The sequence below is a fragment of the Microplitis mediator genome, chromosome 1, assembly GCF_029852145.1.
Source record: "Microplitis mediator isolate UGA2020A chromosome 1, iyMicMedi2.1, whole genome shotgun sequence".
Lineage (NCBI taxonomy): Eukaryota > Metazoa > Arthropoda > Insecta > Hymenoptera > Braconidae > Microplitis > Microplitis mediator.
In genome coordinates this window covers 6,009,058-6,153,236 of record NC_079969.1, presented here as the reverse complement: position 1 = coordinate 6,153,236, position 144,179 = coordinate 6,009,058, and the positions used below count along the sequence as shown (strand labels likewise).

The 144,179-nt window shown below is 29.6% G+C and overlaps 13 protein-coding genes across 18 annotated transcripts in view; 8 read left to right on the top strand and 5 right to left on the bottom strand.

Annotated features, from left to right (window-relative positions):
• Positions 1-5,527, bottom strand: part of LOC130674403 (eukaryotic translation initiation factor 4E type 3-like) — a 6,161-nt gene extending 634 nt beyond the window's left edge. The window contains exons 1-4 of the mRNA XM_057479722.1: positions 5,161-5,527; positions 1,370-1,490; positions 1,150-1,257; positions 605-727 (exon numbers count right to left, since the gene is read on the bottom strand). Of these exons, the coding sequence (XP_057335705.1) occupies positions 605-727; positions 1,150-1,257; positions 1,370-1,490; positions 5,161-5,309 (501 nt within the window). The 5' untranslated portion in view covers positions 5,310-5,527. The remainder of the gene's footprint in view (positions 1-604; positions 728-1,149; positions 1,258-1,369; positions 1,491-5,160) is intronic.
• A 1,107-nt stretch (positions 5,528-6,634) lies between these two features.
• Positions 6,635-12,116, top strand: LOC130672570 (uncharacterized). Its single transcript, XM_057477213.1, has 3 exons — positions 6,635-9,201; positions 10,005-10,204; positions 10,274-12,116. Exons 1-3 carry the CDS (start codon positions 7,143-7,145, stop codon positions 12,032-12,034), a joined length of 4,020 nt encoding a protein of 1,339 aa, XP_057333196.1. The 5' UTR covers positions 6,635-7,142; the 3' UTR covers positions 12,035-12,116.
• Positions 12,117-12,333: 217 nt separating this feature from the next.
• LOC130668595 (uncharacterized) lies at positions 12,334-15,916 on the bottom strand. The gene is made up of 3 exons (XM_057470958.1): positions 15,486-15,916; positions 14,400-14,889; positions 12,334-14,339 (listed from the first exon to the last, which is right to left on the bottom strand). The coding sequence occupies exons 1-3, from the start codon at positions 15,600-15,602 to the stop codon at positions 12,844-12,846; spliced, it is 2,103 nt and encodes a 700-aa protein (XP_057326941.1). The 5' UTR covers positions 15,603-15,916; the 3' UTR covers positions 12,334-12,843.
• Positions 15,917-16,709: 793 nt separating this feature from the next.
• LOC130674645 (bromodomain-containing protein 2-like) lies at positions 16,710-18,121 on the top strand. The gene has a single exon (XM_057480042.1). The coding sequence runs from the start codon at positions 17,010-17,012 to the stop codon at positions 18,114-18,116; it is 1,107 nt and encodes a 368-aa protein (XP_057336025.1). The 5' UTR covers positions 16,710-17,009; the 3' UTR covers positions 18,117-18,121.
• A 1,527-nt stretch (positions 18,122-19,648) lies between these two features.
• LOC130674653 (serine protease snake-like) lies at positions 19,649-22,468 on the top strand. Its single transcript, XM_057480054.1, has 5 exons — positions 19,649-19,698; positions 19,791-19,936; positions 20,030-20,267; positions 21,684-21,931; positions 22,016-22,468. Exons 1-5 carry the CDS (start codon positions 19,649-19,651, stop codon positions 22,345-22,347), a joined length of 1,014 nt encoding a protein of 337 aa, XP_057336037.1. The 3' UTR covers positions 22,348-22,468.
• A 2,005-nt stretch (positions 22,469-24,473) lies between these two features.
• On the top strand, positions 24,474-29,770 carry LOC130663970 (uncharacterized). Of its 2 annotated transcripts, none has more exons than XM_057463576.1 (6): positions 24,474-24,615; positions 24,729-24,918; positions 26,705-26,919; positions 27,143-27,337; positions 27,502-27,741; positions 27,850-29,770. In XM_057463576.1, exons 2-6 carry the CDS (start codon positions 24,750-24,752, stop codon positions 27,994-27,996), a joined length of 966 nt encoding a protein of 321 aa, XP_057319559.1. In that variant the 5' UTR covers positions 24,474-24,615; positions 24,729-24,749; the 3' UTR covers positions 27,997-29,770. The 2 variants fall into 2 exon arrangements, with proteins under 2 accessions (XP_057319559.1, XP_057319567.1); XM_057463584.1 differs by having other exon boundaries at positions 27,502-27,790; positions 27,850-27,967.
• LOC130663958 (beta-alanyl-bioamine nonribosomal peptide synthetase ebony) lies at positions 29,312-51,414 on the bottom strand. Of its 2 annotated transcripts, none has more exons than XM_057463556.1 (11): positions 51,092-51,414; positions 41,861-41,990; positions 41,497-41,766; positions 38,494-38,876; positions 38,354-38,416; positions 38,025-38,235; positions 35,603-35,770; positions 34,876-35,072; positions 33,903-34,456; positions 32,074-32,527; positions 29,312-31,772 (listed from the first exon to the last, which is right to left on the bottom strand). In XM_057463556.1, the coding sequence occupies exons 2-11, from the start codon at positions 41,988-41,990 to the stop codon at positions 31,635-31,637; spliced, it is 2,568 nt and encodes an 855-aa protein (XP_057319539.1). In that variant the 5' UTR covers positions 51,092-51,414; the 3' UTR covers positions 29,312-31,634. The 2 variants fall into 2 exon arrangements, with proteins under 2 accessions (XP_057319539.1, XP_057319544.1); XM_057463561.1 differs by lacking the exon at positions 51,092-51,414 and adding an exon at positions 43,723-43,741.
• A 6,786-nt stretch (positions 51,415-58,200) lies between these two features.
• Positions 58,201-69,125, bottom strand: LOC130663953 (protein PFC0760c-like). The gene is made up of 6 exons (XM_057463543.1): positions 68,767-69,125; positions 68,589-68,690; positions 63,804-64,278; positions 61,314-61,469; positions 60,123-60,585; positions 58,201-59,842 (listed from the first exon to the last, which is right to left on the bottom strand). The coding sequence occupies exons 1-6, from the start codon at positions 68,987-68,989 to the stop codon at positions 59,564-59,566; spliced, it is 1,698 nt and encodes a 565-aa protein (XP_057319526.1). The 5' UTR covers positions 68,990-69,125; the 3' UTR covers positions 58,201-59,563.
• Positions 69,126-83,279: 14,154 nt separating this feature from the next.
• On the top strand, positions 83,280-118,020 carry LOC130669547 (growth hormone secretagogue receptor type 1-like). 4 transcript variants are annotated; one of them, XM_057472518.1, is made up of 7 exons: positions 83,281-83,787; positions 85,029-85,156; positions 88,404-88,566; positions 104,534-104,642; positions 105,942-106,013; positions 114,610-115,222; positions 116,384-118,020. In XM_057472518.1, exons 1-7 carry the CDS (start codon positions 83,694-83,696, stop codon positions 116,426-116,428), a joined length of 1,224 nt encoding a protein of 407 aa, XP_057328501.1. In that variant the 5' UTR covers positions 83,281-83,693; the 3' UTR covers positions 116,429-118,020. The 4 variants fall into 4 exon arrangements, with proteins under 4 accessions (XP_057328495.1, XP_057328501.1, XP_057328511.1 ...); XM_057472528.1 differs by having other exon boundaries at positions 83,283-83,787; positions 114,610-115,213; XM_057472512.1 differs by having other exon boundaries at positions 83,280-83,787; positions 114,610-118,020.
• LOC130669572 (thyrotropin-releasing hormone receptor-like) lies at positions 91,310-92,643 on the top strand. The gene has a single exon (XM_057472547.1). It carries the CDS (start codon positions 92,061-92,063, stop codon positions 92,580-92,582), a length of 522 nt encoding a protein of 173 aa, XP_057328530.1. The 5' UTR covers positions 91,310-92,060; the 3' UTR covers positions 92,583-92,643.
• A 4,279-nt stretch (positions 118,021-122,299) lies between the features above and the next one.
• Positions 122,300-129,765, bottom strand: LOC130673778 (DENN domain-containing protein 10-like). The gene is made up of 4 exons (XM_057478986.1): positions 129,334-129,765; positions 128,502-128,698; positions 124,012-124,443; positions 122,300-122,781 (listed from the first exon to the last, which is right to left on the bottom strand). Exons 1-4 carry the CDS (start codon positions 129,371-129,373, stop codon positions 122,395-122,397), a joined length of 1,056 nt encoding a protein of 351 aa, XP_057334969.1. The 5' UTR covers positions 129,374-129,765; the 3' UTR covers positions 122,300-122,394.
• A 1,311-nt stretch (positions 129,766-131,076) lies between these two features.
• On the top strand, positions 131,077-139,599 carry LOC130663752 (eukaryotic translation initiation factor 3 subunit A). Its single transcript, XM_057463189.1, has 3 exons — positions 131,077-131,311; positions 134,637-137,805; positions 138,950-139,599. The coding sequence occupies exons 1-3, from the start codon at positions 131,263-131,265 to the stop codon at positions 139,047-139,049; spliced, it is 3,318 nt and encodes a 1,105-aa protein (XP_057319172.1). The 5' UTR covers positions 131,077-131,262; the 3' UTR covers positions 139,050-139,599.
• A 1,890-nt stretch (positions 139,600-141,489) lies between these two features.
• LOC130678639 (neprilysin-2-like) lies at positions 141,490-143,643 on the top strand. Its single transcript, XM_057485981.1, has 4 exons — positions 141,490-141,494; positions 141,600-141,730; positions 141,835-141,888; positions 143,327-143,643. The coding sequence occupies exons 1-4, from the start codon at positions 141,490-141,492 to the stop codon at positions 143,641-143,643; spliced, it is 507 nt and encodes a 168-aa protein (XP_057341964.1).
• Positions 143,644-144,179: the final 536 nt, after the last annotated feature.

Sequence of the window (144,179 nt, the reverse complement as noted above, 5' to 3'; positions counted from 1 at the left end):
TACGGCAAACTTGCGGTAAAATTGCGGCAATTCACCGTAAAGATTGAAGCAATACTGCGGTATTTTACCGAAATTTACGGTATCCAGAAGAATTACTGTAAAATACGACATTTTACCGTAAATTACGGCAATCTACCGTAAATTGCGGTAAAATAAAGTATTTTACGGCAAACTTGCGATAAAATTGCGGCTATTCACCGTAAAGGTTGCGGCAATACTACGGTATTCCACCGCAATTTACGGTATTCAGAAGAATGACCATAAATTACGATATTTTACCGGAAATTACGGTAATCTACCGTAAATTGCGGTAAAATAAAGTATATTACGGCAAACGTGCGGTAAAATTGCGGCAATGCACCGTAAAGGTTGCGGCAATACTGCGGTATTTTACCGCAATTTACGGTATCAAGAAAAATTACTATATACGACATTTTACCGTAAATTACGGTAATCTATCGTAAATTGCGGTAACTTGTCGTAATTTGCGACAAATTTGCCGTAAAAACGGTATTTTGCGGTAAAATACGGTAATTTACCGTAATTCGGATTCACTAGGGATCGAATCGATATAAAAGATAAAGTTTGGAAAATTTCTTCTTACTTGAATTAAATCATCTCTATCTCTTACAGATACAGTAGCACCACATATTTCATCATCTTTATGTATATATTTATTAAATTGTTCGCCAATTGCAGCTAAAACAACTTCTTTCCAAACAGCTTCCTATAAAAAATATATATATAGCAATTACTTGTGATTACTACAGTTAACTTGGATTTGGTTCCGTCAAAGTAATAGGATTTTCTCTAGAATAGATATTTTCCATCAGACTAGTGTCATAATTAACTATTAATTAATTATTTTTATATTACCGACAAAATTGTGATAAAATGTGCGGCTACTTTAATAATAAACAAATAAAATTTTTATAGTTCCGTCTTGCCCCCTTCTGTCACTGTTTACTTTTCCCTAGTTTATTTTGTTGATGGGTATTTTGTTATCGGGCCAATTATTACGCAGCTTTAAAGAACAGAAATAAATATATTTTAGAGGAAACCAAAAATACTCTGGCGGAGTCCAAGTTACTCAGGATTTTATTTCTGTATAAAAAATAAATAAAAAAATATTTTTTTTCATAAACTCACGGTATCATTTTTATGACATCTAAATCTCCATGTTCCACCCATCCTATTATTAGTTTCTTCCCATAATGGCAATCGTTCGTCTCTCATTAAGTGATAACTATATTTATTCTAATAAAATACAAAAAATTAATACATAATTATAATTGTATTTTTTTTCTTATGATGTCGTTAAAAAATTATCTCTGCATAAATAATTATAAATTATAAAGACAATATTTACTTGAATTTCATAAACTTTAGGTATATTATTATAAACAGCCCAAAATTTTTGTATCGTATCAACAGTATAAACTTTTTTCAAATTATCTTTGTATTCGTCTACTGTCCTGCCTCGAACAGCTCTGTTGAAATAATTATAATTATTTTTAGAACATATAATATTGAATTATTCACTATAAGTTTACTATTAAATAAAATAAAAAAGCTAAAAAAAAAAAAATGAACTTTTGAATTTGAAAGTTAAAATCAACAGTACACCTAAATTTTACATGAAATTTCCTCTTATTTGCGTACCCACATCAATATATTTGTAAAACAAAAAATTATTTCACAAAAATCACCATATAATTTTTTTTTTTTATATTTTCGTGATGATATTAATTAATCGCGAGACAGTTCATATTATGCCCTGATTAGAAAATACGATTAATGACGATTAAAAATGTTTTGATCATTTTGAATCGTCAATTGATGATTAAAGATGATTAAAAACGATTAAATTTTAAATCGTTTTAAATCGTTTTTAATCTTCATGCAGGACCAGAAATTGCAATATTATTTTACGATTAAAGACGATTCATGACGATTAAAAATTTCAAATCGTCATGAGTCGTCTTTACATGGAAAAAAATGATGCTCAAAATTTTAATAGTTTGTAGTTTATTTTTGACTTAAAATTAGTATATTCGATACTAATATAAAACCAGGATCATTATATATATTACAAAATGGCTATTATTTATATTAAAATTTGATACACATAGAAGAGCAAAATTTGTTATTTCGTATATTAAAATTAATATGAAAAAGAATCGATAAATTGGTATCTACAATTACTATTCAAATAAACATAGAAAAATTTAAAAATAAGGAACCGAAAAATTAGTAAACGTACATATTAATATATAAAGATCTAGTATACTAATTTTTCATTTTATTATTTACCACTTATTCGATACATGTATATTAGGGTGCTTCATTTCAGAGCAACATTTTTTTTTTTTAAGTGCTTGTGGAAAAAATCATAGTTCAACACAAAAAAAAAATTTTCGCGGAAGAAAAAAAATTCTATGTCGATTACAGACCTAGATCATCGAAAAATTATGTTTTCCCATTTAAATAACACGGAAAAAATTTTTTTTTTAGCTTTAAGTATTGTTAACTCATTAAACAAATTAATAGATCGAATAGAATAATACATATTTTTGTAGGAAATTGAACGCTCTACAAAAAAAGTTTCTTATCATTTTTCGATTAACCCATCTGTTCCCTGATTAAAAATATTGATTGAAACGAATTGAGAAGCGGTCGATCCATGCAAACTGTATATCTATATATACAAACAAAAAAATTGAAATCAATTGAAATTATTGAAAAGAATTCGAATTTCATCACTTTTAATTCTTTATAATCAATATTTTTAAACAGGGTTCAAAAGTTATTGGAGCTCGAAGTAAAGTTGGAGATCTTTTTACTTTTTCGGCGAAACTATCAGACTTATCACAAAATGTTGTAGAGTCTTTTTTGTTGACAATTTTATTCTCTACAAATTATTATCGGTAAAGTTTTTTGAAATCCAGCATCGTTTTCTAGTTATTTCTATTTTAATGTCGAGATCTTGAAATCGACCAGAACCACTTTTTTAAGAGCTTGAAATTAAAATGAAAATAAATAGAAAATAATACGAAATTTAAAAAAATTTTACTAATACTAACTTGTAGAGAATAAAATTGTCAACAAAAAAGATTTTACAACATTTTTTGATAAGACTGATAGTTTCGCCGAAAAAGTAAAAAGATCTCCAACTTTACTTCGAGCTCTAATAACTTTTGAACAGATGGATTTATCGAAAAATGATAAGAGACCTTTTTTGTAGAGCGTTCAATTTCCTACAAAAATATGTATTATTCTATTCGATCTATTAATTTGTTTAATGAGTTAACAATACTTAAAGCTAAAAAAAAAATTTTTCCCGTGTTATTTAAATGGGAAAATCGAATTTTTCGAAGAGCTAGGTCTGTAATCGACATAGATTTTTTTTTCTTCCGCGAAATTTTTTTTTTTGTGTTGAACTATGATTTTTTCCACAAGCACTTAAAAAAAAAATGTTGCTCTGAAATGAAGCACCCTAATGCATATAATAAATTAATTTATAATAACAAATAAATAACATTTTATATTAATTATTAGTCAATGGGATAGAATTTATAAAATAAAAGTTAAATGTTTTCGGTATATTTATGAGCAAAAAATCAGTATCTAGTATACTAATTTTTCATTTTATTATTTACCGCTTATTCGATTTATGTATATTGTAAATTAATTTATAATGATGAATAAATGATATTTTAAGCTAACAATTGATCAGTGATATCAAATTTATAAAATAAAAGTTAGTAACTTTTGCAATTTTTGTAAATTTTTCGTAATCGTAAAATAATATATTGCAATTTCTGCACAGTGAAAAATATTGTGTTAAAATCAAAACAATCTGTGTTAGAAACAGTCCACACAATATTTGTGTTATTTTTCAACACAGACTATTTGTGTTGAATTTAAACACAAGATTTGTGTCAAAATTTCTACACTTTTTTTGTGTTGATTTTAAAGTAACATTTACTAAATGTTAATAATATCGATTTTTATACTAAGTAACACTTTTAAAGTGTTGAAGAGTAAATCGATTAAAAATTTTAAAATAACACAAAGAATTGTGTTGATTTGACACAAAATAATCAACACAAAAATTTTAACACGGACCGTTTTTAACACAGATACACAATATTTTTTACTGTGTGGTCCCACATGAAGATTAAAAACGATTCATGACGATTTGAAATTTTAATCGTCATTAATCATTTGTAATCGTAAAATAATAAACCGTCTTTTGACGATTAGAGACGATTAAATGTGAAAAACCATGACGAATATGACTATTAAAGACGATTAATGACGATTAAATGGTATCAGGCGTTTTGAGCACCTGACAAAATATTCCCGACAAAATATCTCCGGACAAAATATCCCCATGAAAAGAAAGCAAAAATAGTGAAAGTGGCAACTATTACATAATAATATTATGGGGGATATTTTGTCCCCATAAATATCCCCTCGAAACGAAAGCAAAAATAGTGAAAAAAGCCAAAAAAAAATGACACAAAACTGGGGATATTTTGTCCAGAGATATTTTGTCGGGGATATTTTGTCAGGTGCTCAAAACGCATGGAATCGATTAAATTTGTAATCATTTTTAATCGTAACCAATCGTTTTGTTTAATCAGGGCATAAATAGAAAAATGAATTTTCTTTATCAATCTAGAATATTCTATGGTCAAATTGTAAGCAAGTGATTCATTGTTATATTGACAATCTTTTAACTTAGAATTTTATCTTCTCACTTATTATATTTTTTTTTTAATTTTTTATTTTTACAACAAAAAAATATTGAGTTCATTGATATAAATAACAAATGCGACGAAATATTTATTTAGTGACTCAATATATATATATACAATGAAAATGACGATTAAAAGTAAACCCAACACTAAAATAAATGAAGCTAACAATTAAATTTACACTTAAAAGAATATATTTTTTTTTATTTAAAAAATAATAAACAAATTTTCATTTTTACAGAACAATTTAATTTAAGAAGTACAATAAATATATAAAATTTTTTATAAATTATCACACTACAGTAGAAATTTGTTTTATGGAAAATATAAAAAAAATAGTAATTACAAATTTATCTGTGCAAATGAGAAGAAACGATTGAAAATATAATTAACTCACTTGTCAAGCCAAAATGTCCATGAAGATTGTAAAGGAATATCAGTTAAATCATTTTCATTAATTTTTTCATCACTATTAGTATCAAAAACTTTTAATTTTATTAAATCACTAGAGGTTTGATCAGACGTTTTACATTCAAGCGTCGCCATACTTGTAATTTACGTCGTTGACGGCTGATTAAACTGAGCTCTTGTTGAAACTGTGACTCAGGTCATTAGACTTTAATGTTTTTATCAATAAAACTATATATATATTATTATCTAACGCGTTTTTAAATATTTATTTATAACTGTGTTTATTGTCGGGTTTCCAAGAAAAAAAAAAACAGATTATATTATCAAAAATAAATAACAGTGGGTTTAATTGTACTGATAGTGCGTAAAATGAACAGTATTTACTTTTGATTTGAGATGTGAATTGTAAAATATTGTCGCAATTTACATTGTCCATATTCGATAAATATACTTTCTTTTCACGATCCAACTGATCATATGGTAAAGTCCCTCCCTCCCTCCCTGATAGCCAAGTTGACGGCAACCTGGCGACAATCTACTGCCGCAACGTGTCGCCAAGTTAGCCGCAAAAGTTGTCACCTCCATAAGTTGACGGCAACTTTCCGAGAAACTTGTCGACAACTTTCAGCTCGTGTTACTGTTGACTACAAGTTGTCTACAAGTTGCTCAGAAACTTTGCGACAGATTGCGGCAGTAGATTGTCGCCAAGTTTCTGAGCAACTTGGGGCCAACTTGTAGTCAACAGTTACACGAGCTGAAAGTTGTCGACAACTTATCGTCAAGTTGGTCGCAACTCATGTACACTAACTTTCTGATCAGAAACTCTGGATATCAGGGCTGATAGCCAAGTTGGCAAGAAACTCTGGCGTGAAACTTACAGCCGCATCTAGACACCAAGTTGCCCGCAAAAGTTGATACTTCCAAAGTTGATAAACACTTTCTGAGAAAGTTGGTGGCAAAAGTTGGAAATTCAATGAGTTGACGGTAAATTGTCTCGCTTTTTCTCAAGAAACCTGCATTCCGGTTGCGGCTCCATACTGACGTCAACTTTCTCAGAAAGTGGTGGTAACTTGTAGCCAAAAGTTGTTGACAGCTTGTCGTCAAGTTGGTCGCAAAATAATGAGTACCAGCTTTTGGATAGAAACCCTGGCTATCAGCTGATAGCAACTTTTTGGTCAGAAATTTTTTGTCAATTCTTAGAAAGTTGGCCACAATTTATCACCGCGACCTGTCGCCAACTTTCTGAGAAAATTGAAGGCAACTTTTGTCACAAATTTTCCCAGAAAGTTGACCAGTTGCTGTAAACTTTTGGGAATCCCAATTTTATCAGTGGGTTGTGGCTTGCTTACCGTCGGTGAGAAAAGTGAACTTCTATATCGACTTAAGATATTGATGAAGGAAAAGTTGACAATCGATTCGAAAGATGCCCTGATAGCAACACTTGCTCTCGAGTTCTTACGGTTAACGGTTAGCTTTACGTCAGATTTTGCTGTTCCAAGAATTGACTACAAGATGAACTACAAGTTGGTGTCAATTTAAACCATAAGCTGAAGACAAGTTAACCGAAAGACTTGATCTGCAGAAACTTTCCTGAAAGTTGTAATCATTGTCTTTTAAAATTACTCTTGTTCAAATTGACCACAATAACTCACAGGTACCTGGGAAAAAATAATCATACCTGTCCATGCCTCTTCATATCTGAAACGTTAAATAATTTGTGTTGAAATAAAATTTTAAAAATAATAATAACCTCAAAAAATGGATGCTCACGATAATTATGACCCAGAAGTTGAAGCCTGACTTTACGCTGGAATTTATTATTCAAATGACACTTATCCAGATACAAATAATCCAGAGCCGTCATCACCATCAACGTCATTGGTAAGAAATAATTTAAATATTGATGGCAGTAACATTAATACAGGTTTGAATTCCGAGGCAATAAAATCTTATGCTAAAAAGACAGGAATGTTTCCTAAAAGACATCGGGCTTTGATTGATGGGTTCAAGCCAACAGGAAGATTTAGATGGGAACCTCCAATGGCTGGCGGGAATTATTACGATGATCTAAGACCAAGTCATCAGTTTCCTGATAGAGATCCAGTGAATCCTACGTTCCATGTTGACGCTCGTGGTTCCAGGTCAATGCTTCCATTTTTTGAACGCGAACCTAGACCACTGATGCCATATGATGGTCCTAGATCAGTACCATCATACGATCGTGGTCCTAGATCATTACCACCGTATGATCATGGCCATAGATCAGTGCCACCATTTGATTACGATCCTAGATCATTTCCTTCATATAATTATGATCCCAGATCACTGCCACCATATGATCATGATCCCAGATCAGTGCCACCATTTGATTACGATCCTAGATCATTTCCTTCATATAATTATGATCCCAGATCACTGCCACCATATGATCATGATCCCAGATCTATGCCACCATTTGATTACGGCCCTAGATCACTGCCACCATTGGATTATATCCCAAATTCAAATTATCGATTCGATCGTAATTTTTTACCAAATCCTATGCATCAAAATTCAGGATTTAATCAGCAAGATTTTATAAAATTATCAAGTAAAGTTAAAAATTCCAATAGACAATTAGAATTGAAAAATTTAAAATCTAGATCTCGTATAATACTAAAACGTGATAAGACTAAAAAAACAAATAAACCGCCTCCGTTTAAAAGAGTAAATAATAATAATGATCGTACTAGAGCCGCTAGAAATCCAGAGGTCAATAAACAAACGGGTGATTTATCAAAAGACAATGATCTGAATGATTCTATTGAAATAATTGACATTCAGGACCCGGTTCCTGATAAACCGACCGCTGAAACTGAGACCAGTTGCAGCGTTGATGCCAGTACTGATAAAACTAATGACCCGGTCATAAATGATAAGAATCCAGAGAAAACTGACAACAACTCAAGTAAAAATTATGACAATTCTGAGGGGAATGACAACACTGCCAATAAAAATGATGATCTGGATAAAGACAATGATCAGAGTACGAGTAATTTTGCTGATGATGCTCAGGATCTGACAGCGACAGCATCAGAAAATGTAGAAACTGATAAAATTAATGATGATGACAACTCAAAGTATAATGTAAAATGTGCCTCTGCTGAAAAACGTCAAGCTGAAAAATCTAAATCATCAGAATCTGAGGAATCATCAGACACTGAATCTGATGAGTCGATATTTGAAGTACCGGTGCCGCCAAAACCACCGCCTCTATTGATAAATTTGAATGATTCATCAGAATCTTCGGATGATGACAGCGATGATGATGACAATGACGTTGATGTTGATGCTGGTGATGATCATGATGATAAAAATGACAAAGAAGAATCTTTGACTACTGATTCATTCGTTGCGTGCTCGAATAATTCAAATTCATCAAGAGAAAATTGCAGTGAGACAAATAATGAAAAACAACATGACGGTGATAAGACTGTCGAAGATAATGATGATGACGAAGAGGAAGAAGATGAAGAAAATTGGATTGAAACCAATGTAATATTGAACTGTTCCCAGGTACAGAAAAGTGTTTCAACTATGGAAGAATTAAAAAAAATAGGACGGGAGTCATCAGTAGATTTGATAAGCGATGACAGTATGACTGAAAGTGAAGCAATGAACTGGAGAACGATCGAGGAGGAAATAAATACTGAGACTACTGATGAGTTGAACACTTCAATGAGGCTCAATATAAGCGGAGGTGAAACTAATGATGGATCTGATAAAAGGTCTCCCAAGTCTGGGGGTAAAGGCGATAAGAATCAAAGCCCATCGTCGGGAAGCAGGAAGAGGGCGCGAGAGGCCGGGGGTAAAAATAGAGATGAATTTTTGAAGCCTATCAAGTTGCCCAGGAATGAAAAGACAAGTGAGGTTTCTTTTGAGGAGTATCTGGCTCAGCCGATGCCCAAACAGCTGCTGGCTTTTTACACCGACTATCGAGACAGTGAATTTATGAACGACGTCAGGGATATTCAGAGCCAAATGTCAAGTATGTGGGAATTTAATTTTTAGGTTTTATAATTTTTTTAGAAATTCAAAGGAAATTATTAGCAATTATAAATTAATTCATTACGAATCTTAAGAATTACGGTGAAAATATTGATCGTACCAAAAAATTTTTCAAATAAAAGTTGTTCAAAATTGAATTTTACAAATAAAATGTCTCTTATAATTTTTTCTTAGGACTAATAAAAAAGCCGTAATTTCAAAATTAAGATTTTCGTAATTAACAAAAATTTGAATCATTCATTATGAATCTTAATTTTGAAATTACGATGAAAATATTGGTCATTTAAAAAAGTCATAAGAGAGATTTTTTTTATAAAATTGAATTTCCTACAAATTTTGTTGAAAAACTTTTCTGATAAAACCAATATTTTCGCCGTAATATCAAACATTTCAAAATTAAGGCAAAAATCTTGTCCCTAGTGAATTTTAAAAATTTTAAATTATAAAATCCAACTCAATATTTTGATTAATTGTGTACTTGAAAATTGGAACTTTTTTTGCGGAACAAAAATGAATAGTAAAAAATCTACCGGATCCAGATTTCGGAAATATTTCGTATAAGTGCTAGTATGTCAGCCAAAAATTACAGCCCACCCCCGCCCCAATTACCCCCAATCATCTTTAAGCAGTAAAATTACATAATTTTTTTTCATTTCCATTGCGCGTTTTTCAAAACGATCCAATCTTCAGGTACATAAATTTCATTGAATTTCCGCACAATTATCCTTGAAAATCTATAAAATTTTTGACAATATATTTATTTATTAATTTATTTTATTTAAGGAAATCCAAATCGCTGGGCGATACTTGATGCCGATATTATGTACCAAAGTGGGAGTGCGAAGAGACTCAAGTGTTCGTCCTGTCAAAAGTACGGACACAAGCGAGAGGAGTGTTCTGAAAAACGTAAAGTCCTGACTTGTCACATGTGCGGTGAAAATGGACACCTTGGGTCACGGTGTCCTCAAAGAATGTGTCTTACTGTAAGTATATTTTTATTATCCATCATATTTAAGTACCCAATTATAAAAATATATTTTATTTATTTTCAGTGCGGAAAAAAATATTCATCATTTCGTAAAACTTGTGAGTACTGTTGTAGATTAAACTGCACTCTGTGCAAAAGTAAAGGTCACCTGAAAACAAACTGTCCGGACCTATGGCGGCGTTATCACCAAACAACGACACCCGACACCATAAATATACCCGTGGAACCAAACAAAATTTTGAAACCCTCTAGCAAATTAAGCTGCTGCAATTGCACACGTCGCGGTCACGACAGTTCTACTTGTCCTCGTTACCGTTGGTCTCAACATTTTCCATCTCCTTATTTTGTTACGAGTTACACTGAAGGTCCTGGTTACCCTCCAAGACCCAGAACCTCAACATCAGTCACTGAACTTACGGTAGAAAATCGCGCGCCAGAGCCATCAGCTGATTCCGACAATCAGTTGGTTATTTCTGAACCACCAGCTACTCAACCATCACCATCATCATCATCATCGACATTTGATAGTAATATAATTTTATATCACTACACAAATATACCAGCTAGCAGAGAATTGGAATCCGCTGATTGGCCGAGCGAAATAATTTTACCTCATGAAATACCAAATATAAGTTACCAATTTATCGATAATTCATCATCACTACGGCCAGAATTTGTGTCAAAACATTTTCCTCGGTCATCGCCATATTTAATTGATCTGATAATAAAACGGATTGACAGTAAAAATGTTGAGATAAAAATAAAAACACCAACAGAAATGTCAACATTTGAATTTAAAAAATTGATAATTCAGTGGCTGTCAAGACGTCCAGTAGATCGGGATAAAATGTCAGCTGTTGATTCTTTGCCAGTTAAAAAAGAAAAAATGTTGAACATATTTATCGATAAATTGTATGGCTTTGTAACAAATTCATCATTAAAAGGAATAATAGATTACGACTACAAAAGTTCGCCAGAAAAACTGCATAAAAATCCAGATAAAATAAAATCTGTAAGTGGTAAATTGAAAAAAAATCCAGTTAGTGAACGTCGTTGTCTTATTAAATTATTATCGTCATTATATAATTTTTGTTTGATACCAATGTCGGAAAATATAATAAGAGATTTTGAAAAATTATTAAATTTATTATCGACAAAAGGATCTAGTGATGATGAAGTGAACACTTCATTACCGCAGTGGATTTACCTCAACTGTTGTTGGTTCAATTTTGAATTATTTACTGGCCATTTGTCGGCTTATGTCGCTGACGCTAAAAAATGTATCTTAGAAAGAGTAAGAGAAGTTAATAAATTAAAAAATTTAGAGATTGATTCAATAAAAGAAAAACTTGGATTAAAACAAATGGTAACGAAGAATGAAAAAAAAACCGGGAAATTAAACGAAAAAAGGTTACAGAATATTCTGATTTTTAATAAACCTATAAAGGTTCGTGACGTTGATGAAAATAATAAAGAAAGTGGTAAAAATGATGGCAGTGATGATAAAACGAGTGAAAAAAAATTGAGTAAAAATAAAACAAAGAATACATCGAAAAAAGTAAATGATGGTAAAAAAATAGACAATTCTCTGATTGTTAATGGGAAAATAAATCACAAGGTTTTGCAACGGGAAAAATTGGTAAGTCGTGCACAGGCTGCACTTGACTTGGCTAAGAAACATGGATTGAAGGGATTCTATGACAGGGCTGAAGAAATAATTAAAAAAATACGAGACCGTTGCAACGTAAAACGTAATGTTATTGAACAATTATGGACGGATATTGTTAAGGAGCTGAGGGGCAAAAATATACTTGTTTTGAATTGATTATTTCTGTAGAAAATAGTGACGAGTGTATATTATTTTATTTTTAATTATTTTTGTTGTTAATAAAAATAATTATATATTATTTGTTTGTTTTATTTTTTCAGTAGATTTTACATTTCTCTTACAATAATTAAAATAAAAAGTGGAAAAAAAAATTTATTTTATAGTCACCTTAATATGTAAATAACTAAATATATTTATATGGTTATTATGGAAATCACACGACAAGGAAAAGTTTTCATAAAAATTACATTTTATTTATTCCATCAAAAACATTAAAATTTTTTAATTTTGTGCCAACGGGTGATTAAAAATTTTTGAATTTTTTATACCTTATTAAAAAGTCAATCATTTTAACAACACACAATATCAATTAATAGATACATAAGTCAAACAACACAACACGCAATATTTAATTACTCAGGTGAAGGACAGCAAGGGCATAAAATGCAACACATTACTTCATAAATTCATGAAATAAAAACCAAGAATGGTTTGTTATTTAATTTCATGATCAAAAACTAAATAATTTTGTACGAAAGCAAATTTTTACGGTTTGTAATTTGGTAATATCGGATGTTCTGCAAATCGAATCCTTAGAAAATCGATTCACCGATTCTTTATAAAACTTTGATTCAAAATGTCAGATTAAAACTCAAAACTTTGATTCATTTATGCGAGGTACCTTGTCCTTTCTAACGCGTCTTTGATAAGTATTTTAAATATCCGTCGATTACTTAAATGACACTGAGTAAAATCAATGAATGAACAGTCATCAAAGTCACGCAATATTACAACAATAGGAATAATTAAACCCGTGTTTCAGCAAAAGCAGTTTGTTTATTGATAAATCCTAATTTTCGCCGTACTTTAATTCGTTTCATTTCTAATTTTTGTAAACGCTTGTCATATGATTCCGTCATTTTTTTGAACAATATTTCAAAAATAAAAACAGTGACTGTCCACATTAAGCTCAATGTACCAAAGAGATAAACTATTCGAAAATCTTCAAACTCTAATTGATCGAATCCACTTTTATATGATTCGATTCTAGCAGCTAATTTCTTTTTTCTTTTTAATTCTTTATAACGTTCAAATCGTTCGGCGTAATGAATGTGGCCGGTTTCAAAAATATTCATTGCTGCTTTATCAATTTTGTTTTTCAAACTCCAACGTTTACGACTCATAAACACATTGTACGTTTTGAATAATAAGTCGTTTGATATGTATAAATTGTCGCTTAATGCAGCCCCACGATCCTTATAAGCAAATATACAAGCCGCTAAAGTATTTTTCGAAACTGATTCAAGTTCCAAGGATGCGCTCTTTAACGGACTTGATATATTTATTGGGCGGGAATCATTAATCAGATGAGAAACATTTACTGGAATCGAATCATTCATCGGGATTAGAGCGATGAACGGAAGTGTATCAAATATCAAACTTAGTGGTTGTCCCGGACCTGTATAATCTCTCATAATGTAATAGTAGCAATCAAAATGACCATTTATATAGTACTCATGCAAGTATTCCTTTTCAGCATCACTTGACCATATTTGTGTGTCGGCTATATAATCGCGGATACTTTCGGCGAAGAAAACTTTATATTTATGTGAATGTAAATCATTTAAATTTTCAACCCTACGATAACTCGGTTTTGCAAGCAAAGCCATTAGTTGTCCCTCTAATGCCGGATTGAACATCAACATAAATAAAGATGCCGATAGAAAAGTAATACGCATAAATAAACGTTCTATGGATGTCGTCATCCCCATATTCAATACCAACGAAAAGATATCGAAAACGGTTTCGATAAAATTGAACTTATTATTGACTAAAATAAGTATAAAAATACTACTCAGAATAATAATAGAGAGTATCAGAGTTTGGTCACTAAACATACTGTCGACAATTTGGTCAAGGATTGGAATAGAACGCGAGTTTGTTACTATCATGTAGCCTTCTTCTGAGTATAGCGGAATAACATCGAGATATTCGTAATAAAGTAGATCGAGTGGTTGTAATTTCAACCATACATCGTACTTGTCATTATTAAATAATTTTTTAGTTCTGGTAGAATGTGGAACATCATGAAACATATAATAGTGCATCACCGGTGTGACATTCATCATTGAAAATATCTTTTCAAAAACAAAATACGGGTTTCCGGATTGCCCATCGAGTGCTTTAGGTATTAATTCATTTAATGAAACATCACTTAATGTATGACGTGCATAACCTTTTACTGGAAAGCCGTCAAGAATTCTGGTTTTGTCAAAATGGTAACTTAGACACGATTCCGAATCTGTAACAAAAATTTAACATTTAAGAAAAATATAATCACAAATTAAATGCAGTACCCTACCGTTTTTAAATGTCTGCCTATACAATGTCCATCGATTATCACTCGTTTTCTTCTTAACTTTACTCCAGGGCTCCGGTGCTCTATCAGTGTAGGGGTTAAATGTATACACCAGCGTACTTTTGTTGACTTGATCTCGACAGACGTAAAACGATCCAAGGGCTTCAATATCCCACACCATTCTCAGTACTTTCATTGCCTTTCCACAATTTTCACCAACAACGAAAACCAATGACTCGACGTTCCAAATAATCGACGATTTTATTTCGTGAAGAAGAGCTTTTAGTTTTCTATCAGACTCTGCTGATATAATGTACGAGGGATGATTTGGATAGTGCCATTTCATCACAGTTGACTCGAAATCATCATCGATCGTTACAATGGACGCGTTGACCACTTCGTTTATTGAAATTTCGAACATAATGTCAATCAAGTTAACAGTTATAACCGCAGGGTTCAATTCATCAGGAAAGCACAGCTCAAGTAGTTGTTTCTGTTTAAAAATGCAATAATCAATTATGCAATATATTCGTTATCAATCACGTAACTAGTAAATCTATATAGTTAGACTACTGAGAGCTGGATCTTTATTTAACGGTGGGGTATATAAATTGTTTTATGTTAACTTAAAGGAACGCTCTCAGTACTTTTAGTATAAGTACCAAACGAGCCATTAATTTCTATAATCAAAAAATTATTTAACAATCAAATATTCTTATAGTTTTATTTAGATTTTAATCCAAATGAGTTACTTTTTTTTTTTTATAGCGTAAGCAATTTTATTTCTTATAATCAGTGATTACATTTAATTTGAAAAAATAAAAATGTTTTTCCAACGACCGGGTTCATTTTCCCTTAGTCAAGTTTTTCAAATTCTCTAGTGAAACAAACACTTGAAAAAAAAATATTTTCTTTGTTATTGAAAATTTTAAATTGCAAGCATCGATTGGATTGATCAACTTGTCCGACCCTTACCGACCTACTGTAACTAACCATTTAGAAAAAAAAAATTTTGTTTCTCATAAAAATGATGTTTCACTCAGCCCAAACTTCTTCTACTTAAATTATAATTAACAATAAATTAGTTACCGTATCATTGTGAAAATCTGACAAATTCGTTGATTCTGGAGACTCCTCGTTGTCATCGCAGTCGACGAAATTCACAAATAGTAAACATAAAAAAATAAACTTTAGAAACATCATCATTATTAAAATACTTTTGATAATAAAGTTAAATATTTAATCGCGAAATGATCTGCGGAATACGTGCGTCTATTCTCTTTGACTTTTTAGCTGTAACTAACGACAGAATAAATAAATAAACAAATAAAAATATATTAAATAACGAAATATAGTGGGAATGGGAAAGGATACGTGTCCTTTTGTCAATCGATGCGTTACATGTATCAGCTTTTATTTCAAACTATTTATGCTATTTCGCGTTCATGATCTCACTCTTTCTAAAAACTGCGCATTATGTTGCTATTGCAGCCAATTGATTTTCAGAAAAGAAATTATACATTGACCTACATATTGCCCATGTTAAATTGATGCATAAAATAAACATTAAAATTTTGGTACTTTCATTCTTGAAAAAATTTAACTATTTACGGTCAATAAGAATTAAACAACTAGATCTTGAAATATTTATGTAAGATATTTATATTTGGATGAAATTATCAAAATTTTTTTTTCTCATCAAATAAAATCCGTCTAAAAAAATTACATTTGAGAAATTTTTTTTTCTCTATTATGTCAATGTCATTGTAGATTTTATGTTATATCGCATCTGCTTCGATCCGGAATTTCAATGTTAAAATAAATTTATATATAATATGAACATGTTTTTATAATATAAAAATATGTTCCAGGCCTGGTCAGGCATGGTCATTTTTCATGTCTGATCAAATCATGATCAGTCTGATTTCAGTTCTTATGTTTAGAACTGAGACTCTGTAGTTTTTCTCATATTTCCTTACAATAATACTGCATTTAAATTTATATATAGTTACTATTTATACCTCAGTAAGTATTATTAATTTATTACTGAAAGACTTATTCGTATTTATTTGAGTCTTATTCTCTTATCCTATTGTTTAATTATTTTACTTAAAGTGTCATTTATGATCTCAGAGGTAGCTTTGGTTTTACGGTCCCATTCCCTCTCTCTTCGGCTTCTACGTCATTCGCACACTCATTAACAGATTCGTATTAGCCCTTAGCCCCTCTTTTCTCCTTCTATTCTAATTCTAGCCAATTACTTTTGCTCAATTTTTATTAATTTTAGATCTTAGAAAATTCGAAGTCCATTTTCATGCTTGTTCATAAGTTAGTCTTAAAAATAAAATTCTTCAGGCGACGTGGTCTTATTGCAATTAAAATAAAAGTTTTTCTCTTCGCTTTCGAGATATGCAAAATTTGGCATCTTAATTTATCTTTTGCAACAAAATAGCTGTGGTCTGAAACTCATACTTACGAATAATTTTACAATTTTTGAAATTAAACTAATTGACACTACGATAAAATAGCATACAATTCATTTTATCATACAATTCATCATATTCTACAAAAAATCTAGTGATTTGTTAAAGTCAGTGCACAATAAAAGCTATCATGGAGCCAATAGTTCCCGATTCACAAAATCATGCGACTAGCGAAGTTGAAGAAGCTTCGTTACCACGTGAAGAACCTCATCTAGAACCAATAAATGGCGAGGTTCAACCACCTGTATTACCAAGACCAAGTAACCCTGGACGAGTGACTAATCAGCTTCAGTTTTTGAAAAAACAAGTGCTAGAGCCACTGTGGAATCATTCGTATGCTAAACCATTCAAGAAACCTGTCAATACAAATGAGCTCCGATTGCCGGATTATTACAAAGTGATCACTAACCCAATGGATCTGGGCACGATTAAGAAACGTCTTGCAAATAAATACTATCGGTCAGCAGATGAATGCATTGAAGATTTTAATCTCATGTTTAAAAACTGTTATTTTTATAATAATCCGGATCAGGATATTGTGCTGATGGCTCAGACGCTTGAAAAAAGTTTCCAACAGAAGATAACACGGATGCCGAAAAAGGAAATTGAAGTGAACCGTCACAGCGGAAATTTGGGAATTGATCAGGATAGATTCTCAGTTTCAGAGTCTCCAAGAAGATCAACAGACGTCGAAACGTGTGTGAAGAAAGAGGCTGATTCCAGTAATGCCGTCAACGTCAAAACCCTAGCAGAAGAGTCCGGTATTCAGACAGAGCACTCACAAACCAGCAAACCAAAGGTAGAGCTCTCAGCAGGTCTCATGCGTTGCAGGAAAATTCTTAAAAAACTATATCGCAAACGATATTCAGAGTACGCATGGCCCTTTTATAAGCCTCTAAATCCTGAGCATTGGGGCTTCAATGATTATTCAAATAAAATCAAGAAGCCGATGGATCTGTTTACTATAAAACAGAAACTAGATAGTGGTACCTACGCAAATACTCGGGAATTCGCTGAAGACGTACGACTCATCTTTACCAACTGCTATAGGTACAACTGCCGTAAACATGGACTCGTTTCGATGGCTCAACGGTTACAGCATGTTTTTGAAATAATGTATGCCAAAGTTCATACTAGCAAATTGAACAACGCAGAGGCAAATAACAGTATCAGTGATAGCAGTAGGAGTAGTTCAAGTGACGAATCTTTGCTAGAAAATCAAAAGACTATTTTGTAATTTTTTTGAATTTAATGTAATGACTTTTGGTAGTCCACTACTTGAGGTTGCATACTATATTGGTCACAAAAATTAGAGGATACTAAAAAAATCATGTTTTTGGGTGATATTCAAAATGCTGCAATTTAGCGAGAAATTATCGTCCTGAGGTCAAATATTTTTATTACTGATAGCTCGGCTGCCCAAATTCAAAATACAGTAATTGACAAAAATAAAATTTTTTAAATATGAACTAAATCATGTTCACAAGACTCCGCTGGAACTAAAAATACTAAAAAATCGAATTTGAAAAATTTGTCACTTACTGTGTTTTGAAATTAGGCAGCCAAGCTATCGAGTGGCCATAAAAAAATTGGAGGTAAAAAGTTATTTATGAATTTTTTTTCGACTCAGAAGGTCCACGGTCTTCAATAAAAATTTTTAGTAATGTAACCTCAAAGCACGTTGAGTAATTTCTTCTCTTTAATGTGAGAGGCTGAGGTATAAGTGTTCAAAGCAAAAGTGATTTATACACAGAAAAAAAGAATTTTTTGGTGCAAGAAATATTTTGTATTATGAATTGAAGACAAAAATTTTTCTTGGCTCAAGAATTTTATTCTCGCCTAAAAAATTTTTTTCTTGTTCCAAGAAAATTTTATCTTACCCCAAGAAAAGTTTTGTTTTCACTTTATAATAAAAAAAATTTCTTGGTTCAAGTAAAAATTTTCTTAGAACAAGAAAAAATTTTTTGCGCCAAGAAATCCTTTTTTTCTGTGTAGGAATATATGCCGGCAAAATATATACGACAACATTAAAGACATAAGCTACATATATACTATTTTACCGATATATATAATTTTTCGTACGGGTTGACTTTGATAATAATCGTACAGGAAATTGAAATGAAGATTTATAAACTACAAACTATTTACCATAAGCCGTAATTGTATTTTGTTCAAAAATTTTTAAAATACAGTTAAATTCCATTAACTTGGACAGTTAGTCTACAGAGGAACGGAAATTCCGACTTATCGAATGCCCCTTCTCTTTCAAAAAGTAAATTACACGCATGCGCTCTTACATCTACATGAATAATGCACATATAAATATATACAGACATACAAATGTATAACATCGGGTAAGAGACAGCATAGCTCGTAGTGGGGGTCATGATTGAGGGGAAGTTCCGAGTTAATGAAATTCCGCAGTAATAATTAATTTTACCGAAGCTATTTATTGTATATGACGAATATATATGTTTTAAAAAATTATAATGCCAGCATTATAAAATTTGTCGACTGCTATATAATAACTGTATTGCTGCAACAAATTACACAACTGAATATCTGGATTTTCATTAATGGTCAGCGAAATATTACAAAGAAAAAACGATTGTTTCTGTTGGATATGTAAATTAAACAAACGATAACTCGATAAATATCCAAAAAATATGTAATTACCTTGAGGTCTACCAACCTCTGATTGACCTCAAGTAAAAATGAAAATTTTGGAAATTTCAATATTACAGACATTGTAATTTTTTATTTTTAAAAATGTTTAGTGATAATTTAATTACACGTGATATTTCTAAAGAGACCAATAAGTAACGAATTATTAAATGGATTAATCTTTAGTAAACTGAATAAATATAATGAAAATAAAAATAACTATTTTATTTCCGTTGGTTTTATTTAGTACTGAGCTTGTGTGTAAAGTAGATACTAATATAAATATAAATAAATCATTAAGTTTAAATGATAATGAAGATTATTTAAGTGATTATACGATACAAGGAGATTTGATAATAAAAAAAAAATATAATAAAAGAATATCTGAAATAAGTATGTAAAATATAACTTTTTCAAAAATTCGTAATTATTCATTAACAATAATATTTAATAGTTTTTTTTTGTATTTTAATCGGCGGTAATTAGAGTGTGAAGAATACAAAACAATGATACAAAGTTTGAACATAACCTCGAAACAATGTATAAATTGTCCAATGTTTCTAATTTCTCACGGACAAATTGTTGAGGCAAATGAGTTTCCACATATGGCAGCAATCGGATGGATTCATAGACTAAGTAATGACTCAATAAAATATCTTTGTGCTGGTTCATTAATATCAGATCAATGGGTTCTTACTTCTGCGCACTGCACTCATAATCGAATGTAAATATTTTGAAGCCTATTGTATTTTTTTTAATCTAATAACAAGCGATTAAAACCTTATCGACTTGGTCAATAAACTCATTGTTACGTGTACGCTTATCGCAAGTATTGTAAAGTTATGAATATTTCATTTATTACTCGAACGATTGCGATTGGAATTTATATAGAAGTGGCCCTGCTTAAAAATTCCGATAGATTCTTATAGTTGTATGTATAAGGCTTATATAGTTAAGTCTGCAAAAGAATGATCATTTCTCCCAAAATACTTGGCTATGGTTAAGTTGATGACTTCACACTAACGCGCATGCACAGTAATGGATTAATTGTAGAAAATGGTGGGAGAAAAGTCCATTCTTTTGCAGACAACTATACTTAACTATAGCACTTCTCATTGAAGTCAATCATTCTTATAAAATCTCGATGAGAATTTAGAAGAATGTATTGGATTCTATGAGCTTTTCTAAACAGGGGAGGGGGGGGGGGGCTGCCTCTATATTTATCAAGCAAAAATCTAATATTATACATATATTAGATTTCGACCAAAATTGGTTGGCAAGTATGTATTGGCGGATTAAAAGTATATTCGCCCAATTATATGATTTTTGAAAGCAGTTACCTGATCAGGAACTGGGTCCCTTACCTTATTATGCTTGTTTTTGTTAATAGTTTAGAAATTTCAAAGTTCCGTGCAAACATGCAATAATTGTCGATCGACTTGTTCAATAAACTTATATTGTTACGTGTACGCCCAAGTCGAATTATTAAACTTACATTTAATTACGTTAACTTATAAAACTTACATAAGCTTAATGAACTTACGTCTAACTTAAATAGCTTATTAGGCTTGATTATAACTTATCTGGAATAAACTTAACCCAAAGTGATCGGTATTTTTTTTGAAAATACCGATGGTGGGTGATTCGTTAGATAGTTGGGAATATTTGTGCCAAAGTTCAAGTCTGTAAGCCAGATAATGCAAAAAACGGGAGTGTTTTTATCATTCAACCCACTAAAATCTCTCACAGGAAATCCAAATAGAATTGTTTTTGTCCATCTTTCTTAACATTGAATATCTAGATGACGATTTTAACGTCCAATACTTCCACTTACGATTCAAATTTCGACGAGAGTACATTCAAGTTCACTTTGGGTTAATTTTATTCTAGATAAGTTATAATTAAGTCAGTATTTTTATTTAAGACGATTCAAGTTATAATCAAGCCCAATAAGTTATTTAAGCTAGATGTAAGTTCATTAAACTTATGTAAGTTTAATGTAAGTTCTATAAGTTAACGTAAGTTAAATGTAAGTTTAATATTTTGACTCGGGCGCTTATTGCAAATACTTTGTAAAGTTATAAATATTTAAATTATTACTCGAAACATTATATAAATATGTATAATATTTTTTTCATAGAGGGAAACCTGCAGTAGTTAAATTGGGAAGTATTCATTTAATGGAAAATTCAGGTGTGATAATAAAAATAATTTATATTATAAAACATTCAAAATTTAAATCACCACAACTTTATCATGACATTGCCCTATTAAAACTTGAGCGACAGGTAACATTTAAAAGTAATATTCAACCAGCTTGTTTATATAATAAGTTTGAAACAACGCCTGCTGTTGTTTGGGCCACTGGATGGGGTTCTGACCAAAATGGTAAATTTATATGCCGTTAAAAATAATCGTTTATCTGACAATAAATTAGTAAAGAAATTTTGATTAACAATTTGCGGATTTTAGATGATTACAATCCAAGAAACGAACTGATGAAAGCAAAACTACATGTTATTGATAATCTAAACTGCTCATTTGCATACAATTTTACTGCAGTAACGCCGAATGGTATAACACCAAATATGTTGTGTGCAGGAGATTTATTTAATGATTGGAAGAGTGATACATGTACAGGTGATTCTGGTAGTCCGATACAATTTTATCACGATAGAGGAAGTTGTCTATTTGACATTGTCGGTATTACTAGTTTTGGTAAATTATGTGCTGTTAAAAATATACCAGGAGTTTACACTAGAGTCTCACATTACATTGGTTGGATTGAACAGATTGTTTGGTGAAATTTGGGGTAAAAATGATTATATATTGTTATGTAATGTTTACACAGTTTAAAAAAATTTACTTGACTGTCCGTATTGAAAGCAAGATTTCTTGAATAAAATTTTATGGAAAAATAAATTTTTGTTTACATAAATTTTCACTGAGTTATATTAAGATTATACCTTCCAATATAAAAATCTTGAGCAAGACTGGTCACTTTATATGGCTGAGAAAAGATTTGAGTTACAAGTCTCGCGCAGGATTTAAAAAAAAAAAACTATGTGTCTTACATAGTATTTTCAAAAATTTTGCAAGTTAACGTGTGACTTATAGATAAAATTATTTACGCATTCCTTAAGTTAAGATTAATAAGATTTCTGTGATAAATACATAGCTTTCTAAAAACTCAGAATATTAAGTACGTGAGTTGGCCGAGTGGTACGAGCTTCGACTGATACGCAGAAGGGCTCAGGTTCAAATCCCAGTGAAAACAATAATTGAATTTTCATGGGAAAAAAAAGTAAATTATTACCAACTATATATGTTAAAATTTATCATTCAAAGAACATTAGAAAATAAACCAGTTACCATAGCCGAGAAGTAAGTAGACTTACGCCTGAACTCGGTGAGTCTCCAGGCGTGGGTTCGAATCCCAGCGTTAGCCGTAAAAATAGTTCTTTGAAATTTAGCCCCAAAAGCCCCAGCGTACACTCCTATTATGACAAGTCATTCCAGAACCTCCAATGCACAGACTTCATAGCATTTCTCTACCTAAAATTTGTCTTTCGTAAAACAAAGCTATCCTTGAATTGATTCCTCCAATATCTTTACCCAGTACAACTCTCCCTAACCGTAAAATATACTCTGAAACTTCCCTATTCAATGAAAAGACTAACCGAATTAACACTATTCATTATCGACTTAGCTAGAAAATCATCGGTAACCGAGAAAACCCGTTAACTCCCATGTTAACTAAGTTTTGCTAGCGACGTGTCTTAATGCCCCACTTGCAGTTTATAGTCGCTAATGACCCCGGCAGTTAAAAAGCGACTTTAAATAAAATAAATAGAAAAAAATCTATTACAAAACAATATTCTTACTGTATATATTTATCAGTATTGTAAATATTGACTGTTCGTGACTCTAACTTCTCATTTATTAAATGACAAATACTAAAGCACTACGAACGTTCGCAGCTAATTTTTAGTTTAAATTTTTTGAATCGCAGCTTGTCTTTTTTACAGTTCATGCATTATAAAAAATCGGGAGTGAATCCGGATTTAATTTGAATCCGAATGCACTCCGCATTCACTCCGCCACTCGAAGTTCTGGAGTTTTTAAAAAAATCACTCCGCATGCGTGGAGTGAGAGTTTTTTTTAGCGGAGTGATTTCGGATTGACGTGGATTTTATTTCACTTCCAATTCACTCCGGTCCGGAGTTTTAACATTTAAATGAATTTATATTAAACTGTTAAAGAGTGTGTGAGTGCGAGTGCGTGTGTGTGCGAGTATGTCGTGTTTGTGCGAGCGCTGGAGCGTGTGTGTGCGAGTGCGTGTGTTCGGGTGTGTGTGTGTGTGTGTGTGTGTGTGTGTGTGTGTGTGTGTGTGTGTGTGTGTGTGTGTGTGTGTGTGTGTGTGTGTGTGTGTGTGTGTGTGTGTGTGTGCGCGTATCAGCTGATCAGTAGTGTAATACGCGGGTTTTTACTTCGATTTTATTTAGTAGAATTATTTTTTATTAATAATATTTTTAAAACTCCTCTCCGTAGGGATTAAGTTAATAAAAAATTATCTACTCCGCGAAAATTCCCCTTCAGAGTGAATTTTACTCCAAGGAGGGTGAATAATTAAAAATTCATTCACTTCACATTCACTCCGGATTTAATCCGAATTCACTCCGGGGATTTTTCACAGTGTAATAGTAATTTTATGCAAATGAACTTTTTATTTTAGCATTCAATTAATAAAAACTATTAAATAAATATTAAAATCACGATTGTACCTTTTTAATCGATATCAATTACTGAGTATATTGTAATTATTAGATATTCAACTTTATTTATTACGATTATTTTTTTTCCGTATACTACAGATTTATGACTATTAAACATTAGTTTTAAAAGAGCTTTATTCATATCGCTTAATATCAACCGCCAGTCATTTACTAGCTCTCATTAGTAACGTTTACACTTTAAATTATTTTATCATTTATTGTTACTAACTTATATAATACTAATTATCATTAACTTGTTATAGTGATTTTAAAAATAGTATATATTTCATAGTGAAAGTAAGTGATTAAATAATAAGTAGTGAAATTTGTTTTTTTTTTTTTCAATGATCGCGATCAAAAAATTGGTTATTTCATATAGCAATGATTTAAAATACAATTTATTTTTTTAGATATCGTGTTTCTTATTAAACATGATGAAAAAAATGATACTTAAGTACAAATATATTTTAATAATAATAGGTCTGTTTGTTGTTATAAGTACTAGTATTTTAATGATAATTGGAGTTAATGATAGGCGGCGCAATGGTAAATACAAGGATAATGTCGATGATGATAATGAAGATGACGTTTATAGACACGGTAATTTTTTACTTTTAACTGTCAATAATGCCTTTTAGTAAAACCTTTATACTGATGAAAAAAATTTTGTTTGAAATTTAGTCAAATGATTTGAAGTTATTATCAAATTCTATGCAGTCATAACTATAAAATATCGCGTTACGAATTTTAAAAGAACTTATTCTGAGTAAAAAAATCCGATAAACGGTTGACCCTGCAGGCCGGCAGTGTTACATATCTTACAACATCTCTACTCAAGGAAAATAGTTATAACGGTTCCGTAACACAATATCCAACGACAAAATAACCGCGACAATATAACCGCGACAAAATAAGCGACGATAAAATAACCGAATGACAAAATAACCGAATGACAAAATAACCAAATGACAAAATACCCAGAGAGGAAAGTACCACGGGCCCAGGCTTGGCCCAGACTTGGCCCAACTTTATAGAACCTTGGGCCAGGCTTGTAAGCCAGTCTTGACCCAGCCTTGGTAGAAGCCTGGAATGATAATCTCGGGCCAAGCCTGGTTGCCAGACCTGGCCCATGCTTGGTTACCAGACCTGGCCCATGCTTGGTTGCCAGACCTGGCCCAGGCTTCCAGGAAACGAATAAATTTAATTAAAAAAAATTTATTATTATTAACCTCGTAGAATTCATGATCATTAACGTTTTAATTATCTAAGGGAGGTAAATGATGTGAAAAAAACTCGGTGGAAATTCTGCTGGACTCTGGGCGCGAACTGCCGTCCTTCTGATTACTGGGTCCGAACGGTAGCTACTGGACGAACCTATTAACGTTGAACTGGTACATTTATATGATCTACTTGTATAAACCATGGGTATATCTAAACTTGGGTAATCCTACCTTGGCCCAAGCCTGGGTAATCATTGTAACGGCCAAGGCTAGGTTACCCAGTCTTGGCCTAAGTCTGGGTTGCCATTGGACGGCCAAGGCTAGGTTACCCAGTCCTGGCCCAAGCCTGGGCCAATATAGGTGTGCCAAAGCTAGGTTCCCCAGTGCTGGCCCAAGCCTGGGCCAATATAGGTGTGCCAAAGCTAGGTTCCCCAGTGCTGGGCCAAGTAGGGGCCCGTTGTTCAACTCTGGCAGCTCCTGTATGGGATAACCGCCCTTTTATCGTGGTTTTTGTGTGTTTTGTCGTCGGTTATTTTGTCATTTGGTTATTTTGTCATTCGGTTATTTTGTCGTGACACCGTTATAACTCTACTTATTTTCTTCTGTACTCAGCCTCATCTCTACGTAAATATTTTGGAAGTTTACTTCTTTTGGCGCATTTAGTTGAGAGTAAAATTGGGAGCTGCGCGCGCACACGCCGTAACGAAAATCCGACACCATGAAGTTGGCCACCGAATAAAATTAAAAGTGTGTATTTATCTGGCTTAACATTTTTAATATAAGCCTATACAAAATGATTGGCAATGAAAAAAAAATCTACGCCCTTCAGGCACTAGGAATCTGCATTAAGCCAAAAGAGCGTATAAAAATATGTCCTTTTGGAATTCGTAACGCGATGTTTCTATTGATAAATATTCTGTTAATTCAAATTTTTTTTTCGTCCAATCTTTGATTAAGAAAAATGATTTGGACTGATTCAAAAGAATTTGAAATGATTTAAAACAATTTGAATCGACTAATATATGGATATACACTTAACATGAAGCAAATGATTTTTCTACATCAGGGATATTAAATAACTGTAACTAATAATCAAATAAATGGTAGTTAATAATCATAAACTCTTCATTAGTTTTTTCTTTCATTTTTATTGTTTTTTTTTGTAGTAATCAAGCAATGGTATAATTTTCCAAAACACGATAAGTGGTTTAATAATAAAGAAATTTCAATGTTCGATGAGCGTCTTTTGCATGAAATAAATGAAAGATGGATAATTGATACAACAAACAGCAATAATAATTATTCTGGACTTACAATGCCTGAAATTTATGATCCTTCGATGGGTCAGAGTCAAGTTATCAAACAAATTTTTGGTTACAAAGTAATGACTCATTATTGTTATATTTATTATTTATTTTTTTTTCTAAGAATAAAAATTGTAAAATATTACATATATATATATATATATATATATATATATATATATATATATATATATATATATATATATATATATATATATATATATATATATATATATATATATATATATATATATATATATATATATATATTTAGTTATTTCTGTATGAAACAATTTTTAGAAAAATGGATTTTTCATAGAATGTGGCGCTTTCGATGGGGAAACAAGAAGTAATACATTAAATCTTGAACGTTATTATAATTGGACTGGACTATTGGTTGAAGCTGATCCAATTAATTTTCGAAAAATGATTGATAAAAAAAGACGTGCCTATTTATCACCAACATGTTTGAGTTTAAAACCATACCCTATGAATGCAAGTATATTATTATATTTATTAATAAATTTCATTTATCCACAATTCGAATTATTCGATACGAATTTTTAATCGAATCGAAAAAATTCACGGTTTGTAATTTAAACTTTGTTAACTTGTTGTCATAGCACATAGTGAATAAATTAATTTTTTTTAATTCATAGACTTCTTTTTTAATGGCAAATAACATCGGTCGAATTCATCAGCCCAATGAATTAACAAATAAAATAGAGAACACAAAAGACGTAGCTCATAATGGTAAACATGTTGACGTTCAGTGTTTTCCTCTCGCCTCATATATTATGGCGTTAAACATCACATCCGTCGATTATTTTAGCCTTGATGTTGAAGGGAGTGAAATGGAAGTTCTTCAAACCATTCCATTTAATCTTGTCGATGTAAAGGTGACTAAATTACCAATGTACAGTCCAATCTCGTTACAAGACTAAATTGGTTAGTTTTCCCAGGGTAATTCGATAGCTTGTGCAAATAATACTTAATTTATATTTCAGGCACTTTCCGTTGAATATACGCATGTGGAAAATGGAAAAAACCGCATGATAAAATTTATGGAAAATAATGGGTATTATTCTCATTCATTTGTTAAAAAAGATTATAATTTAGCAAATGATATAATATTCGTTAAACGTAAATTATAAATTGCTTAAACAAACTTTATAATCTACTTTTTTTATCATAAGTAAATAATATCTTGATTAAACAACTGAATTCGATCGCATTCAACAGAATTAAATTTTTAATTCTATTTAATTCAGATAAATTCTGTTAATTCGGTACCTAACTTAAAAATGAAATCTGTCTAATTCGGCAGGAATACCACAATTTTTCCAAATTAAAACGAATTTAAATAATTCTATTCGGTTTGATTCTGATTAATTCGAAAATAATTCTCCAATTTCTGGTTCTGAATCCAAATTAAACTGAATTAAAACGAATTTGAAATTTTTAAATCAGTTTTATTCTGTTTAGTTCAAATTTAAATTTTCAATTCAGTTGAATCCTGTTTTACCGAATTCGACAGAATATAACAGAATTAATATTTTTAATTTGGTCGAATTCAGTTGCTTAATCAGGGTAGATAAATTTCATTCAACGCATGCCTGATTATCGCATCTTATCATATCTGCAAAGCAAACCCTAAATGGTCGCAGTCTTACTATCTATGAGTATATCTATGTGTATGTAAACAGCTGACTTATAGTAGCAGCTCAAGCGCATGCGCAAGTAAATTCCACTGAGTGTAGTGGGGAAACTGAATTGAGGGGAAATGGTAGTAAAATGAGGGAAAATGATATCTTACAGAAAGATATCTTAGGAGGGGAGCACTGTGACGTTTGGTTATAGGGCTCATTAACAAACGCATTTAAATTCATAATCACATTCTTCTAAACTCAATATAGTATGGTATTTTACGGCAAAAGTACGGTATTTTTACTTTAATTTACGGTGAAATACGGTATTCTACGGTAAGATACGTATTTTAAGGTAAATGTACGGTATTTGACGGCAATAGTGGGGCATTTTACCGTAATGTACAGTATTACACAGTAATAACTGTAACAATAGAAAATCATACGGTGCTTCTAGTAAAAATGCAACAAATCACGGTAAATTGCCGTACTTCACCGTAATTTACCGTAAAATACCGTACATACTGTAAATAGCCGAAACATCCACCAGGGTACATAAAAAATAGGTTAATTGTTTGATATCATTACCGATCTCATTAATTTTATTTTTTAAAGTTCATGGTCCCTAATAGGTCCCAATGATACTTTCAAATTTTCTAAGTCACGGGATCTGATTGAAGACTGAGTGACTAAGGATTTTATTTCAATCCAGATTGACTCTTTCACCCAAAATTCTGAAGCTTGTAAAAAATTAGTCCCCATCCATAGAGAATAGAGGCGGGCTTTTACTTGATTCACTATTAGTTTGTATTATTTAGACGAAAAAATAAAATTAAAATGTCAATTGCAATGAAATTAAATTGGTGCGTCTCATATTATGTTATATGATTTAATGAATTAATTCTTTATGTAAATGATTATAATAATAATAATCTAATTGTAATTACCATTGTTTTATTTATTTATTTATTATTTCTTTTGTTTTACATAATTGATGATTATACATTGCCATTGTACGTGTCAGATAAATATTACTGACGACACATCTGTAAATATCATCTTCGATTTTCATAAATGAATCATGACACATTGTACATATTATTAATATACTCAAACCCGTTAACAATATCATTACGCTCACATAAAACATTACCATTCTTAACAATAAGTTAAAATTTTTTTATTTGTAAGCTGTGAAATTTCGATTTTATCTTAAATATTTTAATATTTCTTATTTTTTTTTTGTTTATGTATAAATTTGTAATGCAGTTATTTAAAATAATCTGTAACTAAATAATAGTGAAACTAAATAATAAATTAATTTTATTACGATAAATAATTTCATGTATATATAGTATGAGTCATCGGTATTATTGTGTAAAATGAGAAGTATTTTATAACTACCAAATCTTTGCGATAAAATGAGTCAATTATCTGACTGACCTAAAATATCATCAAATGATTTCTTGTAAAAATGATTTTAAACACCATAATAAACATTTGATAATGATGGTCACTGTCAATGGTACATTTCACAAGTAGGGACGAAAGTAGGATAGGTAAACCCGGGTTTGTAATGCAAATATGTGGGCTAGACATCCTATACTAGCCTCACAAGAGTGCATAATATTTTTTTTGCAACACCTGCTTTGAAAGTTCAATTTCCGAGCGCTGTAAGTCGTGTCGGAAGCGCCAAGTATATTCAGCCTTGCTTATACATTTTACTTAACCCCACTTGTGCGCTAAATAGCCTATACTTTTACAGTTTTAACTTTACTATACTAACGTAGTAATAAAATGTCACGACCAGTGACTTTATTTAATTTTGCTCTCTATAACTAACGACGTGATTGTACTTGAGGCGAGTAAAACGCCACCACACGTTGCGACACCGCATTACTTTTTGTCGCTCATGCGATATGTATCGTCTACGATAGACAACTTAATATCCTTGAAAAATTTGATTTAAAATAAAATTATAATTTTTTACTCCTCGAAAATCGAACTTTCATAGCAGGGCTTGCAAAAAAAAATATATCCTACAGGTGGACTAAGAAGTGAACATGGCAATCCTGATCACGCCATTCACTTTAACCAGAAAATAAAATTTTGTCTTACGATATCTCGCGAAAATATTAAATAATTGAAATCGATCATATAGGAATCAAAAGAATGCCCTGAATTTAATTCAATAATTCTGTTTTTTTTTTTTAACTTCCCGCTAAGAAAATTGCAAATTTTCAAAAAAGGGAAGTTATTGGTTTCGGTCCGATTTTCGAAAATCGAGTTTTCATCAGATGTCGACGTTTTGAGGTCCTAGGAAACTATTCTGACTATTCCCGGGTGGACGTCCGTGTGTGTGTGTGTGTGTGTGTGTGTGTGTGTGTGTGTGTGTGTGTGTGTGTGTGTGTGTGTGTGAACTTTTTTTTGTCCGACGATATCTTTGGAACGGATGAACCGATTTGAACGTACTTGGTGGCGATCGAAAGAGCTCACCAAAACTTAGTCTTGATTAGATTTTGGGGTAAATCGGTCATGTAGTTTACAAGTTATAGAAAGAATAAGAATTAAAATTTTTTTTTTTATTTTAGTTTTTTATTGATTTCTCAGAAACGACTTATACGATCAACTTCAAAATCTAATCAGCTCTAGAACTCAATAAAATGCGTCGATTGCCGCCTCAACCATCAAAATCGGTTCATTCGTTCGTGAGATATCGTGGGCAAAAGAAATGCCAAAAAACGGTTTTTTGCGAATATCTTTGAAACGACTTAACCAAACAATTTCAAAATTTGATCAGCTCTAGAACTCAATAAAACACGCCGATTGCCGCCTCAACCATTGAAATCAGTCGATTCGTTCGTGAGATATCGTGGGAGAAAGAAATGCTAAAAACGGTTTTTTTCGAAAAGAATGGGATACAATAGTATTTTCGAGCTCGAAGAGCTCGAAAATGTACTCACAACAATGTTTTCGAGCTCAAGGAGCTCGAAAACAGTGGGAAGTTTTGGGGCTGGCCCGCAGGGTCAACCGATAGACAGATTTTTAATAATGGAAACTCATTTTATCCTGTCTTTGATTATATTCTTTTAAACTGCGTCTTAATATATATTTACATACTATAATATTTACATAATTTATTAACTTTAAATAGTTTTCCATGAACAAATAGCTCTTTGATCATCAGGAGCATCACCAAATGGTTTACTGCCGTCAGGAGCTACGTACTGATTAACTTGATAGTCTAATAATACTTCATAATTGTAAACATCTGTTCCCAATTGCTAAAATAATATTAACGGTTACAAAGTATATCAATACAGTTAAAAATAGTAAACAATATCGTGTGCGATACGGGATAAAATAACGATTTCGGAATTCGGGTAGTGGCAGCCCTCACCTTCGGCTCAGGCAGTCAACCTTTCATCTGAAATCGTCGCATTCTATCCCATGCCACATTTTTAAAAATTTCTTGTGCTGAAACTCAGAATTTTATTGCTTGGAGCCTCATTTCGGCTGGCTAACGAGGCATTAAATTTCCCAGTTTCAACGCAGATGGTATAAAAAACGGATTTTCGGTCTTACTTGAGTCAATGGGCTTGTATTGGTCGTAAAAATGCCAACGAAACCCTTTCTTCTCGCTAAATTTAAACATTCTTCTTCCATTTTGTTCATAATAATAACATTTTCAGCTGGTGTTAAATTTTCATTAGTTGCCATCATGTAGCAATGAAGAATTTTACCTTTACCACATGGTAATTTATTGGCTCTGATGGGCCCCTCAAGATACTCCAAAAACTCAAATACGATCGCTAGTTTTGATGTTACAACACAATCAGGCTCATCATAAGCGTCAAAATTTAATGCGACTCCCAATACAGTACCATCTTTTTCTGTTGATCTTATTATAAAACTCAATTCTTTATCGACAATTGGGCGCCATAAAGTATCCATTAATTCAACATAATCAGAGCGTTTGATATTGGGCGAAAGCCATCTCTCCAGATCGGCTTTTAGGTAGAAACTTTCGGTTACCATACTGTAAAAATATCATGCAATTTATTTCGATGTATATAAATTAGTATGTTATGCATTTTGTAGAAAGGAATGTCCCCAGCGGATCCAAATTACGGCAATTTACCGTAAAATACGGTGTTTCTAAGGCAAATTTCCGGCAAATTGCGGTGATTTGCGATGGAAGTGCGGTAATTTACAGTATAATGTGGTAGATTAAAGTAATTTACGGTAAGATTTTGCAAATTTTGCAGTGAATCTGCACGTCTACGGTGAGATACTGCAAATTTGTGGTAAAATGCCGCACTGTTATAAAAAAAATACTGCGCTTCTACCATAAAATACCGTAATTTGCCGTAAAGTCCCGCAATTGAAGGTAATTTAGATCGTCCAGGGATTTGAAGTTTAGTTTGTCGGCATGATAAAATAACAAGACTGCGCATGCGAAATGTGATACTTAATAGTACCTTAGATAACTAGTGCCATCGAGTATTATACTAGATGTCACTAGTTGTCATCTAAATAAATATCTACTAGTTGTCGTCTATATAAATATCTACGATATTTTATATAATGAATGCTCAAAATTAAAACGTCGTTAAATGCGTAACGTCGGCGTCATGCGGTCGCGATCATTGTAATAATTTGTCTTTATAGAAATCAATGTTTTTTTTGGTTCAAGTTATTTATTTATAAAAAATTACTCAAGTATTTATTGAAATTGAATACTTATTTATTTAATAGAAATTAAAATAATCGTTTTATTAATCAATAAACATGAAAACTAACCAAATAAGAAGTCTAATACATGTATTATTTAATATAAAAACTTGAACAAGTTTTTTTTTTAATATAAAACTAACAAGTCTTAAAATTTTAGGTTAATTAAAATCCTCCTTTGATTCGATTTTATTAAAATGTAGTATTTATTTTGACTTTTAATCACTTTTTGATAAAATTAGAGTTCAGGTTATAAATTTAAGGTGACACAAATTCATCAGTTAATGACGATCTACAATCGTTAGCCAATCAATTTAATGCGCATGTGTAATCTAGAGAATTTTTTTTGCTAGTGATGCAGTTTTAGGTAAAGGTGAGTTTACCCCGGTAACCTATCTTGAACATTTTGATAACTTGGTTTATAGAGTAGGGGTATATCACGCCTATTTTCGTCGAATTTCGCGGTAGAAGGGATGCACAAATGCTTTAAGAAAGTTTAAACACTGCATTTGACCAATCAGAAGTGATGAGTGTTTAATGAAAAAGTTTATGAGGCCGGGGTTTAGGCATTGAACGGCGTTTATTTTGAGCATGTATTATATAAAAGCATTATCGTAACTAATCAGAAATTTTGGATTATCGTTATTTCTATTAAGTTAAAAAAAGTTAATGAAATTTACCGTGTGACTGTTGATCGATGGCCATCATTAATCGGTTCAGCGATGAATTTTACACTATCATTACTATCAATTTCCTGATGATTGGAATCCATTACTATTTTATCTAAAATATCTCTCATGGATTTAGCAGTAAGGAAATCAGATATTGCGATATGATAGCCTTGTTTCTTCAATTGTGTGACGGTAAAAATTGAATTCAGTGAATTACCACCCAGATCGTAAAAATTGGCATTAATATTGACGGTATAACGTCCACTTCTACCAATAACTGAAGCCACCGTAGGAAACAAAACTCTCGCTTTGTCTAATTGTTCGTCAGGTACTTCAGTGTAATCACAATCAATAGTATCACGGCCATTACTATGCAAATTTGATGTTTCATATAGTTTTAGCAGTGTCTGCCGATCTGTTTTACCGTTAATCAGAAGTGGAATTGAATCAATTATGATGATATGTGGGATCATGTACGAAGGTAATTGATTTTGTAAATAATTTTCCAATTGTAAGCCAGTTATTTTAGTTCCTTTTTTCAATGTAATGAATGCAATTAATGCCTGCAAATACAAATTTTTAATATTAATAATTCAAATGCTTCTTACAAATATAAATATATGACAGAAGTAATTATCGGATCTTAATTATCCAATTACTATTTTAAATACAAAATCGGAAGACTGCACGGAAAAATAGAAGTACGACTGGTTACTGCCCATCACTTGACTGACTCGTGTTATAAAAAAATAATTCTCCGCTCATTACTCGACTGCTTACCATGCTGGCATTCTTGTGCTTCACACAACTGAGTACGATTCTAGAAATGAACCGGTCGTCTGCTCAACCATTTTTTCTAGAATATGACTCAATCGAGTACTGGCAGTGACCGGTCGTGCTTACATTTGTCCGTGTTAAATACAGTAACATAATAGGTATATTTTCAAATAGGATGTACTGTAATTTGAATGTTATATCAAACCTGTGCTAAATCCCCTGGTTTGTAACATAAAACCACTGCTTTATCGACTGATGGTAACGCCTCTACCGATCGTTCAACTTCCGACAGGTCAACCCTGTGCCCTCGAACTTTTATTTGAGAATCAGTACGGCCTTCGTAGATAACAATACCTTTTATTATTTTTGCATAATCACCAGTGCGGTAAATCGTTGAGTATTCTAAAAAAAAAAGAAGATATTTTTATAAACCATAAAAAATATCACAATATGTCAATACTTTTTAATTGAATATCATTTATTCAAAAAATTTCGACTATTGAAAAGTACAAAATTGTGATTTTTCGCTAAGAAAACTGAAAATGTTCAAAAAAAGTACAAGTTATTGTTTTCAATCTGATTTTTAAAAATCGTGTTTATAACCTAGGATATGGAAGGTAGGAAAAATTTTTCAGTGTCCCCATTCTTATTCTCAAGAGTCTATTGCGCATGCTTGTATAGTCAAGAGTCGTTGCAGTAGTCATTGTAAGTTTTAAAGAAGTACGATTTCTTCATTGGAGTACAGTTAAAACTTGTAATGAAACAACTAGAGACAAAGTTAAATGTGTGGAAATGGGTTGTTACGCGACTTCTTTAAGCGCTACTGCGTTTTATTTTCAAGATAATGACGAAGTGTGTGTAGGATTTGGTTTTAGTCTTCAGATGAATGAAATATAACTAAGCATAGTAGATAAATATAAATAAATAATTACCAGGATCAACAGCATGGGGATTGTTAACAAATCGATGTGAATCTCTTCCTCGAATGTAACCGGCAGCTAGATTACGTCCTGCAACGACTAATTCACCAATTTCACCTTGTTCAACTAAGTTTAAATTTTTATCCACAATATAAATGATGCAGTTGTCCAGTGGTCGTCCTATTTTACAAAAAAAAAAGGTCATAAGATTATACTAAAAATTTATATTTAAAATTATAACTTCAGTATACTGAAGTACTAGCAGTAAATGAAGTATAAAAAACATCATTTATAATTAAAATCTAATAACTAATAGGCGGATATGAATCAAAATGGCCAACCAGGGAAAGATGGGCATTCTCAAATTTTCATATCATACATATTATTATATGTGGCATATAATTATCACATATACATTTTTCCGTGCGGGTCAACTCAACTGATTTGTCTGGAAATTAAATTGAACGCCGGAATGATTAGAAGACAAATTTGCATATAAAGTCATAGTACAGTAAGACTTCGTGATAAGACTAGCTCGGGGCTGTAGGGGAATAAATTCTTAGAATTGAGGTACCTCCGCTATTGTGCTTAACAGCGTTTGCGCCCAAACCTCGCTATAAGATTATCACCGTTTTGCGTCTTATTTATGTATTCGGTTCAACTCTCTACTCTATTACCCAGGTAGAAAATTGTCTTAGTCGGACAAGTTTGAAACTTCAAAATAGCTTTATTTTAGCTTAACATCTAAGTCTTGTTTTGTAAGCTTTATTCTAGGTTGTTATTAGAATGAATTCTATTACAAGTCTTTAGAGTGTAACTAACCTTCAAATATACCTCTCTGTTAGCTATTTTTTTCCACGCGTATGATAAGATTCGTTCTAAGCTCGGATTCTAAACTTAAAACTACCTTATCTGCTAAAATTACTCCAAGCGTACATTGAAAACTGAAGTTTGAGGTTAATTAGGAGTTTGTGTTATTGTTTATAAGTGATAAATGAGTTCAATTTTATTTGCAACATATATAAAGAAAATTATTTAGTTAGTAAGTAAGTTTTAATTTTTTAATTTATTGAATCACAAGTTTTTAATGCTCATAATAAAAAATTTGAATTTTTTAGAACGTCGTTACATTACAAGCATAAAACTGATTACGTTATAAATTACTGTTAAAACGATGGATGACAACCATAAAAGAACATTTACTGTTTTATATTTCTAAAATATATATAACACTATACATTTGATGCCCAATATCTGATGTTTGTGTACAGTAAAAAAAATAATAAAAAATTTTTCTCTGTTAACATGTTTTCAAACTTGAATTACCAAATATATTCTAGCTAAGAATAAGATATATTTTTAACCTTATAGTAAGCTGAATTGTCACTGTTTATGCAAGCTAAAACTGCAAGCTTTATGTTAACGATCCAAAGCGTTACCAATTAACCTTGTGTTAACCATAGTTTGTTAGCTAATTTTAGGCTAAAACTGATAAAATTAGCTTAATACAAGCTAATTCCATTGATTACTTCTTACCTGGGTATACAGTGAATCTATGTTATATATAATCATAAATAAACAGAATTCGGTCGTTCTTGTCTGTTAATTAGTTATATGTGATACCACGAAATTTTAAGTATTCTTTATGAAAATAAATTATTTAACCTACAATCTTTATGTATGTATGTAATCTTTATCTCAATTTTAGTCGTAATTGTCGTTAGTCTTATAGCGAAGTTTCGGCGCAAAACTTTTATTGAGTTGTTGGTGGGAGAAGCGTTCCGAGCGAGTTTGAACGAATTGAGGGGAAGATTCTTATAACGCGTAGTCTTATAACGAGGTCACACTGTAGATTAATTTGAAGTTTATTCTATCAGGAACAAAATGCCGTTATTGAAATTAATTTATAACGAAGCATTCAGAAGATGCAGTCCAACCTGGTTATAAATTACTCAGTTGTGAGTTACTTGCCCTCCATTTTTTTTTTCCGTCTTGAAGTGGTGCCCCTACTCTAGTTCCACTAATGAAGTTTATTGGTTGCCGCGAAGGAGACTGTTTTTGCAGTCCTTTTATAGGTTAATCAAGGATGTACGCAGATAAATGACAAACGTCAACTAACTTGTAAAAGAACTGCGGGCACAAACACGGACACAACACACACATATGCAGAAACCCAACGATCGTCAAGTAAAAGATAGTAGTAGAGGGAAGTAATTCCCAAGAGATTTGTATCTTGTTTCGGGAGATAAAAAATTTCGTGAAGGTATCTCGTTCCACCCACCCTTCCCCTTCATGCTTCATGTATTCGATAAATTACAATGAAGTAAAGCAAAATTCCATAAATGATCCACTATAAGGACAAATGCAATCTAGTTTTTCAAGAAGTCAACTAAAAAGCTATCGCCCTAGAAGTCGATAAAAAAAACCAACCTACCAATCGGTACTTTATCCATGTCTTCCAATTGACTTGTGTTGTTCAACAAAAAATATGTAACATCTCCCATGACTTCAGTGCTGCCATAAAAATTAGCCAGTGTATGTCCATAATCGGCAAATCTATTAAAAAATTCTTTCGCTAAAGTTTGCGGTAAAATTTCCCCAGAACAAATCCACAATCTCAATGACTTCAATGAGCGACCATTGTCCTTAAAAGAAAATAAATAAACGTTTCAATTATTAATATCAAAATAACAATCAATAAACTTAAAATAATTGTAACAAATTATCAAAAGGAAATCGTTAATACCGTAATTTTTTATTTACCTGAAGGCTCAAATACATCAGCATTGATTGTAATAATGACGGTACAAGGACTAGTCTTTGAATCTAGGACAATTAAAATAATAATAATAATTACGTTGATATTTAAATAATCAAATAATTAAAATAAATTAATATATTACTTTGTGAGTTTCAAGTACGTTAATAAATTTTTCCGGATCTTTTGTTACATGTTTAGGTACAACAACAATAGTACGTCCTTGTAATAATGAACCCCAAATTTCGGGTGCACTATCAACGAAAGTTAACGCCGTTTTAAATATAGTTTTTTGTTCTTTATCAGTGTAAGGTAATTCACGCCATTGCCATTCAAGACGATTTATTAATGTCGCATGTGGTATTCTGACACCTTTGGGTACTCCAGTACTTCCAGATGTATATAATACTATTGCCAATTGTTCAGGATCTTCATTATAAATTAATCCTACGTCTGATTCTATTTTAGATTCTTCATAAAGTTCATTGTATCTCATTACGGGAGTTTTACCGTAAAGTAATTTGTTGTCTATTGTGAAAAAAAGTCATATATATTTATTACTATAGGTATTTATGAATGTATGAATGAATAAATTAATAACTGAATGTATGAATAAAAAATATGACTGACAATTAATACATAATGGAGTAAAATAAGGTGTTGAAGAATTTAACTGTAAAGTTGATTGCTTGAGGCGGTAATTAAAATAAATTCCTTGAGCAGAATAATCGGTTAAAATAATTATCGGTAATTGAAGCAAAGTCAGAGAGTGAAGGGTGGAGGTATAATAATATAACCTTGAGTTATAAAAAAAATGCAGCAACCCATGAAGTAGGAAGTTGATGCCTTTTTTGTAATTAATCATTAAAATGGATTTTTTTTTTAAATGTTTTGAATGCTTTTTTTTCAAGTGATGTTTGCGATATAAATTAATTGTCAAGGACATGAGTTTTAATTATTTGCTTAATTAATTTTTTTTTATTCATTTTATGCAACAATTTATCAATAAAAATCGTTGCGATAAATTGTTTATTAATAATGAAGATTAATTTTTCTTATAATTTTTTTTTATTATCTTTAGACATTAAAATTTTTTCTATAATGCCGGAAAAATAGTTGAGATTAACGTAACACTCACTCTAAACATGAATAAGTGAAATAAGTTAATATTCACTAATTCTGAGTGCCAACCGAACCACTTTTTGAAATTAGTGGTTCGGTTTGCACTTGGAATAGTTGAATATTCACTTATTTTCACTAATTCATGTGTAGAGAGCTGATTAAAACAGATGATTTGAAATGATTCGAAACAATTTGAAATGATTTAAAACAATCTGAATTGACTGATGTATAAATATACGCTTAGCATGGATTAAATCATTTTTATCAATAAGGGAGACCAATTCGATTTATTTTGGAAGAAACTTAGATCTATATTGATCTACATAAGGAAGATCGGGACAAAATAAGATGCCATTTTTGAGAAACAAAGACCGTTACCCTGGTGGAAATTTTTCGGAATTTTCTCTGAAAAACTCAGTTCTAAAGTTCTAAAGACTTTTTCAGAGTTATGCAGAGAAAAGTCCGAAACATTTCCACCAGGGTAAGTTTATGGAGATTTTACTGTACTGCCGGGTCATAATCTTTACTGATCTGGCCAGTATCTAGCTCAGTAACCAATACTGTCTGGGTAAAAAAATTTCAAGCCAAAATGATAATAAAATTTTTTCTCGGCCGACAGAAGGTTCAGCTAGAGAACACGAGGCTGAATACTAGTTAGGCTGAAAAAGGACCGATAATTAGGCCTACAAAGACCGAAAATAGGCTGACTCTCATCGGCTAATTTTCGAGCTTTTTATTAAGAATAATAAAATTTTGGCCAACTTTCGACCTTTTCCAATAAAATTCTATGGCTTCAGCAAAATTTCGGCCAAATTTAAGTTTCTTTGAATGAAAGTCTATGGTTTCGGTGTGATTTCGGCCAAATACTTTTACCCGGATCTTAAAATACACAATTATACTATAAGGGCATGTTCAAAAATTCATTCTGGAAGAGAAAGATGCAACTTCTGCCTTCACAAATATGATTTAATTTAACTAGAGGAACACTTCGATAGTACCATAATACATTCATATAAACCGCGGAGAAGGTAAATGCAGTATCAGGTATTCTTCCGTTCCTGTGGTTTTAATCAAACCGCATGACTTTCTATTTACTATTTATCTTGATATAGTAGTTTATGCTTCATATGGACTAAGGAGCGAAAAACTTGACAATCATGTTGTCGTGACACGAGCGTAAAGCTTATGATGTGTTGATATGAGGACATGTTCTTATGTCAGTGCATCATAACATTAAAACAAATGGCGTGATCAGGATTGTCATGTTCGCTTCTTAGTCCACCTGTAGGATACACTATTTTTTTCAAGCCCTGCTATGAAAGTTCAATTTTCGAGAAGTAAAATATTAAGACACTGGTCGTGACATCTTATTACTACGTTAGTATAGTAAAGTTAAAACTGTAAAGTTATAGGCTATTTAGTGCACAAGTGGGGTTAAGTAAAATGTATAGGCAAGGCTGAGTATATTTGGCGCTTCCGACACGACTTACAGCGCTCGGAAATTCAACTTTCAAAGCAGGGGTTGCACAAAATATTTGTCAATCTCTAAAGTGTTTCTCTGAATACGCCCTAGATGTCTTACTATAGTGAATTTGGCTGGGTTTAAAAATTGAAAAATTGAATTTGAATTTGATCTCGACTAAATTGGCCGGATATGGAATTGCTTTCAATAGGGAAGGCCTAATAATAATAATATATGTTTACCTTAAAAAAAATTTTTTCGCTGTAGAAAAACTATGATCTTTTATATTAAAGTATAAAAATAGAGGCTTAAGTTAAGAAGTAACATTTAAGGCTTCCCTGATTAAAAAAAATGATTAAAAAGTATTTAAAATGATTTGTTTTTTAATCATTTTAAATACTTTTTAATCCTTCAAATCATTTCTAATCCTGTCTCTTATGGACATTTAACGTGTGAAATCATTTTTAATCATTTTTTTAAATCAGGGTTCCTTAATAATAACAAAAAAAATCCATAAGCAAAATGAGTTTCTTGTTCTAGTTGATTTTTAAATAAAATAATTACCATCATCGACAATAACCATCAATGGTTGCGATTCATCAATAATATGAGTGACCCGTGCCTGAGGAAATTCAGCGTCCAGCGGCAAATAAGCCATTCCTGATTTCAAAATAGCCAATAATGTGATTGGTAAATTGTATGTCGGTTTCATTGAAACAGCAATTATTGCATCTCTATTGTTATTTATTGTACACAGACGTTTCAATGTTTTTGCTAACTTATTTGTCAAACATTCTAATTCTTCATATGTTATCTTAAATTCTTCACTTTTATCTAAATATAAACATAAATAAGAATAAAAATATATGATTTATTGATTGATTAAAAGTTCCTTGGATTGATTGATTGATCTGTTAAAAATTCTTACCTTCATAAATAATAGCTATTTGTTTACTGAATTGAGCTTGAATATTTTGAAATATTTTAGGAATAATAGCTTCATTTTCACTGTTTACTTTTTTTCCTTTTAACGTTGATTGCTGTTGTAATGATCCCATCTATTAGATAAAAAAAAAAATTTTTTACTTAGTTAAATAGTTCATTAAATCGATTGATAAAATTAAATTAACAAAAGAATAAATTGACTTTCATACAGAATAACTTATTTTTAAATAAAAAAAACTGGTTTTTGTTGAATGTCTATAACGATCTATGTAAAGAAACAAATTGTAAAAACTATGGACCTTTGAATGACCTTGTTTTTGTGAAATTTGAAATTTCAAGGTTCTGACCCTCATTTTCAGTAAAAAAAAAAAATAGTTTTATTCTTTAGACAAAAGTTTATGAAAAAATGCTTTCAGAGAGTGATGTATTTTTTTTTTTTTTCAAATAGAGATACTAATAAAAAGTCAATAAAAAAACCATACAATATTACTAGTAATTGATTGTGATTTTTAACAAAATGAATAGTAATTAATTGAGCGTTTAAAAATCAATCAAGAAACTAAATACAAAAACTAACAGAGGACGTATTGACGATATAATTATAATGACATTGATTGATGAATCAATACGATCAAAAGAATTCACCTTTTTCTCAACTCACACATATGTGCATAGCGGAAACATGCCTTTTTATTTCAATATGGGTAAGTGGGAATTCAAATTAAGTTATTCTTACACCAGAACTAAAAATTTAGTTTTTGAACGGATGTTATTTATTCGATTAATGACAACTTTATACAACAAATTACACGTTTTGTATGATAATTTGATTCTCGATCTATGAAAACTATATGGAAAAGCGTTACGTCTTCAAAAACATATAAAATCATTATAATGTGATAAATTCCACGATATATAGAATCTTATGTAGGGTAGAAGTACTATTTGTGGCCACTGCTCCATTTTTGGACATTTAATACTTTATTTTAATTAATGAAAAAGTATAAAATGAAATTTCCATTTTAATAGCAGGATAAAAGTATCTTTGAACATATTTTTAAAAATAAATTATGTCATTGAGTATTTTACAAATTATTTAATTTAAATTTTTCAAGTGTCCAAAACTGGTACTGGTGACCAAAAACGGTACTTCTACCCTATAGGGGAGATCAGGTACTCTCTTAAAATAGTAACTATTCACTGTTTCCTAGTGAAAAGTATGTCACTAATTCAAATAGCTGTATACTTGTCACTGGCATCAAGTGACTATTCACTGCCAAACAGTGATTTTCTCTAATTCGGTTTTAGAAAGTATGGTTGTCACAGCAGTTATAAAAGAAAACCTAACGAAAGAAATACAAACATTGATCGGTGTCGAAGGAAGCTAATATCTTCGCGATTCTTCGATGCCGATCGCTATCAATGACCGTAGTGACAACCAACCCGTGAGACAGTCATCCCCGTTCTCTTAATTTGTATACTACTATATAAATCTGTAGGCTGCCTGTAATTAGTTCGTTAAATTTTGTGTTAACATTAAATAGTCATTTTATCACCCACTGATCCCGATTCTAACATTATTGTCTACCTACTCTCTTAAAATGAATCAGTGAAAAGTACTTCAATCAGTGAATATTCACTGCACAAATAGTCCCAAGTATATCACTAATTGAATCCGTGATATACTTGGGACAGATTCGCAGTGAATATTCACTGATTTGTTGGTTTTTTCACTGATTCATTTTAAGAGAGTACTATCCTACCCATCAATATATCTGTCTATAGGTATGTATATGTCTGGGTGGGTGGATCAAATAATAAATTTTGGTAAAATATATTACTTACGAATATGTTCAAGTATATTTATTAACCCACAGAAATAATACTAAGTCACAATGATAGCTTTAAATAAATGACTTATATTCGTTAATTTTATCAGCAATTATTTCTGATTATCTCTTTATCAAATTTTTTTTATCTGATCGAAATTACTGATTTCATTGAGTCTATCGATATTTTAATTTAAATAAAAATTGAGATTAACTGTCAAAATACTTTGAAAAATATTTAAAAAGAGTGAAAGAGTTTACTGAGTGACTCGTATGGCCTTCATTTTTTTCTACTTAGTAAAATTATAATATTTAATGAATGTTTAAATTTTGATGTCGGCACTTGAAACGTCAGTGGCTTCAATGCTATGTTTGAATTATCATACACTTTAAAAAAAAATCTTAGAATAGGTTCATTTCAACACCATCACTGGGTTAAGATATTACTATAACATATTACTATAAAAATATTCATCCAACAGCATTTTAAGGTATTACTAAGACCACAATACATATATTGATATGAACGATACTAAATACTTATTATAATGATCCTAAGGTATTTCTAATATGCCGAAATGTATATAGCGATTGCCAGCTAACGTTTTCTTGCAACAACAAAACGCATCGAGAAAATCGCGATCCACGTCTCAAAGTGCCACCAGCCATAATCAAGTTCTTAAGCCCACTCGTCTTTTTCTTAACATACAAATGCGAACTGATTATACAGTAATTGTTTATTAAATAACAGTAATTATTGCTAATATAATGAACGATTGGGTAAAAAATAAATTAATCGAATGGAAGCTGTAAAAGACAGTGTAAATTTTCGAAGTGAGTGTCAATTATTAATCTCGACTTGAAATAAAATTGGGTTGAAAGTTTAAGATAGAAATTAATATATTTTAACCTCAAATTTTTGTATGGATGCTATCTACCTGTATAAATTATTTAAATTAGTAAGCTTTCTGACGTATCGTCACATGAATGAATTAATAGAAAGTCACTATAATGAGACGGAATCGCTACGATCGCAACACAACTTTCCGATATCGAGATCTGTCTAGATTCTGATAATCATGATACGGTAAACTGACGCTTTCAGTATACAAAGTATTAGTCAACAGAATATCGTGATCGTCGTGACTAAAAACCCATAGAAATTACCGCACAAATTTATTATTAATAAATCAGTAAGTGATTTCTCAGTTTAACTTATAATTAGTCAATCGATATCTTTTCCTTGTTTGCTGTCACATATGTAAATTCTTGAGGGTCATTAAAAGTAATACTTCAATTTATTTAAGACAGTTGCGAACTTTTGTAATACTTAAATATTAATAGAAATATAAACATCTAAAAAATGAACCCTTGTGAAAAAAAAACATAGATTATTATCGAAATAAAATAAATATTGGGTTTGCTAATCATCATCGAATGTAAAGTCGATCAGATAAATAAGGAAATCAACGATAAAAAATGAATTATAGTTATTATTACTCTTAATTATACATTTTTATTATTATCGTCATAAAAAAATATGTATTCATAGTAACCATTAAATTAATTTTTTTATAACAAAGTATAAATACTAAAGAAGTCGTTAAGATATTTCTTAATTACTTAATAAATTAACTTGTGTCTAGAATAGGTCATAGTCGGAAATGATTAATTAGCCGATTAGAATGTATCCAGGTGTCTATAAATATCTAATTTAATTCGATAAAAATTAAAAATATATGAATGAATGAATCAAATATACATTTATTATTACTACTTTACACTTGTTACATTTATCGCAGTGTAAAAATGTTATGTTTTTATTTTTTTAATGATATACTATAAATTTATTATTGATTTCTATGCTGGTCATAATAAATGTTATAGTTTAGAACCAGTTTAGATGTTTTCAGATGAGAAATAAAATTCTAATAACGTGTAATAAATAAAGTAAATAATGATAATAAAAGCAATAATCGTAAAAAATGATTAATTATTATTCAAGATTAATATATGATAAGTAAATCAATAGTATAAAGATTTTTTTCTAACAATTAGAATAAATTGTTTAATTATAATCTAATTAGATCTTAATAAATCTAAATTTTTTGTTTCGAGTAAATTTACAAATTTTTACACTTCAATAAAACGGTTCAAATTAGTTAGTATTAATTTTTTACTCTACTTTTTATTTGTACCCGTGTAAAAAGCTTCGGGAATTCCGGCGGTGAGTCAGTAGAATTCCTAAGGAATTCATATTTGTGTCAAAGTAGGACTTCCGGATGAATTCCGGGTGAAAACTAGATGTGCAATTTTATCGTAACAGATGGTGAGAATTTCAGTAAAAAAAAAAAGTAACATCAGCTGAACGTACATAATTGCAGAAAGATGCAGTTAAGAAAAATAATGTAAGATTTTCCAGATAAATAAAAAGTTTTTATCACGTAACGGATTCCTAGTAAGATCTTAGTGACATCTGGCGGAAAGGTACATAAATAGCAGAAAAATTATTGTCAAGAATAGCCGATAGGAAATTTTCGATTCGGTGTCTTGCTGGTAATAATTCATCGGAATTCAATCAATCTTTAAATGAAGTGACAGGTATTTAATTTATATCGATGCCCTTAAATTTTTTCTATCAAGCCGGATAAATTCTGAAAGAATTCTTATAAAGCTCCAGCGAAATTATTGGCAGTAGACTAAATCAAAAATAAAAATTTTTTACTTTAAGAATAAATCACTGAATATTCATGTAAGTTTCCGTAAGAAGTCGGTTGGAATTTTGCCGGAGCTTTGTACGAATTTATTCAAAATTTATCCAGTGTTCAGGAATAAATTTTAGGACATTGGTATGAATGAAAAACCTGTTGACTTCATTCAAAGACCGCTTGAATTCTGATGAATTATTACCAGCAAGACACTGAATCGAGAATTTCCTATCACTCATGTACCTATATGTAGTATTTATTCGTACATCTATTTATCCAGACCAATGTAATAGTGATCTTGATATTTTTCTGCCGAATAGTGGACTCGAACTGTCGACCTTTGGCGGACAAGATGTATAACCCCTGAGCTTTGGTCCGCGCGGCCACCTCACGCATTGAAATTTAGGAAGTTATTCTTGTATTTAAGCGATATACCTACACGCGTTGAACATTACAGTCAAAGTGTAAAAATTGTTGAAGCTAAGAATACTTTGTGCAAATTAATGTTGCTAGAATGACATTTTTGATATTTAAATCTATAATATCGTACGTAATAGTTATTGTTTATTTTCCGTGCACGGAAAAAAATGATTGACAATAATTGTAGTTCAACTTCTAATTATTTATGTTATGTTCAATAACTAATGTCGTTTCAATCAGTAAAATTATGATTTTGATGTTTAAACTGCTATAATTAACAGTTAATCGTTGAAATATACTGCTTGGCTATTTAAAATTACTACTTAAACCTTAAAAAACTACAAAACACTGGTCAAAAAAATGCATCTGTTATTAATTTCTTACGTTCTACTCAGTAATATTTACTGAGATTCGGTCTAGGCGTGCTGTTGACGAGAATCTCACACTGAAAAAAAAGTTTTTTTCCTCCCAGGATACAAAATATTTTTATCCGAGTATTTTAATATCCAGTATAAGTTTCTTAATATCAAAAAACTGGTATTTTTCCCTTGAGAATACCTAAGTTTTTTCTAGAGCTAAAACTTAATGCTGCGTTACCATAGCAACCGCAGTAATTATAATTACATCCTGATCACTACATTTTATAGAAATTAAATTTTCCAGTAATTTTATTATAAATACAACTTTTAAAATTAGTAGTTAATTTAATATTAATAAAAAAAGGCTCGTAGTAAAATAAACATTACTTAAATATGTGTCAACTGAGTGAGGTTAAGTCAGCCATATTTTTTATTTTGGTATTTTGCTGAGAAGGAAACCGAGTTTTTTAGCAATCAGAATACTTATTAGTGTGGGAAAAAAACTTTGGTATTTTAAAAACTAGAATACCAGGTTCTTTACGGGAGGGATAAATTTTCTAGGTGGAAAAAAACTTTTTTTTCAGTGCAGTAATATTTACTAATATTTTTTTTCCGTGTGTGAAAAAAATGATTTTTGAATTCAAATAAATTATTTACTTTGTATGTAGGCAATTCTTTCAATTAAAGAGCTATTTATTGGATCAAATACATAATTACTTGATTCAAGTAATCTTTACTAAGCAGGAATGATAATTTACTTGACTTGAAAAAATATGTCAATGCCACTATAACAATTATATATTCACTTGAATCAAGTAATATCCACTCGCAACTGTTAATTATCTTCCTCCACACAACACGATTAATTAGAATATATAATAAAAGTTATATTGTTTCATATAAAAACGTATCCTTCAAGGATATATGTATAATTCATATAAATTGGTTCACAGCAGGAGACTGAAAGTCAATTATAGATTAATTTCGTTCGTTTTCTGCTAGGATAATCTAAAATTTATATAACACTGATATTAAATCGATTATGTGATATATGAGTTTGCAGGGTATGAGATATAGCTGAGATATCGTCGATGAAATTTTAGAAAAAATACGGAAGTGTTTGAAAAATCCTAAAGCTTACAACTCAAATGCTCATGTAATATTTTGAACAATCAATTACTTTTATTAATTGTTGACCCGTGTATTTTTCCGAAGAAGCTGAAAAATAGCGATTCTTCTTTACTTATACCGAAAAAAATATACGGAAAAATACAGTTTTAAATATCTACTAAGTCTCTCTACTTCGGGACTGTAAAAATTACACTATTTCTGAGACGTAGAAATTATTACAGTTTCATAAAAGACTTTTTCAGTCCTTAATAGCGTTTCATTTATCAGGGGTGATCAGATATTTTCGGCTGAGTTTTTCTCAGAAACAAAATCTCTAAATACAAACTACAAACTGCAGATTAATACACTACTGTCTAATCTAGCGAAGTGCGCTTTAATTTTTTGATAATATTCGTTTGTTTACGAGGAAAATTTGGCCAAAGTTTCCATTTACTGCACAAGTGCAACAAAGATAATACCGTTCGCTTATTTGGGTGCGAGAGAGAAAGAAGTAAGAACACCTGTTATAATAAAGTTTTGTTCAGCTAAAAATACATTAGAAACTGTAAAATTTGGTATCTATAATTGTAATTACTTTATTACAAGAAGTAGTCCTAAGTATTACAGTGCAAGCTATAATACTTGATGTTTATTATACGAGGGTCCTGTTTCTGCAATAAAAACTGTAATTTTTCCACTATTCTTTTTTCTCTGTAGTTTAATAATTAACAAAAGAAATAAAAAACTTAAAAAAACGTAATTACACTATTAGTAGGTTTCATAGAAATTCAATTGTTGTATTTGTCCTCAAGATCAAATTCTGTCGTAATCTGTCATAATTAGTCGAGTAGATCTCAAAAATACAATTGGATATATATGTATATATATGTATATATAGGGGAGGCTAAAACTAGTTATTGAACAAAGAGAACTTCCAAAATAAGAAGTCAATAATAATGTTAGAAAATTTTACTTGACGATCTATAGGTACACGAACTCCCCCCCTCCCCTAAGACACTAATCATTTTTGTGGCTTTCAAACACCGGCAACAAGTTGCGTTGATTTACTCAAGTGAATCATGATTTTCCTTTCTATCAATAATAGAGTACTATCTCACAACTCTACGTTCGAAGTGTGCAATATTATTGTTAAAAATATAATTTATTCAATAGTATAAATATGCGGGGACTTGTTAGGACATCCAAGAGAAATTAATTTCAAATCAGTGTACACCGTTTATTTATTTATTTATTTTTTTATCAACGTAACAGGTTTTTCCTGAAAGGTGAATAACTTCAACACAGCTTCACGTCAACGAAATTCCCCTTGCTATTTTAAAGGGCTACTTATTTTCATTTTTAAGATGCATTTTTATAAATATTTAACCGGTTTTTCTCGAACATAAATATACTACAGGCAAATTCTATATTTCTACTAATAGTAATAATAACAATAATATTAAAAATAATAATAATAATAATAATAATAATAATAATAATAATAATAATAATAATAATAATAATAATAATAATAATAATAATAATAATAATAATAATAATAATAATAATAATAATAATAATAATAATAATAATAATAATAATAATAATAATAATAATAATAATAATAATAATAATAATAATAATAATAATAATAATAATAATAATAATAATAATAATAATAATAATAATAATAATAATAATAATAATAATAATAATAATAATATTTATTCATTTAGTCTATGGCTAGTATTCATTAATATATTCTTTTAAATATAATAACACTTTTTAACATTCTTTTAACAGCCTCCCAAAAATATTCAGTCTTTTCTCTTTTTTTATATTTTTTGGGAGTTTATTGAACCAATTGTATCCTTCGTTCAGCTGTATGCGTTTTAGTGTGGTTAATAGTTACTAATGAACCGCTTTTTGTATTATACTGATATTTATTATTAATCTTAAATATATTATTAGCTAATAAACTCGGTTTTTTATTCAGTATTACTTTATAAATTAAAGTACAGCTGTTTAAGTTCATTCTTTGTTCTACACCCATCCAACCTAATGAATTTAGTATACTTTTCACTCTGGTATATTAACCCCTAAAATAAATCTCATAGTTCGGCCCTGAATTTTTTGTGGCTTAACAATATTACTCTGATCATTATTCAACATTAAATTGCGAGCATAATCTATATGAAGAGCAATTATAGCTCATAAATTAAATTATTAGCATAGTAGCTTACTGACTATCCTAGACGATACATTGTATTAAATTTTTTAGCTATGAAAAATTATTATTATTATTATTATTATTATTATTATTATTATTATTATTATTATTATTATTATTATTATTATTGTTGTTGTTATTATTATTATTGTTATTACTATTATTATTATTATTATTATTATTATTATTATTATTATTATTATTATTATTATTATTATTGTTATTGTTATTATTGTTAATATTGTTATTATTTTCATTAGTATCATTATTATTTAAATTTATGTTCGAGTGTAACTTTCATTATGGGAAAATATAATAATAGCTGAAAGGAAGTTTACGAAATACATTAAGAATTGGGTGAGAGGTTCATACTTCACATGAAAGTATTTTACCGCTCACACTAATGATAAAAAGTGAGAGTTATGTTAACATGCTTCAATGAATATTAATCAAACAATTTTGATAATTATAATAACAAATTTAAATCATTTTATAATATTTAATTTTTATGCAATTCATATTTCAAAATAATATTATGACTTACTATAAATTACTCACTTTGATAATAAATCTGTTTTTGTTTCTTAAATTTCGTTAATCACTGAAACGATGAACTAAAAAATAATAAATTACTTATTCCACTTCACTTGCACTTATTTATTTATCATATATATATCAATATTGATATTATTATTTAATCACTACTTATTTTATAATATATATATATAATTTTATAATAATTTTTAACATGAAATTCAAAACAACCGATTGTATTTATTTATCATAAATATTTATTTTTATTAATAATATTTTTGGTTTATTTTGAAATTTTAAAATCACAGTCGGTTATATTATACACGGTGAGCCGTGAGATTGTGATCCATTCCGCATAGTTACACGAGCTTTTATACGAAAGTGGGTACTGTACTGTGAAGACCCCACAACACTAACTATCCTTCCTATATACTCTGACACATTATATTATTGTAACGTTGTTTAACTTAGTTTATATTAACCGCAGTTAAATGTATGCTTTGCTTCTATAGTAACACAACTCTTCACTATAAAATTTGAATATCGAAATATAGGGATAATTACTGGAAAAAAAAAAAAAAAAAAATCGAAAGTACCACTTTTTTGAAGATTGAGTCGAATTGAATATAACAATTTGGAAAATCCGAAAGTGCATACCTCAATCGCTCATTCTACAGAAAAAAATTAATGAAATTTGAATAGTTTTTACAGCTTAAAGTCATAAGATTTCGAGTTTGAGGTGTGCGAATATCAATCAAGTAACGAACAAAGATTTTGAAAAAAAAAAAATCTAAAATTCAGGGAAAAATTTCTATCTTATCGGCGGCCAACGTACACGCAAACAATTTCGTGGAAATAAATTGAAGTATTACTTTTAATGACCCTCAAGAATTTACATATGTGACAGCAAACAAGGAAAAGATATCGATTGACTAATTATAAGTTAAACTGAGAAATCACTTACTGATTTATTAACAATAAATTTGTGCGGTAATTTCTATGGGTTTTTAGTCACGACGATCACGATATTCTGTTGACTAATACTTTGTATACTTAAAGCGTCAGTTTACCGTATCATGATTATCAGAATCTAGACAGATCTCGATATCGGAAAGTTGTATTGCGATCGTAGCGATTCCGTCTCATTATAGTGACTTTCTATTAATTCATTCATGTGACGATACGTCAGAAAGCTTACTAATTTAAATAATTTATACAGGTAGATAGCATCCATACAAAAATTTGAGGTTAAAATATATTAATTTGTATCTTAAACTTTCAACCCAATTTTATTTCAAGTCGAGATTAATAATTGACACTAACTTCGAAAATTTACACTGTCTGTTACAGCTTCCATTCGATTAATTTATTTTTTACCCAATCGTTCATTATATTAGCAATAATGACTGTTATTTAATAAACAATTACTGTATAATCACTTCGCATTTGTATGTTAAGAAAAAGACGAGTGGGCTTAAGAACTTGATTATGACTGATGGCACTTTGAGACGTGGATCGCGATTATCTCGATGCATTTTGCTGTTGCAAGGAAATGTTAGCTGGCAATCGCTATATACATTTCGGCATATTAGAAATACCTTAGGATCATTATAATAAGTATTTAGTATCGTTCATATCAATATATTTATTGTGGTCTTAGCAGTTACTTAAAATGCTGTTGAAAGGATATACCATATTGATATGTAGTATAGTGAAAATCATGTAACACAGCTTAGTATCAATTATAATACTACTTTAGCGATCTGTTCGATAGCTAATAGTGCAATGTTTTTATCTCCGTGTATTTCGGACTTTATGTTCGCCGTGCGAACGTGAGAATAGACATCTCTGATCAAATAGTCTAATAGGAACTGATTAATTCCTATTACACACCAATCGGATTCCAATCAGCTTCAATTGGGCTCTCGGAACACACAATCGTGCTACGCGAGTCTCACAAGAGAACATTCTGCAGTGAGACATACGTCACACGATTTTGAGTGTATTTTGAACAGCACTGATTACTGCGCTAGCCTGAATAGGTAAGGCCCTTCGGTTCTGTCGACTAGGGATCGCATGACAGTATAGCACTAACGTCACACTAAAGTTCCAGAGCATTTGTGCCCACATATTCCTTACGGAAAAATATTACAGAACTATTGAAAATTAATGAACTAGTATTTTCGCGCATTAATGTTTTAGTGTCCTTAGTTTGTTGAGTGTTTTTGATATTTTTAATGTCATGAGCGTAATACACTTATTCTTAAGTATCGATAGTGTAACCCGATAAAAAAAATCTGGGCGTCGGTTGACCCTGCGGGCCAGCCCCAAAACTTCTCACTGTTTTCGAGCTCAAGGAGCTCGAAAACATTACTGTGAACATATTTTTTATAAGCTTTTCAAGCTCTACGAAGTTAGATTTTTTGCTAAAGTTTGACAAGTTAAGAATCGAAAATTATTAACGAAGAAGCGGTTTTCAAATTTTTATTCTCGATTATGTTCAATGAAATAAATGTATCGAGGCAGAAATCAATGTCAGTGATCAAATTCAAGATTTGAATAAGTTTTGACTTAAGTCAGAGCAATAATATATGAAATATCCGAGAAAAACATTAAAAACTGGATTTTCTCAATTTTTTGCTGATAATATGATTTAAACTAAAGAACAAGTTAGATGACATTATATGATGATCGAAAGAGACTATAAAGAGGAATAGTTGGTATAATTTCAGACACATTTAGTACATTACATTTTGATTTATCCGGAAAAAATAACATTTAATGTTATTTTTCTAACTTTTCAGCGCCGATATCTTTTGAATTAATCAACCGATTTTGACCTTTGAGGGGGCAATCGGCGCGTTTTCTGAAATTCTAGAGCCGATTAAAATTTGAAAACGATCGGTTCAACCGTTTCGAAGATATTTGAAAAAATCCGTTTTTCACCATTTCTTTCTCCAACAATATCTCTCGAACGCATTAACCGATTGAGATGGTTGTGGTCGCATTCGACGCGGCTTATAAAGTTCTAGAGCTGATTGGATTTTGAAGTCGATCGTTCAACTCGTTTCTGAAAAATCAATAAAAAACTAAAAAAAAAAATTTTTTTTTTTTCGTAATTCGACAATATTTTCGAGTATACTTGATCAAATGATCTGAAATTTTCAGGAAAGTTGAGGGCCAATAAGCTCTTTCGGTTGCCACCTTAAACATCCAAATCGGTTCATTAGTTAAAAAGTTACAAAGAGTTTACACACACACACACACACATACACTCGGGCATCATTCTGAAAATAGTCAGAATAGCTTCCTAGGACCTCAAAACGTCGACATCTGATGACAACTCGATTTTCGAAAATCGGGGTGAAAACAATAACTTCCCGAATTTTTGAAAATTAACAATTTTCTTAGCGAGTAGTTAAAAATAGAATCCAATCACAAATACTTGGATCACTATTTCTACAGATTAATTGGCGTTTATTAATTTTTTTATCGATGGAAAATTATTGGTCGTTACCGGGGCTCGAACCCGGATCCTTCTGCATGTCAGTTGAAGCCTGTACCTCTCTGCCAACCCGCGAACTAAATAGTTATGATTATTTAGAAGATCTATATATTTATCATAAAAATCTCAATACTCTTAACAATGCCAATGATATTAATCGCGATGGTTAACTTATTAATTTTAGCTGTATTCATCCAGAAATTAAATGTAAAAGATTAACATTAGAGTTTTCTTTATTTGAAACACAATCAATACTGATATCATTATAGATAGTTCTGTAGACTTACTAATCAAACTACAGATGATCATGAATGAAAGACTTATTATCACTCATCACTTCCAATAGTGTTGCAAAACTCTAGACGGAATACTAATAATTACTAATAGAACACTATTCAACACTAATTAATTTTCAAACGTGTTCATTAGTTTTTTTCCACAATATACCAAATTCCAGCCTGATCGATCTATATGGATGCTTATGTATAATTAAGTATAAATTTCTTTTTAATTGATTCGTTTATTTCAAAATAATAAACAAAAAAAAATTGAGTAAATTATCTATTAATAAAAAAGTTAATTGCATATAATTTATATTTTCGAAATACTGAAATTTAAAATTATTTAACTGTATTTTAATTAGCTATATATAATAACAGTAATTATAAAATGATCTCTTTAAGAAAATGTGATTTTTTTATCATTATGACATAATACATGAGCACAATTATATGTTATGCTAAGTAGTAGTATGTATACACTCTATATTAAATTTTATCACACTATTCATTCACGTCTGTTGATAATCTATATAAACGATCAACAACGGAGTTAACAATCTCTCTAGGGTTTTTTCTTTTTATTTAATTATTTTTTATTAAACAAATCAAAACTACATTATAATACATATAGGTAATCAATATTTATCAGACCGTAAAGTTACATGCGATTATTAATTACGCGTGAAGAATAAATAAATAGTGATAGCTTTTTATAAAACAATTATCTATAAATCGTTTTTTCTCGTTAACTTGATATTTATGCATATGAAGTTGAATTGATAGTTAACATAATGTTAAACTGTTGTAAAACTATATTTAACAATAACAATATTTATTGTAAATATATTTTATAATAGCATAGTCATTATTTTTTATACACTAAAATTAATTAAATAAATAAATGAAGTATCTTTTCATTTAATAAATAATTATACGCTATCCGATTAATATATTGCAGCAATGATAGAAATATGTCATAAATAAAATTAATAACATTTTTATTATTATTGGGAAACATAAAGTTTATTAGAGAATAATTATTTCTAAAAAAAAAATATGTATACATACATTGTAACGAAAGTAAATATTATAGGATATAAATTTATATATATTTCATAATATAATTTCTTATATATTTATTACAAATTTTGTTATTAAATTAATTTACGTTTGATTATTTTTTTTTCTTGTGTAATTACAAGTTAACTGTGTTGAGATATAATTTAATTATGTTGTAACGTCAGTCAACGTTTTGATAAATTGACCATCAGACATTTAAATGCAATTATAAATAAATTCAGTAAATGAATATAAAAATATTCATATACAAGGATAAAACACCTCATGTGAGTACTACAGGAAAATCTAATTACGTAGACACAGTTCCCGGTTAACGAACGAATAATAGTGACGTTTATTTGCTCATACAAGAAGATACTTTTTTTTAAAGCCGACTATTTTCTTTTCCTCATTATAAGTTCATTCATGTTATTGACTCATATGCTGATATATTGTTAGGAAAACAACTTTTTTCATAGACCTCTTCCGAAAAATAATGAGGAAAAATTTTGTAAAAATTTATTTTTTTTCTAAATAACTGCGTTCTTTAAGTTTACGTGGATTAAATCGATCATTGATTACCTTTCAGTATGACAAAAAAATTATATAGTATATGCTCAAAATAAACGCCGTTAAATCCTAACCTCGGCCTCATAAACTTTTTCATTAAACACTCATCACTTCTGATTGGTCAAATGCAGTATTTAAATTTTCTTAAAGCATTTGTGCATCCCTTCTACCGCGAAATTCGACGAAAATAGGCGTGATATACCCCTACTCTATAATCCAAGTTATCAAAATGTTCAAGATAGGTTTCCGGGGAAAACTGACCTTTACCTAAAGCTGCATTACTAGCAAAAAAAAATTCTCTAGATTACACATGCGCATTAAACTGATCAGCTAACGATTGTGGATCGTCATTAACTGATGAATTTGTGTCGGCTTAAATTTATAACCTCAACTCTAATTTTATCAAAAAGTGATTAAAAGTAAAAATAAATACTACATTTTAATAAAATCGAATCAGAGGAGGATATTAATTAACCTAAAATTTTAAGACTTGTTAGTTTTATATTAAAAAAAAAACTTGTTCAAGTTTTTATATTAAATAATACATGTATTAGACTTTTTATTTGGTTAGTTTTCATGTTTATTGATTAATAAAACAATAATATAAAAAGATTAGTTTAATTTCTATTAAATAAGTAAGTACTCAATTTCATTTTTAATAATTAAATAAATAAACACTTGAGTAATTTTTTATGAATAAATAACTTGAACCAAAAAAAAAACATTGATTTCTATAAAGACAAATTATTAAAATGATCGCGACCGCATGACGCCGACGTTACGCATTTAACGACGTTTTAATTTTGAGCATTTATTATATAAAATATCGTAGACAACTAGTGACATCGAGTATAATACTTGATGGCACTAGTTATCTAAGGTACTATTATATTCCAAGGCAGATGACCTTTTTCTAGAATATAATATCGCTAATGACTAATTCCAAAAGGACTTATACTTTTATACGCCTTTTTGGCTTTAGTCACTAAGTTTAAAACCAAAAGGGCGAGTAATTTTTTTTTATTGCCAATCATATCGTAGACTTATTATATTCTAAAGCTGAAATTTTTTTCAAATTTTTAGCTATTAAATAAGTCTTTTTTTTCTCGGCGCCATTCTGTTACGCGTATATGAATAAAAGAACAGATTAATATTTCTATAGAAAACCATATGGGGATTCATCTCTAAACGCCATATGGGAACCCACATAGGAATCTAGGTTAGATTCCCATGTGCCTTTATTTGATAGGGACAAAAAATATTAAATATTAAACAAAAATGTTTTAACACTGCCTATTTTTAATACAAAGATACAAAACTTCTACAGCGTTTTTGTTGAAAAAAAAAAAAATAAATAAATTTTTAATAAAAAGAAAATATTAAAATACTGTTATTTGTATTTATTATTATTTATAGGTTATATAAGATAAAATTGACATGGTGATTGTGTCAAGTGGCAAGAACAATAGCTCGTAGTTCTTGGTCCTCTATACATACCTCATTACCTTCTTTAATCCGTCATATCCGTCGTAACTTTATCCACGTGGACGTTACCCATGAGTCATCCTCACAATAAAAATGATTTATCCGGCAGTAAATATATTTAATAAATAAATAAATTCATTTTATTATTTAATATTTTATTAATTAATCAAATTTACATTACTTGTTATTTATTCACTTAAAACTATTATAACAGTTAATCTAATGATTTAATAAAATATATGAATTTTTGTTATGAAACGAATATATATCAGTATTTTTAGCAATACTATGGACTAATATATTAAGACAGATATTGCTAAATTAAAAAGACGCTTTGTAATAATGAAAAATCGATTTTCTATATTAACAATATCCTATTTTATGATACTTTAGATTGTTATGTTGATAAATTTATTTCTCCGTGAATATATAAGTATAGTACATTACACACCAAGAGAGGTAAGTAGGACATTTTAACCCGCATATTTAGTTGCCTACTCGAGCCAAAGGCTGTACCTAAAAGTTAAAATTTTTGCCACTGTGGGAAAAATGGCGCATGCACTAATTTTTTAGTTTGTTTTCTCATGAAAGCAATGAACGACTTTTTTCTCTCTAAACAGGGCAGGGATTTAAACTTTCGATGTATCTACTGTAAAAAATTTTTGGTGTTAAAATGGTCCTCGGAGACTTTACACGGTCTACGCGGTGTGAAATATCAAGGGTGTACTTTTAACGCAGTGTGTTTTTTTACACCTTTCGGTGTTATAACCTCAAATAATGCCCAATATGATCTGCCGTGAAAAACGATCAAATAATCTAATATAGGCTGCAGCACTAGTATATCAATATTATGATTGATGTAGATTAATTTAAAATAAAAATTGAACATCTAGTGTCGAAGCAATCGATTTTTTAACCCTTTGATGCTTTGGGGTCTCGAGAGATCTTGGTGTGAGCTGCTTGGGGATAGCGCCAATCATAAAACATTTTTTGCTTGTGTGAGTGAACTATGATGGTGTTAGTGTTACGGTGAGCACCCTCTTTCTGTTTTTTAGTTCTGCGCACGTGCTATGACAGTGCCGTAGCTAAGATGTACGGAATATAAATACGACAAGTGTGTTTACATGATTCTAACCTAAGTATGTTTATCCGAAATGTAAAGTCATTAAACCAATTGTACTTATATTAATTATTATTATGAATAATAGTCAATATATATTCAATTTTAATAATATTCAATCAATAAATTAATATTTCTGTTACATTAATGATATTTTCATTTAATAAAAGTTGATGTGTGCTACTAAAAACATTTTCAATTTTCGATCACTTATGCCAATTGCAGACTACCGTACTGGCTTCCATGTCTAAAGTTAACCCCGCTCTTAGAGTTCTTCACTCAAATCCTTGGTTAGGTTTCAAGGCCAAGCAATAAAAGGTTAGGAAATAACTCATACATTTACACCTTTGGTGATGTGAACGTTCTGATTCACACGGTTCAAAAATTAACACCGTGCGTCGTGTAACTTTCACACCAGCAGTGTTGAAAATTTAAACACCAAATCATTCACACCACACCGCGGGCTCAAAATTTCATTAAACGCTTCTATCGGAAATAACGCTACCGATACTGTTATTACTATTTCGTCGTTGATTTGTTCGTGGTTGCTGATGATGATGATGTTGTGGTGTTTGCGTTACAATTTGTAATTCACGTTCACTATTAACACGTCTTATTACACTACCATTTCCGGAATAACGTCTTCCGCCTTTGTGTTTTGGACTACGTGGTCCACGTATATTACTGAATACCACGTAAACAGCTAGTATTCCAATTGTGAACATCGAAACACCTATTCCACTTACTACGGCCACCTGTGAATAAAAAAAAATAACTTGTTAATGGTAATAAAATTAACATTTATCTATATAATTAATATTGCGATTTAATTAATATAACATTGACTCAATGAAATCTATTCCGTTTTAGTGTCAGTTTGATATCTCTATTTATATTAATAACTTTAATTTACGGTAACCGATTAAATTGCACTAAAGATTTGATAGCTTGTAATTAATTGCAACATTTTTTATAAATTGATCAATTACTGATCACTAATAATCATTACGATGAAATGAAAATAATTTTATTTACCACAGTCCAAAATTCATAGTCTTCATCATCAGCATACAAAACTCTTGATATCTCATCATCATCATCATCGTCATCATCATCATTATTATTATTAACAATCTTCTGATTCTTATGATTATTTTTGTTTCCATTACGCGTTTTAAAATTTTTAACAGACGTAGCGCAATCATTGGTCCTGTCATTACCACTTGACAAAACATTTTTAAGTGACTCGGGAATAATGTTATCATCATCATCATCACTATTATTATTTGAATCATGATCATCGACCCAATCAATAATTGCTTCGTTTTTTTTAACTTTTATTTCTCCCAATTTATCGAGTACTCCATTTTTAACTTGCAAATAAATATCAATTGTTCTCGTTGCAATTTGTAATTGAGCATTTTTAGTTGATACTACATTTCTGACCAAAGTATTCCACTCGGCATGATTAACTTCACTTGAACATTTTTTTTTCTTACTACAACAAATTGTTTTTTTTTTTTCAGGAAAAAAAGAAATTTCTCACAAGCACGTAAATAAGCAATAACGTGTCGACCCACAAAAAAACTATTTGAGCTAAAAAAATTGTCAATTTTCAAAAAAATGGAAGTTATTGGTTTTGGTCCGATTTTCGAAAATCGAGTTTTCATCAGATGTTTTGAGGTACTACGAAGTTATTCTGACTATTTCCGGATGGACTTCTGTCCGCGTGTGTGTTTGTGTGTGTGTAAACTTTTCTTTGTCTGGCGATATCCTTGGAACGAATCAACCGATTTGAACATATTTAGCGGCAATCGAAAGAGCTCACCAAGATTTAGAACTAAATAGATTTTGGATTCTTATGTAAATCCATACATCCCTTCATAGAATTTTTTTATAGGGCATGACCAGTAATTTCACGAAACCGAGTCAAATCTTATGAAACGTTTTTGAAAATTAGATTCGCCATTTTACATTCCGTAATACAAAATTTTAGTTCATTTTTTCTGGGTTTGCTTATTTTTAACCCTCATACTATTAAATTTTTTTTTGAACATCGACTAGTAAAATCACATATACACAATTTGCGCTCGAATAATTTCGAGATGAATTTTATTAAAAGTGGTTTTAAATCTTTAACTGAAATCATCTCAGAACAGTGTTTACGTTGCGGTTAACACGTTTTTGCTTATCTACGATCAAATAATTAAAATTATTCTTTATTACCATAATAAATCATATGACTTAGTATAAATTTCAACAGCATCTTTCATCCATCTGACTTCGCGCATTTCTTCAGTATCAAACTTATCAATATTTTGATTATTATTATTCCATAATTTTGAATTTTCCACACGTGATTCAATTCCAATTACATCATTTCTGTTAAAATATAATAGAATATTTAATTATACATTTTGATTTATTTATTTCCTTGTAGCAAAGTAATAATAATATCAATTACAATGTCACTGTGAATGATTAAACCCGACAAGGACATTCAAAGTAAGTCAGTAAACTTTCTATAAGAGTGAAACTCTGCTTACTTTGTAATTTTTTATTACAATACGCATGAATAAAAAAAAAATTAACGGATTTACGGTTGTTAACTTTTAATACCAATTGTTCAATTGCTATCATTTAATGGTGTCGAGGAAAAGGATTTAGAGAAAAAAAAAATTATAAGTATAAGTATGAACTTTACACAGTTATTAATTATGGAAAATGTCTTTGTATACAAAGACAAAGAAAGAAGATAAATAAATTATAAACCTATAAGATTAATTTTTTTTTATGTCAATAAGTATTATAATAAACAAATTTTTTTTTTAATAGCTAAAGGGAAAATTTAATTCTAGTACAGTTGAACTCCATTAATTAAGGTAACGAGACCGAGGTCTGCCTCCTTTTTACAGGAGACCATTTCCTCACCCTTTTGGGTATCCAAGCGCTTCGTACATCCCTATCTTGCACCATAATATAAAATAGCGAAATATTGAGCATAAGCTCATTATTAGCATTGCCCTAGGATTGATGATCAGATCAAAAATCCTTTTGCATGTGGATGCCGAACCAACAGCCACCACGAGTCCATACCTCTGTGGGCCACACACTCTGGACATTTTAGGAAATAAAGAGACGTTGGCCGAAGAGGGCTTGAAGAGGCCCCCCGTGGCACCGGTTCCCTTTACTGGTGAACAGATTGCTTTAAGATTAATGGTGAGACGTAACTTCTCCTCAATACCCTAAAAAGGGTTCCCTCTATTTATAATCACTCAGATATCAGACATGCTATTAACACAGACTTGTCCTCATCCATCACCGAGTGATTATCTAATCTTCGAGCTTATATGCACCATGATTTTATGTAATCAATCAAAGTCGATTAGGACACTCGTTAGAATATTGTAATAATTAATGAATGTAACGGGATCGAAGTCCACCTCCGTTTTACGGGAGGCCGTTTTCGCGCCTTTTGAGGCATGCTCGCGTTGTGGTGCATCCTACCCCCACCCCGAATGACACTCTTATAGTCCAGTCGAGATAAGGAATTTTGCTGGTCAAAATTCCTGGCCGACTAATTTTTTCACAGAATGATTCAGAATATGTTAAAACTACGACAACCGAAAAAATCCAACAAAAAAGTGCTTTGCAAATATGCTTTTTTATAACAAAATGGTCAAAATTCCGGTTTAAAGTAAATATTTAACAAACTATAGCATATGGATAAAAAAAAATCTTAATAAAACTTACAGAAAAAAAAATAATGAATAAAATGAGCCCTTATTTAAGTTCCTACGAGCTGTAATTTGTAAATTATTTAAATGTTAATTAATTTTCTCGTCAACTCGATGTTAATTTTTATACATCAGCTGATCCGACGCCAAAACTTGCCGAAGCGTGACGTTGCATGAAGACATTTATATTTTATTTAACGAAAAAATTAAATAGTAATTAAATTTTTATTCCTATAAAAAATAATTAAATGGATCAATTCTTAGCTTAAATTTTTTTTAACAATATTAAAAATTTAATATATGTTCTTTTGCGTAATTTATTTTATTGTTTATTAAAATCGATTTCCTAATTATTTTAATATTTTAAAATTATAAATAAAAAAATATTTGAATATTTTCATTGCAAATTATTAGCCGAAAAATATAATCGAGTGACGACTATAAGGTAAAACACTACTACCATCTCAGGAAATAAAGAGACTCTGGTCGAAGTGGGCTTGGAAAGGGTCCCCGTGATACCATTCCCCTGTAATGGTGATCAGGTTGCGTCGAGATAAATAGTGAGACGCAACTTCTCCGCAATACCCTCAAAAGAGTTTCCTCCATTTGTTACCATTCAGTTTCGAACAATCTATTATCCACTTGTTCAATACCTTGTGGACCGTTAAATTAAGACATAGATATAGTTGAATTTAGGAGATATAATTAACAATATAACGTTTGAGAATACTTTGGATTTTCAAATTGATAAAATTTTTTTACCCGTGAAGTGCAGCAAATAATGTTTGCTAGTACGAAATTTATGACTAATATATATAAACTTTAATATTAGGGTGTCCATTATTTCCGAAGAAGGCTTTTTTTACTTGGCCTTGATATAAATCATTTATTTATGACCCAAAAGTAATAAAATTTTGCCCTCTTATCTTAATTGAAATAAATATTAATATAAAAATAATTTAAACAATCAAAATCTTACCGAGAATCTTCAAGTAATATAATTGCATGCTGATAGTCAATTTTATCAATGTAATTTTTCAAATTTCCTTCACTGGCAATCACAACTGTGGCGTCTAAATTTTTAAAAAAACTCTTTGGTGGTTTTCCAATATATATAATACGTGATGTAAAATCATCATCATCTTCTTCATGTATCATAACACAAAGACCACGTGAAATAGCAGCTTTTGTTACTTTTTTAGCAATAACTTGTATATCATCATCTTTATGGTTATTACTGTTGTACTTGGGTGTTGCTAATGTGAATGATTTCCATCCAAGTGCTTCAATCATTTCTAATATTCCTTGAACGATATACGCATCCGTTTCTTCATGTAAATGATGTAAGTATGGCGATGACATTGAATTTATATTTACAATCTGTGGTACGTTTAATATTGATGTTATTTTTTGTACTGCATCAATATTAATTGCCGATTCTGGTCCAATCAATCCTGGAATTATAGAAGATTATATAAATAAGTAATTTCAATAACGTACAGTCGAATTCCATTAACTCGGACAACTAGTCCCCTATCAGAAAAATCCATGTGGGTTTGCATGGGAGCCCATAGAAGTCCATATAGGAAAGCATAGATTTATGTAAGTATCCATAGGAATTAATATAGAAGTGTATGGATTTATACAAAATCCATGTAGAAAACCATGGGTATCTGGATTCCCATATAGGTCGCCTAACATATGAATTTCTTTATGGGAAATTTATATAGGAATCTGGATTTTTGTATACACGACCTGACAATCGTATGTGCATACACGGAAAGAAAATTATGGGAAGTTTTACTATGCATTATGGGAATGGTTCCCATAATGGTATGGGAATAGTACCTATACTACTATAGGGATGGTTCCCATATATTATGGGAACTATCCCCATAATAGTATGAGAATAGTTCCCATACCATTATGGGAATCATTCCCATACCATTATGGAAATGGTTCCCATAATATTATAGGAACCATTCCCATATCATTATGGGAACCATTCCCATAATGGTATGGGAATTATTCCCATACTATTATGGGAATGGTTCCCATATTGGTATAGGAATTATTCCTATAATATTATAGGAACTATTCCCATAATGTTATGGGAACCATCCCTTTAATATCATGAAATTTATTTTTTGCACAATAGTGTAGAAATTTCCGAAAATTTAAATTTTCTTGAATGTTTTGTGCTGACAAAAAATTCTTGTTAAAAATTTTAATGTTTTTTTGCCAAATACGATTTTTTTTTTCAATGTTTGAATTTTTGTTTTTATGTTTCATAATATTTCTGTGTATTGTAGAAGTGATTACCACACTTCTTTAAATTAATTTTTTCATGATAATATGGGAACCATTCCCATAATATTATAGGAATGGTTCCTATAATAGTATGGGAACTATTCCCATAATATTATGGGAATGATTCCCATAATGGTATACGAACCATTCCAATTGCATTATGGGAATCATTCCCATAATATTATGGGAATAGTTCCCATACTATTATAGGAACCATTCCCATAATATTATGGGAATGGTTCCTATAATATTATAGAAAGTATTCCTATAAATTATAGGATCCATTCCTATAATTATAGGAACCATTCCTATAGTGTGATGGGTATCATTCCCATAATTATAGGAACTATTCCTATAATTATGGGAAAAATTCCTATAATTATAGGAACCGCTCCCATAATTCATGGTCGTAATTCCTATGATGGTACAGGAAAAAATTTCACAAAATTATGGGAACCGCTGCCATAATTTTCTTTCCGTGTAGAACTCAGTCAGGTTCCGCACAGTGATCAGAGTGTTGCTGCACCACAACCGAGCATTTTCGTCCAGTACCATATTGAGTCGGGTGCAGAACAGTAACCAGCCGGGTTCCAATCTTTCTGTTGTGTTCCATAGGAACCCATGTAAGAATCTATATCGAAATCTAGGCTGGATTCCCATAAGGATTTTTTTGATAGGGTTATTTTTGATCCCAAAAGCCTTTGATGAAATCACGATGTTAAATAGTAAAAAATTTAACCGATATAGTAAATTTTAAACGAAGGCATTTGAAAATTGAACTTCACTTACTGCCTTCTTCCTAAGCACGGAGTATACATGAGTAAACTTCACTGTAATTTTTATTACGTCAGTGGATAGAGTTGGCAGTTTGAAAAATTTTCAAAGTTAAATGAGTTGAGTTTCATAATTAATGTGACAAGTATATAATATTTTATGTATTTAATTACTATTGTCTAGTTAATGAATATTGAATATATAACTTAAAACTAGTTTCATTTTTATTTAATTTTACTGGCCCAATCAGAAGAATATATATGAAACAAGCTTTGCTTATATTAACTTATGTATATGAATCAATTTATATTTAAATGATTGGTTTATAAATTGATGTCTAGTGATTTTCTTAACAACTTTGTAGGTAATTTATGCAAAAAACAATTATTACTCTATAAAAAATACGTCGTACAACAATTTATAGCTTTCGATCATTAGTATTATGAGTATGCACTGCTATCATGAGAGAAACTAGGTAAGCTATTTAAAAAAAAGCGAAAAAAAAAAATCGCTAGACCTTTTAAATTGCGTAACATGATTTATAAGGTAAAACCCCCTAAACTTGATCGGTACTATTAGTCGCTCACTTTAACTGATAGTTACGGTTTTATAATTTTTTTAGAAAACAATTTAAATAAAAAAATTATCATTAATAAATAATTACTTGTGAATCTAAATATGTTAGAGTATGGCGTATCGAAGTATTTTGTAATTTATTATAAATTTAAATTAAGTGACTGTTTTCGAAATCGCACAAAGTCGACCATTTTTTACTTTAACGTTCGTTCGTTGGATTAAATTTACACGGGAAAAAATAGATAGTACTGGTTGCTGTTCTGCGCAGTAATCGACGAAAAATGTAGTGCGCGGAGAGAAAAATAAATGTTGGTAAATCCAAAATTGCACACCTCAATCGCTCATTTTATTTTTAATCATTACTTTTATTTTTTTTTTATTATTATTAATTTTTTTATTCAACTTTTAAATTATTAATTTGATTTTTTTATTTCTTAATTCCAGTTTAATTTTTTTTTTATTTAAATTTTTTCTAAATATCCCGCATTTTTGTTGTAGATATCGCTTTTTTTTTCAATCCTAATGTTTTACGATAGTACAGCTGCCAGTAGTTGATGAGGAGAAAAAAAGAAAAAAAAATTTACTTGTGTAATAATAACAATAGTAAAAATAAAAAATGGCCGCTAAACTTTTCGTGAATAATCAGTTTTGAGTTTTCAATTAATTATAATCAAACTAAAAGGATTTAGACAGTAATTTTCAATAGGGTTCTTGAGTTCAAAAATACAAAGATCATAAAAAAAAGGTTAGGCCGATTAATTGTGTGTATCGAGAGTTATTTGATTTACTAAGTTTCATACACGACAATTGACAACTCGAGTCACTGGGATTAAAATAATTGATATTCAATTAATGGAATAATTAATCGTCTTAGTCTTGGGTCGAAATTATTCTTTAATAAATTGTCTTTATGTAGGTATAAAATTTGACCAATTTTTTAGTGTAATCGAAAAGGTCTAGCGATAATTTAACGTGAGTGAATGAGTCAAAAAATTTAGAGCGATCATAAAGCACCCTCAGCGCTTTCGCGCTGACAATATCGCTAACAATATTGTTAGAATGACCAACCCATGTATCTTCTAAGGACGTATTATCAGAATAACAATTCGGTCACCTCACCCTATCAAACAAATCCACGTGGGACTGCATGGGAACCCATAGCAATCCATATAAAAAAGTATGGGTTTATGTAAGAATTTATATAGGATCCGGTGGGTATCTGGATTCCCATGTAGAAACTTGACATAGGAAACCATACGGGAATCCATCCGAAAACGCCATGTGGAAACCAATTTAGGAATCTAGGCTGGATTCCCGAATGGATTCTTTTGATAGGATCTTTATGAATACCCACAAGTTCATTCAATAGTCTACAGTATCGTTAAAATAATGGTATGTATTTGGTTTAGGATAAGTATTCACTTATTTAATTTAAAAATACGACAAATAGTTATACGATGGATCGTTCTCAGTTGCCTAAATTACGAAGTTTGCGCAATAGGCGCAACGCCTAAAATAAGGATACGATCGTCATTTTGACGATCCACTATGAAGAAACTCTGCACAGCGGAATTGGTTACATGACGAATCATTAGGTAAGATGAGTTTATCACGTGTACCGGGTATGGTCTCACGGGTTAGTTGTCACAACAGTCATTGATGGCGATCACTGTTCGTATTTCGTTCATTAAGTTTTCTTTTATGATCACTGACAACCAACCCGTAAGACAGCTATACCCGGTCTCCCCTACTTTGAAAATATTTTTCTCTTTGTGTGAGTCATTGCTTAACACGTACTATTACTTTTTAAACATTAACCAGTCCTGTGTTACGCAGTACATGGAACATGTGATTGGTTACTGTTAAAATGGTCGCCATTCACAGTTAGAAGATAAGGACTCACCGAACTCATCCCTATAAAAGATGATCTGTCTGAGCTCAAGTAACTAAGGACCTATCACTTTTTTTCAATGCGGTCTAAATGATTATTATTCTTAACCAATTTATCGTATTCTTCCAGATTTCTCAATAATATTTTGCGATAAACTGCCTTTACTTATCATTAAAATGAGTAAGTGTATTAATAAATAACATATAACATTACCTAAATAATACGGTGGGTGAAGACAACTATTTGACGAAAGCGCTTTCATTGCAGCAGTCGTTGAGCCCGTAACGGTTCCACAAGTATCCAAAACATTTAAATCTAAAAGTAAATAACTAAATAATTATCCCCAAAATTTATAAAAATAATAATAATAAATAAATAAAAATATTCAAACCTATTTTTAAATTATTATTTTTACTATTGTGCGTTTCGATGAACATTTTAGCAGCCTCAGACATTATCACACCTCTACTTGATGTCATAGTACATGTTGAATCGTCATGTATGCTTGTTAATAATGATATTTTAGCATTACCATTACATTCACTTGTACGTCCACCACAAATACAAGCCCCTAATATACCTAGCAGTAATAAACATACACTTGATTTTTTCATATTAAGTATTTTATGATCAATATTATTAAGTTTATAATTTTTAACTAAAAATCTAATACAAAAACTTTATAAATTTTTTGCTTCCGTAAATATAGAATTCAATTTTTGAACATTAATATGAGAGAATTTAAGTTAAAATGTGAACCTTGATATTGAACGACAGCGTTTTATGTAGTGAAGCCACAAAGTTTTATGTTACGTAGAGTATTTCTAAGGTTTTAAACTTACAAATACATTTTCTTCTTTAAGTTAATATTATGTTCTATGGAATACAATTCTTTATCATTAATTGGGTGTTATTATATTTTGTAACTATATTAAATAAGATTATGTTAATATAACTGTTATATCATAATTGTTTGTATTTATTTGCATATGGAAGAAGGGTGGGCAAAACGGACCACCCCGAAAATTTGAAAAAAAATATTGTGTTCCAAATATGTCTTTAACTGTCATTTACAACCATCATTATTTTCGCACAATTTTAAGTGCCCTAAAATTTTTTTTCAGTAATTTTTATAGTATGACTGTAATATTAAACGCTTGTAGGTATGTCGCTTAAATACAAGAATAACTTCCTAAATTTGAATGCGTGAGGTGGCCGCGCGGACCAAAGCTCGGGGATTATACATCTTGTGCGCCGAAGGTCGACGGTTCGAGCCCACTATTCGGCAGAAAAATATCAAGATCACTACTATACTGATCTGGATGAATAAATAATAAAAGTAATAATAATATTCGAAGCAACTGTAGGGAATTCTCTAGTGTATTTTCATTGAGAAACTTTTATCTATTAATGTAAAGCCTTATAATGACGGGTATTAAATTAAAGGGCGATAAATTCTGAATAAGAAAAGTCAAAAACCAATCTCCCGGGGTTTATTATGTTCGCGAAAAAAATTAATTAAAAAAAAAATAATAAGTTGTTTACATTTAGGTACGCTGTCGGTAACAGAGCTACAGAAGGCTACAGCTAGAGGGCGCTATTAATAAAAATACACGGTGTCTCGTAAATCCCTATTGTTATTTTATTATTTATTTAAAAAACGCAGCCGAGTTGAGCTTTTTTATTATTATTTTCGTGATCTACGGAATTTTTTACGTATAATCAATAAAAAAAAAATTCATTTATTAATTTCCCCTTAAAACGGGTAAGAGTTAATTAAGTGGACACACTTAAGTGGACTTATTTGATAAAATTTCAATGATTTATACAAAATATTAGTGTAGGATCGTTATTTTTAGATTTCTAAGAAATTTGTTTTACTATGGAAGACTGAAAGATGTCTTATTTGAAACTGTTATAGTTGCTGTGGAAACTACAACACTGTAACTTTAATGTTTCGTTTGCGAAATTGCGCACTACTATTTGAAGACGTATTAAATGCGCAGATATAATATGATTAATTGTTTTATTTTATCCGTTCGAATGAATATATGTTTATTTTACAAAGGGAGTAACAGTAAAAAAAAATTAATAAATTACAATTAGGTTAGTATGTTATTAGATACATTATGTATGTAAAAAAATAAAAAACTAAGCTCTGCATTATTATACAGCCTTGACATTGGTTATGTAATTTTGTCCGATCGTTTTATCGGGTATTTAAAGTATGAAGTTTATCAAGCTTGTTAAGTATTTCAGTTTTATTATATTTTATCGGAGTTACTCATTAAATGTTTTAATAAATGAAGACTGGATTACAGCCCTAGAACTTTAGTTATGTTATTTAGAATAAATTCCTACGCATTTAAAATTAAAAGTAAATTTATTACCGTGAGATTTATATGTGTATAAATATAGTTTATAGGTTGACATAGCAAAAATTTCTATAGTCATTATATATAATAACATAAGAATGTTGTCTATGGTACTTCACTATAAAAAATATTGAGTCCGCAGTGTGGTGTGAATAATTTGGTGCTCAATTTTCTCTGTCGGTATGAAAGTTACACGTAAATTCCCTGATTAAACAACTGAACTCGACCGAATTAAAAATTTTAATTCTGTTATATTCTGTCGAATTTTGCAAAACAGAATTCAATTGAATTGAAAATTTGAATTTGAATTAAACAGAATAAAACCGATTTAAAAATTTGAAATTCGTTTTAATTCAGTTTAATTCGGATTCAGAATCAGAAATTGGAGAATTATTTTCGAATTAATCAGAATTAAACCGAATAGAATTATTTAAATTCGTTTTAATTTGGACAAATTCTGGTTTTCCTGCCGAATTAGATAGAATTCATTTTTAAGTTAGGTACCGAAGTAACAAAATTTATCTGAATCAAATAGAATTAAAAATTTAATTCTGTTTAATTCGATTGAATTCAGTTGTTTAATCAAGGAAAATACCGTACTTTTGCCTTCAAATGTCGTACGTCTACCCAAATTACCATATTTCACCGAAAAATGCCGTAATTTACCGGAATTCTTCCGAATACCGTAATTTGGAACGGCCAGGGCGTGTAAAGTCGTCGGGGACCATTTTGACACCGAAAATTTTTTACAGAGGAATAGAATATACGAAAATGGAAAGAGTATTAATTTTTTTGTACAAACAAGGGAAAGCTTAAAATTTCGACTAAAGTCCTCGAAACATACGCTGTCCTAAATTAATTAATAATTTCTAATTAAAAATAAGAGCTCTACTCTACTAATTAAATGTAATCTATTCAACATTGACGATCTGGTTAGCCTCCAATCAATACAAAAATAAACTTTCAGAAATTTTTTGAGGCAATTTATCTCAGTAGAGTATTCCGTTTCGATACCACCTCCCATATATTTTCTTAGTATTTTCATCTCACTCTGTCTCTCTCTGTTATTTATGTTCTTAAATATATAGGTTACAATTGATTTTAATTATATGGAGTGTACATTCAAGCAAGTATTAGATTTATTACCTCTAAATACGAACTGAGGAATTAATTAATTTATTTATTTATATAAATTCTGCTAACAACCTCACAAATAGATGTGAATGATAGTAAAATACTGATTACAAACTAGAAGTGTTAGAATGTATGAAGTTAACCTCAATCGTTATTATTTTTTTTTTTTCGTGTTATCCTAGTTAGCCGCATTTATTGATAAATTTTCTTTATAAATAAATTTTTATTATTTTTATTTAATTCAATCATCTGACGCAACATTGAAGTTTAATATATATCTGTATTTTTTTTTTTTATTTTTTTTCTATTTTTTCTATTGATTATCATATGAAGTTTTTTCATTCATGTATTTATGTTGAATGATATAAATGACAATCAAGAATAGTGACTATTATAAATCCATTATGGATTCCCTAGATGACAATTATTCAGTAGAATTATAGTTATCTATTTATTTATTTAAATAAGCATTCAGATCCGAGGCCACCAGCAGTACGGATACTAAATTAATATGAAAAGAATTAATAAATTTATGATGAAAAGAAAATAAGAATTGAGTAATCTATTAGAAGTACACTTCAAATGGACGGGGCATTCTCAAAAGGAGTTAATTTGTTTGAGATATTACCGGCAGTCCCTCTCTCTTTGACATTTTTTCAATGTGTCTAATGGTTCTTAACTGTCATAGCTGTATTACAGTTTAATGAGGTGATTGAAAAGGAATACATTAATGGTTGAAAAGAAGACAGCGTAGTTATAATTTCGGTGAGATATAGGGTAGAAGTAGCTTTCCCAGATTAAACAACTGAACTCGACCGAATTAAAAATTTTAATTCTGTTATATTCTGTCGAATTCTGCAAAACAGAATTCAACTCTCTTAAAATGAACCAGTGAAATTCCACTGATTCAACCAGTGAAGTTCACTGGTTTAACCAGTGACTAAAAGTTCACTGTTTGAACCAGTGAATTTCACTGGTTGAATCAGTGAACGTCGCGCTCACTGGTTTCAACCAGTGAACTAAAAATATGTAAGCGCGCGGGTACAGCAGCATTCTGTACATGAGTATATTTAAGTGTTTTATTATGTCAATAAATAAGTAATATTTATTGATTATCTTCATGTAATATTTTAACTAACTTTTATATAACAATAATAATTATATGACACAATTTTTACAGAGTTTAAAAATAAATAACTTTGGAGTAATTTCAATAGCTTGGAGCTAACCTCAAAAATGAATGACATAATTTTAAAATTGAACAATATAAAAAGCCCATTGAAAATGGAAACAAATTAAATATTTATAAATCTTAATAAATATTATTTATTTTATTACTAAATAATTTTTAATTAAATATAATTGTTATTAAGACTCTTTTTGTTTGACTTCACTTTGTTTATAAGTAAACGTTTATAATAAAATAAAATTAATCTAACCTATTGTGTTTATATTTATGTAGTACACCGGCGTATCACTGGTTTAACCAGTGAATTTTACTGGTTGAACCAGTGAAACTCACTGGTTCAACCAGTGAGCCAAGCGATCATCTTATTCCACTGGTTGAATCAGTGAATTTCACTGGTTAAACCAGTGAACGCTCGGTTCACTGGTTGAACCAGTGGATTTCACTGGAGAATCAGTGGATTTCACTGGAAAATCAGTGAAATTTCACTGGTTCATTTTAAGAGAGAACTAAATTGAAAATTTGAATTTGAATTAAACAGAATAAAACCGATTTAACAATTTCAAATTCGTTTTAATTCAGTTTAATTTGGATTCAGAACCAGAAATTGGAGAATTATTTTCGAATTGCTCAGAATTAAACCGAATAGAATTATTTAAATTCGTTTTAATTTAGACAAATTCTGGATTTCCTGCCGAATTAGACAGACTTCATTTTTAAGTTAGATACCGAATTAACAGAATTTATCTGAATTAAATAGAATTAAAAATTTAATTCTGTTTAATTAGATCGAATTCAGTTGTTTAATCAGGGATTTTGGCCACTTTAGTGCCAGTTTTGGCCACTTATAAATTTAAAATAAAATAATTTGTAAGATACGCAATGACATGATTAATTTTTTTAATTAGTTCAAACACATTTTTTACTGTATTAGAATGAAATTTTTTTTAAACACTTTTTCATGAATTAAAATAAAATGTCGAATGTCTAAAAATGGAGCAGTAGCCACAAATGGTACTTTCCTGTTTAAAAAAAATGATTTGAAATTATTCAAAACGATTTGAAATGATTTAAAACAATTCGAATTGACTAATATATAGATATACACTTAGCATGGATTAAATCATTTTTCTTAACAAGGGTTCTACCCTAGATTCGAAAAAAAAATTTTTTATTTTTTCCGAGAAATGTTCACTTGCATCAAAAACGAGAAAGTTCTTCATGAAAGTATTTCAATCTTAGTTGAAGAAAATTTCTTCTTCCATCAAAATTACAATATTTGAATTAATTCTTGAACCAAAAGCGCGATATCTTTGTCCCTAAAATATCATTCCCTTGGTTTGAGGCACTAGCGACTGAAATCGTCAGATAACTACGATTTCAACGCAACTTACGGGGAAACAGCTACGATCAATGTACCATCAAATTAAAGGTAACATTTGACTATCCATTAGCCACAAATTAGCTTCAACTTTCCCAAAAAATTGGCTACATTCTGAAGCTCCAATGTGAAGGCAATTCACACAATAAGTTTCCCTCTACGAGTTGCAGAAAAGTGAGCGTTCAACTGCAAGTTTACGTCAAGTTGTGGACGAAATGGTTATCAAGATTCTCTCAAGTTATCTTACGATTCCTATACCCCGACCAACAGTTGAAAGGATACGCTCTCCGACTTTAAAATAAAATTCAAATTATCGTTGATGGTAAATATTTTCTTTAAATGTTATAAAACTATTAACCGATTGGCTCATTACCGTCTACGCTATCAATACACAGGATTCTCGAGTGTTGGTTAAAAAAGTATTGCACCGTTAACCGATAAGAAAAATAACTGTAGAATTTCACCTACCTTTCGTTGTTCACTGCTTGCTTACTTTGGAACTCGACATTTGCAACCTGTGGACTAAATCTCCCTTGACTTCCTGTGGCTTTTCTACAAGTTCCCCAAATATAAATATTGTGTAGAAAATTTTTATAAAATTTATTTACAAATACTTGCCAGCACTATACTAATCTTTCTCAAGGTTTTAATATATGGCTTTATTGATAATCATATATTTTTTGGCATGATCACTCCATATTTTATACTCACTTCTGTGTATGATTTTTTAAAAAATTCTATAACATCATAGGGGTCTTTTATAAAATCTTACATAACCCAATGTAATCATTTTTCACCATACCCGCGCTGAAAGTTTAAATTCCTGTCCTGTATAGGAGGAAAAAAGTAATTCTTATTTTTTATGAGAAAACAAATAATAAAAACTAGCGGATGCGCCATCTTCCCGCAAGCAGAGGCTGAAATTTAAAGTTTTAGGTACAGCCTTTGGCTCAGGTAGGCAATCACACACACGGATCGGAATGTTCTATTTTCCTTCCTTGGTGTGTAATATTCTAATATTATGGATATGAAAAATTTACAAGAATCTTACATCATCAAATATGTCTCTTACAATATTTGTAAATTACATCGTTACGACCACATAACTCCATATAAAATACAACTTGGTTGGATGACACTACACGGTAAGAAATGCATGGCGTTCAACACCATGCTGGTATGGTCTCGAGACAGATACTAGAATAGTATGTGAAATATTCCGAGACAGTATTGTAACGAGTCCCAAAAGTATGGCGTTATTTACTATACTGTATAGTACTAGAGCTATTGTATTGCTCACACGTATGCATAGCAGGCACGGCGAAACAGCATGGCTCTGAGACCCATACTACAATGCCGAGGGCACAATGCTACTAGTTTTTCCCGCCATAATTTCTGGCGTGTCAATCAATGTATACTATCGTATCACCACCAAAACTATATAGATGTCGTTAGACTAGGTTTATCTGCCAGAAGCATTGTGGATACGGCAACGCAGTATGGGCCTGACGGCCATACTGACATTGCGGCGTCCGCGATAACTATTGCCAATGTTTCTAATCCCGCAATGGTTGAATCATCTATGCATACAATTTTATAACCTATAAAAATCTTCGATACCATACAGTACGGCGTTCACGCCCATACTGGCATAGTGATATCCGCAAAATATTTATTACCATGTATAAAGTACACGGTAATTTTTAACCTGTTGTGTAGTGTGTAAAATGTTACATTTTAATCATAACACAATTTTACGAGAAAATTTCCGCATACTTTTATCTATTCATGGTCGTGCGATAAGACAAAATGATGTTTTTTATCAACCACTTTGTAGAACAGTATCTTATGAGAACTTATTTCTATTATCTGCTATTAGGGTATGGAACCAACTACCATCGGAAATAGTTGCTTTAAATAAGTATAATGAGTTTAGATCAGCTTGTAATACATTGTTTTTTGAAAGAACTACTGACTTATAAAAAGTAAAATGTGTGGTGTATAAATTAAAAATTATAACATTTTTAAATATATTTTTATATCTCTCTTGTATTTGTTATATATCTTTTTGATTGAGTCTATGAATGAACATTGATTTCAACTCGTTTAAAATTATTCTATGAGTGTTATTTAATATTAGTTGTAATGATTGCTTATATTATACTATACAAGAAATTAGTGTATCTTTCATGTATCATAGCCCTTAGGGAGCTGAGCTTCAGGATCGAATAAAATTATTAAATTAATAAATAAGATCTTACAAGACTTATTTTATTTTCGTAAGATTTTTGCATGAATCTGGAATTCTGACTTAATCATACAAGATTAATGTAGAGTACATACAAGACTCTTTTATCATCATGTATTTTTCTTGTAAGAACGTACAAAATCTTACAAAGTTTCCTATAAGATCTTACATATGGTCTAAGAGCCAGTGAACGGCTCCCTGTATGTATTTGACCAGACCTGGGTTTTTGTACATTGAGGCCCCTATACCTACCGTACATGAGTCGGGGACTCACTAAGCCCAATGTGGTGGACGCGGCGGGCGCTTAGGTAAGACAGCTTCTGATTTTTGGTTAATTTTAAATGCATTTGACCACGTCTGCCGTTTTGAAATTTCAAAATATATTTTTATTATCAACGAAAAATAATAATGGCAGACCATTATCGCGCGTTTAACACTGTGACAGATAGTTTTGAAAATGCTAAAAAAAAAATAATAGGAACCTTACAAGAATTCACGGGCGGGTAATTTTTAAACCCCAGCAATCTTGGAATGATAAAAGAAGCTCATTTAGCCATTACTTAATAACTGTTATTTAAAAATTTTGCTAACTGTAGAGTGATACCTAGTATATTTAAATCAATGTTTGCACAGTAGAACAACACAATATTTTTAGTTACCAATATTATAATTCCAATTTATTTACTTATTATTTTATGATTTTTTTTTTTGGGTCATCTTGGCAGTAATGATATAATGATAAATAATAATGTATTACTTTCTAAGTATATCTAGTAAACAGTGTGTAATATATATGAGTCATGAATTACGTCTCGCCTACGCAGTTGTCGAGGTCCGGGATCAATGAGTCTTTAATAATCGTCCAATGATGTTCATTTACTGATGAATGGGGTAAAACAAGTATGTGCTAATTCCCTAGTTTTTTTTTTTTTTTTTTTTTTATTTGAGTTTTATTAATAGAAGGAGGAAATAAATTATTTTTGCTAATTAAATTTATTTTTTTAAATAAAAATTAAAAATTGATTTAAAAAATAGGGATATATATATAAATATAATTTGATTATATAAACAATTTGAAATTTTAGAAATTTATGCCCGGATTAAGATTCGTAGAAAAGAATAGTTATGATTTCTTATGTCAGAATAATAATTCAAGTTAATCATAAAAAAAATATAAATAAAATTATATATTTAAAATAAAAAAAAACCGGTTTAGAATTTAAAATGAAATGATATCAGAATTTTTAGCATAAAAAATAACTTGTTTCTTGTGAAACTGGGCCAGGTTTATATATATTTAATCGTATTTCCTGTTGTATGTACTTTAGATTAAATACTTAGGTGACTAGTGCTTTATTTATTTTTGTTAGGAAAAAATAATCGTTCATTTTTTTTTTTTTTCATTAAAAAAATTAATTTACTAAATCCACATGGGAGTGAGATAAAATTGAAATGGTACGAAAATAATGAGAATTTGTGAATATAGATGAGCTTATTATTTTTTTTTTATTACTAAAGTTAAAAAAAATATATACATATATCTTTGACACTTACTGCGGTGAGGAAATAAAATTTTTCGGGAACAAATGGGGGTAGAATAACAAAAGTAGAAAATGAATATATCTATATATATATATTTAAATAGATAAATCTGACAAAACGGTCGACCTGAAGGCCAGCTTCGAAAATTATCACTGTTAAAAATATACTTTTTTTTTGTAACAAACATTACAGGATGCAAAAAGTTATTTTTTTATTTTACGTAATTTTTCGATCGAGCATATTAAATTATTGTAATATTTTACTTATATAACTTATCCACATCAAAAGTTCTTCATTTTTATACTTAAAAATTTTTTCAATCAGTTAACCACTTATTTATTATTAATTAAATAACCTAATTTTTAATTACAAGTCCTTATTTTAATATTAACCTCACTACCTTAAATTAGAAGTAGCTTCATTGAAATTTTAAAATCTCCAATGTAACTTGGACATCATTACCATGCTAGCATGGCTAGTGCTACTATTCACAACTGGGAAAATTACCGTCAAATAAATAATACGTCTAAAAAATCTACCTCTTCATGCTACAGAACAATGATTCCCATGTTACACCTGACAAAATACCATTCGCTTCTCTCCGTGTACAATGCTTAGTGTATTTTTTCAAACATCGTTTTTATGCCCCTAAAACCAGATTTGCAAGGCTATAATTAGCATCCAAAAATTGTGTCCGTTTGGCGCCAATTTGACTGAAGATTTCGGATTTCCAAAATTTTTTGTCAGATCGACGTAAAACAGCGAGACAATTTGGTGTCACCAGTGGACGTCAGTTTGACAGCCAAAATTGTAAAGCCTAAAGCTACTGTCAGTTGGCATTCCAATAGGCATCAACTTTTGGAGATTTTTGTTACCATTGTGGATAACTACAGGAGTAAATTTGACGGTGGATGGGCAGCAAATTTTTGCTAGTCATCTGACGTCTACTTACGACCCCCGAGTGGGCGCCACCCTTGTTTTGGCTCAAAAAATCAGTGCCCGAAAGCTCAGAGCAGCAGTTTATTGTTCAGGGACGATACAAGCGGATAATAGCTAGCCCACAACTTGAAAGTGACATAAAGGGGGGGGGGACCCTCCTTAGGGTAATAAGGAGAGGCCGCATCTTACCATTTTATCTCAAGCGATCTGTTAACTAGTACAGGGAACTGGTGCCACGGACAGACTTTCTCAAGCCCACTTCGTTTAGAGTCTCGTTATTTCCTAAGATGGGTGTCGGGCCGACAGAGATTCTGACTCTAGGAAGCTGGGTTAGGCGATATATCAAGAGGGCGAGTTTTTTGAACTCACTTCCGGTTAACGCCTACCCTTGGTCGTCACTTGATTATATTTTTCGATCAAGGGTGTCATCTGGGGGGACGATTATTTGTAAGCTTTTGAATTATTTCAAAAATTCGTAAGTCTTCGCGTTATTCAACTAGAATTTGAATATTTAAACCGAGCTTCGAACTTCAAATTGCTATCTAACTGGGAATAAATTATACTAATTTTTTCACAATAATTTGCGAATAATTGTGATTTTTCGAATAATTTGAAAACTGTCGAATGATTCAAAAATTTGAAAATAATTTCAAAATTGACGACTAGTTCGAATATGCGGAAATTCGAATTATTCGATTCCAAAAACCATTGAAAATAAAAAAACTTTTATAAAAAAAAGTTAGAACTGTATTTTAAAAATTTTTCAAATTCAAATTTAACTGAAAATCTTGATTAATTAATTGGTCACAAATATATTTTTATTCAAAGTTATGATTGAATTTCCATAATCACGTGACAAATTATGATCCTCATAAATTAAATAAATAGATTTAAATTTGAAGAGAAAATAAAAATTCGATAGTCTAGATCCGCGTTGATTTTCAAGATGAACAAATAAATTTACGTACTGCTCTCGACCGTTTTTTTTCCCGGGCCGGTAATCAAAAAGTATAAAACTTTTAAGTATTCGAATATCCCAATAAACTTCAAGAGTACACAAAAATTAGTCCATTTTGCCCCGATTTTCTAAATTTCGATATTATCTATTTATCTATTAATCAAAATCTATAAAATTATTATTATCAACTGATTGCAATATTCATATATTTGAATTAATATGTATCGCAGAAATATTTAATTGGTAATGCGCAGGCGCAAATAAAATTCCCATGTATTATTTGATGACAATAAAAAAAGTTGGCGCGCGATGCTTTTACGAAAACGTTCGAGTTCAGTATACCGTCACGATCCGCGGCGTGTACAATTAGAGATCTAACGAACTTAATTCAACCCTCATGTAAGAAAAAATACTGAATAAATTATAATACTAATAAATACAATATTATAAAAAAAAATCAATCAATTTTTAAATACTAATTAGTTATAAAATAATTAAATTAAACGTTTATTTTAAAAAAATTAAATCATTATTCATATAAATGTTAATTATAAAAAATTTGTTTATCATCAGAAAAAAATTATTATTTTTATTAAACATGAAACAGTTTTAAAAAATGTGACTTTTGGTTAAAAATTAATGTAGTGTTTTTGTGAATGTTTTGTTGAAGTGTTTTTATTTTTTTAATTTTACACATTTTTTTTTTTTTTTTTTCAATATAATAGAGATAAAATTTATTGGGATCAATTGACGGTAAGAAAGTTCAATTAAAAAACTTTTGTAACTTTTATTCTATTTTTAGTGTTTACTGTTACTGTTGCATTATCAATACAATTAAACTTAAAATACAAAAAATTGCGCGTCTGCAAGTAAACCCACATTTACCGTTTTTTTTTTTAAATTTGGAAATTTAATTTATTCAATATTGTATCAAAAGAGTAATTAAAGTCAACATATTTTCAATTGATACATAAATTATTTTTTTATTTAAATACGATTATTCAACTTGTGCAGCAAAATATTTCATTATACGAATACAATATAATAAAATGAAGAAAAAAATGATAATTCAATTGATTATGAACCATTACTTAAGATTATCAATTTCTCTGATCACATTATTAATACATCAGAAATAATGACAATCAGTCATAACATAATTTAACGTAACAAGCAGTAGCTTATGAGTAACTAGATAATGCAACTCTTATCAGTGATCTATAATAAAACTACAAATAATATCATAATTATGTTACATAAATTATGATTAAAATCTATTTTTCATCCACTTCACTTAAGAAAAAAAAAATATTTGTTTGGATTCAGACATTAATTATTTCAATTTTAAGGTAATTTATAAGCCACCAATCGGTCAAGAAAATATTAAAATTTTTTCTCCTTATGCTTTTTTTTTTAAATACTGAGTAATCGCTTCTGTGTACAAGCCGCCTACTCCACTTCTTCCACTTTAAGCACGATTCTGATAGGCTTCTTTCTTTAATTAATAACAAATTAATTACCTGTGCGTCGGATCAAAAAACACTAGAGGATTTTTATCTCAAAATTGCTTCCCCTATTTACCCCTTACTACCCGAGCTGCTCTAGACTTTGATTTTGTTTGAATAATCAGTGTACCTAAAGGCTCGGAAAGTAGAAAATTCATCAGGGACTGAACAAGTGAATAATAGTTTGTTCGAAACTGAATGGTAACAAGTTGAAGAAACCCTTTTTAGAGTATAAGAAGTTGCGTCTCACGATTTATCTCGACGCAACCTGATCACTAGTACAGGAAACTGGTACTACGGGGGGTTTTTCCAAGCCCACTTCAACCAGAGTCTCTTTATTTCCTGAGATGGCAGTAGTGTTTGGCCCAAAAGAGGTATGGAATTGTGGTGGCTGTGGTTAGATACCACGCGCAATGAGGATTTTTGATTATACCTCCGGTTAATGTCCACCTTAGTCATCACTCGATTATATTTTTCGGCTAAGAGTGTCGTCTGGGAAAGAAGTAGGTGCAACACCACAACGCGTGTATGCCCAAAAGGGCGCGAAAACGGCCTCCCGTAAAACGGAGGTGGACTTCGATTTTGTTACATTCATTAATTATCTACCCCTTACTGTACGTCTGTCTTTCAGGACATCTTGTATATTAATTTTATATATAGAAAATTTTAACACTTACACGGTGACACGACCGTTGAACCGAAGACAATTGATCCGCGACAATTCGTCCAAGCGATAATTGATCCGCCGAAAATTCCTCCGAGCGATAATTGATTTGACACGCAATTGATCTGAGTAACAACTGACCGAATGATAGAAAATTTGGTGGTAGTTTATCCTTAGAGTACTTGATTCTGGTGTGAATTAATTTCACTATATAATTTTTTCAGTACCATTGCAAGCATGGGTGTGTTAACATACTATTGTAAGTACATACACACAAACCTTTGAAGAAAAGGGGCATTACCCTTGTACACGTTTTTGTTAACATATTTATAGTTCTCCCAGAAAGTCGCCGTAAATTTTAACCCCCACTAGAAAATGAGTCGGACCTCTCGCTGTTACTACCCACTATCATTACAAACCGAAATTTTCGACGACGACTTACTCTCTGAAAGGACTTTAACTGATATTTTATTCGGGGATATTAACTTGTGCAACCAATGATATTGTTTGCATTATCGTTTGGATCAATTGTCAGCGGATCAACTACCGCATGGATCAATTATCGGTCAAATCGGTTGTCGGCGGATTAATTGTCACTAGGATCAATTGTCGCGGATCAATTGTCGTAGATCAATTGTCCTCGGACCAACTGTCAGGTAACCCACTTACACCATCTGAACTTACCCCGCTTTTTTTTTCAGTGTATCAATTGAAAACAAACATTTCTTAGAGCAAGAAACAATTTCTGCCACAAGAATTTTATTCTCGTTCTAAGAAAATTTTGTTTTCAATTTATATTTTTTTTTCTAGGTGTGATTTCCTTAATTAAAATTTTAAAAAATTAGCTTCCGAGTTCGTGAGTTTTGGCTTATAAATAACCTTAAATAAACCCTTATAAATTAATAATCATTTTAATTTTTTATTTTACAGATTCGTAATTGTTAAAAAAAAGTGATAGGATAAAAAAAAAATTTTTATTTTTTTAAACATGAAATTAATTCAACTAAAAACATTACTGATAATTATTATCAATAGAAAATCGACCAAAATAAATAATGAATTTAATTATATTTATTATCATATTAATAATAACAATAATAATGATAGTAATAGAACATAGTATTAATAATTTTATAATTATAAATTATAAAATAAAAATGATAATTAAAATAGTTATAATTAAAATACCAAAAGAAAAATTTTATTGCTATACAATTAAAATAAATATTCATTAATATTTGATATTATTAAGAAATAGAAATAATTTGTTAAAAAAAAAAAAATAGTTATTAAAGATGATACGTTTGATATCGATATTAATTTATTTAATAAAAAAATTTTAATAAAAAAAAAAAAAAACAATAAATAAAGTTAAATATATTAACAATGTTAACAACTGTATCTGTACCGGCTTTTGAGCTGAATTCATCGTTTTATACAACGGCGTTTGGTAGCAGTAGTACATTGGAAGGTTTTTCAGGTAAATACAAAAAAAAAATTTAATTAACATTAAATAGGAGTAGGGCGGGTAAACGGGACCACGTTGACAAAACGGACCACCCCAAAAAATTTTTTTTCCAAAACCATTTTTAACATTTTTTAGTATCCCAATATTTTTTAATTAAAATAGTTTTTTTTTAAATTATTTTTCGGGAATTCGTCAGTAGACTTAATGCATTGTCGGCCACAAAAAACTTAAACGGTGTCTTCTTCGTTATATTAAAATTTTTCTTCATACCTCGGTCGAAAATACGTATCTCCGGCATCAATTACGCGGCAAAAAGTCTAACATTTGTGCCGTGCTGGAATTACTTACGCACCATCTATAATAGCGGGCGGAAAGAAAGTAATAGCGGGACGAAAGAGTTTTTCGTGCACACTGCTACCCGGTTATACATATAAAGTGGTCCCAGTAAGGGAATGCACCTCGGAAATTGCCCCCACTACCGAACATTTATGAATTGCGCATGCGCACAGAAAAGTAGGAGAATATTTAACACATAAAACACCCAGAGTGGGAGTAAAAACCGACGACACCCGAGGTGCATTCTCTTGTTGGGATGACAATACTACCGTCACTTCGAGGAGGTTTTCTGACAATCTCGCTCATATTTATAACCTCAAAACTTGTTTATAATAACTTTGACATCCTCGGCTTCGTCTCGGGCATCATGGCGTGCAGTGCAGAAATCTCAACTTTCTGCCCTTGTAGTGTAATATACTATTTCTATGGCAATTGAAAATTTGGTTCAATTACTTCCAATAGAAGTTTAAAAAAGAAGATTTCCGTATTCGAATAAACAAAATCGATTATTTCCTTAGCGGTCCCGTTTTGCCGAATCTTCCCCTATTTATTCATCAGAGAAAAAATAATTTAGATCTAACAATATCTGTTTAAATCGACGTACAGATCAAATTTTCGACCTATCAATATTAATAGATCCATGACGAGATTCATTTAAATCCTTGTATTTAAAATTGTTTTGAATTTTCTCTTTCGCTATGGTCTTCTTGAAATCTATTTTAAAATTTTTACAGATTGATAATTTGTTATCTGTTATCAATTATCATTAATTTACGTCGATCTAAATGATGAAAAAATTAAATTTAAAGTCTAAGTGGAACATAGGATCTAAGTCTCCGTATAGATCTAAATCATGTTTTCCCAGATACTTTAAATTAAATTAAGCTTATTTATTTATCTTTTTATTTCAAATTAAGTTTCAGTGATTGAACCTGATAACAGTAACGCAACATCGACACCTTATATGTTACCAGGGTATATAAGAACGACATCCATGGTCGTTTGTATAACTGTAATGGTGCTGGGAATTATTGGAAATTTAATGGTGATTATAATTATTCTTTTAAATTTTCTATTCTAAGCTATACACTGAAAAAAAGATTTATTTGAGCCAAAGATATCGTATATTTGGATATGGCCAAATAAATGTTTAATTGTGAGAAAGATATAATATAGTTGAGTAGTTTAATTGCGTGAAATAAGTGATTTATTTGTGGTAAAAAAATGATCCGATTGCTACAAATAAATAAGGGCTTCAAATATATGTATAGTACCGCCAAATTTTAGGTTATTTATCACAAATTTAATATCTTGACCACAAATTTATCAATTACTTACCACAAATAAATTATATACTTCCGTCAAATTATAAAATTATTTCAATCAACTGTCATATTTTGTTGTACCAAATATATTTATTTGTCATTAAGAAATATTCAAAAAAAAGCCACAACTAAATTGATTTATTTGGGACAAATATTTCTTTGTTTCAATGTATGATTTATTAAAATATATGTGTCTTTTTATATAATACTGAGTACAGTCTGAAAAAACATTATTGTAAATATAATATATAATTATACGATACCCATAAGGATCTTATAAGATTCCTGTAAGGATTAAGTACGATTGAATAAGATTTTTGTAAAGATATTACAAGATTCTCATAAGAATTCTGAAAGATCCTTATAAAATCCGTTGAATTTCTTTATTGAGTGTCTTGCACGATCGACGTAGAAATTTTTCTCACAAGAATTAGCGGGCCTGTAAAAATAAAAAAAAAGTACGCCCTTATGCCTTTGCAACAGTATCTTCTGCCAGATTTCGCTCTAATGGAATCTGTAACGCGATAGTGTTAAAGCGAGCGATACTTTAGTGAAACAAAATATTATGAAGACAGTGAAAAATAATAAATGATTCAAGTGTTCGTTGTAATTCAGCATAATTTTACTATTAATTATCATGCATTTGAGATTCTTTAGATATTCATAATAGTAAACTCGTTCATAAATTAACTTGAAGTTATTGAATGAATAACTTCTCTGTATATGGTACAGATGTAGCAATTAATAGAAAATTTTATTATTTTACCAAGCACCTGTTGATAAATGATTGATAAAGTTATCCGCGAAATAACAGGAGTTAATATAAGCTTAAGATTTAGCGAGTTAGTAAAATCTTATGAGCTTTCGAAATCGTTAAAACAAGTGATATTGTTCTCAAAAGTTATTACTCGTTAAAAAGGGCTTTAGTTTTCTTTTCAAGATTTATCGAGTACTCAATTAATTTTGAATATATCTTCTATAATCAATAATGCACTTAATAGTGCACTTATATTTCTGTTATACTAACTCCTAGAAATCGTTCAGAATGCTTAATAGTAGCTTTAAAGGAATGTTCGAGTGTCAATATAATATAACTAATATCATATTGATTTGCTTGGTAAATAGGGGCTGAGATAATAAAAATATGACAGATAAATAAAAATGAATACTTTTATTCAGGTGTATATTAAGCTTTTAAAATGGTATTTCATTATAATTTTTAACTTTCTGCTATGGAAATTGATAATTTTCAAAAAAGGAGTTATTGGTTTTGGCGCAATTTTTGAAAATCACGTTTTGAACAGATCTCGAAGTTTTGAGGTCCTAAAAAGCTATTCTGACTATTTTTAGATAATAATAATAATTTATTTTAGCCCTTGGCTATTATCAGTCTTTTACAAAAAATTTATACGTACTATTTTTACATTTTTTTTTTTTTATCACAATCATTCATCACATATTCAGCTGTCAATATTTTTGTTTTACATATTCTTTTAATGTTTTTCTTAGGGGTGTGCGAATCTTGTTCGAATCGAATCGAGTCGAATAGTTAGATTCGATTCGATATTCGAGTCGAATAGTTAGATTCGATTCGATATTCGAGTCGAATAGTTAGATTCGATTCGATATTCGAGTCGAATATCGAATAGTTCGAAAGATTCGAATAGTTCGAAGAATTCGAAGAGTTCGAAAGATTCGAATAGTTCGAATAGGTCGAAAGGTTAGAATAGTTCGAGAGGTTCGAATAGTTCGAGAGGTTCGAATAATTCGAATAGTTCGAAAGATTTTAATAGTTTCGAAACTTTACCGAATCTTCAGTAAATAGGGGAGCCTGGGGCACGAATGCCCCCCTCATGCGGGGTAAACGGGACCACTCGAAAAAAAATTTTCTATTCGTACCTTTCGAACCTCTCGAACTATTCGAACCTCTCGAGCTATTCGAACTATTCGAACATTTCGAATCTTCGAGGCGAATCTCGAATCGAATTGTTCGATTCGATTCGTCTCGAATAATTCGAAGTTTCGAGTATTCGCACACCCCTAGTTTTTCTAAAATACTTCAATCTATCTTCACTTCTTACATTGATAGGCAAACTGTTATACCATTCATACCCCTTATAAGTTAAACGCTTTTCAGCAGTGTGAGTCTTTGTTCTTTCAATAACTATTTTAGAGCCTGATCTGGTATTGTAGTTATGAGTCTCATTCATTTGAATGATTTTATTTACTCGAATTTCCGGTTTTCTATCTAATTTTAATTTGTGAATAAATATACAAGTATTAAAAATCATTCTTTGCTTGACACTCATCCAACCAAGTGTTTCAAGCATATCACTTATTCTGGTGTATTTATTAACTCCCAATACCAGTCTCCAGATGGACAGTCGTGTGTGTGTGTGGGTCTGTGTGTGTAAATTAATTTTTGTCGTATGATATCTTTGGAACTAATCAACCGATTTGAACAATACTTGCGGCACAGGGTCAACCGTGTTTCAGATTTATCTGAAAAAATTTTTTCCTGGATATTTTGATGATTTGAAGCCGTAAATATTTTTTAAGAGTCATCATGACAAATGTATTTATTTTTTAATCGAATCAATTACAGTCATCTGAGTAACTGACGTGTCAAAGTAACAGTGTCCGAACTGAAGAAGACTTTTTTATCATTAATCACTTATTGTGGATAAAATATTTGTCAAAAATTTTTTCGAAGCTTTTCAAATTTAATCCTTCGTATTTTCATTGATGGGTTGAATTCATTAAAAGAAAATTATTTACTGATTTAAAATTAAAATCAAAAGGTATTTGGTCGAATTTTTTAAATATATATAGTATATATGTTACGACCCTTAGGGAGCTTAGGCTTTAGTGCCAAATATATTTAGTAAATAAAAAAAAGAAAAATAATGTAATTAATGGTAGATAAAAAATGATTAACACGTTATTTTTTTAATATGTTCAATATAGGTTCCACTGGTTGTATTTCGTGGCAAAGACATGAGAAATAGTACAAATATCTTTTTAGTGAATTTGAGTGCGGCGGATTTATGTGTTTTATTAATATGTGCACCAACAGTACTTGTTGAAGTTAATTCTGGACCTCAAGTGTGGCCATTGGGTGAACATATGTGTGAGTAAAATTTATCGTAATTGTGTACATATCATAATTGATAATCTAAATAAAAAAATTTTAGTCACTATAAAATTGATACCCCGACCGACTAAAAAATTAATTATAAATCAATGAGCAATAATTTATCTTCGCAATGCAAATTCTCTAATGGTTGTTTATTTATTTTTATTGTATTTACATTTGTCGAATTGAAAGTACAGTCTGTGAGTAACCTTGAAAGTGGGTGGCCGATGTTCGTAAATCAGACAGACATAATGCCTCTAATTATTGGAGTGGATTTATCGCAATTGAGATCAAACAATCGTCAGATTGTTGTTGATTAAAGTCGCGCGTCAATTTTATTTTTTATTTTGCTTTCCTTTGATCTTCTCCTCTTTCATCATTTACCGTGTTCATTCATCAAGGTCATTTATAATGTATGTTATGTATCGTACATTACTTAAGAGACGATGAGTCGTCAATGATTTTTTTTTCCGTTTGTAGTCATGATTTTACTGATTTGGTAGTTTCTATGCATTCAAATATAAAAGATCACCAGATATATACCAGCATATATATAGTGCGACTGTCTATTGGTATACAACATAAAAAAATATGAAAAAATTACCATGTGAGTCAAGATATAAAATGTAGATTGGGCATCAAGATTCTCACCACAAGAATGTTGAGGCTTAGCTGAATTAAGATAATTATCGGTTGCGAAGAACCGTACGTATAGTGGAATCTCTCTAACTTACACTCCCTAACTTTGACCCCCCCCCCATATTACAATAAAGTGGGAGAAGTGTCCGTTTACTGCCCGTGCATTCTGTAACTTTGATTTTAGGAATTTCAAGCTCCTTGTTCTCAGAGTTAGAAAGCTTTCACTGTCTATATATTTATATATATATTGCTCTCGATCTATAATAGTAAAGACGTTTATTCCGGAACGTTGTAGAATAACTTTATAGATACGATTTATAGAAGCACTTAGAATTAGGCCTTGTATGAGAGCTCTAATATGAATCAATATTTTGATGTTATTAATTAGCGTAATTCAAAAGTACCGCACGCAGTACGATGATTGATAGTGAGTGAGGTATCGAAAAAAATCGAGCGACAATAAAGCAAACAGCGCTTTCGCGCTCAAAGTGTGCAATAGATTTTCGTTTTATAGAAAAAATCCATATATTTGATTAAAGCATACGACAAATAGCTCTTGTAACCATACACTAGTTTTTACGAAATAGGTGGCTGCCAAAATTTTACAATTTAGCAGGACAAACTAACAGCGCAATTAGAAATTCCTGTTGATCAATCACCGTCTCCAGAAGATTGCATGCAATAGGTAATATACAAAAGGTCAGATAATGTGTTCCACTTAGAATGAACACAAACTCGGACAGTGAGTGAACATAAGCATTCGTTTCTCACTAACCCACAAAATAAAGATATTGTTTTGGGAAATCGTGACCGGAGATGAAGGATAGATTTTATAGAAGGATCTCATGTAAAAAATCCCATCCGGAAACCGGAATAGAAAGGAAATTTCTCATAACTAATTACAGTTCTCCATTAAATGTATTCATTTTATTTGTGGAAAACTCTGTCAAATTTGCCTCTATTCAAACTAAATTGCGAAACAAAGTAAGTTTATATAATATAAACACTACTACTCTAAAAATCAAAGAGTCATTCATTGTAAATGCTCTTTGTTACTATTATGCAAAGTGCGAAAGCTTATATTAATAGAAAGCTAATACAAGATCTAAACTGTTAGTCCTTTCCAAAATCAATAAAACAATCAGCTATAGAAAGGCATATTATGTAGCATTAAAAATCTTTTTTTTAGATTTAGATTTAGATTTATTTATACCAAAGCTTTAACTAGCCAGATGGCAAAAGAAAAATGTTTACATTACATAAGTATATTACATATTAAGTAATTAATTTTAACAAGATTTTTGAAACTTAATATATACTTAAACATAATGTACAATAAAATATTAGTATTAGTATGATTGCTTATACATTTAACTGAAATTAAGTTAGACAAATTAGAGATCTAGATTAAATAGGTAGTCGAACATTTTATTCTTGAAGATTTCAATACTAGATGCGTTTATCAAGTAAACTGGTAATTCTTCCCAGAGACGAATACAAGTAATAACAAAGGAAGATTTATACGCAGTCGTAGCAAAGTTTGGAATCTTGAAATTTACATAGTTCTTTTTTGCCGCTAGTCTTTCAGAACGTCTAGTATCGGTATCCTCAATAAATAATTGACGTAGATAAATCTATAATCAATTACCTAACACAATGAAAACTTTAATGTTTTCTAAGAAACTATTGAAAAAGAAGTGTAGTAATTAGATAAGAACTAATAATTATAATCTATAATTAAGGATAAGTTAAGTTTATGATACTGTTTTTGGCAACTTATCTTGATGTACGGTACACTGTATTATTAATATGTAAGTGTAATTTGTAATTTTTGTATAACTGTTTTATACAATGTACTGATTCTAATAAGTACAGGTGTAATTGCACCTCTTCAGCATTTTTGTCTTACCAGAAAATAAATACATAATTTTTGAAAATACTACTTACGAAAAATTCAAACATTGATAGTTAACATAAGTCCGTATATGCAAAGATCTGATTTCTCGCAAATTGACTTAAAAATCGTGAATTGATTTTGGTGAACCACCAACGTCGATACGTATCATTAAAGTGTTTGATAAGAAAGTAATTCTGTGTACGTAGTAAAATAAAAAAAGTTTTTTTATCATAAACTAAACTTTATTAGAACCAGGTCAGACGATTAGTGTGGAGGTACAGTATTTAATAAAATCGCTTGAGCAAAACCATCGGGGAAAAAAGATCATTAACAGGACACAGAGAGTTAAAAGTCATTCTTTTACATTACAATGTTCAACCCCAAGTTATTTGCGCGGCCAAAAAAATTATCTTAAAAAATATCCTTGAAACCAACGAACACGTGATAAGATCCGTTGCTATTAAATCGATCGCGACAAGTTGTTGAAAGCTAAAAAGATTTTTACAGAAATCAAGATCTTTTCTGTATATTTAATAATGAAGTTATAAATAAATTTATAAAATTATCAGCACAATACGATTCGATCGCTGAATATATAATAGAAAATTTGGCGACAATAGAACACTACCTCTCCGTTTCGCGTTCGAGGTGTGCAATAGAAATTGCGTCTTTGACATCGATTGACTTAGTGGTTACCAAATTATTCAGAAAACAAATTCCCCCCTCTCTTCTAGGAAAACTCAAGATATCAATCTAATAACCATATAAAAAAATCTGGAGCTATGAAAAGGCACAAATTCAATCACATTAACTAATTTGATCACATACATATGACTATCACAAAATTTTCCTTATTCGCTTAATAAAAATTATTTATTAACGTTTTTCATTGCCAGTAAAATTTCTGAAATAAAATGTAATAATCCTGTACACAGATATAGCTAAACATTTGATGGCTAATCCAGCAATAACACGAGGCCCGGCAAATAATTTATTAAAATACCGAAAGCAAGTTGTGCTGATGCTCGGTACCGTTGTAATTAGTTTTTTCATTTGTTTATTACCATTTCGTGCATTCACACTATGGATTATTGTATCGCCACTAACAGCAATTATAAATCTCGGTGTCGATGGTTACTTTATTTTACTGTACATAAGTCGAGTTATACTGTATCTTAATTCAGCAATAAATCCAATACTCTATAATTTAATGTCAACTAAATTCCGCGAGGGTTTCTTACGTTTGTGCGGATTATCACGTAAACAAAGTAAAGATATACCAACATCTGGACGAACTGGTACGACGACAAGCAGCAATCATTCGGATTTCTGGCGAAGACAAAGCAACAGCAGCAAAAATTGCAGTGTTAAGGTCTCTACTGTTAGTACGGATAATAGTAAACCATGTAATTTAACAATTATTACTAATACTAAAGAAGATAATAATAAAAATGACAAAGTTAGTTTTGTTTAAATAATATTTTATTATTTTCAGTTGTGAAAAATTGATAGTATTTATAATATTTTATCCAAAAGCACAAATCTTATTTTTTTCCTGTAGTAATTTATAATATTTATCATTTCATACAGATGGCGTTACGTGTTAATTGCACTTTGTTCAAGTAAATGAAAAAATCCCATTAGTGGTTAAAAAATAAACGCGGAAAATTTTGAACTATAATATAATTCTTGTCTGTAGATTCCAACTACAAATGGTAATTCTATAATTAAATGGTCAATAATTTATCTAACTAACATACTTTCATTAGGTTCTCTATGCTCATTGTTATTGGTAGCCAATATTTAATATTTCAAAAATAAAATAATATTTATAGTAAAGTGAACAAACTGAAATATTTATTTTAAATAAAAAGTCAATATAGATACTTGTTGAAAAATATTATCTTATAATTTCTTTGCTCGTATGAATAAATATTTAGCATTAAAGTATAAAAGGAATATTAATAAAATTGTCAACCGTCTGTGACGTTTATCTTACCTTAAATAACTTAAAAAAGACATTAAGATGTTTGGAATCCTGCCATTCATTTGTAGTAGCAGTAGTAGAAAGTATAAGAGTAGACGATTTTAGTTCAATTTCACCCGTGGAACCGTTTAAATTTATGCTACAATATTACTCATGGTAACATCTGTGCTGAAAATTTGAATTTAATCGTCTAATGTTAATTCTAAATTCACCGTCTAAATTTAAACTTCAGCATATACATGTGTAATAAATATAAATAAATATGTCATAACTCATAAACATTCGTTAAAAAAAAAATATATAGAGTAGACCATTACGCGGATGAATAGGCGCCCGAAGAAATGGTCTAAATGTTTTTTCAAGTAGAACTGGTAACGTTCATTTATTGGACGTTATTTACTTTATGGGATACAAAAAATAGCTACAATAATAAATTTACGAATTATAATTACTTGTATTTTGAAAAAGGGTATATTATATTCAAACTTTTTAATAAAAGTCAAATTATTTATTTTGTTTATGTCATTAATTTATCATTAATGTTTAATTAATGATATAATTAAACATTAGATTAATGATAAGGAAATAGTGTATTTTTGGTATTCGTGATGAATGATTGATATGTACCACCGTAGAAGTCGATGTTCATGTGCAAGGAATTGACAAGGTTGGCAATCCTGTTATGTGGCCCGTAAAACCAGGGTTGCTAGAAAATTTTTGTTCTCGTCGCCCCACTTATGATCAAAAGTAGCGAAATATTTTAACAAGTCGCTCAATCATTTTCAAGTTTAAAATAATTCTGTTGGCTTATAGTTATTTATTCTCTATTAACTAATAAGAGTACACTATAGTTTGCCGCATTAATCAAAATTAACTTTTTAAAAACTATTATTATAATTATTTGTAGTAAATTATATGTAGTGAAAATTTATAGGATATTTTTAGGATAAATTTGATGAAAAAATAAACTTAATCAAAATTTTTATCAATTTTTTGCAAATTATTAATTATTTTTTAGTGCCAAAAGCAGAGTATCGTTACGCAGGTTTTAATTAACATTAAATGGATACATATTTCTTTAACCGATTGTTATAAATAAAATAACAATTTTTTTATGTGCATATAACGAATTGAAATTAAGTTTGATTCAAGTTTTCGGCAAATAGAAATTAAAAATAATGATTAAGATTGTTCTCAATCCTGAAACATTAAAAATCGCCCGACTTGCGACTTGTAGCCCAAACTTTAATTTAGTAGCGAATGCATAGAGAAAATCACCCGATTCGCGACAAGTAGCCCAATCTGGCAACCCTGCGTGGAACACGTAATTTTTTAAGTCTTCATCATTTTTAGTAGGCGATTATGCCTAAGTGGTAGTGCAGAGGGAGCAAACTCAAAGCTGCTAAATATTTCAGGTGCATCAATATGACCATTCACTACTTTGTAGAAAAACGCTAGCTCAGCGACCTGGCGTCGAAAAGTTAGGCTGTTGAGCTTGAAACAAGAGCGAATGTCATCGGTGGAGAGTTTAATTTTCAGTGTAATGACATAAAATCGTTTGTTTCATCGACTAATGGTTTGTACTACTATCAACAATTGCTTTGTTGAACTAAAGAAACGGATTTGTCAGACTAACAAGAGAATCTCAAGTCAAATATGCCGTCACAAAATTAGTGAAATAATTCAAATTTATACAAATATATATAAATATATGTATATATAAAGTCTGTAGATGATGTAAAGGAAAACTGATGGTTTGAAAGGATATAAGGGTCGTTTAAAATATGAGGGTGTTGGGTTTGCTAGATAACGTTTAGACGTCTGGCTTTTATGAAGCGCAAATAATCTATTTTGAACATTTTGATATTTTTCCGTATACAAGAACCTAAATATGCAAAATATAATTTTATAAAACTTTTTTCAAGATCAATTTCATTTCATTTACATGGTTGCTGAAAGACATAAGTCACAAATAATGGCTCAAAATTAAACATCTTACTAAATATATACATATATATATTGATATCATTCAAAAATGCATTTGGGAAGACATCATACATCTGTTATATGATTGAGTGCACTCTGCATATCAGACAACGCTTTAACATTTAACATTTGTTTGACACATATTAAGTGGTAATTTTTTTTTTTACGTATTGCAGCACTTACATAACTTCCATTACTGTAAAAATGTGTACATCACAAAAAAACTAACGAAACAAGAAAAATTTACTTGAGACAAGTATTTCATTCTGAAGAAAATTTTGATTTTTGGTTCAAAAATATATTTTATCCAACATTCATATTCTTGATGCAAAAAAACAATTCTTTGATTGATAAATTTAAATTCTTGACCCAAGTATTTTGTCAGTAGGAAGTTAAAAGTAAATTTTTTAATTCTCTACTTTACCTCACTTCCTTCTCTATATAATAAATGTCTTTAATTAAAACGTCGCGCTTTGGTCGTCTAGACGCCTACTGCATATTGAAGAAATATTTAAAAAAAAAAAAAAAGTGTTGACACACCCATTTAAATTAGGTATATGTATCATATGTTAATATAATATGCATTTTATCTATTTCATTAATTTTTTATTTCAAATGACTGTAATAAAATGTTTTTATATATAATATATATATATATATATATATATACATATTATGTTTTCTTCTACTCAGCGCCATCTGTCTCAAATAATAATATGAAGTTCTTCAATTGACGTAAACAGCATGCGACAATTTTCACTTTGTATTAGACAAAGTTTCTCGACACATGATAATATTTTCAAAGACGAATAATAATAATAATATATTTAAGAAATAATTCATTGCAGTAAAAAATATTAAATTATTGGCTAAAGGAACTCGCGCGGGAAAGTTAAGAAAATCGTGAAGTTTTAATAAAGAATTTGGTCATAAAATGGAATTATACAATTTTTTGAAAATCATAAAAAATTCATGAAACGCTTTACGACCATATGTGTCCCGTCAAAACTTTTTGTACAGACACTTATGCAAAAAAAATTCGTTTCTCAAAGCTTCGTAACAGTGAATTGAATATTACATAGACAATTTTACTGTGTGACATACAAACATTCCTATTGGCAAGGTGCGCGACGAAAACGACATCTGTCGACCGCATTAAATCATCCTCAAAAAGCACAGAGAGAATACGGAAAGTTTTTATAAACAAATAATTAAAATTTTTAAAGATTGCGAAATATATGTGTGATACCACATTTGAAAGGTGGAAAAGTATAAAGTAGATTGTACTGAAAAAATAAGTATAAAAAATTTTAATAAATACAAAATAAATAATATTTTGAACGACATAAGGTTAGCTTGTAATAATAATAATAACAACAATAATAGTCATAGTAACAAATGAGTTAAAATAATTATAATTATAATTTTATCAAAGTTAAAATTATTAATTTGCATTAAGTAAAGAAATTAAAGTGATTTCAATTATTCGTAATTTTAAATTTTAAAACTCAATAATTAAAAATACTTTGTGTTAAAAATTTGTAATTTAAAAAATTCTCCGTAATAATTTTTAGTCAAAGATGAACATCATGGATGGAGATGTATAAAACTTGCAATTACTATTTCTGTCAGTATTTTTGCAATTAACAACACAACAACTACTTGTTCTTATTTTTTAACACTGCTTTCATTTAACTATTCACAAGACAGTCTACGGATATCTAAGCGTGTCACTGTAAATAAAATATCTGCCAATGTTAACAGGAATTTTTTCTATGGTAGGCGTTTTATAACTATGTGACATAGGAATAAGATCCTATTACGACAGTAAAATTTCTTAAGTGAACGTTAGAAAAACGCCTATACGAAAATAGGAAAAATTGTTTTATTTTCCGTGTGAAAAAATAGCCATTTCTTTTTCTTCGTGTAAGAAGTACTCTGTTAAAAAATTCATTAACTCAAGAATTTTTCCTTAAGTTGCAACAACAATCAACTTGAAGTTCTGAATTCTCTAGAATTTAAAAGTTTACTGTTATCAAACTTTTCAGAAGTAATTTTTCAAACACCGGCAATGTTGAAATTGTTTTGTCAATTTTAACTATATAAATATAATTAAATGTTAGTTTAATATAAATCTTAAATGAAAATTAACCGGCACTTCATCTAAATTGATGAGTTAAAATTAATTATTCCACTGTTGTCGAAATTGATTATTAATTAATTATGCTCTCGCTATTGAAAGATGTTCTATTGCTCTCGTCAATCAATATTGAACACAATCAATTAATTTCTGATCTTCATTTTGTGCACCAATTTTGACAAAATTGTATTTATTTAAAAAAAAATGAATATAATAATAATGACAAGGATATAAATTGATGGTATAAAAATCATAATTTATTCAGACAAAACATTGAATCACAAATGTAATTTGAGAATAAAATTTTCACATGAGAAATAGAAATAAAAGACAGTTTAACTTGTTGGGTTTTGGACAAATGCCAGCACCCATTATCGCACCTCCTAACAATTTTCCGTCTCTTCCTTCTCTTTTCTATATTAACTTTTTTACTCTTGTCATTTTATTTATCTCATACATTCATTTCATTTTATACACAATTTCGTGTATCGCTATTCTTGTATACGCTCACTTAACACTCTATATATCCTTTTGCAACACATCAGTTATTTACACTTTTAATTTTACTAACATCAATTTTTTTTTTTTTTTGTATAAATAGAAAGAATAAAAAAATTTCCATTATTTAATTAAAATAATAATTTTTTAAACAATTAATTAATAAAAAATAATTTTTTTTGTATTTTTCATGGCTCAAAAAATACGGAATGACTTTGTAGTCGTTAGATCTTTAAGTGGTAAAGTAAAAGCTATTAAAGTGAAAGAAAAACTCCAAGGACTGAAAGTAATTTAACAAACAAACTTAAAATGTATGTTTACACTTAAGAGATTTGTTTACACACATTACCAGTAAAAATAAAAAATTTTTTTCTTTTTCTTTAAATATTTATTTTTTTCAACAATTCAATACTTTTATTTTTACTATAGATTTATCTCTATTATTATGTTTTTACTTCTGATGACTGCAATTTAGTAATAGCTAGAAATTTATGCGGGAAATTTTGAAATCGATAAAACTTTTTTACACCAAAAAAAAGCAGTGATAAATTATAAAAATTATATTATTTTTTTAATGACAAAAAAAAGTTATTGAAAATCATTTAATGCCAGTTTAATTCACTGTTTGAATTTTAAATCCGGTGCTTAATTATACTACACTGATTTATAAACCTTAATCACTTGAGATTTATGCCCTGTATTACTGAAGAGTAATTCCGTCATCCTAAATAATAAGTTAAGTCATGGGTCACGCGTAAAACCAACTAATGAAAGAAAAAAAGAAAAAAAAAAATTTAATTATGCAACTTTTAATTTTCATCATTTTCTTAGTAATTTTTAAATAATTTGGGAAGGGAAAGGTAAAATGGATACCAGAAGTAACGATAACTTCCTTCTTCTTTGAAAAAAAATGTAGGAAAGTCCAAAAGTACACACTTCAATCGCTCATTTTATTTAAAATCATTACTTTTACTTCATAATACTAACCCTTCGTCACACGCGCTATGAGCGTGGCGCTACACTTTTTTCATTTTCATGGTTTTTTTATTGATTTTACCAAAAACAACATTCCAAAAAATTTTAATGCTCTTTACGAATCTTCTAGAAGGGATGAATATTAATAATAATTATATATTTTTGAGAAGTATCTCGTGAATGCGGCGCCGCGCCGTCCGGTGCGTGTAAGCGCCAGATCGCAATTCAAATCGCGCTGTTGCCAAGTCGTGTTCCCGCTCTTAATATACAGCTGTAAACAAGGTAACCTAACCTGTAATTGTTACTCACTGATTATTATTAAAAAAAAATTAAATTCAATTTTTGAATTATAATAATATTTTTTTAGTCATATGATTACACTAGTTAAATAAATAATATTTTACAATTTGTACCATTAATAAAGTACGTAATTATCTGTATGATCTTAAAATTTGCCGATACTTATAACAGTTTTGGATTTTTTTTCAGCATAAAAATTTAGTTTGAAAAAAAATTTGCATTCGCAGAAATTAAAAAAATTATATATAAATTTTTCTAAATGTCCTTTTTTATTATTAATTATGTAAAGAAAAATAATTGTCAAGTATCGGCTAATGTCGAGATTATTTATCTGTCATTACTAATTATTATTATTGCTCTCATTATAATTCATTAAATTTCTTTCTTGCTTTTAATTATTATTACTCTCTTATTTCATGAGAAAATTTTCGAAATTTGTTAAATGTTTAATTTGATGTAAAATTAAATAAAAAATATAATTATTTTCTGATAATAATATGTATGAAATATCTATTGGGTACTTGGAAACATCGCATGAAATTTAACACGGCGGCGCGGCGCTCATCATGCGTGTGACGAAGTCGGGTAAAAACACGCGTGTGACGAAGGGTTAACGACTTAAATCCAGGCGACTTACAGACATACATCCTTACGGACGTCAATATAATAAACTTTTTAACTGAATTTTTCTTTAATTACAAACAATTACATTTAATAACAAAATCGAACATCGCATTAACCAGCCTTTAAAGTTTCTAAAAGTCATTAATAAGTACACAATTAACTAATCCTTTGAGTTATTGAAATTAGTTTATGCGAGCATTTCGCGAAACGGTGACTATTCGACAGTAAAGCCTACCTAAATGCTTCGTATTTGAGGGGTGCGATACTAATGGATAGAAAGAAAATTTTTTATTTTCAATATGTCTGATTCTGTACTTTTTCGTAATGCCGAAAATTTCCATTTTTTACATCATAAAAATTTGTCAATCTGCTAAATTCATAACATTTAAATTTATATTTCTACGTACTTATTTCGTAAATATATTAAAAATGATATTTATGCTCCTTATTTATCAAATAATAAGTTGTCATTTCCAATGATCCATTAACAAGTTTACGGATTATTATGGCTATTAAAATTCAATGAGCTTTAGGTTTCGAAACTCTGTCGATTACCAGAAAATCTATTTACATTAGTAATCTGTTTACAAGTATCATCAAACATAATTATGTTTACACACCACCTACACATTTCCACGCAATGACATTTTGAATAATGTCTTCCTTATATAGTTCCGCCTCCGCTTATTACTCTTGGTGTGGGTTAAACAGGAGCGCTTCAATAACATGTTGTCTCTCATTTAAACCTTACATTATTGCTTTTGTTATTTGAAAAAAAAAAAAAAAAAAAAAAAAAAAAAAAAAAAAAAAAAAAAATTCTATTTATAAATATAAAATGGTTGGAAGATCAAAAAACTCGCAATTTAAACGCTTATAAATATATAGTAGACAAATTATTATCAACGTATATTAGTATTAAAAAAAAAAAAGCAACAATATTAATTATAATAAATAATTTGATTTCGTTAACAATTTCAAATTTTGAAATAAAGTACGATCAGAAAAATAATATAATTGAGTGGAAAAATGTAAGAACAGAAAATTGCCATAATTAACAAAATTGTTATTATTTTATGATCGTTTTCCATATGAAAAAAATATATATACGGATATATATCTAGGTCAAACTGTTAAAATCATGGAAAATAGAGAGACCTCTATATTATTTTCATAGAATTTATGGTCAAAATTTTATGGTCTAATACATCGGAACTATGTCAGCCTAGTGGATAGCAGACGAAATTTCTAACTCAAAGGACGCGAGTTCGATCCCGTCCGGTCAGAGTTTTTCAAAAATAAAGTTGAAACGTAAAAATATTGAGTAACAGTGACTTGTTTTTTTAATTTAAAAAAGAAGTATATGTTAAGTATAAAAAAGTGCCGTCTTGAATCAAGTCTTCATCTCTTCATCTATTGCATTCAAACGAGGAGAATTTTCGACAGGATTCTGTTCTCTTAAAATTTAAAACAAACAGAAAATAATTAACGTCAATTAACTGCGATTTCCGAAGGATATCATGTTAACCAACTCACATGCAGGCCAACCGACATCACCGATATTTAAAATTGAATTACATTATTTTACGTGAGCATCTAAATGCATAAAACCAAAAGTTGTCTCGACTTGTTTATTGAGATGTTATTTTTGTGAAGGTATACATTTTATACTATTTTGGTATATTATATAATGTGACGAGACAAATAAAAATGAGTGTGAAGGTGAGAAATTGTTAAGCGAAAGTAGAGCAAACTCAACGCTTCGCGATGGTGATGCGCAATATTAAAATTAAATTTCATTATATGAATGAGCCAATGGTTAAGTAGTTTCATAGTCTTTTCATCAACTCTATTTAGCTTAAATTCTACTAATAAAATTTACTAACTACGAAAATTTAGTTTTCTTTGTGCTATGAGTTACAAAAAAAAATACTACTAACGACTAAAGTTTTGTATCTATAATTTACTGAGTTAAATGCAATACGAATGAATGTACATATATGTATATATTGTAGAGAATAAATTAGTAAGTTTATGATTATTTTATTTCTATATAATTATTTATCAATTATAATAAATTTTAATAAAAAATCCTTGCTTTGACTAATTAAAATATATGAGTATAAAATTAACAGTAAGATAAAGTCTGAAATTTTTTTATTACAATACATAAAAATAAAATAGAGTATATATGTTATTAATTTGCATACGAATGGAAACATATAATGCGTTTTATTTGTATTAAGTTGTATGACCAAAATATAAGATTTGTTACTTTCACCCATTAAATATATATACATTTATTTTTTTGAATTTTTATAACAACTAAATTTCTTTTGAACCTTTCTCTTGAATTTTCAAAAGTTTAAAAAACATTTAAAAAAAGTTTTTCGTTGTGTCACGTTTTGAAGTTTAGAATAGTTAACACTTTTTTAACCTTTTGCACGCCTCGGACGCGATAGCGGGAGAGGTTGTGCTCTATAATCGACTTGTCGTGAATTTCTGCTAATTTCATAAATCACCTCTGTGGAAAAAAAAGTACACCAATGTCTAGAGAAAATTCTAAAGAATAATTTGGATTTAATTAAAAATTTCATTTAGCTACACTATAATAAGAAAAAAATTATTTAAAATGAGACTAGTTGGACGTCAATTGGGATGTCCGTGTGTGAGCACGATATTTCTCGAAAAACTCAATTAATCAGTTCAATTTTTTTTTCAATAGCTTCAGATTTTAGTAGAATAGAAGCCTTTTAAATATTACTACTGTAGTCCTTCTCGTTCATTTATTATCAATTAAAAACTGAAAACTGATTATGTTCACCAATGCTTAATCCGCCATTTTTCCCCCACAAATATAAGTAGGCATGATTATCATGAAACTTTGCTGATATTATAAGGCTCCACTTTACCATCAGATAATTTTTTTTTTTTTATTATATCGTGTGACAAATCGACTTGCCAACTGTAATCCAATTAACTAAATTAAAAAAAAAAAAAAATAAGAAATGTCTATATGTTTATAAAAAAATTTTGTAATAAAGAAAAAACATTAATATTTAATTGTATTGTAATATGAGCGTTCGAGGCGTGCACTTTTGGATTTTCCAAATTTTTTTTAACAATTTTTTTTACACAGGGTGGGCAGTTTCTTTTTGTTTTAATTTCGTTATTTTCCGCTAGCGCGTGAGAGAACTCTTGGCATATCTTAATAATAAGTATGATATCTTAACTATTAGGATATTATATTTGCGGGAAATTTGGGTAGTTTTTTATTTAAAAAACATTGGTTTCAATAGAAACGCAGTTCTAATTCAAAGTAACCAAAATATCTATTTAATATAAAGAGATTGATTCTTGGGTGTATAAATTCAGAAAATATAATTTTTAATAATTAACATATTGGATTGTCAAAGTTGGAATAATTATGGGTTATTGTGTATCGCCAAAAAAAGACGTATTTTATAATAATGTAATGATAAAATATATGATGCACATAAAAATTGACAATAATAATTGAAGAGTTGGAAAAAAGTATGAGTGTATGAGAAAATAAAAATAAGTTAAGGAAGAGAGAAAGTAAGAAAGAGGAAAAGAATGTGTATAGATATAGTAAAGAAAAAAAAAAAAAGAAATAAAGAGGGTGGGTGAAAATGAGTAGTAGGTGAACTCTAGTACCCCCCGCAACGAATTACCGTTGCTCTTAGGCTATACGTGTCCGAGCATTTAATGTGTATACGACATTTTTATTTTCCTCTGAGAATGGTACTCGCTTCTATCCAATTCTCTTTAACCTTCAAACCAGGAAATATTGTTTGAGAATCCTAGACTTCTATTGCTGCGATTCTTACTTAAATTATTTTTAAAACGAATGAAGAAAACTATTTTGTTAATAAAAATTGTAATTTTTATTGATGAATAATTGCACTGCAAAAATTTTTTTTCGATTTTCAAAGATAATTGTCATGGTTATTGTCAATACAGTCCCTGATAAAAATATTTATCGGCTATAAATCGTACTATATGCAAAGACTCGATAGCTTAAGTAGTAAAGTGCTATCTCATACTCTAAAGGCTCCGGGTTCAATTCTTGGTCAAGTCGGTCTGGTTTTTAATTTTACTAAATTACTATTCAAAGTTCTATTATTTCTGAAAAACTCTTATTCTTCGTTCAATTAGTTCTTTCAAAAACTGTAAGTAATTATTCTAGAAGTGTCCCAATATCCGACATTTAGTAGTTGCCCTGGTGTATAACAACTGATGGTAAATTATCGTAACTAATAGAAAAGTTTCCGCAACTTTACAGTAGATGTCTTCTGCAAGTTACGGCAAATTTGCGGTAACTTACAACGATTTTACAGCAAATTACTGAATTTTTACCCTAATAGTCATATTTATACGATATATTCTTGACTGATTCAAATTTTCAACAACTTCAAATAATTTTCTTGGAATTTAAAGGAAAATTTTCAACACCGTGATTGTTTTCCAAATGGTTAAATACTTATTATCGGTTAAATAAAAAAATACTGATGCAGATAAAATTTATGACTAATGGTTACGACTTTGAAATGTCGTTATCATGCTACTTTCGACCCTCCAACAAACGATTTAGGGTTACTACATACATAAGTAACGTGTGTTGTGTTATACGATACTTTATCCCTTAGCTCGAAAAATTATACCAAAAAAACTTATTGACATCAAACTTTATATATTAAACATTATAATGCATATAATTTTTGTAATAATAAAAAAAAATAAAATTTTTCGATCGTAAAGCACTCTCTGATGCTTCGCATCATGAGTCGTGCAATATTTCATTTAATGAAAAACTTTCGATAAAGTCAAAATTAAAAGTCAAACACGATATTAGTTTAAATAATTGATCTAATAAATTAATTTTTTGATGTTATAGGTAAGGCAGTGCCTTTTGTAGAGTTAACAGTAGCTCATGCATCTGTACTGACAATACTTGCAATAAGTTTTGAACGTTATTATGCTATTTGTGAGCCATTACGTGCTGGGTAAGTAAATTTTGCTACTATTTTTTTTACTTATGTCAAATGATATTTATATGCACTGATAGAAGGATTTATCTGTGGATCTGATTTACCGTGAATTACGATAAATCGCGGTGATACGGTGAAATAGCGGCGATTTATGGTAAATCACGATGTTCTACAGTTAATTACCGTGTTTTGTAACCTAATATTTACCGTGATTCAACGGTAAATCACCATAATTTCGCGAAGTTGAAAGTAAATTTCTTATTTATTGTTTACTCTCTAAAAATGAATAAGTGAATATTAACTGGAAACCAGCTGTAAGTATACCTCTGGTTGAATTAGTGGTATCCCTGTTTGAAAAATCTCATAGAATCCAATAGATTCTTATAAATTTCCATAGAGATTTTATAAAAATGAATGAGTTCTATGAGAAGTGCTATAGTTAAGTATAAGGCCTTATACATATAGCTATAAGAATCTATCGGATTTTCTAAGCTGGGATACTTATAGCTGTAGAAGTAGAAACTATCCACTGATTCGCAGTGAATTTTACAAATTCATTTTTAGAGGATAAAATATTAATTTATTCAATGCCGTAAGATGGACGGCGGAGTCGAATTTGATATTTCCTTCGTCCAATACCATACATTTTTCGAGACATGAATTTAAGGGTGAAAGTTAATTTGTAATAAAAATTCCGGTAAAATCTTCTTTTCCAAATAATTCAAAAAGCATTTGATCAAAGCATGAAGTTAAATAGTAAGAAATGTACCGTTCATAGTAAATTTTAAAATTTTCGATAGTGAAAGTATAGTCCCTGATTAAGAAAAATGATTTGAAATGATTCAAAACAATTTGAAATGATTTAAAACAATTTGAATCGACTAATATATAGATATACACTTAGCATGGATTAAATCATTTTTCTTAATCAGGGGTCAAGAATTTTACAATGTCAGAAATTTTACTAGAATTTTTTTTCTATATGGATAGAGAAAAATTTTTCACATATAAATTTTTTTTTAAAGACAAAGACAATAATTACAAAATATGAAATTAATGTCAATATTAATGACACTTTTTTAGCGGCAAATGTCAATAAAGCTATGAAGTGAATGTTTATGTATAAGACGTCAATTTTATGATTTGATGCAAAAAATAAATATAACAAGATAGCGGACCAATGACACAACGAGTCCATCTTGATAAAATATTTATTTACTTTTGCACAAAAAGAGTCATTAGTTATATTTTTTAAATCATCATTAAATAAAATTGTATTATATTCAAAGTAATACATATTTTTTTGTTTCTTAGATATATATGTACAAAAGCTCGAGCGACTTTTCTCTGCTTTCTGGCTTGGGTTTTTGCAGCCGTCTGTACAAGGTAATAAATATTGATATTGTTTTTAATTGTTTGTAAAAAAATAACTTTTGAGGTTAGCAAATTTTATCATTTTAAAAATAGTTACTTTAAAACGAGCATTAACTCATTAATTATCGAGATAATAATAATAATGACTAACCAACAATGAAAAAGCAATGCGTCGTATCCATTTACTCTTTCAATATTAAAATAAATGTTGACGCGACGTTACACGTTTAAATACAAAGACTAAGATAGATTGTTGACTCGATATATCGAGTGCATTTACTACCACACGCAATAAAAGTGACTGGAGATATTGTATGTGTGTATAAATCTTTGGGATTCCCGATATGCATAACCTACATTCTTACTATTTTATTAGATTCTTCTTTATATTATTATACATATTGTTTCACCATATTTTATGGTATAGTAACATTCTAGTATTAAAAAATGTCGCAACAATGCAGAAATCAGGATTCACTAACTTGACGGATTGCACAATAAAATGTTTAAAAAGAAATCGAAATTATTTTCAATCCGGACCATGTTGGCCACCTAACGGAAATTGAAATAAACACGGAAAAATTACTGTGACCAGTAAAATTGACAACGATTATATCACAAATTACTGAAACAATTGTAAATTTTACTGTGGTCACAGTAATTTTTGCATGTGTTTATTTCAATTTCTATCAGGTGGCCAACATGGTCCAGATTTACTATAACTCCATAGCATTTCAAACAAGAATAATTTACAGCGGATTGAAATTTTTCCGTATAAATTTAAAAAGCAAAACCGACATTTGTAAAAAAGTTATGTACCTGAAGGTCGAAACGTTTTTCGCGAACCGAAAATTAAAAAATCGGAATGAAAAATAAAAAATCTACTGGATCTAGATTTTTGAAATGTTTCGCACGTCAGCCGAAAATTGCAGCCTACCCCATTTACTTCTTAAGTAAGATAACATAAATTTTTTTCATTTTCGTTGCACGAAAAACGTTCCGATCTTTAGGTCCATAAAAATTTTCTAATCTGTATAATAGTATCTTACACTGTAGAAGAGTGGTGTAAAAAATGGACTCAATTTAACACCGCGTGGTGTCAAAATGAAATAACACAGGTGTAGGCGGTGTTAAATCGGTGTAAAAAAAATTTCACGTTTAAAAATTAGAAAAAAAAATGTATTACATATAAATAAATATATAAATTTAATGAATATTTTAAATATATGAAAAAAAATTTCTGTTTTCAATTCGTGATGTATAAAATTTATCGGAATTATAAAATAACTAATTATTGAGACAATTTATTTAAAAAGTATGAAAAATTCAAAAGTTTATACCTCAACAGCTCATATTCTTTGTCGAAAGTTATTTCGTCGCAGTTATTTGTAATTTGGATATTTTTCACGGTTATTATGTCGTCGGATAACTAAGTGCGGTACCATTTCATTATATAATAAATATTTACTGCGATGTATATTCGAATAATAAATTCATTATGAAAATTCATTATATATATAAATATAACAAAGTTTTTTTTTAATAAAAACCCTGTGCTTAGAATTTTATGTAATCTTTCATTACTTTGTCCAAATGCTCAAGAGGTCTCAAAATTAAAAAAAAATCATTATTCAAAAAAATGTATGAATTTTTTTTGTATATTACGTCCACGCATGATAATTTTTTCTACTTTTCTCTCGATTATGTTTACATATAATCAGTTAATACTACGCTTTAATTTATTGTAAATTTGAGTTGAAAGGGGTAGTTGTCATAAAAAATAAAATCGATTGTACACATTGTGTGTCAGTGTACGGAATATATTGATGACACAAGAGCTGTTTCCTATTGTACACAATAAAAATACAGTAAAAGAACAGGGGGTTAAAAGAAAAGAAAAAAGAAGGAAGTGGAGTGAGAAGGTGACAGTAATAGGGGTTGGTAGAAGACACCGGGAAAAAAGGAAAAAAAGAAAATAAAAGTAAAGTGGAATAAACGAAGAGGGTGGAAAACAAAAAGAAGATTGCGGCAATCTTGAACCATCTGTTTCTCGTCAACCTATAATATTTTTTTGGCTAACCACAAAATATCAAATAAATTCATATCATTTATATTTTTAACAGTATGTCGCTAAACTAAAAGTTTTTTAGATAAATTATTTTCAATAAATAAATTTATCATGACAATAATAATGATTGTTATTAAAAGTAAGTTATACACGAAGAAAAAATTTTGAAAAATGTCCACATTATGATCGTAAAATATCAACCCATAACGTTATGATAATAATTACTTAGAATTATGGGATATGCGCTCATAATTTCTGGGAAAAGTATTTATAACCTATAAAAATGATTTCTATAATTATAGTAAAAATTTCGGTATCGTATGGTAATATTTATGAATTATGGTAATGATTACCATGCTCATGGGCATAGTTCCCATAGTCACATAAGAATGAATCCTATATCCACATTGGAACGGTGCCTTGGTGCGTATGGAAATATACCCTACACAGCATGGTAATCGTTTCCATAATATATGTGAAATATTTTCATACATTATGATTTATAATAATCATTACTGTAATTAGTGATGCGGAATGACCGTCATTTTGAGTTTCGGTCACAAGACGGTCCGCTGACGGTCTTGTGACCGACGGACCTAAATGACGAGCCTGTTCTAATGCGAAATCTATAATTCAAACCAAATCTGTAAATTCTGACCGTCAAAAAATTTTTTGTTACAAATTTGGTCAGTCGCATCTAGCTAAATGATTTGTGATCGTCATTAAATTTTTGGTCACAAATTTGGGCTTGGTTATGAATTTGGTCAGTCGCATCTAGCTAGATGATTTGTGACCGTCATAAAATTTTTGGTCACAAATTAACGTTTAATCAAGAATTTTGTCAGTCACAACCAGCTAGATGATTGGACGCAATCTTTTTTTGTAAATGATTGCAAAATTTATTTTTCCCTTCGTATTCTTATCTCGTGGTATTTTTAAAAAAATGGCGGTTTCAAAATTTGAATTTGTATAAAAGTTGTGTTGGCTTTTGTAAGATGTCGCCACAATTGTGACGATCCGCCATTTTATGAACGGTCCACTGACGGTCTTGTGATCATGACGTTACAGTCAAAAAATAACCAGGCGGTCAGCTTCACATCACTATCTGTAATATTATGGTAGAAGTTACCATAATAGTATGGTAACGATTACGATGATAATATGGTAATCATTACCATACTGGTATGGTAATAATTACCACGACTATTACCATACTGTAATATGTATCCATTTTAAAAAAAGTATTCATTTCATAATCAGTCTGAAAATTCAAAAAATTTTGAATTAGTCTTAACTGGTTGAACTTTTTTTTTTCACACGAGTAAATTTCGTTCGGATTTCAAAATTTCTTCATATAGAAAATTAAATCAGACCTTTCTGAACGTTATACTCTCAGGTAGCTTTCATAAAAAGCATTTAAACGTCTATATATTTTTTTTATTTGTTTTATGTATGTGGGTGTTTTATTTATTTTTTTTCTTTCTATATTCTTGTCTTTCAGTCCTTTTGAGTGGAAAGTAATTGCTTGAAATAAAGTAAAAGACAATATGTAGCTTTTGACTATTAGACTATTGTCGTTCATTTAAATTCTAAGCGTGTATCTTTTATGAGGTTACGAACTTTTAAAATGTCTCTTTTTTTTTAATAAAAGTGGTGAGTTTACCAATATCTTACACAGATCTATCATCGAGGTGTTTTTGAAAATAAACAGACGCAATGACTGATCCGAATGTAAAAACAAAAAGTTTTGAATAACTTTTTTAGGTTTTTTTTATGGTACGAATTATAAATAATTTTATGATTATCAATTTGTTTGTATACCGAAAATGGATCAAAGTATTTTAAAAATTGGGTTAATATCTTAAGTATTTTATTACTTTAAAGTGAAAGCTTTTTTGTTACCATCTGTGATAACGCGGATTCTTCACCTCATGTTAACCAGACGTCCATAAATATAAAATAAACCACTTACTTGACTTAACATCTGTTATCTCCTCGTTAAATTTTGTTATTATTTACTTATTTATTTTATCAACATTTAATATTTCCGTTTTTGATATCTTTATAGTAATAAGTGATAGCAACTTATTTTTTTAAGCTAAAAATTTTTATCGTTCATTATATATAACAATTTATATGCATGGACGATTGTTTGCTATTTATTGGGTGTAGGGGAGAGATGTTGCAATTTGAACAAAAAATTTTTTTTTTGTTATCACTTTTTTGTTTTTTATAATTTCGAATTATGAAACTGTCAAAAAGTTACTCTATAATGTCCTTTATAATACCGATTTAGTTAAATAATTAAAAATTAATATTAACTTATTGAAAAATAAATTTATTTGGCTGAAGACAGAGATCAAGATGGCGGCGCGCGAGGGCTGCAATTGTAACACAACGCAGTTGCGATTAGAACACAAAATGAAAATGTAATTTCTATTGAAGTACTTTTATTATTCTCTTTCAATAAGTACTATTACACTGACTAAACTCATAATATCAAATGTTTTTAATACATTTGAATCAATAACAATATAAATAATTAAATATTCATGTTAAACATATAATGCACGTGTTAATCACATTGTTTACTATACGTCCATATAAGCTTAGGTTAGACACATCGCGCATCGAGTTCGCGCTGGTCCGCTGATGGCTCTGAGTGTTCCAATTGCAACATTTTTAGGTGTTCGTATTAATGCCATTCGCTCACTTAATAATAAAAATTGAATAATAATAAAACAATGGAAAAATTAGTATAAAATGCTATTATATATTATTCTCAATACATCTATTAAAGTACTGATACAATCCCCACATCATAATATTAAAAAACAATACTGGTATTCAAAAAGTTCCGAGGTATAAAAAAAAATTTTCACGGGTATTTTAAATAACTTTTAATATTTAAATTTTGGAACAAGATTAAAAGCTAAAACTTTTGTCCATCTTATAAATTAATGTTATAAACAAGTTACAAGAAAAAAAATTATGAATGTCGAGTGTTTCAATTGCCCCCTGTTCAAATTGCAACACCTCTCCCCTACTACGATATTACTGACTTTTTTTTCCTATATTATTCAAACAATGTAACTTTATCTTCCTGTATTTAATTTTAATTATTTTTTACATAAATTATTAATTTTATTCAATTGGTTGCAGTTTTAATAATTTTATTTTCAAAAAAGTAAATTATTATTTTTTAATTTTTATTATTTTTTTAACTATTAATTTCAATATACACACACATTTGTATATATATTCAAATAATACCCGAATCATTGAACTGCAGCCAATAGAAAAAAACCGATTTAAATTTTCTCAGTTAAAAAAAAATTTATTATTTTATTTTTTTGTTTTTGGATTGCAGTCCAATGATTTGGGTATCGCAGTATCACGAAATGAAGATGAATGCAACCCTAAACAATGAAGAAGACATGAGTGAAGCTATTATAACAGTTTGTTTAATGCAAGCTAATTCATTACCAACAACGATTTTTTTTTTATCATTAATATTTATATTTTTTGTAGTGCCCCTATTTATACTATTATTTTTATATTTAATAATTATACGTCATTTGATAAATGACCGATCGACTTCTACAGCTGAAAATTATCACGCACGTGCTCGTAAACAAGTTGTACTAATGTTACTGACAGTTGTATTTAGTTTTTTTATTTGTCTCGCTCCATTCAAAATTCTTACATTCTACATAATTTTCGCGCCAAATGAATATGTCGATGCTATTGATCATGATACATTTTATAATATACTATATTTTAGCCGTATCATGTTTTATTTAAATAGTGCTGTTAATCCAATACTGTATAATTTAATGAGCAGTAGATTTAGATTGGGATTTTTAAAATTGTGTGGTATCAGAAAACGTACAATATCAACTAGGAGTACAGTTACTGGTACAAGACTGTCTCGTAGAACTATAACCAGTAGTGATCAGCAGGAAAATTTTTTATAAGTATTTATTAGTAAGAAAATGTAAAGAAAAATTGTGTAAATAAAGCTTTTCAAATTATCAACATACATTTTTTTGTTTAATCTCCATTTAAAGACCGGGTACATAAATACCCTTGACAATAGAGAAATTCAAATTAATTCATGAAAAGTTTCGAACTGATAGCTATGGAATTTTCATCAATAAAATCAACCAATTTTGAAAATTTTAAGGATATTTATCTGTCATCTAAAATTTTTGGGTTATTTTTACTATAAAATTCTCTGCGTATCGAAAAATATATGCTATCGGTTCAGGGATCATTGTTTAGAGGAGCAATTAGACCGGTGGATAGGGAACATGATTCGCACGCGGAAGATCAGGGTTCGAATCTCGGCAAAGCCAATAATTTTTTAAATGATACTGAAAAAAATTTAGGTCTTATATAGTAAGAAATATTAAAATAAACGCGCAGGTCACAAATAATAATAATAATAATAATATTAATAATAATAACAATAATAATGATAAATTGAAAAACTAATAAAAATTTAACTTTATTTAATTCCATTCTATTACAGTGCTCCCCCTCTAAGATATCAGACTCGGGGCTCTGGTTCCAGGAAAAATATCTTAGAGAGGTACCCCTTCCACTCTTAAAAGGTGGAGCTATTAAAAATAGAAGCATGCGCAGTCTTACTATCTATAAGTATATCTATGTGTATGTAAACAGCTGACTTATAGTAGTGGTTCAAGCGCATGCGCAAGTAAATTCCACTGAGTATAGTGGAGGAACTAAATTGAGGGAAAATGATATCTTACAGACGGATATCTTAGGGGGGGGGGGGCTGTATAATAGAATAATATTTACTGTAGTGAGTAGTAAAATTTACTATGCTACATAATAAAATTTATTGCAATTGAAAAAATATGAATGCAGGCCAAAGTTGTCTGCCTGAGCCGAAGGCGAGGGCTACCATCACTCGCACCTGCATTCATGTTCTATCTTATATCCTACGTCATTAATTATATTTTTCATAACATCTACACGGAGAAAAATTTATTGTGACCTGCGCGATACAGTATACTGACTGTCGCGATACTCGTTTTGCTATTTGGAGGTTAGTGCGCGTATTGTTACGTATCGCGCTGACAGCAATACGGATCGTGAATGGGACTAGAATGGATCGCGAAAGTAGCTCTACAGATTGCTCCCTTCACGACACGCAAATCACTATCCAGTAGAACGTGCCAATCACAATATTTTTTTTCTCCGTGTACTTGAAACATTAAATGTCAATGTTTGAGGCCGATCACAACAAGTTAATTTCAGATCTTAGAATTTAAGTAATAAAACTCCGGACGGGAGTGAATGCAAATGGAAATAAAATTCGCGTCACTCCGAAATCACTTCGCAGTAGAAAAAAAATCCCTATTCACTCCCGGTTTTTTACAGCCTATGAAAAAATAAGTAACTATTTCTATAAAAAAAAATTTATTCAAATACGTATTTAAATAAAATAATAATTGTGAATTTATTATGAAAAAAATTGCTATGGCTTTAAAATTAAATCGTCAATAATATAAATATGCGCATTGGAAACTTATAATAAAGAAGCATTAAAAAACTAACAAATATATTAAGTAATACGAAACCTTGTCTATTATAAAACAATTTTTATATTCATTTCACCCGAGGTTGACTCGTGTTGAAAATAAATTTATAATACGTTTCAATGTTTTCAGAATACATATAAAATAATTCATAAATTATTTTCTTGATATAATAAATAATAAAATAAAACTAAATAAAAAGGAAAAAAGAATTTCCTCTTTCTCATTGAATCTGTTTTTTTCTTTTAGTTGATTGATAAATGCTGACTTTATTCGTCCCTACAGAGTGAAGGAATCACGTTCGCTTGGATGATTGTAGAAAGGAGTATATCCCTCGAGAAAAATATTAAATATATACCTTTACCTTTTTCTGCATTACATCACGCTATAGCCCTTTTTTGGCTTTAATTTTTTTTTCTACTTTATCTAATACGTATATACTCCACTTGAGTTCAATCGTTATCTTTTAGGTTCATTTCGATAGTGTTATTGAAAAAGTATACTTATTTTATAAAATAACAGGAATTCATATATTTATATTTTTTTTTAAATAAAAAAAAATAAAAACAATTTAATAAATCGTTAATTTACAGTATATTCCATTTATTGAAAAGCGCGGGAGAAGTACGAAAATTTTTCAAAATTTAAAATTACAGTATCCAATAGGATCCTAAATTTTTTTAAAACTATACGCGGGAAAATTTAATTTCCAGTAATCATTCGAAAAGTTTAATTTTTTCAAGGGGTATTTTACCCCACATTCGGATTTTTTAGATCTGGATGATATTCATACTGACTAATTATGAATATATGAGTAAAAAAAAAACCCATATACAATTAACACTTTTTTTTTCGAGAACCTATTTCGCCGTCTCTGTCATCCGCAATTAGTATAAATTTACTGTGCTCTTATATGAAAAATATATTTTATAAATATATAAAAAATAATATATTTCTTATTCTCTATTTTCAGTCCAATACTACCAATGACAGTTTACTCAATGGAAAAAGATGATGATGGAAGTGAACTACCAGCATGTTCGACATCAGTAAAATCAGCTTGGCCGATGATATTTTTTCTAACAACAATATTAATATTTTTTATAATTCCATTAATAATATTGATAGTGCTGTACACAATAATAGCTAAACATTTGATGGCTAATCCAGCAATAACACGAGGCCCGGCAAATAATTTATTAAAATACCGAAAGCAAGTTGTGCTGATGCTCGGTACCGTTGTAATTAGTTTTTTCATTTGTTTATTACCATTTCGTGCATTCACACTGTGGATTATTGTATCCCCACTAACAGCAATTATAAATCTCGGTGTCGATGGTTACTTTATTTTACTGTACATAAGTCGAGTTATGCTGTATCTTAATTCAGCAATAAATCCAATACTCTATAATTTAATGTCAACTAAATTCCGTGAGGGTTTCTTACGTTTGTGCGGATTATCACGTAAACAAAGTAAAGATATACCAACATCTGGACGAACTGGTACGACGACAAGCAGCAATCATTCGGATTTCTGGCGAAGACAAAGCAACAGCAGCAAAAATTGCAGTGTTAAGGTCTCTACTGTTAGTACGGATAATAGTAAACCATGTAATTTAACAATTATTACTAATACTAAAGAAGATAATAATAAAAATGACAAAGTTAGTTTTGTTTAAATAATATTTTATTATTTTCAGTTGTGAAAAATTGTTAATATTTATAATATTTTATCCAAAAGCACAAATCTTATTTTTTTCCTGTAGTAATTTATAATATTTATCCCTTCGTACAGATGGCGTTACGTGTTAATTGCATTTTGTCCAAGTAAACGAAAAAATTCCATTAGTGATTAAAAAAATAAACGCGGGATATTTTAATTAAACTCAACATTCAATAATTTATTGGTCTACTATTTCTAATTTATTTTTTTCCTAACCTATTTCTTGTAATTATTGATATATATATATATATATATATATATATATATATATATATAAATATCATTAATTTATTTACACAATATTTAACAAATGACAAAAAAATCTCAGGTTTTTGCGATTCTTACAAATTTTTTCTTACCGTCCTTATATTTTTTATATACTTTTTGCCAACCAAAGATTTATGACGTCCCGTTTGGATCTAGTGATTTATATCGTAGGCATTTTCATCTTCTTCCTCTTCTACTGCTTTATCCTACTTTTTTCTTTCTTCTATTTCTTCTCTTATGTATATATACATATATCTATATGTACATACACTAGATCTCACTTGTCTTGTTCACTATATTAAGATAGATATTCTTTTTATTTTCGCAGAGATAGTGCCTAACGATTTCAAGAGTATACTAGTGGGATTTATTTATCTTATATGCCTTAAAGATTTTCTTCGATCTTATGTCCCAGTATTTCATATTTATTTTATTCAATCATTTCTTCATATATTTATATATTTATATCAATCTATATATTTATATATATTTCGCTCAACACAACTGGAAATAATTTTTTTATTTTTCTTTTTCTTATTAAAAATTTATTTTTTTATATATCATTGACATATATTTGTATATATTATTATTTTTATATGAAATATTAGTAAAATTGGTTTGATTGTTTTCAATGATTTGTAAATATTAAGTTTTAATGATCACTATTAACATAAAAAAAATTTGTAAATCATCCAATAAAAATTAAGTATTAATTTTTTAAATTATTATTATAATATATAACTTATAAATATTTTAGGGGTCAGAGTCCCTCTGTACAACTAAGAGAGTGATTAATACGTAAACAAAATATATATGAAAACTAACGGCACAGAAGATTATTAAAAATAAGTGATTTTGTTCAAATAATTATTATGAACAAAAGAATAATTTTAGACAAAAAAAAAGACTACGAGCTCATACATGGAATATTGAAGCGGTAAAGTTAAATTATATAGAAATATGAATGTATATATGTGTGAATTAATAACCGTAATAATGATAATAATGATAATTAATAATGTTTGAAATAAATGTAAAAATAAAAAAGTTTTAAAAATGTGAAATAAAAAAATTCAATGCTGATGCGTTGATATTAAGTGCTTTTAAATTATCAGCCATTTCATTTATTTTTTAAATGAATATTTTATATTCAAAAATATGACGACTTGCCGAAAAAATGTAAATATTTGGTTTAATATTTGGTGTAGGAATTAAGAAATGGAACAAAAAGATTTCAAACGAAAGAGAAGTTAGCTAGCAGCCGAAGGCGAGTGCTGCCATCACGCGACGTCTGAAGTTGTATTTTATCCCCTGCCACGCACTAAATTTTTACATAACCCGCATTGATACTGGGAGTTTTATTGTCCAGTCAATCCAAATGGGATATTTTTTGACCGATAACAAAGAAAAAATAATGCTGTACTTAAAATATGAAAATTTGAATAAAGAACTCATATTATTTTTATTATTTTCTAAACACAATTGTCAATTTTCTTGGTTATAAGAATGCCACTAATATTGAGAGGTTCAAAACAAAGTATAAAATGAAATCAAAAACTATTTTAGCAGGTAGAAATTAATGAATTTCTTTCCGATAGAAGAAACTGACCAGTTTCTGACCGCTAAATCTTATTGGTTAGAAATTGGCTTGCTTTGACTGGCAAAACAGGTATTGAAACCGCAGTTTCAATGCAGATGATGTGAAATAGTATATTACACACCAAAGAAAGAAATAGGACATTTCAACCCTCGTGCGTTATTGTCTACAAGAGCCGCAGGCAAGGCTGCCAAACACACGGATTGGGATGTCTTACCTTTTTTCGAAGTACGTATGCTATTTTTCACCAGATCTGCACCTGAAAATTTGAATTTCTGCCTGTTTCCGGGAAAGATGCCTAAATCTTTTGAAATGGGCAACTTCTTTCCCGCCAAATAGAGCAAAAATTTAAACTTTCATTGCATTTAAATATGTGAGGTAATCCTATCATTAAAATAAAATATGAAATTTGAAAAACCCGCTCGGGAGAGTATAATTTTTCTTAATTATGATAATGTTCTTTAATTCTGTATCAACAGAATACTCGAAGTGCCTCAATGGTAATACTAAAATTGGCTGCTATTTTCGCACGTGTAAGGAATTTTATTTTTATTTTTTTTAATGTATACTGAAAGATTTCAAACGAGATGTAGGGTTTGAGTATGAAACAAATATTGCTGTAAAATGATATAGGGGAGACTGGAACTCGTCAAGATACGCCTAAACAAGTAATAAATTCTTGTAGCTTCTGAGCAGTGAACACAATTTTTTTTTATCTATTGTAAATAAATCTGTCGTCATTTTACAAGTTTAATGCAAAACTTTTTTTTCCGGGCTATAATCAGATTCTTAAAAAAAAAAAAAAAAAAAAAAAAACTTTTTTGATTTATAAAGATTTTTTTTTTGTAATTTCAATTACTGTACTATTAAATACTCTCATTACACGTATATTTAAAAAATCTATAAATTATTTATTAATATTTTTAAAAAATAAATTATCTCTTTAAGACGAGATAAAAAAATTTGTTTTACTAAAATTTTGAGATATCCCTTGCCTCGGATTATTAACTGTCTAATGTTCATATATTTACAAATACAAATATATTGAATAAGAAAAATTCTTAAGTAAATAATTAAACTGTTAAGCCAGCTCATATATAACAATTTTATGGGAAATAAATTTACCAAGAATTTATTTGCTCTTATGCCTAATGAATGTAACTGAAAATATGTGAAAACAATTAAAATAACTTTAGACTTTAAAGTTAAGCTATATGATGCAACACGTGTCTACTTTTTTTGTGAATAAATTCGTCTATAAAAGTATCTGTATATTAATAATCATAAACATTTTATGTAAAGTTTAGATAAATTTTTTATTAAAATAAATATCAATTTGAAGTTTAAGTTAAAAATGAATGAATAGTTCATGTTTACTCGAGCAATTATTTGTTACTGAAGAGGATTATCTCATTGACTTAATAAAATTACTTTTTTGGAATGAACATTGCCCGACTTCAAAACAAAAAAAAAAATGTACGTTCCATTGGTGTACTAAATTTTTATATCAAGGAAAAAAAAAACATTTGTTTGAATGTAATATTAATAATAACTAATAAGATTGATGCTCTTAAACGACTGTGTCAAAGTCGGCCACCTGAGCTTTTGTTTTTACTCTAAATAATAAGTACAAGAAAGAAAATTTCTATAATAATTTTACGACCAAATATAAGTAAAAAAAAACCAATTAATTTTGTTATCATGTGACAACTTTTACTTTCAACAAGATTCAACAAGTTTCCCTGGTGGAAATTTTTCGGAATTTTCTCTGAGTAACTCTGAAAAAGTCTTTAGAACTGAGTTTTTTAGAGAAAATTCCGAAAAATTACGTACCTGAAGATCGGAACGTTTTTCGCGGAACGAAAATAAGAAAAAAAAATGAGATGTAAAAAATCTACTGGATCTAGATTTCGTAAAAGTTTCGCACGTTACCCGAAAATGGCAGGCCACCCCCAACTACCTTTTAAGTCGCCATTAGACACGAATTTCATGAATTATTTTCATTTTCGTTGTGTGAAAAACATTCTGATCGTCAGGTATATGAAAAATTTCCACCAGGGTTCAATTGTCATTTTTAATTAGGGATACTAAAAATGACTATTTGTTTTATATTTATACTTATATACTTACTTAAAGTTTAATTATAACCTTAAATTACCGACTACTGGATCTGTCACCCTATAAATTATTTTACATTGCCTACCTAGTCGTTAAGCGATATTTACTATGTATATAACATTATTCAATTATATTTTATATTTGTGATCAATATAACTTATTGATATGTATGAATAATAATTATAATAAAATTACTGTATATGAAGCTATTTGTATAAATATATTATCTGTACATATATATTACATAATGAAAAAAAATTTGTGGTCTACTGCATTTTCTTATTAAATAAATGAATATAATTCTTTTACGAAATTTCATTAATTTATCAAATTTTTTTTTTTAACGAAAATCTCATACAAAAATTTCATTAATGAGCAATTTACATTCGAAAAAAAATGATTTGTTGGTTTATTAATTTTTTTTCTTCATTTAAAGAACGAAAGGGGCCGAGCGTAATGTATTATATAAAATACGTATAAATTTTTATGTAAACATCCGAATAAAAAAAAAAAAACAGTTTTCTCATGTTTTTATGACTACAGAGTTTTTTTCTAGTTACCGTCATGAAACGTGTGTGAAGAAATGGTATATTGTCTTAAAAATGTTTACAATTATTATTTTGATTATTAGCATCCATTATAAATTAAATGTGGACAGTAAATTAAAAATACTAACTATTGATTAAGTGGCATTTTGATTTTTTAACCCCTGGCGAATCCGAATTACGGTAGACTACGGTAATTTACCTAAAGTTACAGTAACTTACGGCAAATTACGGTAAAATATGGCACTATACCGTAGTCTGCGATATTTTTACCTTAAGCAGCGTATGCTTTTTTATTCTTAACGATAAAATACCGCAGGCTTGCCGCAATTGTACGGTAAATTACCAACCTCTTACTTTAAATTTACGGTAAAATATACCGCACTTTACCATCAAACACAGTAAAATACGGCTGCCTAATTTCAATACATAGTAAGTGACAAATTTTTTAAAAAGCCGAATACCATAATTGACCGAAAAATACCAAAATTGTTCCAAATACCGTAATTTGGATCCGCAAGGGTTGGATCTTCATCAGGTATCTCAATTTGTAGGGTTCAAAGATACAACAAATTGTCGCACATGTTACATAATTGCTTGTAAAATAATCAACAAAATTGATAAATCTAATTAATTAGTAAATAAAAATGACAATAACTAATGATATTGTTATTGCGTGACACCAGTACACGGAAAGAAAATTATGGCAGCGGTTCCCATAATTTTGTGAAATTTTTTCCTATACCAACATAGGAATTACGACCATAAATTATGGGAGCGGTTCCTATAATTATAGGAATGTTTCCCATAATTATAGGAATAGTTCCTATAATTATGGGAATGATACCCATAACACTATAGGAATGGTTCCTATAATTATAGGAATGGTTCCTATAATTTATAGGAATACTTTCTATAATATTATGGGAATCATTCCTATAATTTATGGGAATGGTTCCTATAATTTATAGGAACCGTTCCCATAAATTATAGGAACCATTCCCATAATATTATGGGAATGGTTCCTATAATAGTATGGGAACTATTCCCATAATATTATGGGAATGATTCCCATAATGCAATTGGAATGGTTCCTATACCATTATGGGAATCATTCCCATAATATTATGGGAATAGTTCCCATACTATTATAGGAACCATTCCTATAATATTATGGGAATGGTTCCCATATTATCATGAAAAAATTAATTTAAAGAAGTATGGTAATCACTTCTACAATACACAGAAATATTATTAAACATAAAAACAAAAATTCAAAAATTGAAAAAAAAAATCGTATTTGGCAAAAAAACATTAAAATTTTTAACAAGAATTTTTTCTCAGCACAAAACATTCAAGAAAATTCAAATTTTGGGAAATTTCTACACTATTGTGCAAAAAAAGAATTTTATGATATTATAGGGATGGTTCCCATAACATTATGGGAATAGTTCCCATAATATTATAGGAATAGTTCCTATACCAATATAGGAACCATTCCTATAATATTATGGGAACCATTCCCATAATAGTATGGGAATCATTCCCATACTATTATGGGAATGGTTCCTATAATATTATGGGAACCATTCCCATAATGGTATGGGAACCATTCCTATATCATTATGGGAACCATTCCCATAATGGTATAGGAACTATTCTCATACTATTATGGAGATGGTTCCCATAATATATGGGAACCATTCCTATAGTAGTATAGGTACTATTCCCATACCATTATGGGAACCATTCCCATAATGCATAGGAAAACTTCCCATAATTTTCTTTCCGTGTACTTGTTTAACAGTTTATAATTATATTTGAAAACTATTGAATAAATTCGTATTTTCTATAGTAAATATCGAATTCAATGCATCTTATATTTCTAAAAATCGACGCTTTTAATTAGGAATACCTACCACATTTGCCCGAGCGCCTTGAATGGAATATCGCGAGAACGAAGGACCAATTAATAAATTACGACAAGCGATTAAACATCAGTCTTCCCCAATGACATTAATTATTTATTCCCCATTAAATGTCCTACCAAAGCTATAAAAAGCCTGAGCGCCCATAGCCCAGGGCTTAATTTGGTGAGAGTCCATGACCCTAGCTTTCAGTGTTCCGTACAAATCATTCGTCGATAGGTATTCTGTTTGCATATATCGTCAAATTACGCGAGGCAAAGCGTAGTTTCAATATAATTATGGTACAAGGCAGGTAATTTGTGTCCCAAGGCAATATTATTGTGCTCTCTAACAGCGAACTAGCGAAATTTACTAGAAAATAGAGAATATTCACTAATTCTGATGGAGAGAAATTTTGTTCTTTTTGTAAGACTGAATCGGAACTTTTAAAGATGGATCGATTTATCGAAATGATTGATAACCAATAATATTATTTACAAATTATTTATTAAATAACCATAATGTACATAACAATTAATAATAATGATAATAATAATAATAATAATAGATTTATAATTATTACTATCCAATTTATTTTAAATTATTGTAAAAAAATTTTTTCAGCAGTAGCTAAATTGATAAGAAAATTTTCAACAGCATTTGGTAAACTACGATCACGTATTGTTTGTATAGATAATATTTTTTTCCCAGTATCATCTTCTGTTGCAGCGATATTTTTCAATTGGTTTAATAAATCTTGAGTTTTATCAGCAATTTCATTTATTATTTGTGATTCATTTGAAGTTTTTTCACACAATTGTATCATGAATAATGCTATTTCTTTATGAGTTTTAGTCATTATGAAACTCTCTTTAGCATGCGGCGCTATCGTTATTTCACGCGCTGGTATATTTACAAGTAAATCATAGAGCTCGGTTTTTAATGCTACTGCACTATCTCGACAGCCGGCAATATAGTACGTGTTACTCTGTTAAAAAAAAAGATCAACTATTTTACGAAGTCATAAATAATAATAAATATAAGTTATTATATCAACTGAAAAATTTAACAAAACTAGCGTAATATTTTGCGCGCCTGTCGTTTTTCATATATTTATTTTAATGTATATTTTCGTGTCGTTTGTATATATTTTTTTGCTTCCGACCAGTCACGTTACGAATAGTTTGGCTTCACATATATTTCATCTAAATTTTATTATAGGATATAGGATTCAATGAGTGAAAATATTGTTTGTATTTTTTTTGTCATTTTAAATTCGTGACGGTTAATTGAACCGGAAATTTTATTTCATCATTGGTGTGAATTTTATTGCAATGTGTCATCAAAGATTTTTAATAGTTACAAAACAATACTGCAATAGTGAAAAATCTGTTTCCTATATTTTACACAATAACAATAACATGTAATTGTATTCAAATATTCTTTGCATTTTTCTATAAATTAGTAAATCTGTCGTGTCATTAATTTTTTAAACCCGGGAAAAAAAGTTAAGATCTGCATCTTGTCTATAGGGTAGAAGTACCGTTTTTGGCCACTTTAGGGCCATTTTTGGCCACTTAGAAATTTTGAACAAAATAATTTGTAAAATACGCAACAACATAATTAATTATTTTAAATGTGTTTGAAGATATTTCTATCACACTATTGCAATGAAATTTCTTTTTAATACGTTTTCATTATTGAAAATAAAGTATTAAATGTCTAAAAATGGAGCAGTGGCCACAAATGGTACTTTTACCCTATCTGCCCAAATCAAATCAAATTAGATCTGTTCAGATCTAGACAGGCTGATTTTTGAGCAGAAAGTTACATCAGCCTAGATCTACTTTGATCTCAATAGATCTGTTCATTCCTATTTATACATCAAATTTGATCAGACCTCATCAAATTTGATCTAAGCAGATCTAAACTTTTTTTCGCGAGAACAAAAAAAATTTGTATTTGTATTTCAAATAAAATTTGACTCCTGACTTCAGATATAAACCAACTTCTTTTTTTTTAACACCAGAAAAATTGTAACACTGCTATCGGGTGATGAGTGGAATAAACTGAAAATTGTGTGGATGTGTGTGCATGTGTCTCTCTTGACAAAAAGTGTTAACCGTTGGTGTATTTCCTAGACGCGTATGTTTGAGTTTACCGATTTTTTTAATAACTGACACGCAATTAATAATCATAATTGTTTTTGATACATTACCTTCAAATCTTGAATTTCATCTGCAATTAAATCAATCCATGGTATCAAATTATCCGTAACATTCCGATGTTTCATAAATGCAGGAAATGTTTTTATCCATTTAAATAATTGTTCTAGACTGTGATGATAAACAACAATACGTTTTTTTAGTAATAACGCATTGTAAATTAATATTGTTTCCAACTCAAATGTTTTTATTAGATCGCGTATATTTGTATCTGTATTTAAATGCGGATAATTATAATCATCTGAGGTAAATATACCATTTTCTTCAGTCGTACATGAACCAGTTGTAAATACTGATAAATAAAGTTTCAATATTTCCACTGGATTGCCAGTTTTGCAATACATTTTACTTAATACCCGACACAATACCTCATATTTTTGTGGATTATAGTCTTTTGTGAATAATATCAATGCAAATTGTTTCACCTGATAATAATCAATACAGAAATCATTTTAATAATTGATTTATAGGATAATCAATAATTTTTTTAAACAAAGCACCTAAATAACAATCTTGTTAAAGGCATGAGCAAGCCTGGTTTCAAATTCGATAGACGTTAGTGTCTTTTCCTACCTGTGTGTCTTGCTGCAGATACTTGTGGCTAGATTCAATAGTAAGTCTTGTACAAGCCTCGCACAAGAAAGTTGTGTCAGATTATAACTCAATTCTGGAGGAAGACTATTGGCAAGGTGCGCGACGAAAACGACATCTGTCGACCGCATTAAATCATCCTCAAAAAGCACAGAGAGAATACGGAAAGTTTTTATAAACAAATAATTAAAATTTTTAAAGATTGCGAAATAGATGTGTGATACCACATTTGAAAGGTGGAAAAATATAGAGTAGATTGTACTGAAAAAAATAAGTATAAAAAATTTTAATAAATACAAAATAAATATTATTTTGAACGACATAAGGTTAGCTTGTAATAATAATAATAACAACAATAATAGTCATAATAACAAATGAGTTAAAATAATTATAATTATAATTTTTTCAAAGTTAAAATTATTAATTTGCATTAAGTAAAGAAATTGAAGTGATTTAAATTATTCGTAATTTTAAATTTTAAAACTCAACAATTAAAAATACTTTGGGTTAAAAATTTGTAATTTAAAAAATTCCCCGTAATAATTTTTAGCCAAAGATGAATATCATGGATGGAAATGTATAAAACTTGCAATTACTATTTCTGTCAGTATTTTTGCAATTAACAACACAACAACTACTTGTTCTTATTTTTTAACATTGCTTTCATTTAACTATTCACAAGACAAGTGCGATTTAACGCGTATTTCGTCCACTGCAGGCGCTACAATCGATTCGATTGTTCCCACCCTATACTCCACACCCTGCCAATAGTTGAAAACAGTTGCGCATGGCTTGCTCAAGATCTGCTCAATGCTCAAAGTTGACCTTGAGTCTTAAGCAGATCTTGAGCAAGTCATGCGTAAGTACCTGCTTTAAGTTACTGGTGCAAGAAATGCGCCAGAAACTTTTAAACTGCACCGCATCTAAGATACTTTCAATATTCTTGTGTACAACGTCTTGAGCAAGTCTTGCACAAGTCTTGATGACGATTTCTTGCAACATGATCTTGCGCAAGACCCACACGTAGAAAAAGACACTAGTGACTAGGGCTTTTGTTTAAGGCACTGGCACCAGAATCTTGCCCAAGCCCCATACGAAAAAAATATACATCCGGATATATCCGGGCAAATTTGCATATATGAGACATATATTTTTTTATATATATGTTGCATATATGCGACATATTCCAGATTTGCCCGGATATATATTTTTTTCGTATGGGGCCTGTGTTACTTGGGCACTGGTGGGTAAAAGAAGATAATTAAATTTTTAAATTTTTGTATTTGGGCATAAAAAAGAAATAACGTGTCCACCCACAAAAATTAATTATTGAAATTTATTGTACTGAATGATTTCTTAGTTTTTTTTTTTCTCTTTATTGCTCCTTATCATCACTATTGGGCTACGTGCCAGTTACTGCTATTTCTGCCTTTAATTATGGCGCGAGTAAAATAGGCCGATGAGAATTAAAAAACAATGAAATTGTTTAAAAAAAAAAAAATATCCCAACATTCAAAATAGAGTAAAAATTTGTCACGGCAAATCGCTGTATCATAAATTACCTTTTATGATTAATGTATAAAAAAATCTGTTAACTAATCGAGATAATTTATTGTACCTAACATCCGATCATAATTTTCAAAGATTTCATATATATTTTCAAAACATAGATTCTAGCTGCTGTAAGTTAAGTTTTTTCTTCAACATTAAAATATTCATCATATTATCAGTATTATAAATTGCTATGATCACAATTATTATAACGATAACATAAATTACAACTTTTAATTAATTTAAACTTAAAATATGATATATGAATGTCACAATTTTTATTACTACCAAAACTATGTTATAAAAATTTTATCACATTGAATTATTGTACCTCAAGTTACAGCATTTTGTCATGACAAAATTGATTTATTTTAAAACTAGCAACCAGCAGTAATTACTGCCCGGGTACAACTACCAAATTTATCTCATAGATTATGAATAAAATTATTTACTCATTGACTAGTGTGAAAAATATGAAAAAATAATCAATGTTAAGACAAAAATTTTTATATTTTTCTATTATTCCTTTTTAATTCTGTAGAGGTATGGAATCTTTTCGACCTTTAGTTAATTTTTCCTTGAAAATATTTTTATTAAGAGAATTTTTTTCCTGTGCTCTTTTAATTTTTATTTTCATTAAAATTTAATGCATTTTTATAAAAAAAAAAAAAAATCCCTTCCGTTCTAAACTATCTCTATTTCGATGTCTAATCATAGAATACTTACAATAAAAATAATGATAAACTTTTTTTTTATCATAACAATAAAACACTACAATGCAGTTGGATTCCCTCGTAATTGTTTTTTTTTTTTTTTTTTTTCATTTCAACAACAGTAAAAGAACATAAAAACTGATAACATTTTTAGAATTTACCTAAGTAGTATTTCTAATTGAAACCAAGTAATTTAGCATTTGACCTCAGAGAATTAAAAAATTTTAATGTCAGTAATTTCTAGTTATGACGAAAAAGAAAAAAACGATAGCCGCATTGTACGCATGCTGCATCATATCAGTTAATGAAACTGTGCCCTATCAAAAAAATCCATGTGGGATTGCATGGGAACCCATAGGAATTCACATAGAAAAGTATGGATTTATGTAAAAATCCATAGGAATTAATATAAGAGTGTATGGATTTATAAAAGAATCCATGGGTATGTGGATTCCCATATAGGAATTTTAATATATGGATTTCTATGTGGGAAATTCATGTTGGAATCTGGATTTCTATGTAAGTAATCTCTACCCTATCAAAAAAATCCATGTGGGATTGTATGGGAACTCATAGGAATCCATGGAGAAAAGTATGGATTGATGTAAAAATCCATAGAAATTAATATAGAAGTGTATGGATTCATATAAGAATCCATGGGTATCTGGATTCTTATATAGGAATTTTAATATATGGATTTCTATGTGAGAAATTCATATTGGAATCTGGATTTCTATGTAAGTAATCTCTACCCTATCAAAAAAATCCATGTGGGATTGTATGGGAACCCATAAGAATCCATGGAGAAAAGTATGGATTTATGTAAGAATCCATGTAGGAAACCATGGGTATCTGTAGACAATTTTATTTCCTACAAATTATCTTGAATAAATTTTTTTAAAATTCCGCATTGTTTTCTAGTTATTTCTATTTTAATGCCAAGCTCTTAAAATCGATCAGAACACTATTTTTTTAAGAGCTTGACATTAAAATGGAGATTACTAGAAAACAATGCAGAATTTAAAAAAAATTCATCACTGATAATTTGTAGGAAATAATATTGTCTACAAAAAAGATTTTATAACATTTTATGACAAGTCCGATAGTTTCGCCGGAAAAATAAAAAGATCTTGAAATTTACTCCAACTTTAGTTCGAGCTCCCATAACTTTTGAACAGATGGATTCATCAAAAAATGATAGACTTTTTTTGTAGAGCGTTTAATTCCCTACAAAAATATATCCTGAACTTATCTGTTCAATAAGCCATCGCCGAGGTATAAAATTCCAAACTTAAAATTTTTTTTCCCATGTTATTTAAATGGAAAATAGAAAATCGCGAATCGCCACCTTTAAATATTAATATTAAGGTCTCATATTTTAACAGGGTCTTTGTCGAGAGATACTCTGTCGATTTTTCAATGTTCTTTGAAAAAAAAAAGTCGATTTTTTGAAACACGCTAATGTTTATATTTAAATATTATTATTATACTATACTTTGTAAAACTTTTGTATATTGCGGCCCTCAGGGAATCTCGATTCCAGGCTCGAAAAATTATTAATAAATAAATAAATAATTTTTTTTTGTTATTAAATAAAATGATATTATAAAAAATAAAAATGTACTTACACGCGGCAGTTTATCGGTATCAAAAACTTCACTTGAATTAATGTAAAACCACTCATTATTGTACCGGGAAAATACAAATGACTGAGTGTTACAATATTCCGATTGTAAATTGTATTTACGTGTTATTATTGTTTTTTGTTCATCTGTTACTGAAGGATAGGTCCATGTCCACAAAGTATCACCATTCAAATCTTTTTCTGATGAACAAAAAAAAAATTATACATATTTACTTAAAGTCATCCCTGATTAAAAAAAATGATTAAAAAGTATTTAAAATGATTTGTTTTTCAATCATTTTAAATACTTTTTAATCCTTCAAATCATTTCTAATCCTGTCTCTTATGGACATTTAACGTGTGAAAACATTTTGAATCATTTTTTTTAATCAGGGATAGTAGATGAGTGTAAATATTTCTGATGAATGGAAATTTTTTTAATTTTTGAATAAATAAATAAAACATAAGCATAAAAAAATTTTTAAACGCGAATTTGAATATTTGAAAAATCAGTTCGCGCTTTTTTTTAAATTTTATCATTTATTTAGGGTCGAATTTGTTTTTACCCGGGTATAAATTAATATTTCGTGTATCTATACATTAATAACAAATAGATATACCAGCAATAATAATTTAAACTCGGATAAAAGAAAACCCGATTTGAAAAACTGGCCCTTATTGATAATTTATAAATTGTCTCATGTTTGTTACTTTTGCATTCATCAGAGTAAAAAAAATTTTATGTAATTGAGAATTAAAAATAAATAATTTTAAATTATCCATAATATAAAATTTAATAAAGTACACATATATATTTAGGTATACATTTTTCTTACCAATAATACTACAAGATATTAAATCTGTAAGTGGTGGCATTTTTTAAAATAAATTATTTATGTTGCTATTAAATCCTATAAGAGGTTAAGGCTGGGCCGGAACCAAAAAATTCTCGGATTTTAGATTTCTGTTAATTTATTAATTGATTATCATTACAGAAATTTTTTTAGCATTTAAAAAAATGCATGAGATGAACTTCCTTGGAAGATTTTCATCATTTGTCCCATAAATATTTAAAACGTAATTAAGCCGAGTTTCAGAAAATGAATTATCTCATAAATTACTTTATGTTTGTAACCAGATATATATATATATATTTATACTGAATGATAATTTTTCATATAAATGAACTGTTTATATATTTACAGAATAAGTTGTTAACTTTTTTCATGGGTTAGTTTTGAAAAAATTGTAAAAAATTATCACAAATAATGGAATGTTTAATATTCTCTGTTTATATTTTGCGTTATCGATAAGACTTTTTGACAGATTTGTGACTTAGTAATTAAAGCAGGAAATAGATGGCAACTCTTGCGCCTTTTAGTAGTAATTTTGTTTTACCTTTTGTTAAAATAAAATATTTAGATGATTCTGAAGATAGAAGACAATTAAAAATTTTTGACTTTTTTTTCAATAATTTAATTTAAAAAAAAAAAATAAAACTAAAATTATGCACAGGTAGAAAATTTTAAAAACTGTAGGTGCAATTGTTTTAAATATTTTTTTTTTTTTTTAAATTTATCGTCTTTAGAAAAATCCAAAAACTATTAGACGTCCACTGCTTTAAGTATCACAATATTTAGTGGGATCTCTTTGTTAAGGTGTTGATATTGTGGCCTATTAGAAATTTCAAATTTTTTTCCCTGATAACACCAAAATGACAGCAAGCTGACGACAATTTACTTCAGCAACTTGTCGCCGTCAACCGCAAAAATTGTCATTTCCATAAGTTGACGGCAACTAGTTGCCAATTGTCTGAGAAAATTCGTGGCAAAAGTTAACATCCATTAGTTGATGTAAAGTTGCCTTCACTTTTCTCAGAAAGTTGGTGACAGGTTGCGGCAATAAATCGCCACCAACTTTCTGGGAAAGTTGACAACAACATGTAGTCATTAGTCATAAAAGCTGAAAGTTGTCGACAACTTGTCATCAATTGTCTGAGAAATTTGGTAACAAAAGTTAGCATCCATTAGTTGATGTAAAGTTGCCTTCAATTTTCTCAGAAAGTTGGTGACGGGTTGCGGCAGTAAATCGCCGCCAACTTTCTGGGAAAGTTGACAGCAACTTATAGTCAACATTTACAAAAACTGAAAGTAGTCATCGATTTGACTACATTTAATTGACATCAACTTTTCAACCAAAGTCTGGCTATCAGGGTTCTTTTCAAAATAATATTTTAAATTTTTTCCCGCCTTACCAACAAATTCAAATTCAAATAAAATCGTAACAATTAGTTAACAAATTACTCAATAGAGAAGCGCTCTATAAAATAATCAGATCTTGCCATCTTACAATTTCAATCCGTACTAATAAATCAGTAAATTATCTAATTTATAAAATCCCAAAACTTTCATATCAATAATTCCAAAAACCATAGCCAAAATTTTTTTACAAAAATTTTCGCCTCCTTTTATCTTTTACTCAAACAATTATTTAAATTTAAATAACAATAAAAAAAATAATTACTCCTTAAAAATAGACTTTAATTTGAATTTAGTGGTTTACAGCGCCGCCATTTTCTTTTTAATGGCCGCCGTTCATCCGGTCCACGCGGTTTGCTGTCTCCTCAGTTTTTTTCATATTTTAATAGTGAAAAATTATCCACGTACGGATACATATTAATTAAATAAATTAATCCGTCATAATAATTAACATTATTATTGAGCTTCCAGTTATTAATTAATGGTGATTAAAGTTATTTAATAATCATGGCTAGATACGGACAACGTCCCGAAAATGCACTTAAACGTGCCAATGGTGAGTTTTTTTATCAATATGCGGCTTTTTTTAACCCACTTGTCTATGTCGTTCAACATGGCAGTAATGCAACACTTTTTTCTCAATAATAATTACCAGCAAACATATTTCATTATTACTTCTATTGTTATATTTTATATCTATATATATATTTTTAATATTATATAACAATTTATTGAAATTATAAATAATTAATTAGATTTTTTTTGGTACTCCAAATTTTAATTTTGACATATTGTTTTTTTTTTTTTTAAATATTAATATTTTTAAATGAGTGTGAACGTAGCAGTCATCAGACAAATTTAAAATTATAAATAAATAGAGTAAATAATTAACAAAAATATTTTTAAAAAATGCACTTATTAATTTTTTAATTTTTTAAATGCGGATTTTTTAAAAAATTTATTTTATTAATTATTTACTCTATTTATTAATAATTTTAAATTTGTCTGATGTCTGCTACATTCACACATTAATTTTAATTACATTTTTAATTTAAAAATTTAAATTTTATTTTTTGTTCTATAATTTGATATTTTATTTTATTTATTAATAAATAAATTGTATATTAATAGAAAGTAATTTTTTAAAATTGAAACCGGATTTTTTAAAATTTTTACATATTTTATATTTTTTATTTAATATGTAGTTTGTTCCGAGTGTGAATGTAGCAGACGTAAAACAATTTATGAAATTTAAAAAAATACGCGTACTGATTTTTCATTTATCTAAATACGCATTTTTTTATTTTTATTTTACGTACAATTTATTTATTTATTCTAAAATTTTTTAAATTGCCAATTGTCACATTCAGCCATAATTTGCTGTGATATTGAAATTAACCGCCGTCTAATAATTTTTAGATTCTTTTGAAAGCGACAAATTAAAAAAAAAAATATTTAAAAAAATTGTTCGTAGAGTTTCTTTAATTTTCTACATGTGCATATTTGTAGTTTTTTTTTTTTAATTGATTTGTTAAAAAATATATTTGAAAATTTGTAATTATCTGTTTAATTCAAAATCATCATTTTCTTAGTAAAAATATATAACTTTTAAAACTCTGCTATATTTACTATAATAAAAAAAAAGTTTCTTACTATATTTATTAATTTAAATATTTATTATAGAATTTTAATTATTAAATAGAATGAGAATGAACATTAATAATGAATGATTCTAAAGTTAGCCGACGTCTAATAATTTTTGGATTTTTTTTTAGGCGGTAAATTATAAAAAAATAAAAATTTGAAAAAATTGCACTTGTAGTTTTTTTAATTTTTTTACATGTGCATATTTTTAGTTTTTTTTTTTTCGTAATTGATTTGTTGGAAAAACAATCCGAAAATTTTTAATTGTCTGCTAACTTTGAGATCGTTAATAATGAGTGTGAGTGTAGCAGACATCAGACAAATTAAAAATTATTAATGAATAGAGTAAATAATTAATAAAATAAAATTTTTTAAAAATGCGCATTCAAAAAATTTTAAAATTAATAAGTGCATTTTTTATAAATTTCATTTTTTAAATTATTTACTCTATTTATTTATAATATTGAATTTGTCTGATGTCTGCTACATTCACACTCATGAATTATTATTGTTATTATTATTATTGATGTAAATTTTTATTTATTTACTTAAATAAATTTAAAGACCCTGTTATTGACACAATACCATTTATTTAATAGTAATCATTTAATGATTTATTTAACTTCCTTCAAAATTTTAAAATTTATAAATTTTTTATCTCAATATCTTTTGGAGTCTCATTAGTTTAAAATATTAAGTCTCATTTTTTGCTTGACAATAAGTGAAACATTGCTGGTAATTGATAAAAATAGTGTCATTAATTAATTATTTGTAGATATCGTACTTATAAAATAGTTAATTAAGAAAAAAAAATCTATTAGAAAATTCATAGTAATTTTTTAAAAATAATTAAAAATATTTATTAATTTACTTTTACCTTGTGTTAACTTTGACTTAAACATTGCAAGATTTTACAAAATTTCATATGTCATAAATATGGAATATATATAAATATCATAAGTTAGCTTATTTATATACATACTTAATTTTTATGTATTCAATCTTATTTTTGTCTATAAGTCAATTAATTTGAAATAAAATTGATTTTCCAGCTGATAGTTATTTTCAAATCATAACTTCGATTGAAATTTTTTTTTTTTTTTCATGGATAATTAGTTTTTAAATATAAGGAATTTCATAGCAAGATTTAAATTTAGTCATAATTATCAAAAACTAATTAAGATTTTTATTAAAAAAAAAAAAACAATTAATTACTGTACTCTTAAAATTTTTTGAATTAAAATCAAACTTAATATCTTGATTAATTACATAGAACATATTTTTAAAATAGTCACATTGTATTTCAAATGAAAATTATGCTGTAATTTATTAAATTATGATAAATCGAAATTTATGAAAATTTGATAAATTAATGTCTCGAACTTTAAATTCATTTTGAAAGTTGAGAAATTCATAATTAATTTGATAAACGATGTACCTGAAGATCGGAACGTTTTTCACTCAACGAAAATGAAAAAAATTTTATGTCATTTGACTGCTTAAGTAACTCTAGAAATTGGGGGTTGCCTTCAATTTTCAGCAGGCATACCAGCATCTAGGATAGAGGTAGCATTTTTGGCCACTGCTCCATTTTTGGACATTTGATACTTTATTTTAGTCAATGATAAAGTTATCAAATGAAATTTCTAGTTTAATAGCTGGTTAAAAGGATCTTTGAATACATTTTAAAAATTAATTTTGTCATTGCGTCTTTTACAAATTATTTTATTTAAATTTTTCAAGTGTCCAAAACTGGCCCTAAAGTGGCCAAAAACGGTACTTCTACCCTATCTACAGAAAAAATGAGTGTGAATGTAGCAGACAATTATAAATATTTTAGATTTTATAATAGATGAATAAAATGTAAGTAGAGTAAAAATTAATATTTAAATAAACGCGGAATCCGTACGCGCATTTTTTAAAATTTCATTTCTATTAATTTATTTATTTATTTCAAATTTATAAATTGTCTCATATCTGCTACATTCACACTCACAAAAACGATTTTTTGGCGCGAAAAATTTTTACTCGACCCAAGAAAATTTTTACTTGTCTCAAGAAAGTCATCCACTAGATTTTTAACTTCCCAATTTTTTTTTTGGTCCATGACAAACGTTCCGATCTTCAGCTACATAATAAATGACAAGAAAATCCATAAAAAATAAATTTATAATTTTTCATTTAAAATTAAATGCAGTAGGATAATTTATTTCTTATATATTTTTTTTGCATTACAGAATTTATTGAAGTAGGTAAGCCTGCTCGTGCATTAGATACCCTCCAAGAAGTATTCCGTAATAAAAAATGGACATACAGTTGGTCGGAGTCGGTCTTAGAACCGATAATGTTCAAGTATCTCGATCTCTGTGTCGAGTTAAAAAAATCTCACATCGCAAAAGAAGGTCTATTTCAATACCGTAACATGTTTCAATCGGTGAATGTCGGTAGTTTAGAAAATGTTATTCGCGGTTATTTACGTATGGCCGAAGAAAAAACTGAAGCAGCACGTAAACAAAGTCAGCAAGCCGTGATAGATATCGACGATCTAGACAATTTAGCAACACCCGAAAGTATTTTACTATCAGCAGTAAGCGGTGAAGATGCACAAGATCGTAGTGATCGTACTATTTTGACACCGTGGGTCAAATTTTTATGGGAATCTTACTGTCAATGTCTTGAATTATTGCGTACAAATGCTCATGTTGAAACACTTTATCATGACATTGCGCGTATGGCATTTCAATTTTGTCTAGAATACAATCGTAAGACCGAGTTTCGTAAACTTTGCGAAAAATTGCGTAAACATCTTGAAGAAATTTGTAAATTACCCCAATTAGTATCAAACGTATCAATGAATAAAGCCGAGACACAGCAATTGAATTTAGAAACACGTTTAATTCAACTTGATTCCGCCATTCAAATGGAACTGTGGCAAGAAGCATACAAAGCAACTGAAGACATTCACGGTCTCATGAATTTATCTAAAAAACTTCCAGTACCAAAAACTATGGCCAATTATTACCAAAAATTAGCAATGGTATTTTGGAAAGCCGGCAATTACTTATACCATGCTGCCGCATTATTCAAACTGTTGCAATTATCCCGTGAAATGAAAAAGAATATGTCAGCTGAAGAGCAACAGCGTATGGCTAATCGCGTATTATTAGCAACGCTATCAATTCCATTGCCATCAGCGCACCCAGAATTTGATCGTTTTATCGAAACGGATAAAAGTCCGCTTGAAAAAGCTCAAAAATTAGCAATTTTACTTGGTCTGACCCAACCTCCAACTCGCGCATCACTTTTACGTGACATTGTTCGTATGAATGTTGTCAATTTAGCATCTCCCCAATTACAAGATTTGTATTCATGGTTAGAAGTTGATTTTCATCCGTTAGAATTGTGCTCACGCGTGCAATCCGTAATAACGACACTGCAAGTTGATGAATCGAGTGCATTAGCTCAGTATGTAACTGCGTTACAAGACGTCACACTAGTACGTCTTATTCATCAGATATCACAAGTTTACCAGACGATCCAATTCGCGCGTTTGATTGAACTGGCCAAATTTACAACGGACTTTCATTTAGAACGGCTGTTAGTTGACTGCGTGCGTTACAATGACATGCAGATACGAATTGACCATGGAAAGCGTTGCATCCACTTTGGTGTTGATTTGAGCGAAGCTCAACGCGAAGACCATCCAGATGGTCCTGTACTCCAGGCAATGCCGTCTGAACAAATCCGCTGTCAATTGGTCAATATTGCGACGGTATTACATCGCGCTATTAATATTATATTCCCTAATAAACGTAAGCAAGAACGCGAAAAAATACGCGCCTCGATGGTCACGTTGTACCATGAAACTAAAAACAAAGAACATCATCGTGTACTAGAACGTCAGTATATTATTGAACAGCGTAAAGAATACATCGAACGCGTTAACACAATACGCGAAGAAGAAGAAATGCGTCGTCAAGAAGAACTACATCGTCAGCAAATGTTGGCTGAACAAAAACGTTTAGAGCAAGAACGTGAAGAACGTGAGCGTAAACGTCAGCAAAGTGAAATCCAACAGATAAAAGATCGTCATTTGAAAGAAAAAATGCAACAAATATCGCAAACAAGTCACGGTCAAAAGGTATTGAAAAAATTAGATGAAGATGAAATTAAAAAATTAGATGCTGAACAAATAGCAGCACGTGAAGCTGAAGAGTTACAAAAAGAAAGACGTGAAATGCAACAAAAGTTGAAGTCACAGGAAAAAAAAGTCGATTATCTAGAGCGGGCTAAACGTATCGAAGAAATACCGTTGTTACAAAAAGCTGTTGAAGAAAAACAAGAATTGGCTAAACAACAATGGGAACAACAGGAACAGGAACTTATTCTGGCAGCTATCGAAGAACGTAATCAAGCTGTCGCAACACGTGAACGTATGTCACGTATGAAGGAAGATGCGGATGCGTTTTTGGATAAAATATTGGCGGAACGTAAGAGCGTTTATTTGGAAAGATTGAAAGAATTTGAAGTGAAGTTTAATGAAGAACGTGCTAAACGTCTGTTGGAACGTAAAATTGCTAGGAAAGCTGAACGCAAAGCTAAATGGGAACAGGAACGCGCTGAAGCTGCTGAGCGTAAACTGCAAGAAGAGCTGAGAATTCAACAGGAAGAAGAGAGGAAACGTATTGAAGAAGAACGCGCTCTGCGTGAGGAAGAAGAAAGAATCAAACGGGCTGAAGAAGCTGCTAAGGAAGCCGAACGTTTGGCGAAATTGGAAAAACAAGCGGAAATAATACGAGCTAAAGAAGCTGAAATTGAACGGAAACTTGAGGAAGAACGCAAACGAGATAGCGAAGCTGAAACTTGGCGTCGCGGTGCTGGACTTAGAGAACGTGGAGGTGACCGTGGAGGTGATCGTGATCGTATGCGTGGCAGTGATCGAAATGATCGTAATGAACGCGAACCTAAAGCGGACGTTTCATCGTGGCGTAGTGAAATACGCGATGAACCTAAACCACGTGATGACAGAGATGATGACCGCGGTAAGAAACGAATTGATAGGCAGGATGATGCTAAATGGGATCGATTTTCTAAAGATAAAGACCGCGAACCCAAGGATTCGAGAGATATGAGAGATAACAGAGACTCTAATACGAGAGGCGCGAGATTTGAAAAACCTAGAGGCGGTAGTGAAATGAATACTGGCAGTTGGAGACGTGGTGGCGATGATAGAAAAGATGATAAGAAGGATGACAGAATTGAACGTCCAGGTCCAAGACGTATGGACATGCAGAGACCACGTGACCGCGATGATGAGAGACCCAGATTCCAGAAATCTTCTGGATCAAACGATTGGCGCAATAGAAACATTGATGATTCACCAAGAGATCTGCCTAAACGTGATGAGTAAGTTGTTATTTATTTAATTTTTTTTCATATCCTGATACTTTTACAGTCGGATTCCATTAACTTGGAATTTCTCTTCAATCTTGACCCCCATTACTGCTGTAATTTTTATTACGAGTGTTCTCCTTATCTTACTTTTTGTTAACTTTTATTACCGTATATTTACCATGGAAATTTCTATGAAAAAAACGCGCGTGATTCAAACATTTTTTTGAAATTTAATTTTTTAAACCACAACATTATCGGTCGAGGCGTGGACGTTTGGATTTTCCAAATTTTTCTTTAAAATTTTTATTTAATACAAGATTTTTGATTTAGTAAAAAATTATAAAAAAAATAATAATTGTCTAGTCGTATGAGCTTGTGTGGTTTTAATTTTGAAAAATCATAGTTATGATACTTGGCAACACCACAATATTAAATATATGGCAGCGAAACGCTGCGGGACAACGGGCGGAGGGTTAAAATTGACGTTATATGGACGTACACGGAAAGAACAAGATGATACTGGCTACCATCTCAGATTATGCTCAGTTACATCTAAGGTAAAAAAATTTCAGATAGTACCCCGTGTAATCTAGATTATACTGAGTTGCATCTAGATTATACTCAGTTTCATCCCAGATGTTACTCAATACCATCTCAGATTATACTCAGTACTATCTGAGATTTAACTCAGTTACTCAGCCGTTACTATCTGAGATTTAACTCAGTTACTCAGCCGTTTTTTTTCTAGCGCATGCGTATCTAGTATACTGCACGCGCATGCGCTACAAATAAAAATCTCAGATAGTACTGAGTATAATCTGAGATGGTACGGAGTATAATCCAGATGTATGTGGTTATCATCTAGGATAAAACCCAGTATAATCTAGCGCAGTATGATCTGAAATGTTACTGAGTAACATCTGGAATGAAACTGAGTATAATCTAGATTACACTGGGTACTATTTGAAATTTTTTTTTACCTCAGATGTAACTGAGTATAATCTGAGATGGTAACCAGTATCATCTTGTTCTTTCCGCGTAGATTACAAAAGTATCAATTGACATAGACGTAATTTTGATAAAAAGTGATCGAGTATTGAATTCCTTACCACACTCGAATAACTAATATAATTTTTTTTGTTTTTTTATCCCGCAGTAAAGAAGATCGTGATCGTAGAGAGGATAAATTTAAACGTGAAGAAAAAAATGAAAACCAAGAAGACGAAGGTTGGTCCAAAGTAAGCAGCAAACGTTAAAATAATTAATCATTTATCGAATAATAATCTACTGGATTATCAGTTTTGCCACAAGGTTTAATATAAGCCTCATTTTTATTAGCAAAAAAAATAAAAAATAATAAAAAAATGAAACAAATAAATAAATGAAAAATATTAACTATTTCATTGATAATTAAATTAAGATTTTTCACATTAATATTTTTTTTTAAAATGCTAATTAAAAATATTTAAATGGCTTCAATTTTCTCGAGTCATTTTTTACCCTAAGACACTGTACAATAAATAAAATTACGTTTTTTTAGATTTCTTTTGAATTTTAGTATTTTTTATTTTTAAATAATAGGAAGAATTATTGCAAATAAAAAGAAAAAATTAATTAAAAATGATTATAAATTAATAAATTAATTTTTCTTTTTCGTACTATAATAAAAAAATAATGAGAACAAAAGTTTGATGAATGAATCAATGGGAAAATTGAAGCACATTATACGATTGTAATATTTTTTTTTATTTGTAAGTCAATACTGATAATTAATATGAATAAATGAAAAAGCTATAATGAGAAAAATGTAATTAATATTAATTTATTTCCCTTAGAAGTGAACTGAGTTCGTTGAAATTTTTTTTTTTTTCATAATAGGCCCGTAATTTACCGTAAGGGTTCATCCTTAAATTACCTAACGCTCTACAAGAAAAGGGGGGAGGGATATTTGTTACGATTTGCTACAGAGAAAAAAAATTTAACTTTAATCAAGAATTGGTTTTTCTTAAAATTTGAATTCTTGCTTGTAGTCATTTTGTTTTCTTAATTCAAGAAAATGATCACTTGCATAAAATGTGTGAATGCGTTGAAGAAAATGGCAGTGTTACATTTCTACTCACGATCATAGCCTATCGATAAAATAGAAAATCTTTGTAAGTAGAGTTATAGCTGAGAAAAGTTGTTACTAAGTCTGGTTGAAGCTGAGTAAAGATATAACTGAGTAGAGTTAAAGCAGAGTTAAAAAATATTTGAATAGAGTTGAGGCTGAGTAAAGAAGTAAATGAGTAGAGTTATAACTAATTTTATGATACCAGCATCGAAACTTGAAGTTTCAGTGTCTCTAGAGCACGTCGAAACAAGCTAATTTCAAGCCGATGCTGCCAACAACTGCTAGCGAATTCGTAATTCAAAAATACCTTCATACAACGGGCAGAAACAATTGCGTTTCCTCCCCTAAGAAGAAACACAATTGTTTCTGCCCGGTGTCAGTTATATTAAATGTTCATTTGCAGCCTTATTACTCTCATTTGTTTACTCGTCACTTTAGTTTACTCATTTAATTTTTTAAGTGACAGTTTTAATTAACCGAATAAAATTAATAAAAAATGAGTGAAAATAATATTTTTGTATTTACTATTTAATAAGTGACTGTAAATCACATATTTCTCATTCTCTAACAGTTCTCCTTATCATCGGCTTGAAATTAACTTGTTTCTTACTGGCTACTGACACTGAATCTTGAAGTTCCGATGCAGGTAATCATGAAAAATATAATGTGTAACTCAGGATAAAACATGATTTCAGACTGCGGGTGATGTCAGCCAACTTCACCCTGGTCTGAAATCGTCTTGTTTCATCTCTTGTCACACAATATACTATTCCTTTGAGTAGAGATGTTGTGAATAGACATGTAATACTGCCAAAAATTTATTCTTTAATCAAGAATTATAATATTTTTATCGAAATTTTCTCATTCTTTAACAAAGCGCGATATTTTTATCCTAAAAATATCATTCTCTTGGGTCGAAACACTAGCGACTTATCATACTAAACATGTACTTTTTTTTAATCAAAAAAATAATGCGCTTTGCTTTATTTTTACGTCCCAATTTTATTTTTGAAAAAGACTGGCTCGATAAAATTATCGATGCACGCGCATTAAACTACTAGCAATTATTAAAACATTAAAACCTCAAAAATATGTAAAACCGGGAAACTGCATAATTACCAAAACTAACATATGCCCTTAATTCACGCATGAGTTAGTGCCCTTCAATATTTTTTTCTCTCTAGCACTTGATAATAACAATAGCTTTTGTACTTCAAACGGTCAATTAAATACTGTTACGGTTCCTCTTTAATTTCTACATAAATAAATACGACAATGAATCAAAATACCGGATTTATCAAAAATAAATTGCTTATTATTTTTTTTTTACTTACGTCATATATACAAACATATATTATGTTACTATAAATGATCACTGTTTTCTAATAAATTACAATAACTGATGTAATTAAATACTAATTCGGTAGGTCATCTAATTACATCTATAACTGTATAAATATATCAGTTTATACTAGAATAAAATCATATTTGATTCGGCGGTTTATTATTGTGCGTATATTTATTTTTTTATGTTACTGTTATTTATCTTTTTTAAATCTTGAGTACTTTTTACTGTCACTTAAAATATGTCGTAAGTACTGATTTATTTCGTAATGTATATGAATATTATTTATATCGTAATCTATATTCATTAAAATAAAATTTTTGTTTGTGATATGACTATAAATCAATGAAGGGAATTATTTGAGGATCATTATTGTCGAAAATTCAAGAATGGTTTGATCTTGACAATTTTTACAATTTTGTTTAACGTTAGTTTAGCAAAAAATGTACATAGCTTAGATGATTCTGTGCTCACTAATCGAGGTCAGTATTTTATATAATCGCAAAATGTTTTCTTTTGTACATAATTTTGTTAATTTCTTATGTAAGACATATTGTGATTATCAATTGACAATTATTGGTTTTAGTATCAGATAATCAATACACATCTTCTCAATATGCAATAGAACGTTTACAAACCGGTAAGTGTATAAATACTATGACGTATTAGTTTAAGTCGATTTTGGGTAACAGTACTCAGATATGACCACATGTATGTAAGTGTGATCCGATATGAGCTTATATATGGCCATACATTAGATCAGACATGATTATGTATAATATAGTATATGATCATAAATAATAAGACATAATACCATATGTGGTCACATATATTTATACACAGTATCACTTATGGTCATGTATGATCTTACATACAATCAGATACTGTCTTATATGATTAGGCATAATATAATATATAGTTTATTATTTAGCTGTAGCTACATATATTTACAAATTTTCGATTTTATAAATTACTAAAAAATAATAACAACGTCATTGTATATTTCTCATTACATCTTGAGTAGTTAACTTCAGTTTGCCATCATGTTTTTATCAAATCTTACCATCTTTTATGTCCTTTTTCAAATTAAATTTAAATTTAATTAAAGTTTATGCGTTTTTTGTCTCATTCGAAAGTTTATTATACAACAAAAATCCTTTATAGTTAATTGTTTATTCCGCACCAGTCTTCGTTCTCTTTCTAATTGTCACCAAATTGTCTTTGTTTCTAGTATTATAATTATGACTAGAATTTCAAATTTCTCTACTTAAATACTCTGGAGTTATTCGATTAATCATTTTATAAACTAATATACAAACATTATATTTTATTCTTTGGTCAATAGACATAAAGCATAAGGCGTCCAGCATACTCTGAATTGGTGTATATTTATTTACTTTTAGTAACACTCTCATCTGGGTTTTTTGTAGCATACTCACACATTGTTTATTTAAGTTCATCATTATTGTTGAACAGTAGTCATAGTCAGACATGATCATGCATGGTTTCATTCATAATATCGTATATGATTATATATGATTTTTCATAACATCAGTCACTGTCATATATAATTAGGCATGATCATTTATGATTAAACACGGTCATATATGATTAAGCATGACTATATATGGTTTAACATAACATCGGATGCGGTAATATATGATCAGACATGGGCACATATGGTCGAGCATGATTATATTTGGTTACACATGATGCCGGATATAGCCATATATGATCTTACATGAAATAAGGTACTTTCGTATATGATCAGGCATGGCTATATATGGTTATACAAAATATCAGATATGGTCATATATGATCTTACATAAAATCAGACACTCATGCATGATTAGGCATGATTATATATGATCAGACATGGACACATATGATCAAGCATGATCATATATGATCGACATGGTCATATGTGATCAATGATCATGATCATACTTTGTTAGACATGGTCACACATGATATCAGACATGATTACATCTTATATTTTAAGGAACTTTGATTTTTTTCATCACATTTTAATATTAATATAGAAACGAACATAAATAATTTCATATTCTACATTTCAGCCGCAAAGATTCTTAAAAATCAAAATCCAAATGTTAAGCCATGTGACAATTTTTATGAATTTACGTGTGGTAATTATGATAATAAGTATAAAAGAAACCTCAAATCAATAAATCGATTTATGAATCCATCGAGATATACACATTTGTTCATAAATCGTCAAATAAATAATTTAATAATGAATTCAAATAAAGTCAATAATAAATCAAAATCTGCTGAGTTAATTGGAAATTTATACAACAGTTGTATTAATGAAAGTATGATTACTTTTATTTATCAGTTAATAGTAATATTTCTTAGATTCATAGATATGAACTAAATAAATAATGTGTTTTTATGATATCTGAAGGTAAAATTGAAAATCAAGGATTAGAACCTCTAAAGAAAATTTTAAATCGTCTTGATAATTGGCCTGTTCTTATCAATGAAAAGTCGAATTATTCTAATTTCGACTGGATAAAATTAACAATTAAATCTATGAAAATAGGTTTTGACGGAAGAGATTTATTAAATTGGAGTGTTCTACCTCAATTTACGAATACAACTCAAGTGACAATATCTGTATGTATAAAATGGTTTTTTTCAAAACAATATTTTATTATAAATGATCAGAAATTGGGACGGTGCTAACAATTAAGCCATTTTCTTCATTTTTGATAACAAACCTTAGTAGCAATAATATTACGCAAAAAGTTTGGGCAAAGATTTGCCGCAAATTACCGTATTTTTCGGTAAAATACGGTAATTTAGATCCCCTAGGAAGCATAAGAAATCTGTTCCAAGTCTTTTGTACGAAAGTACAATTAATATTACATACCATAATGATGGCAAAATTGTATGTGAACAACTTTTGCA

Excerpts from the sequence above, each read along its gene's own strand:
- LOC130678639 (XM_057485981.1), top strand. Across the intron at positions 141,731-141,834 it reads TTCTGTGCTCACTAATCGAG|TATCAGATAATCAATACACA; the intron begins GTCAGTATTTTA and ends TATTGGTTTTAG. Across the intron at positions 141,889-143,326 it reads AATAGAACGTTTACAAACCG|CCGCAAAGATTCTTAAAAAT; the intron begins GTAAGTGTATAA and ends TCTACATTTCAG.
- LOC130663953 (XM_057463543.1), bottom strand. The coding sequence starts at position 68,989 with ATGAAAAAATCAAGTGTATGTTTATTACTGCTAGGTATATTAGGGGCT. Across the intron at positions 68,691-68,766 it reads AAATAATAATTTAAAAATAG|ATTTAAATGTTTTGGATACT; the intron begins GTTTGAATATTT and ends ATTTACTTTTAG. Across the intron at positions 59,843-60,122 it reads ACTATGAATTTTGGACTGTG|GTGGCCGTAGTAAGTGGAAT; the intron begins GTAAATAAAATT and ends TTTTATTCACAG.
- LOC130674645 (XM_057480042.1), top strand. The coding sequence starts at position 17,010 with ATGGAGCCAATAGTTCCCGATTCACAAAATCATGCGACTAGCGAAGTT.
- LOC130669572 (XM_057472547.1), top strand. The coding sequence starts at position 92,061 with ATGGCTAATCCAGCAATAACACGAGGCCCGGCAAATAATTTATTAAAA.
- LOC130672570 (XM_057477213.1), top strand. The coding sequence starts at position 7,143 with ATGTTTCCTAAAAGACATCGGGCTTTGATTGATGGGTTCAAGCCAACA. Across the intron at positions 9,202-10,004 it reads TATTCAGAGCCAAATGTCAA|GAAATCCAAATCGCTGGGCG; the intron begins GTATGTGGGAAT and ends ATTTTATTTAAG. Across the intron at positions 10,205-10,273 it reads CTCAAAGAATGTGTCTTACT|TGCGGAAAAAAATATTCATC; the intron begins GTAAGTATATTT and ends ATTTATTTTCAG.
- LOC130668595 (XM_057470958.1), bottom strand. The coding sequence starts at position 15,602 with ATGATGATGTTTCTAAAGTTTATTTTTTTATGTTTACTATTTGTGAAT. Across the intron at positions 14,890-15,485 it reads CAGATTTTCACAATGATACG|AAACAACTACTTGAGCTGTG; the intron begins GTAACTAATTTA and ends ATTTTTAAACAG. Across the intron at positions 14,340-14,399 it reads TAGGCAGACATTTAAAAACG|ATTCGGAATCGTGTCTAAGT; the intron begins GTAGGGTACTGC and ends TTTTTGTTACAG.
- LOC130673778 (XM_057478986.1), bottom strand. The coding sequence starts at position 129,373 with ATGCCACCACTTACAGATTTAATATCTTGTAGTATTATTG. Across the intron at positions 128,699-129,333 it reads AATATCTTGTAGTATTATTG|AAAAAGATTTGAATGGTGAT; the intron begins GTAAGAAAAATG and ends TTTGTTCATCAG. Across the intron at positions 124,444-128,501 it reads ATACCGATAAACTGCCGCGT|GTGAAACAATTTGCATTGAT; the intron begins GTAAGTACATTT and ends GATTATTATCAG.
- LOC130669547 (XM_057472512.1), top strand. The coding sequence starts at position 83,694 with ATGTTAACAACTGTATCTGTACCGGCTTTTGAGCTGAATTCATCGTTT. Across the intron at positions 85,157-88,403 it reads GAATTATTGGAAATTTAATG|GTTCCACTGGTTGTATTTCG; the intron begins GTGATTATAATT and ends TGTTCAATATAG. Across the intron at positions 88,567-104,533 it reads GCCATTGGGTGAACATATGT|GTAAGGCAGTGCCTTTTGTA; the intron begins GTGAGTAAAATT and ends TTGATGTTATAG.
- LOC130663970 (XM_057463576.1), top strand. The coding sequence starts at position 24,750 with ATGATGAAAAAAATGATACTTAAGTACAAATATATTTTAATAATAATA. Across the intron at positions 27,338-27,501 it reads TAAAACCATACCCTATGAAT|ACTTCTTTTTTAATGGCAAA; the intron begins GCAAGTATATTA and ends TTTAATTCATAG. Across the intron at positions 27,742-27,849 it reads TTAATCTTGTCGATGTAAAG|GCACTTTCCGTTGAATATAC; the intron begins GTGACTAAATTA and ends TTTATATTTCAG.
- LOC130674653 (XM_057480054.1), top strand. The coding sequence starts at position 19,649 with ATGTTTAGTGATAATTTAATTACACGTGATATTTCTAAAGAGACCAAT. Across the intron at positions 20,268-21,683 it reads CACTGCACTCATAATCGAAT|AGGGAAACCTGCAGTAGTTA; the intron begins GTAAATATTTTG and ends TTTTTTTCATAG. Across the intron at positions 21,932-22,015 it reads ATGGGGTTCTGACCAAAATG|ATGATTACAATCCAAGAAAC; the intron begins GTAAATTTATAT and ends TGCGGATTTTAG.
- LOC130663752 (XM_057463189.1), top strand. The coding sequence starts at position 131,263 with ATGGCTAGATACGGACAACGTCCCGAAAATGCACTTAAACGTGCCAAT. Across the intron at positions 131,312-134,636 it reads TGCACTTAAACGTGCCAATG|AATTTATTGAAGTAGGTAAG; the intron begins GTGAGTTTTTTT and ends TTTGCATTACAG. Across the intron at positions 137,806-138,949 it reads GATCTGCCTAAACGTGATGA|TAAAGAAGATCGTGATCGTA; the intron begins GTAAGTTGTTAT and ends TTTATCCCGCAG.
- LOC130663958 (XM_057463556.1), bottom strand. The coding sequence starts at position 41,990 with ATGGGATCATTACAACAGCAATCAACGTTAAAAGGAAAAAAAGTAAAC. Across the intron at positions 35,771-38,024 it reads CATGGATAAAGTACCGATTG|GACGACCACTGGACAACTGC; the intron begins GTAGGTTGGTTT and ends TTTGTAAAATAG. Across the intron at positions 32,528-33,902 it reads CATCGATCAACAGTCACACG|TATGGTAACCGAAAGTTTCT; the intron begins GTAAATTTCATT and ends ATATTTTTACAG.